Consider the following 120358-nt stretch of genomic DNA (forward strand, 5'->3'; position numbering starts at 1 on the left):
GAGTGGACTAATTTGCAGGTATTGGAGGTGGTTTCTAGGAAACACTGTGCCAGGGAGGAAGGGAAGTATGTGGGTGCAGGCAACAAGGCAAGGTCAGGACACTTAACTAGCTCTGTCTTCTCCTCTCTAGTGGTCGGAAACCTATTCAGAATCTGTGAAGTCTAACATGGCTCTTTTAAGTATTGCTGGTTTTTGGTTTTGATTTAATGTTGAATCAGGTGAGTTTTCTCCCCCCCCCTCCACCCCCCCAGGACTAATGCAGGTTTTTTCTTGATATCTAAATTTTAAATCTATATAGAGATTTACATTCTGCTTTCTGAGGCAGGGAATCTCTCTGTGTGTGTGCACATGTGTGAATATAGAGTGTCTAGCACAGTGGGCTCTAGGAACGACCACAATACAAATAATAATAATAGTTGTTATTGCAGTATTATCTTTATATTTTTTCTAGGAAAGGTGTCTTTCTATATTTTCTAACACAGGATTAGTTTGACCAGAGGGTGTATTTTCACACCCTTATGCTGGAGTAGGATCACAGCAACATTCAGTGTATTCTTTAGCAAGTGAAGGGCTGGTACAAACTTGTAACATAGAGATCATCCCTCAGACTGACAACTTTATTCTAGGGCTTCAATCTCAAGATAAAGATTCATAGTTTCTCAGGGTTTATTTAATGTATTTCAAATACATACTTGTAATAAATTAACTGTTTCAGTCATGTTTTTGGGAAAATGTGGAGGAAATTTTAATGCTTGGGAAAAATGTTAGACTGACAGAAAAGGTTCATTTCTACCATAAGCTTCCCCCCGCACTGTTCTTCCAAAGTGCCTCAACCCTACCAAGGGAGAATATCTTTAAGTTGGAGAAGAGAGATTATTCTCCATGCCCAGTCCATCCTTTACCTGCTGAGACTGCAAATAAACAAGCCTATTAGAACCATTTGTGATGCAGTTACCTGTCCTCTAGGAAATAGAGAACATAACTTGTTTCACATAAGCTGCCGGGCAACATAGATGGTGACATTTGGTCATATTACCAATTTGGGCATGAACGGAACCTTTTACCTGGATTCTATGTGTCACATTACCAATCTTCTTATCTGTCTAATCCACATCATTGTTGTTAAAATATTTTGTATCTTCTGTATCATTTTGGTAATTCCTCCTTAATGCTGTTGATTAATTTATGCACCATGAGTTATCATATTGACCATGTAGACTTCAAGGCAGGTCAGTTCTGCAAGTTAAATGCATGTTCGGCTTTAGGTTATGTCTACACTAGAGAGCTTATCGCTGCACAGCTGCGCACTGTAAGATCTCTTGTATAGCCGCTCCATGCCAGCAGGAGAGGGCTCTCCCATTGACATAATTAAACTACCTCCAGTGAGTGGCGGTAGCCACCAACATAGCCCTGTGCACACTATTACTTATGCCGGTGTAACTTATGTCGCTCGGGGTGTGTTTATTTTCACACCCCTGAGCAACATAAGTTTTGCTGTCATAGTGTAGACACGGCCAAGGCTTTTGGACTTCATACTATAGAAAAAAGTCTAAGCATTTTTTTTCAATGGGTGCATCTTGATGGATTAAACTGGCTCCTATGTAGATCCCAAATCTTTAGTGTTTCAGGTATTTCCCCTTGTTAAATGTTTCCTATAGGTTGAATCTTGTGTCATGCTCAAAAAGTGAGATTGTCTCATCACCCACACAGCTCTCATTTAGGAGACTTTTCTTTCCCTTGATGGATGATGATCCAATTGTTAAAGCTGTAATTGGTGATGGTAATAATAGATGATGACATTCTCTATCTGCCACTCTGCAGTTATTTTAATGGATAGTTGGGCGTACCTTACTCACCTTTTTGGCTTTGCACAGGTGGCACATAACTGCAATCTACTACATTTTGGTGGTAATGTCACTTTGCATGTTCATCTCTCTCACCACAGTATCATGGAGCTGAGCAAGGAGCCCAGGGGTTTTGCAGGGACTTGGGTTCACCAGCTTCATTCTGGCTTTGATTCAGACATGCTTCAGTATAAAGGATATCCAGAAATATCAGGTAAGCTGTGATAATATGCCTACCCTTAGAAATACGCCCCTTCTAGTTTTAGCTGCAATAAATGCTCCCTATCTTTTTTTAGTCTTGAATACGAGGAAACCCACCCCCGCATGATTTTAGTCCAGTTACAAAGGTAAGAATAAGCAGACTGCTCCATCTCATGTTTTCCCTCTCTCCAGCCTCTCATCCAGCACTAATGCTACTATCACAGAGGCAGTATGACAGTGGTGGCTACAAATTCAGTTCTCCTCTTGGTTCAGTAGGGACTTGATCCTGCTCCCATTGACTCCTATGGTGCAGGATCAAGGCCTAGAAGGGTGTCCATTGATGTAGCCGCTGTTATGGTTGCAGTGGATTATTGTTCTCATTTACAAACTCTGTTTTTTTCAGGGTTTTTAGATATGAACCCTATCTTTTCTCTTACTCCTCCCCCTGGCGATAAGAGGATCTTCTCTCCTCCCATCTTGTATTGTTATCGCCCTCAATTTCTGTATAAGTTGGGGTTACCTAAATGAATGAGCATTGATGTGGTAATGAACATGTACTGTTTTTCTGCATTATTGGAAACTAGAAATTGTTGACAACCACCAGCGTGGATACAGTGACCTTATAGAGCACTTACAGAGTGACCTAGAGAAATTAGATATCTGGAGAGAGGAAAAACCTGGGACATTGCAACCGAATACATCTGGGGAGAAATAATTTGTAACAGACACTCACATTCTGTGGGTGGGGGAAGAGGGGAGGGGCATGGAGTGAGGAGCATAGAGACTAGCAATACTAAAAGAAACCTAACGGTGGTGGTGGACAAATCAGACATGAGTTTACAATGTAATATGACAGAAAAAGGGTCAGTACCATTTTGGTCTGCATCCACAGAGGTGTCATGGGGCAATATAGAGCTAAGTGGCTCTGACAAAGGAGAGCCTGTATTAGTGAGTTGAATTTTTGATCCCTCATTTCCAAGAGATATTATTAAATTGGGGGTGGGGGAGGGAAGAGAATGGCTGGAGGGATTGAATTATGAGGAAGGATTGAGAGGTAATTGTGTATACTTGGTCTAAATGATTGCTATAACTAAGGAAGGTTACTGCACAAATATTTAGGGAGTGTTAATAATGGGAGGAATAGGAATTATTGTGCACGGTACAAGAGGCTGTAAATAAGAGTAATGAGATAAAATTGAGAAAGGGGAAATTGAGGCTTAATACTAGGAGAAACTTCCTGATTGTGGGATGTGTTAGGCTGTGGAATAGCCTGCCAAGGAAAGGGATAGAGTTTCCATTTTCCACAGTGTTTAAAACTAAACTGGAAAAAAATTAAAAATTAGTTTTGTGTTGGCAGGCATATGAACTGGTGACCTCATAAGCCTTTTCCATCTCTGGTTTCTGTGACTCTATTTTAAATGTAGTGTAAATGCATATTTATAGGCTAGACCATAACAGCCTTTTCTTGCTGTAATGGTCTATTAATGATACACTTTTTAAAAAAAATCTCAGTATATAATTATGCAGCAGACCATAGTGACTCTATAGAACCTCTTACAGAGTGCTGAGTCAATGCTTTTAATAATTATCTAAATATATATTTGCATGAGAGCTCAAAACCACCAGTGAATATATTTAAAATAATGACAGGTTTCAGAGTAACAGCCGTGTTTGTCTGTATTCGCAAAAAGAAAAGGAGTATTTGTGGCACCTTAGAGACTAACCAATTTATTTGAGCATAAGCTTTCGTGAGCTACAGCTCAGCTGTAGCTCAAATAAATTGGTTATTCTCTAAGGTGCCACAAGTACTCCTTTTCTATTTAAAATAATGTACATGTTTACTTAATGTTCCTGTCTTACCCTATCAGCTGCTTCTCTGGTCCATTGTGGCTACTTGCTGCTGCTCAACCACACTGCTACAGTGTGTTGATGCCATGGCCCCTTGCTCTCTCTTCTCTCCTTCACACGCTGCTCTTCACCATACTTCTGGTGCTATCACTATTTGTCACCACTGTAGGTCCCAGTTGAGATGAGGCTCCATTAGGCAAGGCACTCTACAGATTCATAGTGAGAGACAATCCCTCCGACAGAGACTTAACACTCTAAACAGAAAGGACAAACAAAGGGTGGGAAGGGAAACAGAGGCATGGAGAGGTGAAATGACTTGCCCAATATCACACAGGAGGCTGGTGGCAGAGCTGGGAAGAAATCCCTGATCTCGTGGATGCTACGCCAGTGTTCTAACCCCTGGAGCATGCTGCTTATCTACACTTGCTACTGGACTAATGAGCAATTTGTGGAGGACTGTAAGCCGAAGTAATACTCCACTGAAACCATCTGTTCCTTGACTCTTGCTTCTAACCTCCCAGCCATGGGATATAGCTGTCCTTTCTGTATATTTCCCTGCGGTTTGCATTACTGTTAGTTTACTGCATTGTGACACAATTTACCTTGGCCTGGGGCTTTGAGAGTTTTGTTAAAGATCTCCTGCCCCTCTAACTAAGAATATCACCAATAAATCAGGCTTTTCTACAATTTGATGGTGTAACTCAAAACTCCTGGGCAGTCCCCCGGAGGTAACTTGGTAATGAACTGAGCTCAAACTTCAAAAGATTCAGACTCATTTGGGGAACTTTGAACTCACAATGAATAAGTGTGGTGTGTGTCTGAAATTTCCCCAAAACACATAACCAACCCCTTACCCAATCACCCCTAACTGGAACAGTGATATGGGAGTTAGACAAGGTACTGACAAGCTGCTTTTGCTTTCCACAAGATTAAATCATAAAGCAAACAGTTTTGTGTTGCTTTTAGTTCTGAAAAAAAAGTCCCTTAAGTGAAAGAGAGAGGATGTGGATAACAGATTGTAATTGCCTCTTTCACAGACTGTACTCTGGTTAAAACACAGTGTTTCCTGCTGAATCGTATGAAAGAAAAAAGGGCTTTAAATATTGATGTCTACGTGAAGCTTCCTAAAGTGCCCAGCTATACTTGTCTCACAGTATTTCTTTATCAGCCTTTATTTTCTGCTTTTTTAGTTTGGTTACTGGTGGGCTCCAGCCAGAGATATTGTCCTGTACTGGCCAGAATGGATAATCATTGCTGTTCTGGAGACAATGTGGCTCTGCCTGACATTCCTGCTTCTGGTACCTGGGTACTCCAAGTAAGTTAGAGTGAATAAGAGAATAACATGACGGCAGCATGTGTACCATGCTCAAGGCTTTTTGATATAAAAACATGCCCCCATACTCCCTGCTGCCACATGCCGGGGCGGAGGGGAGGTCTGTGTACACCCCCACTCACCCATGCCAGGGGCTCTGTATGCACCACCATATACCCTCTTTTCCCCCTTCCCCACATTCTTATTTCTTTTCTCTCTGGGAGATAAGTCATTCAGGGTGTCAATATTTTAAAACTGTACTTGGAGGAAGGGTAGAGCTGAGATGTGAGGTTTTCTTGTGCTGGGAGATGTCAATGGCTGCCCTCAGCCAATTCTTTGGACTATAGACAACTACAGAGGTGGTTGAAGCTGCTGGGTTTGCTAAGCAGATGCCAAAGCCACTTTGTTTCTCTCCATTTCTCTCTTCTGGTTTTCTGATTTTCACTAAAATCAGTAGGATTCTGCACACTGGTGTCTGGGACGGTCCCTGAAAGTTTGGAATTGACCAAATGCAGTGATCAAAAGTTATTATGTTACAGACTGATAGAGAAATGCTGTTGAGTTGAGTATAATATCTCACTTCACTTGGCCAACCAATAAGCAGCCAGTAAAGCAGAGAGTGAACTGGAAGGTAGAGAGAATGGATAATTGTTATGATGATTTCCTCAGTTTTAGAGCAGCACAACCTAGTGATAATGTACATGGCAAGGAGAAACGTCTGGTGAAAGAAATTGTAGAATGATCATTAAAATGAAAAAAAATTCTGGGTAAATCTGAATCTAACGCAAGCAAGAGTTTATTTGAATTTTAGGAAGACATTTGTGTTAGGAAAGATTCTGATTTCAGTAAAAGAGGTGCAAGTCTGGAGTAGTTTCACTTAAGAAGAGCTCTGTGTGGCTCAACAGCTTGTTTCTCTCACCAACAGAAATCAGTCCAATAAAAGGTATTATTTCACCTACCTTCTCTCCCTCAAGTAGATAGAGTTACTTTAATATTACAGTACTGTGTACTGTATAGAAGTTGACTCTTCAAAAGAATAACGCTTAGCATGAGACTTTTTGTACTTCCTGGTTCTAGTTAGGTAGAGAGAGGGCAATTATTTGCAACATTGCGTACTTTACAGACCATTTTTCATGAAAGACAACATTCCTTCCTTGGATGGAGTCACATTTGCTCTTTACAGATTGTCTCAAGAAACTCTGAAAAGTCTCTTAAGTTTTCATGAAATCTTGGGGTAGAGAGGGTTGTGTATCATTTGATTTCCTGAAACATTTTTATTGCATGTTCTGATCAGATCCATATTGTGATTTTGTACAAAATGGAAAAAATATTGCCTTCCATTATGGAAGTTGTGGACCATAACAATGTGCCAAATCCTGCAATTATTACTCAAGTAAATGCCTATTGACTTCAATGGTAGCTTTGCCTGAGTGTGAGGACTGCAGGATTTAGCTTCACAGTAATACGATACTGTGGGTGGGTGGGTGAGTGGAGGGCTGGCTTTGTTTTTTTAACTCTGAAAAGTAACTAGAAACGTTGTTGTGGGGTTCGGTGTCTGTCGTGCCTGAGTGGCTCTGCACCTATATGCTTGATTTGCAACAACAACAACAAAAAGATGGTTCATCAACTATTAACAGTCCTGTCAATGCAACTGGTGAAAGTCAAGCTGAATACTTGCCTTCCTCTGGCTCATCTACAGTAAAAGAGACTGTATAGGCCAAAGTCTGTTCTCATTTACACCTGTGCTGTGGTCACGAGGGCCATATAAAATAAACACCCATGCAAAACTCTTGGTTAGACTCTGCTCTCATTAATGTTGATGTAAATTCATCGTAATTCCAGACTTAACACGTGTGCGACTGAGATCAGAGTCTGGCCTATTCTCTCGAGTGAAGTTGTTCAGGTGTGACAAATTATAGACTTTGGCCTTGCAGTTGTAAGTTAGTAAAGAACTGTTGGTGATTCATGAGCCGGAATAGAGTCTAGCTTGCTCACTCTTACCTTTGTCATCTTTGCAAGACGAATGGGAGTAAAAGTAGTAAAATGTTGTTCTTTGAAAAGAGAGGTGTTGCTATAACTCTGAGTACCCCGGAGGAACAGATCTGTTGAGTGAGAAAGCGCTGTTGTCAAAAGGGTTCTTCTCAGAGTTGAACAGCAATTTAAAAAGTAATGACCACTGCAAAGAGCATTGCCTGGGAATTAATGACCAACTAGTGAAGTTGACTCAGTTGGTCATTAATGGCTTGGAAAAGTCTCACCTGGAGGTGATTACTGCAATTATAAATCCTGGAAATATAAAGAAAAACACCAAGTAGTTACATTTTGTATGAGTTAAGGTGTCAGGTAGAACTGAACCTTTTCATTGACAATGTTCTGTTTTCCATAAACAGATCGTTCACTTCTCTTCCCAATGAAGTCAATGAATTTTTCACCATTGACTTCAATGAGAGCAGGATCAGCTCGTACAGATTCAAGAAATGTCTGACTCTTTTTCACTAGATGATTAAGAGGTCATGTTAGGAGGCATTCATCTTAACACACCCTTCTTGACTCTGAACAAAGTGCTCCTACAGGATTTCCTGCTTGGCAAGAAACATGAAGTGCCACATTCCCTACAAGTTAACTTGTATTCAGGTTTCCAGGCCAGTTTTGCAGACCAAAAAAAAAATGTAAATGAGCTTTGGATAAGTTTCTGAATTTTTGGATACAGTGCAAGCTGACCTGCCAAACCATTGTAGGTTAATCCATTACTTGTTTTTGTAACCTTGGGCTGTCTTCAAAGAGCAGTTCCCCTTCAGCCAGTCCCTGCTGCTGCTATGTCCAAACGTCTGAATACAAGGGCCCATGAATACCCATAGTGCCAAATTCATCAGCATTTCTCCCACAGGGCAGGGATGTAGAGTGATCCTCACTGAACTAGGCACAAGGATTGGGAGGACAGAAATTTTGTCTGGGCATGGTAATTCCTGTTGCAGTTCAACTCTTAAGTACCTCAGGATATACATCCTTCAGAAGGGTACTTATAAGGATCTGCTACAATATACTACATTTCCTGTGGCTTTATCATTTAAAATATTCTCCTTGCCTGCAGCAGATTGTGTCTAAGGTATACGGGAGGGTTTGTGATAGAGCTGTGTGAAATGGCTGTATCAGTTTTCATTTTGGGAATATTTGTGACTCTGGTATAAGGCAAATTGTTACTCTTTCTTTCAACAGGCATAGCTTATTTTTTCCTGGCAAGAGCTTCCCTTATGGATTGGCCTCAAGTGAAAAAGTATAACTTTTCACCCAGGAATTATGCTGTTTCTCACAGGGAGAGCACTTTTTCCTAGAAAAATGGGTATTCCTCCTGTGGGGTTTGAGATGAGAATAAGAAGACCTTGCTCTCAAAAAGGGATTTTTTTAATTTTTTTTTTTTTTTGGCCACTGGGGTAACCCTTTCTAACACACATTACTGTACATGGCGGCGCTTAAAATGTTCTGTCTATATTACAGTTAAACTGTCATAAGCACAGTATAAGACTATATATGCAAAGACACAACTGAGGCGGTGTCTGTAGCTCTCTCTGTTCCTCCTCACCATCAGTCAGCAACTCTCACTAACTATTTCAGTGGCATTACAGTTTTAATGCCTTACAAACATATTCTGCTTGTTTGGATATCTGTGGTGGTCCCATAATTACCTACTTATGGATTTGTTGGGAAATAGCAGTGGCAGGTATTTTTTTATGTCAGTCCTCAATGTAGAAGCTTTACAGATATGTACATCCAGGAGCCACATTGCACTCTTGTTGCATACCCCATGTAACATCCGTCACCTGCTCCCATAGGATAGTCTCAAACAAGCACAAGCCTTTATTAGTTTGCAATTGTCTTGCCCTCTAGTGGCTGATTTAAAAATGAGGTTCTGAGCCCTAGTATCTGTCAGAGTTCCTCCAGCTCTGCAGTCTTGTGAGTCCTAAGTAGCGTTCTAATATCTGCTCCTTGTCCTCTAAACAGACCCGTTTACCTGCTGGCCTGAGCACGTCCTTTTCACAACTGCTTTTCTTCTTCTGCTAAACTCCTGAAAAGCTTTTACCCTTTGTAGTCTGTAGCCACAAAATTTACATCTGAAGCTGAACTTCCCCAAAATTTTGGGATGTCATGACCCAGTGTTTTGGTTCAGGCCCATTTCTAATTAATTTACAACCCTCCAGTACCCAGCAATGAAAGCAGTGGTCTCTGCTTGTAGGGCACATTCCACAAACTCTCTTAAAAGAGGTTGGGCTTTAACTTTCTTGCAACAACCACAAAGTAGGTGAAGGGAATTTGTAACACACTAGATTATTACAGCCTCTGGTTTAAATTGATTACCAGGAAATGATATGTCACAGGAAAAAACAACAGATGAAAAGAAGTGTTCTAGGTAGGGAGAGAAGATGAATGCAGTATGTTTCTCAACCTAAGATTGTTCATGACAGAGTATGATTGTCTAATATTTCACCACAAGGAGGCTAATATAAGGCCATAAATCAAAGAGAACAGCTTTTCAAATAATAAAACACTGTCTTCTCACTAATAGATACCAAGTTAGGACACTGAGCTATTGAAAACAAGCTTTAGCACTCATCTCAGTCTTGGTGACGATGACTTATGCATTTTTAGGTCTAATAGATCGGGTTTTTTGGGGGACAGATGGTAGCTAAACATAAAATCTGCATATTGGTAGCTTGCACCCTAGACACCTAAACATACAGGTTAATTAAAATGAATATTAAATTATACAATATTATGTATAATTTAATTAATATCCGTCACTTAAATAAACCTATAGCTCAGTTTCTGTTTATATTAACAGTTGTATTGTTAGGTTTCCATACCTGCAAGCAGAGATTTTAAACTCGGAATTGCGATGGCCATTTTGTTGAGGATACGGGAGGTACATCATTTGAAGTTCCCAGCTATGTTGGCTTTGCCATGCCAATGCTAGAGAAAAATCTGGGTTTTTATCTTAAATTAGAAACAATTGCATGTGTGCTGCTAATCAAAAATAAATGATTATGAGGATAATTGTTCAATTTTATAAGCAATAATGCCACCTAAAACACAAGGTTCTGAAATGTTTTGGGTGATTAACAGAAACTTTTCTTATACAAGCTCTGACCTTAGTTTAGACCTAACTGTATCATGCACAGAAACTGGAATGACTTTGTCCAGGGAAAGCAGCAGTGGTCTGGTGGACAAGGCGAGAGGAGGACTGAGGTTCTGCTCTGAACCTTGCTGCTAATGACCTGTTATATGATAACATGTCTTTGTGCCTTGTTTTCCTCATTTGTAATTATACTTACTTTCCTTTGCGAAATGCTTTGAGATCTATGGTGAAAAGGGTTATATAAGAGTGTTGGGATTCTCTCTTTCCACTTGTTTTATCCAGAACACCTTGTCCAGTTCTGGGAGAACACTTCATGCAGTTCTCTGGGATCCCAAAAACTCAGTTTGACTCCAGTTAGTCACTCAGTTTACTTTATTAGGCAGGTAACAACTCTGCCCACACCAGCCAGGGCTAGACGCAGGGGATTTAGGTACAAGCTGATACCACAATTCCAAATGGTATCATACACTGCACAGTTTATATCCATCTTTCCGAGCTACTAACATCTATACTTGCATGTAAAGACCAATCGCTTTTCTGGTTGTGTAAAGCAAGCTGATCAGTTCAGGGTGTTTCTGCCTACTGCATTTACTGTAAACATAGTGATAATAGTTAGTTTAGTTAGTTTTCTGCCTCCCTTATTTACTATCAGCATACAATAGTTAGTTGTTTGTGCAATTACTTGTTCGGGCTTGTTCAGCAGTTACTTGTTCAGGCATGTCTTGTCTTAACTTGGGCCTGCTCATGTCAGCTAAGCCATCCTTACAAACAGCTAAGTATTTATTCTTACCAGAAATATAAAGAAGTTAAAATGCCAAAAATGAAACCACCTCTCCCAGCTTTATTCATTTTTTCAACATGTATTTTTAAATAAGGGCAGTGTTAAATACCTTGGATTTTTTAAAAACAAATTAACATTCAGTTTTGGCAGGGATGAAGAGGGGTGAAAAGCAGGGCCCTGAAGTCCTATCTCCTCTTGGCTAGGTCTAGAAGATGAAAGATGGGGAACCCTTACCACACTTCTGATTTGCCTCTCAACTAGGGTTGCCAAGCCTCCAGGATGGGCCTGGAGTCTCCTGGAATTGGCATCAATCTCCCGGTGACTACTGAAAGCAATCTGGGAGATTTTAATAGGATATTTTAAGAAAATGACATTATGTCATGTGGGGGAAAAAAATCTTCTGGAATAGCTTTAGTCAGAGTTGGCAACCCTACTCTCAACTTGCCTTCTGGCACAGCTTCATACATGGAGGAATTCACACATGACTTCAGTTTTTCCATTGTTATCCCAGTGCCTCACAGTGTGTCCTGCTAGCCTCTTGCACAATGGGGTCCTGGTCTATGATTGCAGCACCTAGGTGCTACTGCATTATAAATGATAAACATAGTCTGAGATGTTGTCATCTTCATATGGCTGATGTAAATGCAGAGCAACACATTTTACATTTAGATGGTTAAGCCCGATAATTGCTTCTGGAGTAGCAGAGTGTGTTGCTGTGATGCCCAGGGCTGGCTCCAGGCACCAGCTTTCCAAGCAGGTGCTTGGGGCGGCAATTAGAATGGGGCAGCAGTCCGTGTTCCGCGGCGGCAATTCGGCGGCGACTGCTTGGGGTGGTAAAATTGGTAGAGCTACCCCTGGTGATGCCTCCTTTGTATTTGTGAATTGAGTCATTATATGTTCCATGGTCTGTTCTGGGTGACTACAGTCTCACACTGGAGAGTCTTTAATTTTCTATTTGTGCAGCAAGTATCTGCATCTGCCATGGTTTTTGCAGATACAGTTTAGGGTTGCCCATGAGCTTCATGGGAGATTGAAGCCGGGGATCTTCTGCATTGAGTCTTCCACAAGGTGTTTATTTGTGACTTCTTGTGAACTCCGTTCAGCTTTCCAAGCTTCATCAGCATGGGCGGTGAGTGAACCCCCCTTTCAGGGAGGCTAGCCCACCCCCACCTTCTTCCCAACCATCCCCATAGACAGTTGCCTCTGTCAAGCCCCGAGCATCTTGGCAAAAAGATGAGCCTTGTACCATGTCTTGGAGGTCAGTCATCCCTGACTGTTTCAGAGCAAGGGCAGAACTTGTTCCACAGCTAACTCATACAAGCAGTAGATGTCTGTCAAGTTGGTGAAAAAAGGGTAAGTCCATTTGTCTGAGCTTAGAGTGACACTAAATCTGTCTCCGATGTCACTCTTCAACCATTACAGATACCTCACTGTTCAGATATTCATCTCTCACGCATTTCCTAAGCTGAAAGCCCATCTCTAGAAAGAGTTAGGAGAGCCCACTGAGTCCAAACAGACTTATGTTAAGTTCAGTTTGTTAGGATTGCCTTATGAAAACATTAAAATGAATAAAGAGTGCAATATCTTTTCAACATATATTTTATTGGAAAAAAATATGAACTGGTTTAACCAAAAGTAGCTTTATTGAATGCATTTGTAGAAAACATATTGCTGAGATATAAATGACTTTGTATTCTAATCATGGTCATGCTTTCTGTTGTTTGTCAGAAAAAAGTACATCAAATATCCAAATGACTTGAGATGCATTTTGCTGATATTGCAGCAGCAGATGGTACATTTCTATTAGAGAAACATATTTTCTGTTTGGCTTATTATAATACTGTTTTAAATTGAATTCAGTTCCAGTGGAAGATCACAGACAGACAAAACAAACAAAACTGTGTGGATTCCAGAATCTACAGGATTTTTCTGGTTCTTTAACCATCAGACTAAATATTGCACAATACACTAATATGCATACAATAAACCCTAACCATGAATTGAAAACAAGCCCACATATTTAATTTTAAAAAATGTCTCACTATAATAGCAGTTAGGTCTTGCAAAAACAAAAAATCAGTTCTGACAGCTGGAAACGGGGTGGTTGGAATTAATTTAATATTTGATATCCACAGAGGTTATTTGGATCTTGGAGGGACATGAGATGATGGAATATACCCCGTCTGTACATTTGGTGCAACAGGATACATTGATAAGTGGCTGATTGGAGAAGACCATATCTACCGCTACCCTGCGAATAAGGTAATCGACATTGAAGGATCTGTCTAGTTGAAATCCTTGCAATATGTGAATCATTTTGCCTATAGGTTTGAGATGATTGTATTGCTGGTCTCATAGTCTAATAAATCTTTCTCTTGTCTCACCAGGAATTAGCCAGGTACAGTAAATCAAAGAGACTATTTTGAATCATTATTGTAACATTAGCTTACTATGTCTGTTGGCTTAATGAGTACAAAAATAGTACCAATAACACTGTTAAGGCTGAGAAATGAGGAAATGCGGAGATATTTTCATAACCTTAACTCTGACTCTGTTTTCTTATGGCTTAACATACCAGTCTCTGTTAACTTCATTAAAAACTGTTAAATATAATGGGTAAAATGTTGGGCCCATCAAAGTTATTAGCAAATTTCCCATTGTATTCAGTGGAGCCAGGTTTGCCCCTCATATATAATATAACACAAGTAATTATCTTGGTACATATACAGGCCCCATTACTGAGTGCCTCCCAAATATTTAAAAATAGAAATGACAGTAACAATTTATTTGCTTTTTCTCAGCCTGAAGAAGAAATAACTTAATTAGTTCTTAAGGGTTTTGTCTGTCTGTCTGTTGGATTGCTTGTTTATGTTTGTGCAGGTCAATTGTGTTGCATATGAAGAAAGTCTTAAGGGAAAATTAAGTCAGATAAATTAGTTTTGGTCTTAATTTGTATACTGTCTCAATGTGCTTCACAGTTGGTTTGCTATGTCCCTGAGATTTACAAAACAAGTCAAGTTTGAAGAAAATTCATTTAGTAGTTTTAAGTTTATAAAAGTTTAAAAATTAGCAGTGTGACACTTTTTTTTTTTCTCATTTTTTCCTCTTGTCATCTATTCAAAACTGAAGCAGATTAGAATGCTAGGTTTCCTCAAAACTTATGGCTTCTTAATTCTGGGATCCTTTCAAAATGTAATCTGTGTCCTGAATGGACAGGCTCAATCTCTGGGCCTTTGAAGTGTAAAAGTTTATAATTTTGAAAGTCCTGTGTATGGTTTTTCTTTAAACTGAATTTGTTTGGTAAGCATCGTTGAGACTTAAAAATCAAACCACTCTTCTATGGTACCTAAAGTCAACCATCCAGTGTTTTTTCACATCTGTCCTTGTTTGCAGTCTCCATTGCACACACTCCTATGCCTTTTTATTGGAATATCCACACTGTGGTCCTTGCTGTGCATTGCAAGATAGCTGCACGATCGACATGCCCTATAATAGTATTTCATTGAAAGTGGGAAGATAAACCAGGATAGCAGCTGATGTGTGCAGTTGGGAAAGTCTAAGGGCCAAATAACTTATGGATTTAATTTTGTTCTGAGAATGAATTATGGCTAGATAGAGTTGGGTAGGCCCAGTACCATCAGAATTGAGAGAAAATCTTCTTGGGTTGCTCTGGCAGCTGTTCCCGAAGATCCAGGCCTCTGTCACAATAATCTGCTTGTGCTCTTTGAGGCCTTGATTTTGCAAGGACAGGTGTATGGACAACTCTGTGTCCATGTGATTCTCCTTTCCAGATTGGAGCCTGGGTCAGGGGAATAGTGGGGTCTGCTTGGGCATCTTGCTCACCCTGCCGATTGGCTCACCCTGTTATCTTGTCTTCATCCTCCTAGCAGCATATTTTGAAGAAATGAGGGATCTTGAGGAACTCTAAAAGAAATTGGATCAAATTTATCCTTGGTGAAACTCCATTGTCAATGGAGCTGAAGTCTGTGGAGTTTTCCCAAGGATGAATTTGGCCCAGTTTCACATAATCATAAAAAAATGAAAAGTTCTCTTAGTTACTTTCCACTCCTGCACTATGCATGTTTGTTGACCATTGTAAATATTTAATTTATAAGATTGCACTCAACATATCTGACTTCTCGCTGCTAAGGTTCTACTAGGTTGATTTAGAACATGCTGTCCTCTTTTGTAAGAGGATCTGGTTTTGTGACCATCTTTTCCTCAGTTTTCTCTTCTCCTTCTTTCTTGTGGTTTTAGCTGTGAGGAATATTGCATAGAATCATGAAAAACATCTTCTGATTTCAGACAAATATCAGGAATGTAGTTGGGTGAAAGTAGGCCGGTACGGGACAGTACCAGCCTGTACTAAGCTGATGTTAAAGTGTGCTGCGGCAGCGCTTTAACGTTGCTGCCCCTCTTGTGGCCCCCCCACATCAGTCGCCCTGCCAGGTCATTGCCTCTTTTGCCCCCCACCACCACCGGGCCACCGATGGGGGAGGCAAAAGGAACAGCTGCCCCGGGGCCGCGGTTTAAAAGGTCCTGGGAGTCGAGCCGCGGCAGCAGCGGCCAGAGCCCCGGGCCCTTTAAATTGCCGCTGGAGCCCTGGGCGGTGCGGGCCAAGCAGTGTGGATGGGCTGGCTGGGGGATGCTAACCCCCAGCCCTGCCCCTTCTGCCCAAGGCCCCGCTCCTTCTGGGGGCCGGAGCCAGCCCCTATACCGGTAAGTGCTAAATGTTACTTTCATCCCTGAATGTAGTATGGCTTCCCCAAGTGCCCCCTCAGCAGCCAGGAAAATGACAATTGGCCTCCCATTTACTCTGCATGGCTGATACACATGAGGAAGTTTCAGTCCAAAGGTTAAATATTTAGAACATGGATTACAGTTGTAATTTAATGATTTAAAGTAATTAATCTGGAAGACAGGTTAAAATGAGACTTTTGTGTTTATTATCTTAGCTCATCTATCTTAAACCCCTGTCAAAACACATTTCTCAGAAGCAAATCCACCCACTGTACTTAACATAGGGATAATTCCAGGAATAAACTAACAGGTGTTTGCCAATTAGGAGAAACTGACATCAGGGAAACAGCCTTTATTTTTTGTAAAAGGATTTGAATGACTGGCTAGTTGAGTGAGTGGATTTACTGTGGGATGTGGAGCCTTTAACTACTGGGTGAATTCAGCTCAGTAGAGAGTAGAAGTTGTTATCTGATGGCTCTCTGATAGCCTGTGTGAAATCAATTGGTAGCCTCCCTCCAGTTGATAATGCCCAGGATCCACACCATAAAATCTGCTATCCTAATTGTTAAAAGAAACTGTTGCGGGGACAAGATTTGCCTGGATCATACAGACGAAACTGTTCTCTCGACATTATCACTGATCTCTGTCTTGAGGCACATTAGTAGGTCGATGTGAGTGATATGTTTTGTGGGAAAAGAGAAGACTTTGCCTTTAAGGTTGTCCAGTCAAACTTAATTTCTTAACTCTTTAGTGGGTTTTTAGGGCTGGAAGTAGGCCATTACTTGGACAACAAGACCCACATCCTGGACCTTTATAATCAGTGGGAGCTTGGACACTGACTTCAGCCGGTGTAGGTGGTATCTCAGGAAAGAAAAGAAATAAATAACTTAAATGTAGGGCTATTTTCTCATATAGACGCACTTGAATGGTTGGGCATGCTTGAGTTCAGGAAGGAATCTTTATCCAAGGGTATATTGGGGTTTTTCACTTTCCTTTGGATCATTGAGCAGAATGGTTATAAACAGTCAATGGCCTTTGATGGCTGGGGATGGGCATGAGTGGACTTAATTTCCCATATACCACTTGCCTGTTTCTGTATTTCTTCTTTGAACCCTGCACTGGTTAAATTGCAGAATTAAAAATAAATAAACATCAGAAAATGCGGAAGCCAAGGTTTCATCAGCAGTGTTAATATGATCACATTAGGTGCAGATTTTATATACATAGTAATATATTAATCTAATTTATCAACAAAAAGGATTAGAAAATACTATATAACAATATGTACAACCTTGAAACCTTAATTTTCATATTCTGACTTTTATTTTTATTAATTAAACAAATGTAACATTGCATTAATGTGTTTTTTAAAATTTAATTTTACTTTTATTTTAGATTGAATGTTAGCATTAAAGTGATCCCAATTAGGTTAAATATATGAAATTAAGAGTATGGACACTCAGATTTGGGCCTCTACTTGTGGTGTCGCTACCCTTGTATATTGTTCTTGGGATACTATTGTGGTCCTGAAAGAAAAGGAGGACTTGTGGCATCTTAGAGACTCACAAATTTATTTGAGCATAAGCTTTCGTGAGCTACAGCTCACTTCATCGGATGCATTCAGATGAAGTGAGCTGTAGCTCATGAAAGCTTATGCTCAGATAAATTTGTTAGTCTCTAAGGTGCCACAAGTACTCCTTTTCTTTTTGCGAATACAGACTAACAGGACTGCTACTCTGGAACCTATTGTTGTCCTGCTCTCTGTTCTTTTCAGGCTTTCATACTGCCTTGCGTGGTGAATAATAGTAGTAAGTCAGTAATGTATATTCCACTCAGGGATTCAGAGCCTGTCATGTAAATTAACTAACTCCCATGACTTCCCCTCTCCAACAAGCCTGGGATGTAAGCCTGATTCAAAGGCAATTAAAGCCAATGGAAAGACTCCCATAGAGTTCAGTGGGCTTTGGATCAGGCCCAAATTAGTAGTGGCCACCCATGAACTGAAAAAATGTGGCCAGTTGTAGAGGTGGTTGAAAAATTTATGATGAAAGTTGCCTGTTGAAACCTAAATGCTTTTTCCAAATGTACTGGTTTTGATGAAAGTTTCAACAGGAAGGTTTCTGAGGTCCAGGATGGAATATCTGGTTTCTCTCCAACACAAAGAGAGAAATCCACTCACCTGATTTGGAGCAGCAACTTGAACCCTGGTCTTCCACATCCCTGGGGTGTGCCTTAACCACCAGGCTAGTGGCTGTTCTGCAATCTCTCGCTCTCTCTCCCATTTGTTTGTTTTTGTTTTCTGGACCAAAGACCAATTTTGAAACCTTAATGTTTTTTACAGTATGGAAATGGTTTCTGAACAGCCCTAGCCAGTAGCTTTTAGCAATGCACAGCAACACTTCATAACAGTTTAGGGTAGGAAGCAAAGAATACCCTGTATAGTTGATTTGCAACTTTCCACAGAAGCTGTGACTGAGCTCCCTAGATGATCCATGATAGCGGATACTCAGTCTATAGGTTGTTATCAAAAGAAAAAGGTTGAACAAAGTGAGATGCCGGATATACTAATCTAAAAGCACCAGATTCAGGATCAGACATGTATCTGGCACATTGGAATTTCAGAGGCAAGGGCCTGCTCTGTTCCTGGCTCTGACAAGCTTCACTCTTGGGGCATTTATCTGGAGCATTCTTTCTGACTTCATTCATCACAGAGGGGCACAAGCTGAAAGTGTAACCTTCAAAGTTAGTTTGAGATAGAGCACATTGCAGTTATCTAGCTTTGAGGTAATAAAGGCAGGGATTACCAGGGTATTCTAGAGGAATAAATTCAGTCTCTCTTTGTCAGCAGAAGCTAATGAAAGCCTCACTTTCTACTGCTCTCTGGAAATCCAGCATCAGAGAAGAATCTAGTAGGACTCTGAGATAAGTAGATAAATTTGGCCCCCTATTTTGGCCAACTTTAAAAATGCTTTCCTTTGCCAATCAGCATTGCCTCTGACTTACCTAGAGCCCTCTCTCTCTGCTGTACATAGCCAGAGCAGGAAATGGCTTTGTTCTGGTCTGCTGAGATGGAATTACAGAGCAGACTGTCATCAGCCTTTTTCCAAATCCCACTCACCTGCTCCTCATAATCAAACAGACCTCCCTTGCACAGTTTTAAATAAAGTATCATTTACGCTTAACTCTTCGTTTTGTGTAACTCCAAGTACATTGTAGTGATTATACAATATATAGCAAACCTTTGCAGGTCATCTGGAATTATACACCTACATTTCTGTGCATGAATTTATACAAATTTCTGTGGCCAGTTTTGAGATGAAAGCCCAACTTTTTCATTTAATGTCTAATAGTCACATTTAAGGTTTTTTTTTAATTATGAATCTGCACAGAATGGATGTAGCAGATGCCTACCCTTAGTTTAACAATTTAGCGAGTGTAAATGATAACCCTAACTCTTTATAACTGACACATTCAACTTCTTATTTCATGGTCTTAAAACTGTGTATAGAAATGTCACTGTTTTAAAAAAGTTTTCTCTTGGCGATTTGCAAGAAAAGAAAAGAATAAACTAGTCACACATACGAACATTCTCTCTCTCTCTTTCCCCCCTTCCTCTACTCTAAAAGCTCTTAGCTTAATACCAACAATGTGTTCTTTTCTCCTTTATTGCAGGAACTATACAAAACTATGTAGCGTTTTGATCCTGAGCGTGTTTTAGGTACAATCAGCTCAGTGGTGGCTTTCTTTGGACTTCAGGTAAATTCAAGCAACAGATTACTCATTTTAAATACTATTTAAAACCCCTTGTTTCACAATTATAAAAAATAAAGCCCATTTACACTTGAATAATGTCCAGTATATATTTTTACAGTGTGACATCCAATACGAAACTACATTTTAAAAGCTAGTTTGAAATACCTAGTGGGAAATAAATTGAAGTTCTGGAACAAAACCATAGAAATTCTCCTATTGGAGAATACCAATAGTTAAGTATCTTGCTTATATAGTGGGCTATAATACATGCTTAAAAGGAAGGCAAAGCCCCACAATGCACCTGGTGAATTGTGCAATAATTTATCTTAGGCAGAAGATTCCTGCCCAATCCCAGCTGGTCCAAACTTATTCCAAATTTGTGACTGTTGGTCTTCTGTGTAGCTGTTACTGAGCAACCTTGATAAATGCAAGCAACTTTTTTAAAGTACTCCATTTGTGTAGCTCCTCATTGGACATATGAGAAGAAATGAGACAAACAATGTAAAAACTGTGTGTCTCAATAGCTCATAACTCCCTAGAAACAACATTCACATTCATTATCGGTGAAAAATAGCACAGGAATTGAAAGCTTATCCAGCAACTTTCATGGAAATTTTGAGCGGTTTAGAATTTTCAGAAATAAACAAGGTAAAGACAGGTAAAAAGGTTTGATTGGCAGCTTCATAATCACCTCTGATCTCTCTTTAACTCATGCCTGCTTAACTTATTGAATAATTCCTTTGTCTTAAAATTTTTATCTATGAAAAACATGCACACTTTCCAGAAGATGATACATTTTCCAGTTTGGAAATATCAATATTCATGAAAGATTATAATGTAGGATGCTGCTCCAAACAGGATGCCCAGTGAAGGCTGCACAACCAAATAATTCTGCAACTTAGAGAAATGAATAAGGCAGACCCTTCCTTTGTCTGTGTCAGAATGGCTAATACTCATGCCAGTGCCCCATCTTCAGAGTGCGGAGATTATTAGGTGAATTGGGCCATTAAACAAAGTGTTGGACTATCACTTGTATTTTAATGTGTACCTGTAAATAATAAATGTATAAATATGTGAACTGTGTAAAAAAACCAAACAAACATGCACTCATAAAATGTACTCTGTGTCTGCACTGTAATTAGACACCCGCAACTGGCCTGTACCAGCTGACTTGGGCTCGCAGGACTCAGTCCAAAGGGCTGTTTAACTGCGGTGTAGATGATCAAGCTTGGACTCCAGCCGGAGCCTGAATGTCTACAGCCAGCTGCAGGTTTTAATTGCAGTGTAGACATACCCAAAGGAGCAAGAGCAGTCCTGAAAGAAATTTAATTGTCTTTGATGTGGAGTGGACCAGGGCCGGCTTCAGGCACCAGCTTTCTAAGCAGGTGCTTGGGGCGGCATTCAGAATGGGGTGGCAGTCTGTGTCCTGTGGCGGCAATTCGGCGGGAACTCCGCCGCTCTTCTGGGGGCGGCGGCAATTCGGTGGCTCCTCCGCCGCTGTTGCGGCGGTGGCAATTCAGCAACGACTGCTTAGGGCGGCAAAATTGGTAGAGCCGCCCCTGGAGTGGACTTTCCCAGGGCCCTGATCCTGCAAAGACTTAAGCACATTCTTAACTTGGGATGCTGTGAGTGGTTCTAGTGCAGTCGATGGGACAACACAGAATGCATAAAGTTATATATATGCATCTGTCTCTGCAAGATTGAGGCCCAAATCTTCGTCTTTAGAGAGGACTATACTGTACTATACATCAAGTACTAATACGTACAGTTTGGGGCAGTTCTTGTTTTTTTTCAGTTCTGGGCCCTTCGGTACCAGGAAGATGCAATCAAATTTCAGGGAATTTAGAGTACAACAAATGATTAAGAAGCGGGAGGAACTGATTTATGAGGAAAGAATAGGAGACCTAAGTTTGTACAGGTTGGCCAAATGTCAACAAAATAGGAACATAACTACCTACAAATATTTGAAGAGTGTAAAGAGCAAAAATGGAGAGTAACTTTTCTTTCTTACAAAAGAACAAAGGGATAGAACCAGGAGTAATGGGATGATATTGAGAAAAGAAAAAAATTAGCTTAAATAACAAGAAAAGATTCTTGACAGGGAATTTTATTAGACTGTGAAATTGACTCCCAAGGGAAGTGGTGGGAGCCCTTAAGGTTGAGACACTTAAAACTGGCTGAGAAAAATGTCAGAAAATGTACTCTAGGGAACAATCCTGAACTGCTTTGAGGATGGGGGATTGATCTAATATATCTTTTTCCATTTTTACCTTTCATAATGTTATGGTTCATTAAATGACACCCTCTTTTCTGTACCCTGGCTTACCTAAGAGATGTCTTTCAGGCAGCTTATGAAAGCTCGTTTATTTCACGGCTTGAACAGTTTTTGTTCTACAGCAGGATACCCGCAAGCATCAGCAAGATTATTTTATGTGGCCTCATGCCCACCTGGCCTGTTGCCCTTTACCTTGAACTCCCATTAAGATCATTTGCAAAGGTGTTTTTTGAGAATTGGGAAATCCAAGCATAATGTAGGTAATCTTAAAATGTATCGAGGGCTTTTTTTGAACAAAAAAAGTGTCTATTATTTCTGCTTTCTAGCATTTTTAAAGACTTAAGCTGTTTAACAGATGACCTGGGTCCTGAGAATGTGAAGCAAAAGAAGAAGAAAACTTTTTTTGTTTTGTTTAAAAGTTTTCTGAAATGGGACATTATTCTAGTTCTTGGAAAAGCCACCTTTTAAAAAAGATTTTATGACTCCCTTGCTTACAGACTAGTTACCAGTAGAATTTTTAAACATAAAGCCTGTTAAACTTTATGGGACTCTTGTTCACTAATTTTATAACCGCAGTTAATTCTCAGGCTTGTACAAGGTGTCAGGTCTGTCAGCTGTGAGAGGGAGGATTAGAAAGCAAATCAGAATGAATATTTTCCCCAATGTTTCTCATTTGTTGTCAGTGGCCTTTCAGCAGAGCACTCCTCCAGTACAGCTGCTGTGTGACATCATGGTGTAGACTAGAAATCCCCACAGACGTTTGCTATGTAATTTGCTGAGATGAATTTGAATCTTTCAGGGTATTAGCTCTTTGCTTTTAACCATTTTAGTGTTTTAACGACTCTTGCAAGATATTGTTTGGGCAAGGTTATATCATTTTAGGCTCTTTTAAAGATATTTCCTTTGGATAAGCATAGACAACATATAAATATCTGTTATATATAATATGCTATAATCTACTGTATCAGTGTGCTCATTTGTGTATTGCAAATATATAATGAGCTAGCATATGTACCACTGCCCTGGAGGAAATTTAGAACTGCTTAATTGTCATAAACCCTATAGGGCTAAAAGCAGGAGCAATTGGGAAGTGGGTGTGGTTTAATCTCACTACCATCAAGGTTCCTAATGACTGTTGGATTCAGACGTGACAGCTGACGGAGTATATCCCATGGCATAAAATGATCCTTTTTTCTCCTTTTGAGAAGCATTTTCAGTTCATAAATGGGCAGAAAGTTCTATTCCAAAGAGAACAGAATGAGGGTCAGTCACCACTAGTCTTGGTCTCTGATGTTTATTTAAATGGTTTGTTCATATAATACCGTAGAAGTTGATGGAAAATGAGTCTAAGTTTATACGTTGTGTTTACTTCCTTCTTGTACGTGTCTGTTTTATATTTATGAATAAGCAGCTTTTATTGTTGGCCTGCATCCTAGGTTGTTCCCCCACCTCTTCCCATGTAAAAATCAACTGTGTTAAAAATGGGGGAGGCACATTATAGAAGGTCACAGTTGGCAGATTTACAAGTGGCCCACTCCTCCATCCCCACCCATCTGACATCAAGGTAAAAGTTGCCTCCAAAGTTAGTTTGCTGCTGAAATCCATAACACAAGCACTCCTTGTACTTGAAATGTTCTCAGACCTAGTAATAAAAGCGACACTGATAGTGAATCAGCTTTGTCCATTATGACATTAAACTTCACTGCTGTGATTAAGGCCAGTTTCAAGTGAAATTAACTTTTAGAGGTGACAGAGCTGCTTGTGGTTGATTGTAATAGTAGACTGTCTCTTAGAAAGCTTGTGTTCTTGTAAACTCTGTCTTTGCTTGTTACAAAGGGTTTCTAAGATTATTTTTATCTGTGTAAAAATGGAACCTAACCCAAACCACAAAGATTCATGTTTTAAAAGAAAAATTGATCATCCTTATGTTTTTTCATTCCCTAAAAATTGTAGGTGATCTGCCTAATGAAATAGTTGTGTGTGTGCTGGGTCTGAGCACAGAGCAGGGAAGAATCATAAGTAGAGATTTAAGACTTGTTTAGCTGGATGTATATCCAAAGTCTCTACATCATAGGGTATCATCCTATGGGTTGTGAATGGATATAAAAAGGTTGCAACTATTCTGTCCTTTCCATATTGCTAAATGGGAGAGGGTCCCAGCTAGATGGGAGTCTCTGTGGGAAACACAGTGTGGAAAGGCTAAGAAACCACTGCTCTAGAGCTAGAGCAAATACTGAAAGAAAAGTGATAGACATTGTTTGTGTATCTGACTGTCCATAGCAGAAGGCGTTTCAGATGAAAGCTCTTTGTGCTGCACCCTTGGACTTTTCAACATGACCGATATTTAAGAGTTGCAAGTCCCCGGGCAGCCATTTTAAGAGATCTAGTTGAACGGAACAGTTTTATTGTGGGTGAAATCCTAGCCCCATTGAAATCAGTGATGATAGGATTTCTCTCTCTCTCTCGTGTGTGTGTACACAGCCTAGTTCAGTATGTAAAGCCCAGGTAAAGAGGATCAACAGGAATAGAAGTTACCTAACAAATCTTTATTTTCTCCTTCCTTAATTACTATTTTTAAAAAACTTCTTGACGGAGCTTAAGTTATTTTTATGGGGAGAAAAAAATTGCACCCCAATAGGGAACTTGTATTTAAAAGTTCAGCCCAGTCTGCATTAAAATAAATGAGTTATAAGCCCTTTAAAAGAGACATTATTACTGCAAATTCTGATGAGGTGTGTAAAACATTTCCTTTGTAACAGAAAAACTGAGTTATATTTTTTCAGAAAAGTTTATAAAATTGTTTTGTTGGGTCTCAGAATTATTTGTGAACGTGAATGGCAGATTTTGAATGCAAAAAATGCCCCCGCCCCACCCCTTATATTTTGCCAAGCAAAACTTAATGGAACCCCTTAGCAACAATGACAGTACTAGGCACCAGGTGTAAGGAGTGGGTTTAAAGCTCAAACAAAAGCAGAGGTCTCTGCTTGGTTGCCAACAATATTTTAACCACTTCTGTCTCCTGCAAATATGTGCCTATAGTTCCCCCGCATACACCCTGGCTTATTTTTCATCATTTCTAATTCATAATAGAAATAAGACAGTCCAGACCTTTGGCCTCATGCCTTATTATGCACTCAAAGCAATCATGAGTTGTCTAGAAACTCACTGCTTGTCATGCCTTGTTGCTTAAATATCCCATGTTTGTTTATGTCTTCATGCTTCCTTCAAGGACTCTGGACATACACCTTACCAGCAAAGGACAATGCCATGTATGAGGTTAATTGGACAAATTAACTATGGGCAGCCTTAAAGCTGAATTTTAGAGGACTTTGAGGTAGCAGTCCACAGTCTCTCTCTCTCTCTCTCTCTCTCTCTCTCTCTCTCTGTGTTCTTTTAATGTGATGTCTTCAGTTTATCTTGATTTCATTTATTGAAATAATTTACAACTTAATGCAGAGGAAACAGTGGCTGTGTTCACCCTTCTGTTTGGTTGAAAGCAATCTGCCAACATCATCCATCCTTTTTTGTTTGGCAGGAAAATAAAAAAAACATTTTCTAACTCAAGATAAAAAAAGCACAGTGGCTTGGAAAGTGGAGATGATAAACCATGTTACTTGTAGTAACTCTAATGCTGTTCATTCATCTCTTCAGTCAGAAATTTCATTAGCTACTCACTGCCCTTTGCACAAGGGTGGTACAAACAAGAAATCTAGCACATACCTTTACAACTAACTTTATCCCTTTTTAAAATAGCTTTGAAGCATTCTCGGTCTCAAAATTAGACTACTAATTCTGTTTAGAGGAAAACTGTTCTTATGGCCTAGAAGCTGAAATATGCATACATTTTATTGCATTGTCCTGCTTTGAGCAGGGGGTTGGACTAGATGACCTCCTGAGGTCCCTTCCAACCCTGATATTCTATTCTATGATTCTATGTTCTGAAAATTGGTTTTTATGAATCTTAGCCTGTAGAACATGCCTTTTTTGCTCAAGGGTAGCTTTGTGTAGTAACATTTTAGTATTTAATATTGACTTAATACAATTCAAATTCATAGCAGAGGAACACTGAAGTCAATGGTTGGAACTCAGTTTTTGTCAGATTTGTCTGATTTTTGTCAGAGTTTGGTTGAAAAGGGATCCAGAACAAAACCACTTGACATAGATGCAAAACAAAAGCCTGAGCAGTGTGTTTTTACAGAGCTAAACCACCTGTTGTCCGTTGACATCCATCTCTATTCAAGTCTAGGGACAGGTCAAAACACCTTGAACTCTGTGTGTTTGGATGCAATGGGACCCAAATTCAAAGCAACCCTGCAAAATCAAAGCCAGTGGCACATTTCCCTGTCTTGGTTCCACCGATGTTTAAAGTGTGGTACTGCTCTGAAACTTGACTTAAAAAAATGACAATGCAAGGGGATGTATGTTTGTTTTCTTTCCAATAATTTTTATATCAAATGTACTCATTTACAAGTGTCCCCACAGATTGGGGGAAGTGAGTGGAGGGTCAGGGAGGGGAGCTTCCTAACTGTAGAGGAAAGTGCATCCCCCTAAAAGGTGTGTCAGAGATTCTACTCCTTATGCATTAGGATAGGAACTGAGCCAAACTTCTGTAACAATGGAATAAAAGCAGAAAATAATAGAAAAATAAATTGAGACGCTTTATTCTACAGTTCAATTTTTGAACACTTTGGGCCAGATCCTCAGCTGGGGTAGACTGTTATAGCTGCATTGTGTAAGCAGATATATCCCAGCTGAGGATCTGGCCCTCTATGCTCAGTTTAGTGGCAGATCCATATGAACCACTCTGTTTCTGGCTTCTCTACATCTGGACTTATTAGCTACATTGCCATTGTTAAGACAGAAGAAATGCAATAAAAGCTATTTAGGTAACAGCCACAAGCCACACAAATTGGACTAACACACTCTGTACCTCAGGACATATGTATTTCAGGACACACCGGGAGCAAATCCTGTTGGCTATATAAAAAAAGAGTACTTTACAAGTTAGAGAGACAAATGCTGGAATTGCAAGCAAATGAAATGTTTTCCAGATGAGCTGGATAAATCCTGGTGGCCAAATCTTGAGCGGCGTTCAGTACCTGCCAAGCTCCCACTGAAATCAATGGTAGCTAGGACTACTCAACACTTCAGTGTTTAGCCCTAGATTATTACAGACACATTGCACTGTGTGTTGTTATATCATTTATGTTTGTGACTTTTAAACATTTTTTATTGTTACATGCTAAACACGCTTTTTTTTTTTTACTTGTTTGCCCCAGGTATCAAAAAACAAGGTTATTGTGTTCAGAGTTTTTCTCTTCAACCTACCAAATGTCACTATTCTAAGTTAACAGAGTTTCAAACAGAGAGAGAGAAACCAGTTTGGATAAAATAAGCCTACTCATCTCCACCCAGCCACTCACCAAATTTGGACCTGATACTGTTCTTTCAAACAGAATGGGATTTTTGAACTTGATCCAATAACTACTAAGTTTAATGGGAGTCTCTCCATTAAGTTTTGAATCATGCCCTGGGTCATCAGTTGTAAAGGGAACTATTTTTGGTATCCTAAACCCAAATTCAAATGAAGCCCTTTTTGAACTTGAGAACCACCCACGTTACCCCCCGCCTTTTTTTTTCTTCATCTTCCTGTGCTGCTGCTCTTCCTTATCCTCTCAGGGACAGGAAGTGATGAGATACCATGAGGGGAGGGAGTGTCATCTAGAAGAAGGAAGTACTGGAACTCTCTCAAAGTCTTCTTTCTTTGAATTTCTTGCTCAGTTTGCAGACCCAAGCATATTGGATAAACCACACTTGCGGCTAACTTTAAGCACATGCTTAAGTGCATTGCTGAATTGGACCCTTAATGCTTTCTTCAAAATGAACTGTTTTTTGGTTTTTTTTCAACAAAGTATCATAATGCTCCAGACACCTTTTTATTCCTCAGCACAGGAAACGTTTAAGGTCTCCAGATTTTACACATGTATGCAAGTCTTTACTCTCGTGAGCATATGTTAGTGTTTATGGAGCATTTTTTAAAATATATTAATGAATCTGTCATTTTGAACTGGATCTACAACAGCTGCTTATGATTTAACGGTTTAACGGATTGATGATTAATGTTTTAATCTCACAAAATGATAAACTTATCACGTGCTGATGAGATCAGTGTTTTAAAAACTCCCAGTGATTTCCCAGACAACTGCACATTGTATTACTTAGTTTGAGTATAAAAAATAAAATTTGACATCATTAATTAGGCGGACGATATTTAGATTTGTTTGAGAGTTAGAAAACTCATTGTCCATTTTTTAAAAACTATCCAGACAGAAATTTCCAATCTATGGTTGTGTGTTGGTAAATGGTGTGCTAAGCTAGGTATCAAAATATATTTAACCTTAGTTGTTGATTTCCGTTGGTTTTGTTTGGTTTTATTTATAATAGTGTGTTCAATAGTGCATTGTCTTTGCAGCATTTGTTACAAATTAATGAACCTTTTTGTTTTGACATAGGTTATTGACATTTGCCTAAGTGCAAAGTGTTAGTCAACTGCATGTTTTGGGTTTCTTTCTTCATTTTACCAGGATGTTTCTCTGTCTCATTTATGGTCGGACAATCATCAGTCTCCAATGACAGGCACTGGTTTTACGACTGACAAAATATTTCACCTCCGAAGCTTAGCTCTGTAGTAACAATACTCTACCTTTTTGTGTTTGTCTTTGACTCTCTTTCTTGGCTTGTCTTCATGTTGTCAAAAAGGTCTCTGTTTATCCACTGAAGATGCCACACAGACAGCTGCAATTTTCCCACTGCTTTCTTTTGGAGAATTTCAGGGTTTCACCAACCCTTCCTTACCCAAATCTCTAAAAGTTTAACTTTAAAATCTGCCTATGGTATGCATTTATGCACTTTCCTGCTGAATCCTACCTCCCTCTCTTTGTTCTTACCGTCTACCTGGGCAGCCTTTTGCAGGAAGTTTGCTTTAAAGGGTATTATTTATCATTCAACATTAGTATGAGGTGCCATAAATATGTATGTTGCCTTAGCAAGGGTGTGCCTGCACCCGAGTGGTTCAGTCCTTCATTTAGGGCAATGACGCCACTCTACCAGTAAGGCACAAACCTTCCCAGATTTCAAATGTACATGGAAAGTGGGAGGGTCCACTTCTGTATCCTGGTGTTTCTGGCCTGAATGCTGCCTCCATGACACTTGCCATTCTGTTCAGTTGTGGTTTGTGTCTGCCTTTTGTGTCCTGGTCCTGGAGCAGTGCATTATATATATTCCAGAAAGTAATATATCCTTTATTTGTTTTAAACTAATTGCCCTGTAGTTTCTTTAAATGAACTTGCATGACTATTCTTTAAATAATCATCTTTCAAATATTTGATAATGGTCTTTTCAGTCAAGCAGAGAAAAATATAGCATGATCCAGTAGCTGGAAGTTAAAGCTAGACAAATTCAGACTGGAAATAAGGCATACATTTTTAATGGTGAGGGTAATTAACCACTGGAATAATTTATCATGGGACCTGGTGGATTCTCCATCCCCAACAATTGTTAAATCAAGATTGGCTGTCTTTCTAAAAGATACTCCCTAGGAATTATTTCAGGAAGCTCTATGCCCTGTATTGTTAAGGAGATTATACTAGATGATCACAGTGGTTCTTCTGGCCTTGGAATCTATGAAATATATGTATATAGACACGTTCAAAAATGAGTCTGATTTTCATTCTCATTTACTCTGACTGTACACAAATGATTAATTGGATGGTTTTGTGTCTGCATTTGATGTGTTTGTAAATTTGATAACTGCATGTGGAAATTAGCAATGCAATTGTGTGATTATTTTCCACAGAAAGTTGTGTTTTGAAATTATATGAAGATTAGGCTACACACAAACTTACATAAGGCATATTATGTCCTCAGTTACATCCCTTTGAAGGCTAACTGGGGTGAACATGTGCACCAAGTGCAGTCTCTCTCTTGCTGGTGATGAATATATCAGCAAGAGCGAGCCCAGGTTGTCTTTCCGATTGCTATCAAAGTTTGTATAATTGGCAGTTAGACGGGGAGGGGAACCTTTTTAATTGTAAAGAGAGAACATTTGATACGGAAATAGTTGTGGAACAGCAGACCCGAAATTTCATAATGTCATTTTTGCAGAGTCACTTTTTAGAGCAGGCCCGCACATGAAGGCTTAAAAGCAGAAAGGAACTGTGAGTTCTGAGCTTTTGCTGTTTCTTTAAGGCAAAAGCAAGCTGTCACTGCAGGTGCACCCTTGCTTTGCTGCTGAATAATTTAATGTGGTGGTTTCTTGGAAAAAATGAAAAATATGCTGAAATCTGAGGATGATCCAAGTTACTTGGGGAGTGTGTATGTATGTGGGGGGGAGGGAGGATTGCTCTTTTGTTTTGTACAAACTCTGTCTGGCTCACTCTCTCAGCAGTAGTTTTCCATGACTACAAACTGCTTTTTTAATTCCCACGGGTGACAACCAGCCACGTCACTGTGAAGCTCCCTTGATGTCAATGATGTGACATCACCTACCAGATGTTGTCTTTAACTGGATTTTCTGTCCTGCCTCTGTCCCTTTCTCTGGGAGACAAGGGGAGGGGAAGGCTGAAATGTGTCATTCAGCACACTTGCATTAACAAGCCTGTTAACAGTGACTAAAGGCTGTTTTAGGTTCTTGTTGAAACTTTCCAAAGAGCCAGGAGGCTCCCACTGATAGACGATTTTGAGACTGGCTCTTACAAGAGTTGCACAGTGACAGGCTGGACTTCATGCTCCCTCCCATATTAGAGGGTAAGCTGCATGACGCAGGTTGTTGAGTGCTGTGCAGAGGTGAGTGACACAAGATTCTCACCTGGCTGAGTTTTATGTACAGTTTCCCAAAATTCAGAACCTTGTTCTTTATGCCAGTTGCTGATTTTACTTTATTTTTTAAACTTTCATGCTGTGTATTTAAAGAGTTACCATGGGATTGAAAAATCACTTTGCGTGATTTCAGGGCCATGAGCCCTCCTGTAAGCTAATATCACAAGCTTTCCATTAGAAAACTAATTCCCCCTCTTTCCATGTCCAAGATTATCCATACAGCAAAATGGGGCCAAAAGTGAGATTGATGACTCTTTTCTTTTTTTTTTGCTCAGCCCGTTAGTTCATCTGAGTAAAAACTCATCAAGTACTTCAAAAGTTGGTCCAGTATTATCAACCAAAACAAGATCACCATCTTATCTCTTCTGTGATGGATATGGAAAACCACCATATGTTAATGGCTAGGCATGTGACAAGTCGTGATCACTGCTGCTGATTGGCCAAGAATTGTTTACCTCCTGTTGTTTTAATCCAATCCCCACTCTATGCTGCTTGTGTATCTTATTCCCAGGTCTTTTATGTCTTGTCTTTCAAAATGTAAACTCTTTAGCCCGTTAACTGTCATTTACCATATGTTTGTGCAACCCGTAACACAATGGGACCCTGACCTGCTTATCCTGTAGATTTGACCATAATATAAATATTCGATTATCTTAATTGTTTTCCAATATGTATGTTATCACTGCATTATATCAAGAAATGGACTGTACACTGATATCATCCAGTCTTGTTTGCAATGTTGTTGTGACCATGCTGGTCCCAGGATAATGGAGAGACAAGGTGTGTGAGATAATATATTTTATTAGGCCAACTTCTACTGGGGACAGAGACAAGCTTTTGAGCTACACAGCGCTGCTCTTCATGTCTGATCATCTAGGTCTATCATCCAGTCTTGTGATTAAATATCATGATCCATTGATATTACTATTTCTGGCCTTTTCTTTTTCTGGGTACTTTTTTCCATGTTATTTCAATAATCCATGACACAGGACACAAATACAATACAAATTACAGTAATTTACATGTTATAGTGTCTTACATCCCAACATACTTATCTACACATACATGCTTTCTCTCTTTCATGCTCTCTAACATGGTACACAACTAGGTGTGGTACTCATACAATACATTGAAGAGAGAAATGATAAATTGGATTTATTATGCACTTTTGACTGTATCACCTGTACTCTGCCCAATAATCCCAATTCACCTCAGAACTTCTTGCAGCGGATATTTAAAAAAAAAAACAGAGAAACATTTCATTCTTTCCCCCTAAAATTACCCTGGTTTGAGATGCTGTATCCGCTATATTCAATCCTGGACCACTGACCATTTTAAGAAAGGTCCCATGTTTACTAAACAGTCAGTGGGACTCTGCATGGCAAGATGATCAATCACTTGGTGCAGGGTCAGGGCTTTAGAGAATATTGACAAAAATTGCTAGTAAGAAATAAGTTTCTTTTAAAAAATTGCTTCCCCTTCAACTAATTTATTCTGTTTGCACTAATGGCTCTACTTGGCAACATTTCAGTATCAATGGCAAAGTTTTATGCTTATCTTCCTGGATTGCTTCCTACCCAAAGAGTAGTGTGGAACAGAGCCATGAACTAGCATCCACTTTCTGCCAAAGGATGTGTTTATCGGTGAACATATTTTTCTATGCAAATGCGTCAGGTAGTTCTCACCTCTGTATTAGTCCATTGTCAGGTCTCAGCTCAGTCCACTAAGTGGCAAAAATCTCATTTAATGTCAGGTGATGACTGTGTGATTTGAAGAGTTTTAAATGTATGTGGAAGCAGCTTCAGCTTTGGAGATGCGATCTCTGAAAGAGCTCACTTTCGTAACCTGCTAAGGATCTGCCTTCTGTTGTGAAGTCCTGACCCCATTGATGTCAATGGGAGCCTGGTCATTGACATCAGTGGGGCCAGAATTTCACCCTAGGGTCTGTTATGTGCTCCGCCACTGATTGAGGCAAGTCCTTTAACTTCTTTGTGCCTCTGTTTCCAAAGGTCATATTTATAAAGGTATTTGGGTGACTAGGGAGATGCAGATAGATGCCTATGGGGATTTTCACAAGTGCCTGGGGCCTAACTCCCATTGATTTCAGTGGGATCTGGCCTGTGGACCTGCATTTTTGGGCCCCTAAGTACCTTTAAAAAGGTCAGGCCATGTGGCTGTAAAATGGGGATAATGCCACCAATCTCACAATCTCAAAATTCTTTAAAAACAATGGGCCAGATCCTCCGTTGGTCATGGAGGCAGCAGTGGGAGTGGAGGGGCAGAAGGAGAGGCCCTGAGATAGGACAGATTCTTCTGCTGGGCTAAGAGTATATAGTTGGATAGCTTAACAATATTGCTGGGTGGGTTAAGGGACACCATCTATTCAGGGGACACCATCATAGGGCCTAATCACATCAGCCACACTATCAGAGGCTCGTTCACCTTCACATCTACCAATGTGCTATATGCCATCATGTGCCAGCAGTGCCCCTCTGCCATGTACATTGGTCAAACTGGACAGTCTCTACGTAAAAGAATAAATGGACACAAATCAGACATCAAGAATTATAACATTCAAAAACCAGTCGGAGAACACTTCAATCTCTGTGCTCACTCGATTACGGACCTAAAAGTTGCAATTCTTCAAAAAAAAAACTTCAAAAACAGACTCCAAGGAGAGACTGCTGCATTGGAATTAATTTGCAAACTGGATACAATTAACTTAGGCTTGAATAGAGACTGGGAGTGGATGGGTCATTAAACAAAGTAAAACTATTTCCCCATGTTTATTCCCCACCCCCCACCCCCCATTGTTCCTCAGACATTCTTGTCAACTGCTGGAAATGGCCCACCTTGATTATCACTACAAAAGGTTCCCCCCCTCCCCTGCTCTCCTGCTGGTAATAGATCACCTTAAGTGATCACTCTCCTTACAGTATGTATGGTAACACCCATTGTTTCATGTTTTCTGTGTATATAAATCTCCCCACTGTATTTTCCACTGAATGCATCCGATGAAGTGAGCTGTAGCTCACGAAAGCTTATGCTCAAATAAATTTGTTAGCCTTTAAGGTGCCACAAGTACTCCTTTTCTTTTTGCGAATACGGACTAACACGGCTACTACTCTGAAACCTAAAAAAAGCCAGAAACTGATTACAAAGGTGTTCAGGTTGGTGTAATTGAAAACCACCAGGGCTTAAAACACAACAAAACGAGCCAGTGGCTGTTTGCAGTTGATAATGGATGAATGAGGTAGGCTGTAGACAAATTGCCAACACTCGAGACTCCATTACCATTAAAGAAAATCTTTTTTTTTAATTTTAGTGTGAAAATCAATAAGCAATTATGATATAATATTTTACCATTCCTCAGAAACAATGTAATAAAAATGTGGATCTTTATGGCCATTTAGTGGCATGTTTAATTCGCTCCCCTGGCATAGTGATGGCTGCTAGTTTATGCATGTTAACTATGTGAATAGCTCTTCTGTAGTGCCATTAACCAAATCTGTTTGAACCTATTAGTTAATCTACTTGTTTCACTGAAAAGAAAGTGGGCAGAGGAAACTTTTCATCGAGGCTTAACTGAGAAATGCATGAATTGTTTTTGACTAACCCTTGCCGTACCCTGTTTCCCTGTGGGGAACTTTTTGCACAAGTTTGAGAAGTCTATTTTCCCCCCTCTTCTTTTCCTTCCACTCTTGGGAGTTGCCCACTGGTTTAATAAGCTGAGTTTGTGGTGAAGTTACAGTGGGAAATATATAGATGGAAGTGATTCCAGTGATGTTTCTTAATGTGGTTATCGGTGTTTGAAAAAATCTCTCACTGCAGTGAGCTCGCAGAACCAGCTTCTCCCTGGCATTTTGGGGAGTTTTGTCTGTGAGAAGGATCAGGCACTTAGCTAAATCTATATCTACTAAGGACATGTCTTAGAAAAATTAATTCTCAAAACAGCTACTGCTTCGCTATCTTCACAACTAACAGAACTGAACCCTTCTGTCTGTAGGAGCTCCTATTTCTCAGCAGCTGGGCCATTCTGTTAATGTACAGTAGTTTGACAAAGAAGATGCAGTTTGTCATTGACGATGTTGGGTCAGGATTTCACATATTTAGTCTCATGCCTTGCCCATACATTTCACTGGTGAGCTGCATTTTTTGTCATCTTAACCTACAGCATCAGACCTTCAAAATGATGGCTTCCTGCCTGATTTCTAATGATTCATGTTTACTCTATTGAAATTGCTTATGAACTTGTTCTGTGATTTACTCTTCTGCTATAACAGTTGCAGTTTTCCTTTAAAGAGTTAATCATTTTGGACTCCCTAACTCAGTCCCGAGTCCATAAATGTGAACTGAGGAATCAGTACCTCTTTGGAATATATTGTATGATTTCTTTTGCTGAGTGGTTTCCCTGTGATTCTCATATAGCAACTCTCCAAGATTGGGCTGCAAAGTAATTTCATGTTTCCTTACAGCATTTCTCTGCGAGCACTATCTTTGACTCTCACAAATGCTGGCTAATGTAATTATCTGAGACCTTCCTCCCATCCTTTCCATTTCCTTTCTCGGTCCAGGATTGACACTCTCTAATCCCCAGCAATTAGAAGCTTTATGAGCAGGATATCAGAGTTGGGGGTGGGGTGGGGTGGGGAATAGTATGGATTAGAAAATGAGCCGGTGGAGAATGCTGTTTTAGAGAAGTGGAAATTATCTGTGTATAATTAAACCAATATACAAAGGGCCTATTCTGAAATGTTTATTCAGAAAAGCTCCCTGTGAAGTCACTGCGAGTTTTACCTACGTAAGGACTTCTGGACTAACTCCCCAATATTTTTGTAAATTCTGACTTTTGAGACATTGATAGCTGCCTGAATCTGTAAAGACACTTAATATCTGAGGTACTAAAGTGACTGCACAGTTTTGCACCTAAGTTCAAAGGCAACTTACTTTCCCTTGATTGCAAAATGGGGCAGAAAATAAATTGAATTGGGCCTTAATGAAGTTATTACACTGCAGTCCTTTTAATTAAATGTTCTCTTTTGAAGAGTTTCTTTCAGGTACTCAGAACCTTATCAGATAACAACCTGAAGCCCCATCTGTGCACACTGTATGAGGGAGAAGGAGTGGAGAACCATTGGTGGAGGCCCAGAGGAGCAGAAATTGTCACTCCCAAAACGAAAGAAGGGGGACTCTTATGAGAATATTTTTGTTGAGTCCTGTGTGTTACTGAACACCTCCTGCAGGGTGCCCTCAACTGCTATTAATTCCATCTAACAAGAGGTACTCAAATCTCACAGGAGTAGGTGCTACCTCTCAAAGGACTGACTCTTCATGCTGAATCGCATACCTTACTTTGTGAAAACAAAAGGAGTACTTGTGGCACCTTAGAGACTAACAAATTTATTTGAGCATAAGCTTTTGTTAGTCTCTAAGGTGCCACAAGTACTCCTTTTCTTTTTGCGAATACAGACTAACACGGCTGCTACTCTGAAACCTTACTTTGTGAGAAAGCAGTGGAGTAAGCATGGAGTAAGGTACTATTCAGTGTGAGTAAGGATGGCAGAATTGAGCCCTAAGTAAACTGCACACAAGTCTGTGGTAGGAGCTGTGACCAGCCACCCTTCTTTTCTTGATATGTCGTTTAGCTTCCCCTTGAGTTCGCATCACATGCTTCAACCTGATCGCAGTATGACTCAGTGAGAGGACAGCTTTTTCCACGTCCCTTCATCAAGACTGACAGGGGTATGTACGTTACAGAGACTCTTTATACCTCAGCACTTCTTGTGGGTTCTCTTTTCTCCTAGGACTACTGTGTGAAACTACCCATTCAGCTGTAATCTTAGAAAATGCAATATTTATTAAAAATACAGACACAAGCCAAGTGTTCATTTTGATTTAATTGGATAAACACATCTAGATTTGCCTTTTTCATAAACTAAGTTAGCCAAGTTTGTGCATGGTTCCTTTCTTTAGAAATTAGCTTGAACCCTTCTGCTGCATCCTCTCTCTCTGCTACACACAGAGATAGCTGAGATTTAAATTTTTCTTTACATTTCTCTTACTATAAAACATAAATTGACAGACCCTAGAACTTCACAGAATCTTATAAGAGAATCCTACAGGGATCCTAGAAACTGTGTCTAAAGTTCCTATAAAATACATTAAGAAACCAGGAGAAAAAGACAAGTCAAGTCACTCTGGCTAAGTGTCATCTGCTGACATAAACATCAGCTGCTTGCTGTTCTTTCTTTGGAGACCACTGTTGCTGTAGGAGTTGAAGAAAAGAAACAAACATTGGCAAAACTGAGATCCTGCCTTCCTTAAATTATACTATTAAGCATATGCTATGGTCTCTACTCTTTCATACAAAACGTATCTTTCAGTTTTCCTTAACCCCTTGCTTCTGTCACCTTCCTTGTAAGCAGGTTATAAATAATATGGTGCTAACAAGCCAGTCATGCCATCTTACTAAGTCATTAATGAGGCAAAGCTCCCATTGATTTCAGCTGGAGTTTTGTCGCAGCAAGGACATACAATTTGTTCCTGAAAAAGAATAGGTTTCAGAGTAGCAGCCATGTTAGTCTGTATTCACTAAAAGAAAAGGAGGACTTGTGGCACCTTAGAGACTAACTAATTTATTTGAGCATAAGCTTTCATGAGCTACAGCTCACGTCATCGGCTGCATTCAGTGGAAAATACAGTGCGGCGATTTATATACATAGAGAACTTGAAACAATGGGTGTTACCATACACACTGTAAGGAGCGTGATCACTTAAGGTGAGCTATTACCAGAAGGAGAGCTGGGGGGGTAGGGAGGGAGTCTTTTGTAGTGAAAATCAAGGTGGGCCAATTCCAGCAGTTGACAAGAACATCTGAGGAACAGTGGTGGTGGGGGGGAACGTCCACACATCTATTCAGGGGACACCATCATAGGGCCTAATCACATCAGCCACACTATCAGAGGCTCGTTCACCTGCACATCTACCAAAGTGCTATATGCCATCATGTGCCAGCAATGCCCCTCTGCCATGTACATTGGTCAAACTGGATAGTCTCTACCATAAAAAAACAAACAATAAAATCCTCATTTCTAGAGTATGCATTCTACAGCAGTTTCTGCAGAAGAAATGGGTTAGAACAAGAGCTAATTGTCAAATTGCTGATGGAACATTTATCTCCTGGAAAAAGCCATTTTGTTTAAACCAAAACGTGCCATGTTGATTTTGATGAATTTTTGTTTTGAAAACCATTGAAAAAAACGTTTGCATTATGTATACAAAAATAAATCAAAATAGAAATGAAACATTTTGATTGACCTGAAACAATTTTTTTTAAAATTTCAAAATGCTTCATTTTAATTCCAAATCAGAACAGAAACAAAATATTGAAATCACAGTTTCCCATAAAATGAAAATTCCAGTTCCTGCCCAGCTCTGGTTGGAACCCTGTTGATTTGGAATCATATAGAACATTGCAAGCAGCTCCAGTATCATTTGGTTATAAAAGTGGACAAATGCCATAGGCTTTAAGTGTTTGAGAAGTTTATAATGGTAACTGGGTATGCCTAGTGTCCAGTAACTTTATCAGTCATTCTTTACGTTCAGCAGAAAATAGACATTTTTGGGGAAATTACCCTTGTGAAAAATAAGACACATGTTCTGGCCCACCAAAGCAAGGACATTGCGAATGTATTCATTTCAGATTAGCATTTACAGAATATGAACATTACAGCCCCATTTTAACTGTGTATCTGATCAAGTTCAGAAAGTTTGTTAGAAAAACTGTGTACACTAACCCATGTTTGGTCCCTGTAACACACCCCAAATCCACATAAAGATGTTCCCAGTGATGTTAAGATATGCAACCGCTGTTTGAATTAGTAACGAACCTTCAAATAAGGCTAACCACCGTGTGGTTTTGCACTGTACTGCATCCATTATTGCAGTACCAGTGGATATAGTCCTCCCAATGCCATCTCACAGTGCGCTGGTCACTGCTGATATGGGCTGTCTGACTGGTCTCCTTTCCTAACTCCATTGCACAAGTTTCCCATAAGCTGCTTACATATAGCACCGTGAGGCTCAATTGTGAATGATTTTCTCAGTGATCAACTGCTTATACTCCAGCTTCTCACTGCCTCTAACATCTGCCTGTCTCAGAAGAGGACACTGTATGAGTGTTCTACAAATGTGTTGGGAGACCACATCATGTTTAGCATGCCTACTTTCCTTAGTGCAGAACAAGACCTTACAGAAATCTCTTCCTTGGTGCCAGAGGTTGTGCTTCAGACTTTTTTGTAGCTGTTTTCCATCTCTAACTTCTATAATGTATATTCAACCACAGTGAAGAAGCACAATAGCGGGGCATTTCTGCTGTAGTGAACAGAAGGAGAATAGCTAACAATGTTGACATATAAACTGGTGCCACCCATCACTAGAGTTATTTCCTATTGAATTGAATGGCGTCTGTTTGCAGGCCTCCAGGAGGCTTTTTTTTTTTAGTCTGGCTGCCTGCAGATTCAGGAAGACAGCACAACAGAGGGTCATACTTGAAATGTATCTTTGCAAACATAAGGCCAGAAACTTTATTTAAAAGAAAGCTTAAGTTTTTCAGAAACTGCTTATGGACTATAAGGTGGATAGAAAGTTGGCTAGATTGTCGGGCTCAACGGGTAGTGATCAATGGGTCCATGACTAGTTGGCAGCCGGTATCAAGTGGAGTGCCCCAAGGGTCGGTCCTTGGGCCAGTTTTGTTCAATATCTTCATTAATGATCTGGAGGATGGTGTGGATTGCACCCTCAGCAAGTTTGCAGATGACACTAAACTGGGAGGAGAGGTAGATACGCTGGAGGGTAGGGATAGGATACAGAGGGCCCTAGACAAATTAGAGGATTGGGCCAAAAGAAATCTGATGAGGTTCAACAAGGACAAGTGCAGAGTCCTGCACTTAGGACGGAAGAATCCCATGCACCGCTACAGATTAGGGACCAAATGGCTCTGCAGCAGTTCTGCAGAAAAGGACCTAGGGGTGACAGTGGACGAGAAGCTGGATATGAGTCAATAGTGTGCCCTTGTTGCCAAGAAGGCCAATGGCATTTTGGGATGTATAAGCAGGGGCATTGCCAGCAGATCGAGGGACGTGATCGTTCCCCTCTATTCGATATTGGTGAGGCCTCATCTGGAGTACTGTGTCCAGTTTTGGGCCCCACACTACAAGAAGGATGTGGAAAAATTGGAAAACGTCCAACGGAGGGCAACAAAAATGATTAGGGGACTGGAACACATGACTTATGAGGAGAGGCTGAGGGAACTGGGATTGTTTAGTCTGCGGAAGAGAAGAATGAGGGGGGATTTGATAGCTGCTTTCAACTACCTGAAAGGGGGTTCCAAAGAGGATGGATCTAGACTGTTCTCAGTGGTAGCTGATGACAGAACAAGGAGTAATGGTCTCTAGTTGCAGTGGGGGAAGTTTAGGTTGGATATTAGGAAAAACTTTTTCACTAGGAGGGTGGTGAAACAATGGAATGCGTTACCTAGGGAGGTGGTGGAATCTCCTTCCTTAGATATTTTTAAGGTCAGGCTTGACAAAGCCCTGGCTGGGATTAGTTGGGATTGGTCCTGCTTTGAGCAGGGGGTTGGACTAGATGACCTCCTGAGGTCCCTTCCAACCCTGATATTCTATGATTCTATGATAGGGAAGTGGGCACTATTGACCCCAACAGATTGCCTGCGGCCCACTAAGTCCACCACAGGTTTGTTGGTACTGTAAAGTTATTAAGTGAAGGGTGTTGTTATAGTTTGTGAAGTGGGAGACATATTGTATGATAGGCTTAATTTAGACTTAAGCTCACAATAACACATTGGACCATCCTGTGAGGTGCCGGGTGGTATACCTACAATGCAATTGGATGTGTGATTGCAGCATGTGTAGACATACCTGATCTAACTAGCATGGATACCAATAGCAATGAAGTAGTGGCAGCATGTGTAATAGAATGCTAAACTATATTATACTGTTCAGCCAGTAGATGGCACTGTGTGTAAAATACCTTAATGAACCTCAGCCATATTTGGCAGAGCATTAAATGATCTAATGATGATCATGTCTGTGTGTATAAGCAAGCCCCATGATCATGTTGTACAGAGGAACATGACATGGTGTCAGGAGTAAACTGAGAACTAGACAGAAGGAACAGCAACTAAGGTTTCAGGATGTCATCAACATGCCACTCTTTAATGCTCCAGAGAACTTCAGCCTTGACAAACCTTCACAATGGACAGACTGGAAACAGTATTTTTGCAAAATTTTGAATTGCTACCAAGCTGCACAAAGAAACTGCAGATATACAGGTATCGTCTTTAATTTATGCTATGGGGAAGCAAGCAGAACCTATCTTTAAATCCTTTGACTTTTCTGAAGACAATCACAAAGATGACTATGAAAGGGTTCTAGCTATGTTTGATGCACACTTTGTACTCCAAGAAATGTGGTTTATAAAACAGCATGTTTTCATCATAGAATTCAAGAACTAGGGGAAAATGTTTAATGTTTTATAAGAGCTGTGCATACATTGGCTGAAAATGGTGATTTTCAGGAATTCAAAACATGAAAATATCAGAGACAGGCTGGTTACTGTGTTAACAGATAAAAACCCTTCACAGCAACTGCAATTGAAGAGAGATTTTACCTTAGCCACAGCTATTCAAATAGCAAAACACTCTGAACTGGTGAAACTGCAAAACCTAGAGAAGCTTGACAAACTTGAAAACCATGGAACTAGCATAGAAGCTATAAACAGACACTTGAGTATTAAAAGTCATTACCATAAAACCCCTGAGGCAAGAAGAGAACTCCTCCCAGCCTAAGAGGGACAAATTCCAGCCTCCATGCACAAGGCATGGAAAAAGTCATATTCCCAAGAGATGATGCATGTCCACCCAGAGGCACGTGGTGTAATAAATGAATGAAATATGGACATTTTGCAGTTGTTTGCCACACCAAAAAGCAGTCAGAGAGTTGACTTATACTGCAGACAATCAAAAGTCATTGTTTCTGGGATCTATCATTTGTGATGACATAAAGCCTGTCTGGAGAGTGAAATTGAATATTCATGGCAAAACTGTTGACTTTAAAATTGACTCAGGAGCTGATGTCACAGTCATCTTGGGAGGGACTTAAAATCACCTTTAACCCCTGCCAGAGCTGAAGTCACCTGACACAGTGACTAGCCCTGGAGATATACTGAACTACATGGTCCAGTTAATCACAGACAACTTACACTCTGAATGCATACCTTTTGACTTTGTGTGTGATCACAGGACCGCAGATCAACATCCTTCTCAGCTGCAGCATGGCACAAGGATGGGCCTAGTGAGAAAGGTGGAAGAAATTGGTGGAATATTTGGTAAAACTGGACTTTAGAAAGGAGATCCAGTACAAATAACCTTGAGACAATGCTGAGCCATATAGTGTACATACACCTCCCAGGATTCCTGTCCTATTACTTCATAAAGTGGAAACTGAGTTAAAGAAAATGGAGCAAATTGGTATAATCGAGAAAAATCTCTGAGCCCATAGCATGGCGTGCCCCTGTTGTACGTTATAAAAAAATAAAAATGGAAAAATGTGAATGATTGTGGACCTTTAAAGACTTAATGAAGCAGTTATGAGAGAAAAATGTGTCCTCCCAATGCTGGATGACTTCCCCCCCAAAGGGAAAGGAGCTACAGTATTCTCCAAGGTGGATGCTCCAAGAGGATACTGGCAAATTCCTTTAGCCAAAGAAAGTGCTAAAGTAATTACATTTATCACCTCCTTTGGGAGATTTTGCTTTTGAAGCTTACTCTGATTTTCCAGTGCACCTGAAATTTTCCAAAGACAGTTGTCAGAACTGTTAACAAACATAAATGGAATTTTAGTTTTCATGGGGAATATTCTGATACATGAATCTTCAATGGAAGAACAGAACAAAACCCTCAACGAAGTCCTACACCTAATCAATCAGTCTGGACTGAAGCTTTTGGGCCAGACCATAAACAAAGATGGAACCAGTCCTAGCCCTGAGAAAGTAAAAGCCATTTGAGAATTGAATACACCAGCTAATATACAATAACTGAGACACATACTGGGGGTGGTAAATTATCTTGGTCAATACCTTAAAGACCTTCCTACAGTGATCAAACCATTGAATGAACTGTTTAAGTCCATCACATCTTGGCTATGGGGCCAAATCAAGAAATTACTTTCCAAGAGGTAAAAAGAAATGATCTCAACAGCTCCCGTTCTCATGTAGTACGATGTGAACAAACTCACAATGCTCCATGCAGATATAAGCAGCTATGGGCTAAGTGGTGTAATGTTGCAGCAACATGGTTCTGAGCAGAAGCCAGTTGCATTTTCGTCTCGCACACTCCCAGAAGCAGAAAAGCGATATGCCCAGGTTGAAAAACAGTGCCTGGCAAGCGTATGGGCATGTGAGAACTTATACAGATATCCAAGTAATTGATTCCAAACTACACAGATAACAGACCATAAACTGCTTGTAACCCTCATCAACAGAAAAGATCTGGATCAATCACCACCGAGATGCCATCATCTATTGCTAAGGTTAAAGTGACTTAACTCAAGTGCTAGATATGTTCCCGAGAAAAATTCTGGAAGTAGCAGACAGTTTTTCATGGAGCACAGCATCCCACTCACCTACCTGTGAGCTCTAAGATGATGATAAGGCGTATGTGGGTGCTGTGGATACATGCAGACCAGTGTCAGAAAAGAGACTACACTAGCTAGAAAAAGCAACTTCAACAGACATACAACTTCAGGAAGTTCTAAGTTACATTAGAGGTGGCTGGCCCAGGTATCTAAAGGACACTAACAGTGATAAGAGACTACTTTGTGGTATATGGACAATTAAGCAAAGTCATATGGACTAATGATTAAAGGCAATTGCATCATAATTCTAAATGAAATGAGAGGGGAAATCCTAAACCTTGACAATGAAGGACATTGAGGATTAACTAAATGCCATGAATAGCCAGCCAGTTAGTGTGGTGGTCATGCATTGGCAACAACATAAAGAATAAAGTTTCTGCATGTAAACATTGCAGAACTAACAGACAAACACAACATAAAGAACCTTTAATAACAGCACCTCTGCCAGAGAGACCTTGGAAGAAACTAGCTGCAAATTTATGTGAGTTCAGAGGACATCATTACCTCATCATTGAGGACTATTTTTCCAGATATTATATAGAAATAATGCATTAAAAGAAGTAACATGTCAGTGTTGTTGGGAAATTTAAGTGCACTTTTGCTCACTTGGGTATTCCAGAACAACTAGTGATGGACAATGGACCACAATTCACAGCAGCAGAATTTGTCATTCCAAATGAAATATGACTTTGATCATATTACTAGCAGCATATTACCCACAAGTGAATGGAGAGAATGAGAGAGCTGTACAGACAGCCAAGAAAATCCTACATCAGGGAGATCCATTTCTTGCTCTTCTGAGTTACAGATCAACACCAATAGCAGCTGCTGGATATAGTCCAGCACAACTCCTAATGAGAAGATATGTCAGATCTATTGTTCCAACTTTGGAAAAGAATCTATCGCGAAAGTGGCCAGACATGAAGAGAGTCGCCAAATCAGATAAAAGGGCTAGAAGAGCCTACAAACGCTTTTACAACAGATGCCACTCAGAGAACGGCTGGGTCTAGTACCTGGTGACTGTGTTCATGTCAAATTGGATGGAGAAAAAGCATGGACAACTACAGCTGTTGTAAAGAAAAAATTCAGCACACAGATTATATGTGATTGAGACTGACAGTGGACAGTTTTCAACAGAAACCGTAGACATATACAGTTAGTTCCTCAGAGAGAACAATCAGAGCAAACTTTTCAGATGGTGGATACAGAGCAAAAGGAAGACTCAAGAATTCTGGACCAACCACAGCCAATCATGGCAACTAATGGACAGCCAGATAATCAAGTTATTTTGTGTTTGGGTTGTGTAATTCGAAAACTAGTATTATTCAGAGACACTCAACAGACTGATATATACTGAACTTCAGACAGTGTGATAGTGTAAATACTGTAAATGGTAGGAATGTAGAATTTAAAGGGGGAGATGTAATGAAATGATAAACTGTATTATACTTTTCACCTATGAGTGGCATCATGTGTAAAATGCCTTATTTTAGCTAATCTCAGTCATACCTGCCAGAGCATTAAAGCATCTTATGATGAACACATCTTGTGTTTATAAGCAAGCTCTGTAGCCAGTCCATATCTGATACAGAAGAAAACGACAGCATGGACTTCAACATGGGCTGTACAAGCCTGCCTAGGACCCTGAGTATGTACTTGGGCAGCTAGCCCCCACAGCTGCAACTTCACTAGCACAGGTATGTCTGCATGTGATGTGTTGCAATCACCTCTCTGATTGTGGTGTAGACCTACCTTGAGTGTCATCAACTCCCATTTGAAGCTGATGGTAGCTGAGGGTGTTCAGCGCCATGTCTCTTTCAACTTCGTGACCTAAAAGAGTAGACAAGAATTCAAAGTATTCTAAATGCTCCTCTCTCTTTCTCCATGCTGGACCAAAGGCTTTTAGCAGAGAAAGGAGTGATAAAGAGTGTAACTTTTTCTTCATTGTTCCTTCTTTCCCTGGCCGGGGGAGGAGGGGGGAAGAACAGCTTTATGTTGGTTATCAACCAACCAACCTTTGCCTTCTTCTGAGACCCGTCTATTAATGTCTGCTTTTCATTTTGTTTTTCTGATTTTTAGGCTGGAAAGATTATCCTAATGTACCATAAACAACCGCTGAGCGTTGGAAAGAGATTTCTCATCTGGGCTGTTTTGCTGGTGAGTTGCTCGAAGCCTGATGCTATAAAGATAATACAATTAGTAGACCTAGCAGGCCTCATTATTTTTAATTACTCAGACTGCTGCTCATATACTACATGTAATTTGGTAAAGAAAAATAATCCCTATGTGTTTACAATAATCCAAAGCATACAAGTGTTTGTCAAATCCTGCAGAGGGTTATGTACTATCAGTGCTGATTTTTGTGTAATATTCTAATTGAACAAATGTCCTCACACCCAGCAAGGCCAGAATAAAACTAGGAAAGGAACTGTGGATAGTTCAAAATCTAATTACCTTCCTTTTGCAGCTCACATTTTGGTCCATTCATCAAAGTCAGATCGACTCATTATTATTAGCCTATTATCATTCTTCTAGTTAGCTGGTTTCATTTTAATCAATATTTCAGATTACTCTCCATCAAATGCAGTTTTAAAATGAAGCAACCCAGTGCAGTTTAGGTTAAATGGATGTATGCATTAGGTTCAATGCATTGTGCTTTATTACTAAAGATTTCTTTTGAAATAAGTAAAGCAATGTGTCTGAGGTAGGTATTGCAAATTAGAGCTGATGTTGGATTTGAGTTTTGTTCTGGTAGCAATCTAACCCTTATTTTCACCTGGGATATGTGCCTCTAATAACCAGCAAATTACTTGTTTATCTGTCTGTTCTGATAATCATGCACAGAGATGCTGTGTGGAGGAATAGGAAGAGTACTGAGTCCAGTCCTTTTGAATTCACCCTTTCTGTGCTTCTTACCACCTGCAAAATGAATTCTTCCTAGAGGAAGACATGTGGCACAAATGTCCCATCCTTTGGTGGCTGCTCTTCCCTCATCTGCATCTGCCATGAGGGCTGCTACTATTCTCCCCTTCTCTTCCATTCATCCCCATTTCCCCCACTTACAAAAGTTCTGCCAATGAAGTCAATGAGGCATCTGCATTTGCTACGATAAAAACAAGAGTAGAATTTAGCTCATAATTGGTAAGTCTCTCTCTTTCAAGGCCTGCACAGATCCAGGCAGGGGCCTCACCTTCTAGGAAATCATGAAAACTTCACCTACTTTAAACTGGGCTTTATTAAGGGCCCCTCGGCACTAGAGATACATGCATTGGCAAGATCCAGAGCTTCCTTAATGCTTGCAGCCCTGCACTTAACTCATATTAATACACGTACAGTAGCTCAGTAATAAATAAAAAAAGGTAAAGCCTTCTGTGATTAGGAGTGGTAGCACTGATATACAGCAGGGCTCCAGCCAGTAGTTAATTATGCAAGACAAGTTTCTAACTGGGGAGATAGATATCTATACCAGGGATGAACTTGTGCTTCAAAACTTGGACCCAGTTCCAAATTTTCCCATAATGCAGGAGTGTTCGGATCTGGACATATTCCTAATCTGTACTGCTCTATTACAGCAAGAGAATTTCAAGCTCAATTGATGTTCTTTCTATCTGTATAAATAGGGTGGCTTCTTTCTGAGGTCGATAAATGAAGGACATTATTGGAAAAAGCATAACTTTGCTGCATATGTATTAAGGTCAGTTTTGAAGCATGAGCCCAGCAAGGGTACAGACTGTTCTGTATCTTTCCAAACACTCCACTTTCTATTTTGTTTTAATCAAATTTGGCTCTGGATCAAAACTTTTCATTTAAAAATAATTCTAATGCCTCCCCTGTCTGATCATATATCATATCTGGGTATCAAAATGTTTTACTGATCACTGCAGATTTAAGCATTTGGCCAAACAGCTGCAAGTTTCACCTTCACATCCCCTGTCTTACACTCCTCCAGTAAGTTATGTGCACTGTTTTGCAAACTGCTCTAGCTTCAGGTAGATCGTTGCCAAAATGCAGGCAGTTTTCTGAGTGTATCACTGGGGAAAAACTGTAGCTGTGCAGGCCACATGTTTAACATTGTCAATTGCGGAACACAAAAGAATTCCGTCCTCCTTACAGCTGAGGCCTGCCACAAGCAGCAACATCCCTCCATCCAGTTGCTTTCAGTGAAGAATCATTTAGGACTCTCATGCAAAGCTCCCACTGATTTAATTGCTTGCAGGCTTCGGCCCAAGTATGGATGTTGTTTTATGGGACTCAGTTCAATATTTATGGTAGTCCTGTGACTCTGTGCTGCCTTGAGAGGCTCACCAGGAAACTGAAGGCCTCCCAGAGATATCCAGAATTCAAAGAGAACATGTCTGGTCTTGCCTCCACCTGCTCCTTTGGCCAGCACTGCACACCCCTCAGGGGACATGAGGCTGAGTCCCTGTGGTCCAGAGCACACAGTTGTACATAAACCTTCTGCGAACCACGCAAATGGGAAAAGCGCCTTGGGCCCATCCCTTCCACCATGCATCTGTGCAAAGAAGGGCCTATATAATTTGTTTCTTGATGAGGTGAAACCTGTGAGAACCAAAATGTAGGTGACTTCCATCTCTCACCTAAGCATTATTTCCATTAGCAAAGCACTGTATCTGGCTGTTCTAGTTTGGCTCTAACGTTAGCAGCTTAGCAGATGTTTTCTTTACTTTTCCCTCTCCCTCCCCTAATATTTACAGGTGTTTCTTGACTACAATTGTGCATACACTCTTAACTAATGTACTGTAAGTATGGTCTGTGTGTTTTCAAGTTGAAATACCACTTCGTCTGTTGTTTCACTTGACTCAGATAATGCCCTCTTGTATATACCATAAGGTCCGTTGCAATTACTTATAACACTGTCAGAGTGGTGCCCTCGTGAAAGGACGTAAGAGCATTTAAGAGCATGAAGCTAAATTGACCAGCACTGTAATGGGATTATAAGTAAGTGCAAGTAACCATATTAAAATATTATAAAGCTCTCTTTCATATTGTACATATGTCTGTATAGTTGGAAAGCAGGCTTGATAATAATTTAATGGGAATCCCGTTTTATATTGCCTAAAAAAATCTACATGAAAAGAATGTTAGGTAGCAAAGCTAAGCACTCAGATGTTTAAGAAATGCTAGAATTAAGTTTTTCCATGCTACCTTGATTCAGCCCCCTTGTGCACATGCATTATGATACAGTCTTTAATTATATGATTACGTACTAATTTGTCTCAATCTTCAAAGGAACCTGTGGGAGTCAGGTATCCAACTCATTTAATTTCAGTGGGATTTCCACACCTAACTCCTTTAGGCTCCTTTAAAAATCCGATCCTGAGTGATTTGCCCAAAGCCATGAAAACACTTTAGTGGAAGAAGTGGAAGTGGAAGAGCTGGAAATAGCACCCAAAAGTCCTGACTTGCAGTCATCTACTCTGACCCCTAGACCATACAGTCCTCTAAATATTTACGTTTTTCATCCCAAAACATCACTGGAACTTTGGGAACTTAGAAGTCAATGGGACCACTCATCATATGTAAAAGTCAAGCATGTGGGACCAGGGTTTATATTCCTGATTCTTCTTTTTTCCTGCTGAATGTATTTAGGGTTTTATAAAGTTGTTAGATCCAGTGCCTTCCTAGACAGTTCAAAAAATTCCTTACATAGCAACTCCTGCTGTCTAGTGTCTGAATTAACCCTTCACAGGCCAACATAAACTTTTAGGTCTCAACTTCAGTGTTGCTACTCATGTGCATCAGGCTCACGGGCTATGATAAAAGTTTAATTTAATTTCTTCTTTTTTTTTGAGTATTTAGGCTTTGGATTTTTTTTTCAAAGAATAACATTTTGCAGTCACACTTTCTGTTTAGAATATGAGTTGTAGAATTTCCTGAGGTGACAAAACTAATATACTTTGTGGCACAGAAAATAATTACTGGGGTATGAATTAATCTTCGTGCTCAATATTCCATTATGAAAATGAAGTATTGAATAAAGAAAAGTGCTAAACTAAACATATATCACCAATATGAGTTGATCATGATTTCTGTCTCAAAATCAGGTGAATGTTTCCAATTTTTCATTTTTCAAAAATGCAGTATACTGTATTGTACATTTCATACAGCTTTGCTAGGTTATGATACACAGTCCACGACTGAGGTAAAGGTATCAAAAAAGGTTGAGTGCAGAAGGCTGAATTTGGGCACATATTTACTGAGTGAAAAGTCACATTAAAAAAATTCTAGGCATGCGTATTATCACTATTGACTTAAATAAGAGCAGAGTTAGGCCAATGTTGAGCACTTGAGTAAATATAATTTTTCCCATTTCACAGATGGAGAAAGCTGAGACAAAGAGATGTCAAGTGAGTTGCAGTCAGTAGTCAGTAGCAGATCTGGCAATAGAGCCCATGTCCACTGACACCTTTGAAAAGTAGGCTTATCTAACACAATGGTAAAAATAGGTTCATTCTTGGAAGCCTTTCTTATAGGTTCCCACTGTCTTTAACGCCAAATCAACTGAACCAGTGTTAGAATTGGTTTTACTCCACTGTAAAGAAGACCAGGCACACAGTTTACTCTCTCATATTGTCCTCTCGCTCCTCTATCCCCACCTGCTCAGCAATAGCAGTCAGTGAGCACTGACACGTTATCAGTCCCAGTCAGATGAACACATGGGTCCACATCTATCATACATATGAAAACTCAGTGACATGATGCCGTGGTGACACAAATAGGCAATACCATCAAGTTTAATGCATTTATCCTTTACATTCTGCATGGAAAAACCACTGGAAACTGTTAATAGAATAGAAAGAAAACCCATGGAAATGAAAATGCAGTGGTTTAGAAGCTGTGAAAGTTTGCACATTCTATTGCTTGTGCTGTTTTTCAGTTTCTGAGATGCTTAGGGGACTTTGAGAGTATCCTGATGTTGGAAGAAAAATTTAAATAGACTTTCACACATTCATCTGAGTTTCAGGTTAATTAAAGGGTCAACATTCTTTGCAGGATTAAGGATGGTTTAGTTTCAATGGGATGAACTTCAGAAGAATGTCAGTGTTTTTATCCATTCATATGCATTTGTGTATATATAAGTACAGTAGTTAGGCATCTGTTATACAATAGAGCACTCCAAGGATTTGGATAATAGATCATTCTAATGTAGGGAAGGGTTAAATTCATAACTGCTAACAGTGGGAGAAGTTCTAGTTCCTATGGCAATTTGAAGAAAGCAAATTGCCTAGAAAATTTATAGTATCACTGTACAACAAAAATTATTGATTGGTAGATGAGGGACTCCATTTTTATAAACTTAATCAAGGCTAGCATTTGATATTCAGCACTAGTCTGTCAAGGAGAAAATGAAAGCTGCAGCCCCATAAAAAAAGAAGTTGGTAGTTATCAGGGGTTTTCAAAAACCTAATGTGATTTTTCCATGAGGACCAAAGGATAAACCTTTAACAGGACAGAGAAAAGGGGTTTAAAGGGACAGGTTTCCTGCAGAGAATCTTTGTTTTGGTATAGTTGCTTGATATAAAACAGTGACATTTTTACAAGCAGCTGCTATCTTTATCTTTCATCTTTAATAGTACTCTATACAAGTGTCTCGCACAGACCAACTCAGAACATTCAGTGGCTTAGCCAAGGAGAGAGATTCCCATAGAAATGTTGGTTTTGAACTATATAGGTCCCATTTGCACTTTGCAGTCATATGCAGGATGCATGAACATAGACACGAGTCTAGGGCTGGACTTAGGGAAAATGGCACCCTGGGTGAACCGTGGGCAAGGTGCCCCCTTATTGCCTCTGGCCCCCATAGACTCCCCAGGCTCCTCACCCTCCCTTTGCTCCAAAGGCCTGCTCCCTCTCCTGCACCCTTAATCCCTGCACCCCCATCACTCCTAACCCCTGCATCCCCCTTCTGCTCCCATGTGGGGAAACTGACCTGGATGCATGAAACAGCTGGCATTGCTGCTCGCTCCTCTGCCCTGCACACCCCTAGGGGGCTGTGAGGGGGGTGGGAGAGAGGAGCGACATCAGGGCTTCCTGCATCCAGGTCACTGTCCACGCCTGGGCTGCTTAAGGAGAGGGCCCGAGAGCAGCAGCTCCTGATGCCGCACAGCACAGCACAGATGGGGAAAGTGACCTGGATGCAGGGAGCCCAGGTGTGTGTGTTGGGGGGGGGTGGTGCATGGGGGTTCTGGTCTCCCATGTTTAAGAAGGATGAATTCAAACTGGAACAGGTACAGAGAAGGGCTACTAGGATGATCCGAGGAATGGAAAACTTGTCTTATGAAAGGAGACTCAAGGAGCTTGGCTTGTTTAGCCTAACTAACAGAAGGTGGAGGGGAGATATGATTGCTCTCTATAAATATACCAGAGGGATAAATACCAGAGAGGGAGAGGAATTATTTAAGCTCAGTACCAATGTGGACACAAGAACAAATGGATATAAACTGGCCACCAGGAAATTTAGACTAGAAATTAGACGAAGGTTTCTAACCATCAGAGGAGTGAAGTTTTGGAATAGCCTTCCAAGGGAAGCAGTGGGGGCAAAAGATCTATCTAGCTTTAAGATTAAACTCGATAAGTTTATGGAGGAGATGGTATGATGGGATAACATGGTTTTAGTAATTAAATATTCATGGTAAATAGGCCCAATGGTCTGTGATGGGATATTAGATGGGGTGGGATCTGAGTTACCCAGGAAAGAATTTTCTGTAGTATCTGGCTGATGAATCTTGCCCATATGCTCAGGGTTTAGCTGATCGCCATATTTGGGGTCGGGAAGGAATTTTCCTCCAGGGCAGATTGGAAGAGGCCCTGGAGGTTTTTCGCCTTCCTCTGTAGCATGGGGCACGGGTCACTTGCTGGAGGATTCTCTGCTCCTTGAAGTCTTTAAACCATGATTTGAGAACTTCAATAGCTCAGACATAGGTGAGAGGTTTTTCACAGGAGTGAGTGGGTGAGATTCTGTGGCCTGCGTTGTGCAGAAGGTCAGACTAGATGATCATAATGGTCCCTTCTGACCTAAATATCTATGAATCTATGACTGTTTGAGGGAGACTGTATGTGTGAGGGAGTATGTGAGTAAGAACAGCTAGCACAAGCCAAAGCTGGCCAAAACACCAGCCATGTGGTGCTCCCACTGAAAGGGAACCATCACACTATCTCATTGTTCACATTTCTCAAAGGAACTTCCAGGGCTTGAATTAAATTTTTCTAGTGACATTGGGGCAAATTTAAAAACTGTTTAAAAAGTTTTAAAAATATGAAAAACTTTAATACATTTTATTTACAGTGTCATTATTCATACTAGTCCTTGCCCCCATGCAGAGAGGCACAGAGACTAAGATCAGGACCAGCTCTGCTTTCAGGCCAACCCTCCAAATTGGACCCGACCCACATCCCTCCCCAGACCGAACCTCCTAAACTGGACCCGACCCACATCCCTCCCTAGACCAGAGGCGTTGGTGGGGCGAGCGGACAAAGGGACACCAGTTGTCTGCGGGGCCCACACCGACAGGGCTTACCTGGAGCAAGGAGCATCCACTGGTCGGAGTATCCGTCCACTGGGTACCGTTGCCGCCTCCTGCCCAGCATGGTGTGGGACCCCCACGGAGTTCCCCAGCCTCTGCATTCGAATAATGGCGGGGTCAGGGTGGGTGCATGGGGCAGATGCGGAGCACCGTGCACAGAACCTTCCCACCAGTGCTGGCCCAGGCCCAGCATGGCCCCGAGAGCCCACGGAGGAGGCAGGGGCCGCACCACGGGGGAGCCCAGCTGTCTGCAGCACGCGGCAGCCAGAAAGCCCCGAGCCTGCTGCTGAGCCTCCCCCTCTCTCCCTCTCCCTCCACCAACTGGTACAAGCCTCTTGGGGGAGGAGGTGGGGCCAAAGCGGCGCCACAGTGGCTGAGGGCTCCTCTCCACCCCTGTCACTGGCAGGAGCTCTCAGCTGGTGGCCAGCCAAGAGGAGGAATTGGGTGGGGAGCGGGAGAAGGCAGCCTGGGGCCCGCCAGCCGAGAAGAGTTGGTGGGAGGGGCTGGGCCAGTGGGAGGGGAACCACCACCGCGGCTGCTTGGCCGCAGCACACAAGTGGAGCACCAGGCTGGGCCAGTGCATGGCTGGCGCCCTCTTTAGCAGGCCGCCCTGAGCAACCGCCCTGGCTGCCCACCCCAAAGGCTGGCCCTGCACGAGTCCAACCACCAGACAGGAAACTCAGCTAAGTTCTAGATTTTTCTATCTTCACCGTTTGGTAGATAAAATAGTGACCCGTGCTGAAATAGAGTTTAAAAGTTTGCTAGCAAGAATGGGATTTTCCTCAGCTTCATAGAAAATGGCAAAAAGCCTTCAGTGTGTACTGTATCTGCTAAGGGAATTATCTAGGTTATCACATGCTCTGTTGAGTCACCTTCACATCTTTTAGAGCCTGCTTGCTATTCGTGTATATTGAATTAGTAGGCAGCACACCTTGTGCCACAGCTGCACCAGAGAAGAACAGCTTGAGAATATGGGCTCTTGAATCACATGAAGGCTATGCATCTTTGGAACCACGGAGTCTAGTTATTAATCACTATGTAGTCCATGCCTGTAATATATATCCAATCAATTATACATTTCCAGTTAAATATTTGGTCTTGGTGCTGTAGAGTCTGTGGGGGATAATTTTCTCATTTCCCAACTTAGAAACCTGCTGTTCCACCAGTGGAAAGGGGACTAACTCCTGAAAAGCTTTAACATATTGATCTATTTTAGAATTATTTAGAATCATCTACGATTGTGGATGGTGGGTCCCTAATAGGCTAGTGATGGGCAGGATCACCCCCATCATTTATTCAGATGAAACCCAAGCCATTGATTTATCAATTTAAAACATCATTTGAAAGTTTAATCACAAAAATAATCATCTGGCATAGTTCTAAATACAATCTTGTTTCCTTCAGGGTAAAAGGCAAGCGCCTGATTAATGGTGACAGCAATTGAGCGAACAGGAAAAAATGCAGCTTGGCCTATGTACCCAGTTAAAGTTGCAACAGAAATGTATAGTTAACATTTTTTGTTCTTATAAAGTTGTTTTTTCCTCCTCTGAATTTTCACTTTTTTATTCACCAGGGATTGGGGAATGGTAGCATGCAATGTTGATGTCTGGGGCCACAAACCCATGTTATGAAACCTGAGCTACAATTATAGAGGCCCATTTAGGTTCAGAGCCCCCTAGGGCCAAATACAGCATACAGGATGATTCCTGCCTTGAAGAGCTTATAGTCTAACAATGACGATATGCAACCAATGAGCATAACAAACAATTTGAAGAAAAAGAGGAGTGCGGCCGAAGCAAGTGCTGAAAAGAACATGTAGTGACGTAGGCCAGAGATGTGCACAGCTAGCTGTGGTGTAGTGGTGGTTGGTGACTCTCTTCTGAGGGGGATGGAGGACCGGGGGTTGGTGGCGGGTATGCTGCCTGCCAAGGGCCCCTCTCTGGGATATTACAGAGGGATTGTCGAGTATCATCTGGCCCTCTGACTACAACCCCATGCTACTCATTCATGTGGGCACTAATGATACAGCAAGGTATGACCCTCAGCAGATTGGAAGTGACTACAGGGCTCTGGGAGTAAGGGTGAAGGAGTTAGGAGCGCAGGTGGTCTCTTAGATCATCTTGGAGGTGAATGCCTGGCTGCAAAGATGGTGTTGCCAGGACGGTTTCGGCTTCCCTGATCACAGGATGCTGTTCCAAGAAGGAGGACTGCTAAGCAGAGATGGGGTCCACCTATCAAGGAAGGAGAAGAGCATATTTGGATAAAGACTGGCTAACCGAGTGAGAGGGGCTTTAAACTAAGTTCAAAGGGGGCAGGTGACCAAAGCCCACAGGTAAGTCAAGAACATGGAGACTTGGGGGAAGGTTTGGAATTTGGGAGGAGGATGAGCTGTTACAGCAGGGATAAAGGAGAAACAAGACAGAAAGGGGGAGGAGGGAATCAAATCAGTATCTTAGATGTCTGTGTACTAATGCGAGAAGTATGGGGAATAAGCAGGAAGAACTCAAAATGCTAGTAAATAAACACAACTATGACATAGTTGGCATCACAGAGACCTTGTGGGATAATACACATGACTGGAATATTGGTCTAGAAGGGTACAGCTTGCTCAGGAAGGACAGGCAGGGAAAAAAAGGAGGCGGTGTTGCCTTATATATTAAAAATGTATACGCTTGGACTGAGGTTGAAATGGGAAATAAGAGACAGATTTGTTGAAAGTCTCTGGGTAAGTATAAAGGGTAAAAAAACAAGGGTGATGTCATGGTAGGGGTCTACTACAGACGACCTAACCGGGAAGAAGAGGTGGCTGAGGCTTTTTTTTAAACAACTAACAAAATCAGCCAAAGGACAGGACTTGGTGGTGATGGGGGGACTTTAAACTACCCAGATATCTGTTGGAAAAATAACACAGCAGGGCACAGATTATCCAACAAGTTCTTGGAATGTATTGGAGACAATTTTTTATTTCAGAAGGTGGAGAAAGCTACTGGGGAAAGACCGTTCTGGATTTGATTTTGATAAATAGGGAGGAACTGGTTGAGAATTTGAAAGTGGAAGACAGCTTGGGTGAAAGTGATCATGAAATGGTAGAGTTCTCAGGGAGTTGGTAGATAAGATCCCATGGGAAGCAAGTCTGAAAAACTGTCAACTGTCTTTCCCCTTAGAGAGACATTATTAAGGGTGTAAGAGCAACTATCCCACTGCTTAGAAAAGTTAGGAAGTATGGCAAGATACCACACTGGCTTAACCAGGAGAACTTCAATGATGTAAAAATAAAAGAAGAGTCCTACAAAAAGTGGCAACTAAGTCAAATTACAAAGGATAAACATAAAAAAATAACACGAGTATGTAGGGACAAAATTAGAAAGGCCGAAGCACAAAATGAGATCAAACTAGCTAGAGACATAAAGGGTAACAAGAAAACATTCTACAAATACATTAGAAGCAAGAGGAAGACCAAGGACAGGGTAGGCCCATTACTCAATGGGGGGGGGGGGAATAATAACAGAAAATAGGGAAATGGCAGAGGTCCTTAATGACTTCTTTCTTTCAGTTTTCATGAAGAAGGGGTGGAGATTGGATGAATAACATAGTGAATACCAGTGAAAATGAGGTAGGATCAGAAGAGGCTAAAATAGGGAAAGAACAAGTTAAAAATTACTTAGACAAATTAGATGTCTTCAATTCACTAGGGCCTAATGAAATACATCCTAGAATATTCAAGGAGCTGACTGTGGAGATATCTAAGCCATTATCTCTGAAAACTCATGGAAGGCGGGAGAGATTCCAGAAAACTGGAAAAGGGCAAATATAGTGCCAATTTATAAAAAGGGAAAGAAGGACAACCCAGGGAATTACAGACCAGTCAGCTTTAGTTCTGTACCTAGAATTTTATTTAGAAGCCCATCAACACAAAACGGCATCTGACAGGGAAGGGGGCACTCTCCTAGGTGACAAGCTGGAAATTGGGTGCTTGCCCAACCATGGTATAACAAGCCTCAAAGGCACAATTGACTGCAGTGAGCAGGAAAATTTCCGAGCCATTGATCCAAGGCTTCACAAAACCCTGAATGAAGCCTGTCAGAGGAAGTTAACAATACATTTTAAACTGTCTCCAAAAGAAACTTAGTCCTTGCTTAACAGGAAACTTCCTTCCTGACCTTGAAACGATTTACAAATGCCTGTGACATTTGCTTTGGTTGATGGGTTTCGAAAGGCAAATTCTCTTTCATAATATGTGGCTATGTGTGTGTAGAGAGAGATTGATTGGTGGGGAAGCTTGCACAAAGAATGTTCATTTTATAATTCTGGAATGAAACCTTCCCCAATCTCACAGAATCATACATACATTACATTTCCAAGCACCAAGGCACTGTCCCTGCTCAGGGGAGCAGTTTGTGAGTGCACAGAAATGGTGGGCGGCATGGTCTTCTAATCTACCATGAGATTTATGGGAAATGCATAACACAAGTGATATTCATCTGGCAATCCAATCACCACTGCATGCTGCTTCCTGGGCCTTCTAGGTCACTCAGGAGTTATGCTGCCATTGGCTACCTATGTGTACACCACAATCACTCCTTATGGTGGTAGAAAGCATGGAGCTGCTTCAACAAGTAACACTGACCTGTGAGGGGAATTATGTCACATATAGCAGCTGTCACCATCTTCCTATAAGCAGCAGAACTCCAACTGTGCATTTTTTATACATAGGAGTCTTTTCCATCTTGGAGTTCCTCTAGTTTCAGTAACTACTTCTTGCCCATACCTGTCAGATAGTATTTGCACCTGCCAGTTTAATTGACCTGTTATTAGTCCTTATCCATAAGCCTCACAGAGGTCTGTGAAATTGGCTTAGCTCTTTTCTACCTCCTAAATTTTATTAAGATTGAGGGTTTATTAATTTTTGTGGTTATCCTGCAATTATAGATTGTTCATATGGATATAATATAATAAATAATAAAATGAACACAGCTCAGATTTTCCGACCTGTGCTAATTATAAGACAATCTTTATTAGTCTCTAAGCCATGATACAACAGTTCATACATCAATACCTCTTCATTTAACCGTAAATGAGTCTTTATCATGTTGCTGCAAAAGAGCAAAGCTTGCATTTCAGATCAGAAATGCAAAACTCATAGTATTACTTTGGTGAGATGTTGTACTTTGTATGGCACTTCGTGTCCAAGGCTGCTTAAGGTTGATAAAGGTTGGGAAGTACTGGCATACTTAGTTTTAAGATGGAAAAAGGGGGAGAAAGAAATTTTAAGAGATTTTCCAAGATCAGGCTTAGAAATAAGAGGTCTTAGTCTTTTCCCATTTACTCTGGTTTTACACTCATGTATCTCTGACTTCATTGGAGTTATGCCTGATTTGCACTGGTGTAAATGGGAAAACAGGCCCAAAGACGCCTAACTCCCATACATTCCTCTCCTATAATCACACTCTGGCTTTTGGACTGTGTTGGTAGTGGCCTCAAACTGAACTCTATCAGGTAAAACTGCACCTCTTAAAACTTTGTATGAGTCTGTCATGTTACCCCTGTGAAATAGACTCTTTCAAAAAATATATTGAGTCTCATTTGCCAGGATGGAATATGAGAGAAAATTAGGTAGATTCTGACATGTCTTTTCAAAATAGTTACCTTCCTTCTTAGTCCTTCCACTCCTAGTGAGGAATAGCAGTTTCTATTACCTTCTGCATGAAGTTTCTCTTGTACGAAATGTGAAGTGCCCATTATCTATCCAGAGACTATGTCATCACAGATTGAGCTGAGGTCAGGAGGAAGTGATGACTGTTCAAACAGAGATTGTAGTTTAATGTGTGCGTTTTTTTCACAGCTGTGTGAAATCCTTGTTGACTGTTTACTGGTGCTTGTCTTGAACCAAAGCCTTTTGTATACTAAGCTCAAAAATTTCTCTTTCTCATCATAAAACTGAAGTTACACAGCGGTGTATCAGATTCTGAGACCCACCTTGTTAAATGCTATAATAATAAATTACTGTTGAGAGATGTCTTCAAAAGAAAAGTATGCTGTTAAATGTACAAAGCATTGGTACTGACATCATTATTACTGTACCTACTATATGTTAAAGAGAAAAAAAACTTTGACAGACAGTGAAAAGTCCATTTAGATATATCAGACCATTACTGTACGGCAGTGAAATTAGTATACCGATACAAGAATGAAAGACTATTGCAAGATCCTGCACTTGTACCTCAGGTGGTAAGAAAAAAAAATTGTGTTCCCAGATTACTATGATAGTTCAGTGAATCATTTGATATTGGAAAGAAATTGCATCCTTTGACAAGTGTGTGTGTGTGTCTATAATATTTGAGAAATAGAATGATTCTAGAATTAAAGATTGTATCAGAAGGCATTTGCACATGGGGGCAGAGTGAAGGCTATCTTTTCAACCTTATTTTATGCATGTCTTTACTTTTGTCTGCTTACGGTTGTACTCCTATAAACCTGTATTCATACAAGTACTCCTTATTCACAGGAGCTCGCCTATTGCCTAGAAAAGACAAGAAAATTATTGGAATGTGTAGTCACCCATTCAGGGCTTGTTGACTTCAGTGGTGCAGAAATCAGCCCTTTAGGGCTTCAGATATCAGCGTTGCCATTGAAACAATACAAATTTCAAAATTAAAAAAAGGTCCATGAAAGGTATCAAGGAGTTTTCTCAGAAAAGGTTCTGAATTTTGCTACCATTCATTGAGCTGGTCAGCATTATTATTATTATTTATTATTATTTTTAAGTTTGAAATTTCAAATGTTCACAAAAAGGGAAAAGACATTGGAAAAATAGTCCATGAAATTTCTTCCCTTTTATTTTTATTTTTTTAATCAGCTCTACTGCCTCCAATAGGGATTTTTGTACTTCCATATCCCTCCACAAGACCTTTTGTATCATGATGGTAATAGAAAGCCAAAGAGATGGCCATCAAGGATTCCTATATTTATCTTAATTACTTATTTGTTTAGCTCGAATCATTAATTTTTTTTCTTAGATGTACCTGACCATCTAGCTGTATGCATCTCTGGCCAATGTCCTTGAATGTTCTTATTAGTGTTTGCTTTGTCCTCATACCTCTCTCTGTCGCTCTAGCTACCCCGATGCCAATTCCCAGTGTAAATCAGGGCCTACAGTGTGTGACTTACCCTGCTGATAAATCAAATTATTCTGGTAGCAGTACCCTCTTGTAGATAAGTTGCTTTGTCCTATTTTTTTTTCAAATGTGTCAAACCTGAGCATAAGTAAAAGAAACAAAGTGATCCTATTTCATTCTTATTATTTACATACTTCCCAAAATGATGCCAGGTTCTTTACAGACATGTAGGAAGATAGTCCCTGCTTCAAAGGCTTTATAATCCAAGTAACTTCACCTAAGGTAGGATATGTGTTCTCAAAATGCCGTAATTAGACTTCTAAAGAAAAACATTTAGAACTGTTGTGGTATTACATTTACTTATAAACACAAGTTCAGTTTGGGGGAGGAAGAGGACTGCTGAGAACCAACTCAGAGTTAGAGTTTAATGAGAGGAGGGTTATCGCCAAATTCCAATAAATCAGTATGCAAAAATCTGGGGAAGTATGGAGCTGGTGCCTACAGGTTTTGTGGCCTTTGTTAGCTTGTACCTTATTTTCTCTCCGGATAGCACTTACTATCATTCAGGTGGTCACTATAGCCCATCTAGCCTTTCTTTGTTAATTGGTGTGCTGCCTTTTATTACATTCACATCTGAAGAACAGGGCGGAATGAGTCTGACTCCAGTGACAATATACATTCTGCACAGTAAATTAACCCAGTTATGCATCCCATTCACATGCAGTAGTTGCTCTTCATATGTGAGAAGTCAGATGGAGAAGGCATCCTGTCCCTCACTGAGGCACTGCTTTTGTGCTGTTGCAGTTATGGACCGGCCATCATGCCCTCTTAAAATAGATGTCACTAATGAACACTGTGATGACATTGACACAAAATCAAACCTAATTTCATTTTGTAAGGGACAGCTGTGACTTTTGGTGTAAACATGATTCAATTGTTTTTATGCCATAATGATGGGTAGATTGCATGTGATAATAAGATAGTCTCCATCTCTGGCTGTTATAAGGGACAGAGGAGTCTAGCTGCATTGCATAAAGCTGAAAGTTAATGTTAAAATAGGCCGATGGAGATGCACAGAATTCAGTATCCTGTTAAGTCAGTCTCCAAATTGCATACACTATTCTTCAGGTGTTTAGCTTCGAGATGTTGGTTTATGTGTTTAAAAAACCCCTCAGCTTCATGGGCTGCGAACAAGCACACTTCAAGCTTTTTCTACATGGTAATGGAAGGACTTCTCTGAAATACAAAGAATATTTCAAAAAACTGTGTGCCAGATTCACCAGTATGCTTCAATTGTTTTCTCTGCTCTGGTGACACAAAGCTGCTGTGGTTGGTTGTGACTGTTTTGTGTCTGTTTTGTGACACTGCACAAAGCGGCCAAAGCATCTAGGAGAATTTGCCTCTTTGATTTTGTACTGAACAGTGCGTATCTTGCACAATTAGAATTTTTGTTTCCTGTGTAAATTGCTGTACTTTTGGAAATCATAAACAGATTGCAATCCAGTTTTGTCAGATATATCCAGCTAAGCAAAAATCACTTCATAGGTAAGAGAAATCAATGGGAGAATATCCAAGGAACTAATGTTGGTGGATTGAGTAGTTGGCACTATTTTTTCTATATCAGTATTAAAACAATGGTTGGTGTGAGGTGATGCCAGGCTTTTGAAGTGCCACCTTTCCTGAGAGAGGACTAATTTTTGCCAGTAAAAATTCCAGTGGCCCTGGTCCTTTAGCTCAGACAGAAAATGCTTATTGTTTTAGATGCAATGGTCACAGCTTCAATCCCTAGAGATGGACCCGAGCCCCAGTTACTTTAATTGACTGAGGGTTTGATCATGGAACCGTTAAGAACCCAAACCCCGGTTACCGATCATATTAAATGGCATTTTCAGATTTATAAATAAAAGAAAACCACCCCAGAGAGAAGGAATAGTTACAGGGTGGGATTGCAAAACTTAAGGGCAAGAGTCCCATTAAAAGTCTATGGGACATTAGCTACTAATCAGGTTATTTGGGTGCGGGAGGGGGTGCGGGCTCTGGGAGGGACTTTGGGTGTGGGGTCAGACTCTGGGCTGGGGCAGGGGGTTGGGGTGCTGGAGGGGGTCAGCATTTACCTCACGGGGGCTCCCAAAAGTGACTGGCACTCCTCTCTGGCAGGGCTCCTAGGCAGGGGGCCCAAGGCGGGGTCTCCACGCACAACTGCTTGCAGGCACCGCCCCTGCACCTCACATTGGCCGCAGTTCCCAGCCAATGGGATCTGCAGGGTTGGTGCTCAGGGTGGGGGTAGCGCGCAGAGACCCCTTTCGCCCCCCCTGCAGTTGCAGATATGTGCAGGCCACTTCCAGGAGCAGCGTGGAGCGAGGGCGGGCAGGAAGCCTTTCTTAGCCCTGCTGTGCTGCCAGTGGCGTCCGGGGCTGCTGCGCCCTTTTTTAAATCGCCCAGGCCCCTGGGCAATTGCCCCGTTTGCTCCTTCCCCTCCCATCGGCGTGCCTGTGTTCCACAGTTAAATCTGCTTGTTAGCTATTTCTTTCGTGACAACTCCAGAGAGAGGAACTCAGAATACAAGCTTGTTGTAACATTTAACTCCCCAATTCTCCAATAACTAAGTAAACTAGAGAGAGGCATGAACCAGAAACCTAAATCCCCAAACACCTGCACTTTGGGCAGACTTTGAAATTTAGTTTTGAACCCAGATTTGGCAGCTTGGACCCATCTCTAATATATAAACTCATCAATTTTGTGGATTTTTTCATATTTATAATTTATAATCTATTACCTTAACTGGGGATTTTTTTAAAATCAAAGCATTGAGACGTGATCGAGAGATACATAACTTTGAGCTTTAGCAAGCATGTATACGCAGCTTAGGCATTCACACAGCACTTCCTAAACACCTGGGAAAGAGTCTTTGGTCGGGTCAAGAATCTAAGAGCTATGTCCCCAGGACACTACAGTTGTTAGAGTCTGAATAAAAGTAGCATGGACCAAATTCTGCTCTGGTGTAAATCTGGAGTAATTCCATTTAAACTAATGGAGTCGCTTCAGACGTAAAATGCTGTAACTAAGAACAGAATATGGCCCTATATTTTAAATGCTTAGTTTATAATTACTATTTTACCTGCAAGCTAACAGCACATTATATTGAATACTATATATGGGTTATTTGAATCTGCTTTGCATTTCCCCGATAAGAGACATTTATAAGGGGCTTTCCCAACACCTTATTATAGTTTAACAGACACTAAAAATTATAAGGCTTTTTTTTAATTTCTGATTTTAAACCTGCTATAAAATTAGTCATCTTCTATAGCTCAGTGGTTTGAGCATTGGCCTGCTAAACCCAGGGTTGTGAGTTCAATCCTTGAGGGGGGCATTTAGGGATCTGGGGCAAAAATTGGGGATTGGTTCTGCTTTCAGCAGGGGGTTGGACTAGATGATCTCCTGAGGTCCCTTCCAACCCTGATATTCTATGATTCTATGTGCCTCTTCTAGTCTAAGCCACTGCTATCCTGCACTGCATACTTCACTTTCACATGGCTTTCTCTATTGCAGGTTATTGGCTGACATGGAGAAGTGTTGTCAGGAACAGTTGTTTCTGTTCAATCTCTAATTACAGGGCATCTGTCCTCTTTCCTCTCCCCTCCACCACCTGGTTTGATTTCAAACCTTTGCAACCTTTCATAGAACATGGAAGTTTAACATTTCATCGAGTCAGTGTCAGCAGTTTTAACTACAAACCTATGACATTTCCAGGCTGTTGATACAAATAAAAAAAAATGGGGTGGGAGGGGAGAGGCGGGGCAAAATATTTACAACATTTTCCATGTGTAAATTAAATGTTTGGAATTATCCTGGAGGTCTAGTCATTAAGCTATTCTATAGAGCCCATCTACTTATATCAGATGCATGGTTAAGAAGCTCCATTTTCTTTTTGCTTGTACTAATGTTTGAACTTGAGCATGATACATAAGCTGTTGCCTATCAGGATTAAACAGAAATACAGGAAAATAAATTTTCTTAATTTCAGAATGAAAAGGTTAGTGAGCCTGTTGTAATAACCTCGTCCAGTAAATTGTCCAAGGTCAGGAAAGCAATATAAAAGCAAACATAACGGACCTCTGCTTTGTGGTTCTGAGGATGCAGTATTACTCTCAATTAACATTTAGTTCGACTCTTTTAGTGTTTGCAGACGATTGTCTCATAAATCTAGACACGCAAAGAAAACTGCATAGCATATAAAGGAATAACGGGAAAAAGCAAAGTTCTAATGAGTGCTAGATGTAACATCAATTGACACACCTAAAACTTACTGAATCAAATTAAAGTGTATAGTAGGAAAAATGAAATATAAAGGCAGAGTAGTCTCACGATACTTTTTCACTGCTATCGTGGCTTCCTAAAGGGAACATGTTATAATGAACTGAGCACAGTATAGGACTGGGAGCCAATATCTCCTACCTTTCTTGGAACCCGTTCTGACACTGACTGTGATGTTGGAAAAGCCGCTTTATCTCTGTGCCTGGTTTTCCATCTGTAAACCAATGAGGATGTTATACAGCTTCTTTAATTAATTCTTGTACAGAGCTTTGGAAATGTGAACTTCTGTATGAATAGTAGGTATAATTATTGCCGCAGGTGAGACTGGGGGGGGGGGGGAGTGAATAGCTGTCCCTCTCCCAGACTATCCCCACAACTCTGCCCATGTGCAACATTAGAATCCGATGCCATTCTCAGTAGATTGTGGAGATCTTCGTTAATATATTTGTACCTCTTCTTTCTTGCCTGCTGTGGGTAGCAGTGAAATAGTTCACATTGCTGATGTTTAAATTGTCACCATTGAAACTCAGCATTAACACCCCTTAACATGCTAGTTTTAGGGGAAGGAGGGAGAAGATTTAGCACCACACTGAGATGAACAGGAGCAGTCTAAATTCTTCTCAAAACCGCTGTTTCAGGCTCTCAGCAGACTCAAGCATATCATGGTATTTTTTTCCCATTTGGTTCACATTTTGCATCTTATCTTTGCCACACATATGGGCTAGAGACATTTGTAATGAAAGTGTTTCAGTTCTGCAGCACAAAATGGTAGTTGTCAAGAAAAAGTACTGGGTTACCAAGGGTCTGATCCAGTCAGCTGAAGTCAACATAAAGAGTCAGACTGACTTCAGAAAAACCTTTGGGTCAGGACTCTAGTCACTGTAAATAAACCCAATTTGATCCCTCCTTTTATCCACAAGCCCACCTGGTAGGGTTGCCAGCTGTCTAATCGCGCAAACCCAAAGACCCTTGGCTTGCCCCCTACTCCATCCCTTCCCCTAGACCACGCCCCTGTCCTGCCCCTTCTCCAAGGCCCTGCCCCCTGCTCACTCAATCCCTCCTCCCTCTGTCACTCTCTTGCCCCCACCCTCACTCACTTTCACCAGGCTGGGGCAGGAAGGGGGTGAAGGATGTGGGCTCTGGGAGGGAGTTTGGGTGTGGGAGGGGGTGCGGGCTGTGGGAGGGACTTTGGGTGCGGGGTCAGACTCTGGGCTGGGGCAGGGGGTTGGGATGCAGGAGGGGGTCAGCACTTACCTCGGGGGGCTCCCAAAAGTGACTGGCACACCTCTCTGGCAGGGCTCCTAGGCGGGGGACCAAAGGGGGTCTCCGTGCGGCTGCTCGCAGGCACTGCCCCTGCACCTCACATTGGCCGCAGTTCCCAGCCAATGGGATCTGCAGGGTTACTGACTGGGTTACCAAGGGTCTAATCCAGTCAGCTGAAGTCAATATAAAGAGTCAGACTGACTTCAGAAAAACCTTTGCATCAGGACTCTAGTCACTGTAAATAAACCTAATTTGATCCCTCATTTTATTTGGCAATCTCAAGCTGTTCCACCAACATGACCTAAGGAATCCTCACCTTGTGACGGGTGAGTGATGGGTCATTTCACCCAAGGGCGGAGAACAGTAGAGATATCTCATATCCTAGAAGGCAGCTCATCATTGGATTCCAAGTAAAACGTGCAGCATTTGGTACATAGAATCATAGAATATCAGGGTTGGAAGGGACCTCAGGAGGTCATCTAGTCCTACCCCCTGCTCAAAGCAGGACCAATCCCTAATTTTTGCCCCAGATCCCAAATGGCCCCCTCAACGATTGAACTAACAACCCTGGGTTTAGTAGGCCAATGCTCAAACCACCGAGTGCAACAGGCTTGCCCTTAAGGGCTGGAGCACCTAGGAGGGCTATCCAACCCTGATTACATCAGGTAATTCTCTGTAAAGAGAAGCAGGTGGCTGCAGCAAAGGGGGAAGTTCAGGAAACTGCAGGAAGTAAGACAGGATCTTGCAAGAGGACCCTGGTACTTGGGGGTTTGGAAGCTGTAGGGTGTGGCCAGCAGGATAGGGAAGACAGTGACCAGGGAGCTGAGCTCCAGCCAGAAAGGGCTGGGACTGGCAGCTGTGGGTGCAGCAGCCTGGGATGGAGGAAGAGCTCTGTGTGTGGCAGAAGAACTGGGCTGAGTGTGAACTTTTGTGTTACAGTTGCGGATTTTATTTGTGGCACTCTGAGGGGTTGTTTGAACCATTTATAATTATGGACTCTAAGGACTTTTTGCATTTTAATGTTTCAGCGGAATTGGCTGACTGCTGCTTTTGTCCAGCTCACCTTAAGGGAGGTGCAGTAGAGGAGTTGGGGTGATGGTGGCTAATCTCTGTATGGCACTACTCGCCGTCCAGTGACAGAATGGCACTGACTGTAGTCCTGCTCCCTGGAACAGGTTTCTAAGTCAGTGGCTGCTGAGCGTGTCGTTCCCACAGCAGGTTCGAGGCCTCAGAACCATGGCATCAAGTAAACTCAGTCCCTGCCTCTCACCATACCCTTTCCCCTGTAGAACGGGGTGCAGCACTGGTGTTCATTTGCCATGCCTAGAACAGTGCACTTTTCATTGTACTGTGCAACTCAGCAGATTCGCATGTCCCCTCATCTCTGCACTGTGTAAGAAGTTTCTGCATTCAGTCATGAGTTGCTTAAATATTTTTCACTAATCTGTTTTCATTTGTGATGCAGCGGCCACTACAAATGCCTTCTCTTTGTATTCTCCCCCCCGGGGTGTTTGTGTTGTGTGTAGGCCAACTGATAACTTTCATTCCCAGCCAGAGTGCAGAAGGTCACTGTCATGTTCAAAATGCTGCCTGTGCTCCACCAAATGCATCCCCCTGTTTACACTAAGGCTTGAACTTTGTGTGTGGTAGGGAGGATGCAATTACCCTTGTTAAAAGTACTCTGTTTAGTGTAGAGTGCATGATGAGAGGACAAAAGGAGAGGATCATTCCACATGCCAATTGCGCCTAGAGCCAGATTTGTCCTGAGTTACACCAGTGTAACCCAAGGTAGGATTTGGTCTCTGCACATTCATGTTGCATACAGCTGCTCTGCTTTTGGGGAAAGCCCCCTGACTGTGGGAGCGCTCTGCGAGGCGCAGCTGCAGAATGAGGCCCGACGTGTGCCCTTGACTTAATCTGAAAGGAAACAGAATCGGACCAACAAAATGGTACTTGTAGCACAGGGGAAAATCCAGCGTCTTCCATCTGCTCCCTGCTCTGGCAGCTGCAGTGAATTATGGTATGCTGTCACATTCATAGGGTGATTTCATCAACTGATTTATTTAATTAATTTAGGTTTAACATTGTACAAAGGGTGCGTGATAAAGTGGTGAAATTGTTTCCTTCAGCCACCACACCAGCCAAGATTTATTTTAAGAATCCTCTGTGTCCTCCCTTATTCTTTCTTGAGCTGGTGCCAAAGAGACAGCGTGGTAATGGGATGATCGGACCGAAAGCTGCCGAGGTTTAGACGTAGCCATGCTGCTGTTGAGCGGAACTGGCTAGTTTAGCTTCTTCATTATAACGCTAGTAATAGACAATTGAGCAGCAGCTCACAGTATTACTTCTCACTGCCAAAAATGATCTGGTGGGGTGCATGGCAAGAAATACAAAGCTGGGACACAACAGCTTCAGCTGCTACTGAGTTATAAACACACCCAATGTGTGGAGATGGCCAAAACCAGAGCCTCACATATAAGCTCTGAATTCAGAAGTGGGAGTCTATTCAAATTTGAATCACCCAGATTATTTAGGCTCCAATCCTGCAATTTGTTGCATGCAGAAAGACGGCTGTACCTGTGCAGACCCTCATTGATTTAGACGGTAAACTAAGATTACTTTAGAGGTAACCTTAGGCAATGTCTGCAGACTACTGCTGGCACACCTATGTGAGTCATGGGGGAGAAGAGGTGTGATACCTGCTTCACATCCCTATGCCAGCAGAAGTCTGTTGTGTAGATGCAACTAGAGCAGCAGAGCTGTGCTTTTACTGGTGGTATTTGTTTTGCTGCTGGGGAGGGTGGTTTTAGAATAGTGCAGTTACTAAAGTGCCGCTTCACTGATTTAGCTGTGTCCACCCTTTAGAGCTAGTCCACACTGGCAATGCTAAAGCGCTGCCGTGGCTTGTGTGGTCGCGGCGCAGCAAAACCACCTCCACGAGGGGTGTGGCCCCCAGCGCTGGTGCACGGTCTACCCCGGGGCGTTACAGCGCTGAAACTTGCTGCGCTCGGGGGGGGTGGGGGGGTTTGTGTGTGTATTTTTTCACACCCCAAGGGTGAAAGTTGCAGCGCTGTAAATTGCCAGTGTAGACAAGCCCTTACTACCGAAGCACGCCTAGTGTAGACCGAGTGTTATATTCTAAACTGAGGCTGAGACTTTTCTTCTGTTCAGCCTCTGGCACAGTCAGTCTCAGTCTCAGTCAGTCTCAGCCTCAGTCTCTAGCTGCTATTGAAATATAAGTAATAGTAATGCAGACTCATCTTTTGGTTTGGTGCCAGGTTGGATCAAAAGCGGAAAGAGATTTTTCTGGTAACAGTTCAGATGTGGTTGCCATTTTATGGGAATTATCATTAGTGTTAGCACAATGTACGTGTACTGCACTATTTCTTAGTAGCCCCAGCTGAGACTGATGACCCATTCTTGTAGCAGCTGTAGATCCACATAGTAAGAGACAGTTGCTGTCCTGAACGGTTTTCTGACTAAATAGACTAGACAGCAAAGTGGGGGGGGGGGGGGAAGGAAGTAGCGTCTCCATAACATTCCAAATGTAAACTGTTTTGATTGGACAGATAGGTCACATGCTTGGATTCTGCTCCCTGAGCAGATAAATGTAACTCTTAGAATACAGTCTGAGGCAGTCACAATTAGTATCTGCTTTCCACCAATGTTCTGCAACATTTGCTCAAAATTCAGTTTCTTCAGCAAAAGAGAGCCCCAAAAGCTAGCAAACACAGCTTAAATGAATTAATTTAACATATCAAGCTAATAGTCATAGAATGTCTGTGCAGCACTAAGCAAGCTTCAGTTATGACACTTGCAGGCAGGTAATTTATACTGATGCAAAAGCAAAAACCACTTAAAGGGGAAAACTTATTGTTGTGATGCCCAGAGTGGGTCACAGCTGAGAATGCCAAACTTAGCACAGATTGTCAGAAAATAGGGCAGACACCCCAAAACTAGTGGTGTATGCTATCATTAGATTCACTAAGCCAGTAATAAAAGAGTATTCCTGAATCACTACACTAGTTTTACCATGGAATACAGACAATCCCCATGGAATTCCAGCCCGTTTATCACCCAGGCAAACTGGACTTTATGATGTAAGGTTATTAAAACCAAAACCACTGCACATTAGGTTCTTCCAGTCCCAAAGATCCAGTCACACACCCCAGGTCACTGGATGCTTCAAGATTTCACCAAAAACAAAGTTGTTAGCCAATCCTTAATAAACTAACTGAAAATGTTTTGATTAAGAGAAGAAATGAGAGTTGAGATTAAAGCCGATAATATACATTACAGGTGAATTACAGGTTGTAGTCCAAATGATAGCATAGATTTAAAAAGTGTGTTACTCTTTTCATAAGTTCTCAGGGCTTCCCAAAAATGAATTCCAGGGATCTCTATCCATATGCTTAGAACTCCCCCTGCCAGAATTCAAGCAGTCCAGATATGAATCAGAGATAGCAGGATCATTCCCATGGTCCAGCATTTGTAGTTGAACGCAGCTCGTTGAGGGTTACTGGCATAGCATGGGTTTTCCTCGGACAAAGAATAGGTAATACAGAGAGTTTGAGAGTCTCCATTGTTAAACCAAGGACCCTTACTTTGAAGTTAACTGCCTACCTCCCATGCATACAGAAATAGTTCAGTTACACTGATTTACATTAGGCAATTGTTCGCCATTCATTAAAACATGGACAGATAGGTGAGGGCAATACAGGAAATATTCATTAGTTCCATGCAGTGTATACATATCTTTGATCTTAAGGCTAGTTGAGTACAGGATATAGACAGATGTAAATATACAAACAACATTTTCCTTGATTTCTTATCAGCACAAGTGAAGGAGCTGGTGTCCGCAAGCCCATTTAACAACCCTTTGATACTCTCACAATTGAATTGGCCTGATTATATTGCAATTCCTCTTGACCTGCCTTTAAAGATTACTCGCAGGTGAACGGGCCTGTTAATTAGAAAATCTCCTCACTATTTTCCACTGAATGCATCCGATGAAGTGAGCTGTAGCTCACGAAAGCTTATGCTCAAATAAATTGCTTAATCTCTTAGGTGCCACAAGTACTCTTTTTCTTTTTGCGAATACAGACTAACACGGCTGCTGCTCTGAGGCCTGTTAATTCTAACCTGAATTGGTTTGCCAGCATCACACTTATTTCAGAATATCTCAAGAGAAAAAGTGGGTGGCTGGAGAGAGGGTCAAGTACGTGTTATAAGATAACAGAGGAATAGTTAGACACTCCCCAAGCAACTTTTAGTTTTGTTTTCAGTGCTCCTGAATGTTCTGTTGTGCTTTGCAAAGACAGAGATATGTGGAAATCCTTTCACTGTGTTTCATGTTCCTAAATAATGCTTTCTTTTCTAGTTTATATTTTATTGATTTTCCCCAAACATTGAACTTATTTAAAACATAATATTCATTTATAAAAAAAGAGACCTAAATTTCTGATAATTTAGTTTAACCATAAAATATGACCCCTCCTGACGTATAGAGATTAGAGCTCCTCTGATGAAAACCATACTACTGAAAATTGTTGTTACTTCTTATTGCATAAATCTAGATAAAAATCAAGATGCAGGAAACAATGGTAATGTAAAAAGAAAAGGAGTACTTGAGGTACTCCTTTTCTTTTTGCGAATACAGACTAACACGGCTGCTACTCTGAAAAATGGTAATGTACAAATTTACACTTCCACTGTGCGAGAATTGTGATTGTGAACCTAGAATCCAACTGCAGATTCATACAATCAAATTCACAAGAATACTGGTGACTTAATATAGGTCAGATAATCTACCTGTAAAACATATTATTACCTATCATTTGGAGGTCTGGAAAAATGGGTTATAATTTTCAAGAGGCCTAAAAGTATGTCTACTCTGCAGTGGGGAGTGTTAGTCGGGCCCAAGCTAGTGTGTACGTTGTGGCTCCAACAGAGACTCAGGCTAGCCACCCGAGCTCACACCCAGGGGACCAGGTGCACTTTAAAGCTGGAGCTGCTGCCTGAGCTGTATCATCCATACTCTGTTTTTAGCACATTAACTCAAACCTCGCTAGCTTCGTGAGTCTGTTTACCTGTGCTGGGAGGTTCACTCCCAGATAACTCAGAAGACTGTCCGATTTTCAAAAGTCATATAGGAGCCTAAGTGTCAGTTAAAGCCAATGGGACATTGTCTCCTAAGTCACTCTGGCCTTTTGAAAATGCTGTGCAGGTACCCTACAAAGGTCTGATCTGGGAAGTGTGAGTGCATCCCAGCCCTGATATTGAATAATGTGCTAAGATTAAATTGCATCAAAGATCTATCTTTGTGCATAACCTTGCCAGATCTCCACTACTCCCTGTACAAATCTATGCCATCACTCCATTAGCTTTGCCTTATGCATCACTGTGGTTCATTGACCCTGTGCTAATAAAATTTCTGGAAAAGTCATGTTTTAGTAAATCTGATAATGTAAAAGAACCACATTCTCAAATCAAAGTCGGCTCACAACTGCTATTGTAGAGAGAGGCTGCTCTTCTTGTTAGGCAATGCATCTTTAGATTATCCAATCAATGGAAACACTTAGAGCTTGGCATGGACAGCTGTCCCTTCCCCCACCCCACCCTTTTCTTTTTTTTTTTTTCCTTTCTGTGATTCCTGAGCTTGATATGTTATTGCCTGTTATTGACCTATTCTCTGATTTCTCTCCCTAAGGGGAGTATCTCGGCTATTTTAACCAAGTGTACATAAAATGAAGGATTCATTCCTGTCAATAAATACTAGTAAGTGCTTTCAAATCCAACTAGTAGAGTTTGCTTCTAAGGAGTCCTGTTAAAATGTGCACGTGACTTGCTTTTTTTAGGGAATACAATAAAAAATGTTTTGGTCAACTACAGAAGTTACACCAGTTGCTGTAATGTGGCTGTTCAATATTAAATACTTCGCAGTTTCAGTCTTCAGGGGTTTGTGCAAACTTTGGTTCTGTTTTGAATCACTAGGGCTCTCATCCCTAGCATTTTGTATTCAAATTAGTGGCAACTAGAGCCACCCAGTTGAGAACTTTTTCAAAATTTTGGGTCCACCTAGAAAATGAATGTGAAAATTAGCCAATCTACTCCTCTCTCACTGTTGTGCCTCTCCCCATCCTCCAACTCCCACGCTTCTGAGTCTCCTGCTCACATCTCCGCCCCTTCAGTCTTCTCACCATAAAAAGAAACATCCCATCTTTCAGAGCAAGAAGAATGTGCAAAATCAGAAATAAAGCTGGTGTTGATAATAAGCCCCCCCAAAAGATTTTTGGTTGATATGTGCTGGACAAATGCCAACACCAGAGAATTATCCAAAGCCATAAAGACTGGAGTACATCTGTCTAAATGTCCAAGTCTTTTTGATCAGAACTGAGATCAGCATTCAAAAAAAAAAAAAGTAATTCTCTGAGATTGCTGTCTGCTAAGAGTCCCATTGCCATTTTTAAGATCAACTTTCTAATAAAATCACAGCACTCTGGAAGCCAGAATAGCTTTTCCCTTACAGGAATTGGACACTTTGAAACAATTCAATAGGATCTGAAAAATGAACACAAGACCTCACAGAAATCATCTAAGATATCTGATAGGACTCGGGGAACCTGTGTGTAATGTATCTTAATTGTCATGCTAGAAAGGTCTTGCTACAAATTCTACTACCTATGTTTCACATAATTGAATGAAGGAGTTAGCCTGTTCCCTGTAAGACAGTTAAATGAAATTTATAGTGAAACTACTGTACTCTCATGAAAGCCCCCCTAAACATGAGATGATTTTGACTTGTATTTTGATAAAACATTGATTAGCACTTGATATTTTAGCTCACAAATGTCCTTTTGGATTTTTTTTTTCTAATTAACTCAGTGGGAATTCACCAAACGTGCTGCACTTGTTTCATGTCCTCCATGAAGCATAAGGAAGTGTAATGCCTATTAATGGAGAGTTTTGAACCTTTGCAGGGTTTCAAGCAAGTCTGCCCATTATCTACAGTTCTTTGCACTGTGTCCCTGTAAGTAATATTGGAAGAAGCACTTGACAGTTTTAAAAGAGAAGCGGAAATCAATCAGCAACTACTTAGAGCATTGCAGTGTGCAGATGATCAGCCTTGCTAAGGCCAAACGTGTGCTGTAACATCGCTACAACGTGTAGAACAATGGGCCTTAGCACAAGTACCGAAGGAAAAAAGAGAACTCCTCTTATAATAAGCAAAGAGGGAAGGGTGCTAATGTGTGCTGACAAGAAACCACTGGAGTCATTAGCAGTGTTCACATGCATTGGATGCAAGATCCTTAGCTCCAGTGAGTGATTTAATGAAATGTGCACAGGAACTGACATGACCCTAAATATACAATGTACTTACAGCCTCTCTGCCAAAACAAAACTACTGCTTAAGTGTTTTCATTTCTAAAGTGTACTTAAATGATAAGAGATCTTTTTGTTAACTATGAGATATGCATATGGAAAGCTGCTCTGTGAATGAGTATGTTATGTTTATTATAAGTATAACCGTGTAAGTGTTTATGTATTCTGTATAAGCAATATATTGTATGTGTGGGGTACAAAGATCCTTATTGGCAATCATTTGGGATAGCTGCATTAATGAAGCCGTTAATTAGGGCTGATCTACATTAGAAAATTAGAGTGACACAGCTACGTCACTCAGGTGTAAAAATCCACACCCCTGAGCAACGTAGTTGAGGTTACCTATGTCCCTGTGTAGACGATGAAAGTTCGACTGGAGAGTTCTTCTGTCGACCTAGCTTCCGCCTATCAGGGAGGTGGATTACCTGTACCATCAGGAGAAACCCTCCCATCAGCGTAGGTAGTGTCTACTCTGAAGCATTCCAGTAGCACAGCTGCAGTAGTATTTCAACTGTAAACAAGCCCGTGGGCTTGTTATCCTAACTATATGTAAAGAACAGTGTGGTAAGGTATACAAATTTTGGCCTAAATATTCCAAAATAATCTGTCATTTTGAGTGCATCAGTTTTTTTGAACCCAACTTGAGACAACTTAAAGGGGCCTGATATTCAAAAGTGCTGATCATTCTCTGATAATCAGGCCCTTTGAGGCATCTCAGAGTGGCCATCCAAAACTACTAGTCAGTTTGGAAAAGGTAAGCTTTTATGTATTTTGAATATGCTACATACTGTGCATGAAAGCTGTTTTAGAAACATCTTATAGGGTTCTGGCTTCATAGTACGAGTTAAACTTATCAATGGCCATTAGTCAAAGCCTTAGAAGGGAAAAAAGTAATCCTAAAAATAATTCTAAATATCACTATAATAGCTTTACTCATATCTTCATGCTCTTATTACACCCTTTCCCACCTGCAGAATGCCCACTATGCCTGTGGGGGGTGGGACCAGATGGTAAGTATGTCCAAGGCCTCTCCTAGTCAAAGTGATCCTGCAGGACCAGAGATTGAATCCCTCCACTTGTGTTATGGCCATCCCAAACTCATTTCAATTTTGTGGCACTACATGCCATTGCATTAATGTATCTCATTATCTCTGCAACCACGAACACACATACCCTATGCATGTGGTAGTAATATCTGTGTAATAAACTGCACCTTTAACGACCTCACCTGCACTCTGCCGGCTAATCCATCTCCACTAGGGCTACTTTTCACATTCCAAAGCTCTGAGCAAAATAGCTTTAATATTTTTTCCTCTAAAAATCAACTAGCCATACAGCTGCCTCTTTCCCCAGGTTTCCTTCTCCATTGCGCAGTTCAAAGATAATGGAGTAGGGATGAAAATATGGCCCACAAACTCTTCCAAGTTCTGATCAGGACCAGACATGTGTTTCCTTATACCACAATGAAGTCTGTTCCTATGGAAATTCTGGCCTAATGGGAAGAAGGGACTCATGGACATGTCTCAAGGAATCCTATCCAGCCTAATTGGTGGATTTGGAAAGTTTGGAAATGTAGGCAAACTTTTAGGTTTTTATTTGAAGTAGCCCTGGAAGTCTCTTCTTTAAGGTACTCCCATCGCTAGCATAGAGTGGAATCTATTCATAGGTTTATTTTACTTTTAAAAACCCGCCCAGTCAGTAGAAACAAAAAAGGTTTAGGATGCACATCCAGCAATCAGAAACCTCACTGTCTCTCCATAACCAGAATTTTCTCATACTCCTAATTCTCTTGCCATTGTACAGCATGTAAGTAAATAACAGTGTTCTATTCTACTGTCAAGATTAGACAAAGAATTGGCCATCACTAATAACATCACAAATTCAGTTACATCACAGGAAATCCTAGTGCTTTTAACACCTCATCATTCTAGTTCCCAACAGATTGTTGCAAAAGCCAAGAAAAAGAGAGAGTGAATTATGGACATAAAACAAAGCAAAAGGCATGAACATATGAGATGACATCCAACAATGGTTTGGAGAATATCCAGACTGCTGGCTCAAGATCCCTAAAGTATCACCGATCCCAAGAGAGAAAATATACTTTCCAGATTGTGAGCTAGATTCGTTATAAACAGAACAGGTAAATATTTCTATATTTATAAATATTTAATGACTGAATATTTTACTCTACTTCCTCATTTTAAAAATGGTTATAGTGACAATTAGTCATAGAAAAATTGAATTCAATTTCATTATTTAATGAAAACCATCATGGAAGAAATGGCACTTGATTATAGTGTGAACAATAGCAACCACGATAGTTAAGGTTTCACAACAGCTTGAATTCTAATATCCTATTTTCAATCAACTGTAATTTTCTAAAAATTTCACCTTTCAAGCTGAAATTTTCCAGGTTTGGTCTTTGCCCCAAAATGAATATCTTCAGAAAGTTTGAACAAAATTAGCATGCCCATTATTGATATTGGGGCAGTTGGTGGAAAATAAAACACACTCCCCTTTATAAAAAATAAAATAACATAAAAATGTTTCCCCCCTGCCCCCCCAGGAAAAACGCTATAGTTTGTGCCAGAAACTTGTATGTTCAGTATGCAAATAGGCCTCATTAGAGAGAAGTGATTGAGTCGTCTTGTGCAGATTCGTTTTTATTTGACCAAGGTATGACCCTTTGAATATCCCATGCTGAAGTCATGTGGAGTCAGATTTTCAAAAGCACCCAGAACTAGATCTTCAGCATCTTCTCAGCATGCACGTTTAAGACCAGATTTTCAAAACAGCTCAGCATCCAGCCATTCCCATTGTGACATTGAGAGCCAGACCTACAGAAGAACTCAGTTTCCAATTTGCTGAGTCGTCTGAATATCTAACCACTTATTTTGGTCAGGGCTGGCTGTAGGTTTTTTGCCACCCCAAGCTCCAAGAGCGCAATTGCCCAAGCAAAAAAAAAAACCAAAAAACCCTGGGGGGGGGGGGGCGGGGGGGAAGGCCGCCCCTGGAATTGTGCAGTCCCAAGCATGTGCTTACTTTGCTGGTGCGTAGAGCCGGTCCTGATTTTCGTGCTGAAATATATGATCTATTCTGATAATCTGTTCCATAGTACAAATTGCACAGGAGTTTCTATAAACTTCTGAAGTGTGTAGCTCAGGAAGGTTGCATTGAACATGTGGGCATGGCTAAACTGGTTCCAAAATGAAAATTAAAGGGAAGGTATGCAAGAGTAAAAGAGGGCTAGTTCCCATTTGTAAGGTGCACAACTTCAGAGCCAAGGGTCCACACAGACCCTTGCCTCAGTGCCTGCAGACCTTGTAAAATGTAAAAGGATTAAAGAAGGATAATGAATCAGTACTTTGTACAGTTCCTAGAAGGGAATCCTGTTCTGATGCATCTTGGGAGTTGCAGAGGAGATGAGCTGTTTCCTGTGAATTTCTACCCTTCAGTGCCTTAACAAGCCCTGACCCAAAATGTCTACCAGTGTGAATAATACCATACATGTTTTAAGAGAGACAGCTTTGTTCTATGACAAAGTACAAAAATTGCTAGTTACAATTTCCAAAGATGTCTTCTGAAAAATGATTTTGTCTGGCACAGCAATACTTATCCAATTAAGTGTACTATCTTTGGTATGGCATTGAAGGAAATTAAAATCAGGCTGTCAAAGCTGCCCTTCCGAGCACTGCTGTTTTTAAGAGTCTCTGACACTTTGGGGTTCAACCGAGACCAGTAAGAGGTTGTGTCACCACTTGCCTTATAACCTTGGGTGCCTTAAATCCTATGCAGCAGACCTGACACTAACAGCCAAGACAAGCATGGAGGTCACACCCTGGCTTTCACTGCCTAGTTAATTTTTTCAGTGTGACCCCAACACCCTAGTTCTGAATTTCCCCCATACTATCTGCCTCTGCAGTGTCCAGCCCTCTCACTGAATACTTAGGTAAGTTACGTTTGTTGCTCCTTTAGAGACAAGATAATACAGCTCATTAATTTAACTGAATTGGTTTATAGTAAAAGTAAAACAAGTTTATTTAACAGAAGGGTATAGGATTAATTGATACCAAGTATAAGAAATAAAGATAAACAGTATTACAAGAAAACAAAAGCAAAAATACATTTCTAAGACTAAAATTTTATTTCAGCAAGTTACAATCATTGTCTAAGCTGGTATCTCACATAAACTCAGAGACTTCAATCCTCTTGGCTGAAGGATTCAACATGCTGTGATCTGAAGAGCTCTATCCCGTTGGATCCTTAAAGTGGTGGACACCAAAGTGGCTTTCTGTTTCTTCTTCTCTCCCCTAAAATTCATTGACCTTGTTACAAGAGACAGGAAAGCTTCCTGCTGTTCTTTCCTTCCTGTGGACTTCCTATCCCACTGCTAATTTGTATGTAAATAGAACTTCCATTGTTTTAATTTCATAATGCTTAATTTACATTGGAGACAGGTAGATAGCTGCCTTCCCTCCAGTCCAGGAGAAAACCTGTTTCTTTTCGTGTTTGGTCACAGACTTTAAAGCATATCGTCAGTTAGTGTAATACCTCCTCTAGTGTTAATACAGACATTTCACAAATTATATTAATCACCAGTATGTTGCAGGCTTTGACAAAACACTTTATTCAATTTACTTTTATAGCACAGTAATATTATACACAATCAGTTGATTCAATTGCTTTTCATTTGAGGTTAGACCCCCTGTCTGTATAGCCCAGTATACCTTTGCAGTTTATTCTTTGAAAACTAGGCCCAGATCAAGCATCTCTCTCCCGCTGAGGTGTAGAAGCCATGCTGTCTACCCAAATTACTTTGGCCCAGTTTCCAGAGGCAAGAAGGCTTTTTGGGGGTGCCATCCCCCATCTAAATTAAGTATTCATCTTTTTCCACTTGCTGTGCTGATGGCTTTGTTTACCTTGCATGTAAATGTGCTTAGCTTTGTCTTTGGTCACAGCTTGCCTAATTTACATTGGAGATCCAGTCAAACAGGTGGAATCACATTCCTTAGTCATGGCTTAGGCACTACTTGCCAAATACATTTAAGAACATGATTCTAACACATGGTTATAACCGTTCATATACACCCTGTACATACATGCAAGAATATTAATGATCAGTGAGTTACTAGTTTTCCAGGGATATCTTACATTACACCTTTTGGGTATAGATCATGACAACAGTGTGTTCAGTGTTTGAGTATGTCAGGGCTGACGAGTTGCTAACACAGAACAGTGAGCCACCAATGGGCCTCTGTGTCACAGTCTCACAGGATTTTCATTTAGAAACCCTTTCTGTTTTCAGAGGGTTGTAAAATGCAGGGATGGCCAAACTCTGAAGGATTTGGTACAGTCTGAAAAGACACCGAAAAGGTGTCTAAACATTATTGCAACATTCTGAATGGGTAACGTTTGCTGAGAGGAAGAATTGTTCAGTGGCTAGAGTGTTGTCCTGGGCTCTGAGACATGGGTTCAATTCCTGCTCTGCCATAAACATCCTGTGTGACCTGAGGACTCAATCTCCTTGTGCCTCAGCTCCCCATCTGTAAAATGGGAATACTAGTACTTCCCTACCTCACAAAGGTATTGAGGATAAATACAGTGAAGATTGTGCAGTTGTACAGTGATAGGAGCCAGATAAGCAGCTAATATAGATGGCAAACACAACTCCCACTGTCTTCACCACTCACTTAGCACCTCCATTAGGTGCTTTCTGGCACTCAGGTTTGCCTCACACTGATAGCTGGGGTAGAACCAGACTAAGGTGTTCTATCAGGAAGGATTAAAAACTACCAATGGGCCTGATCTTATGTGGATTCACCAAAGGTGTGATATGTTCAGATCTGGGAGCAGAACCTCAGCAGATAAACATTAAATATAGCTGTATGGAATGGAATTGAATGGAAGTATGCTGAGTTATACCACTTGAAGTTCTGACACCTGTATTGATTATTGGTTAGCTATATTACTGTATTCGCTGTAATTACTTTTCACATGCCCTATGGACAAAAGATGTACAGCAATGTTAGCAAGGCTCTTAACATTTACAGTTAACTTTCTAGGTGATCAGTGTGACTGTTTTCTGTGTTTGCTAGATCTCTTTTTATTATTACTATGCTGAGCTGTTTCTCCTTCATCCTGCTAGGACTAATGTTCTGCGTTGTTGATGAGAAAAACTGATGTGGTGCCCAGCCCTTAATTTTCTAGGTAGGAAATTGGAAATAAGTTAGCGCTATCCTGTGGCAGGAGAAATACCAGCAAGAGGGACGTGGTGATGAGAAATTTGAGTTTGTGCACAGTCTCAGTTTGGGTTACCAACCAGTAACTGCATAGTGGATAAACCATCCATTGCTTGTCTAAAAATTGCGTAACATCCATTTCAACTGAATGGGAAGGATGTTCTGTGATGCATTTAAGTGCTTATTAAAATGAGCGACTGACACCACTTTGAAAATGGAGCGACCTTATCCAGTGGAAGTCAGGGATAAATCACTCAACATTTTGCTTAATCTTAAGTCTCCTTTGGAGCCATTTGGAAAAACTCTACTTAATTATGTGTTTGTTCAGGGATATTGGTTAATAATTTATGAAGCTGTAATGCCAAATGGGCTATGTCTATAATATGTCATAACTCAGGTCTCTGAGTCTATAGCCTTTTGCTATCACCACCCAGTCCTCAGAATAATATTGTGTCTCTGATGTCCCAGGTGATATTGGCAAGGAAAATGATACAACGCAGTGGTTCTTGTACTCCTTTAGTCGCCTCCTAATCCCCCGTTTTCCTTTTTGGGGCTTGTCTTTAGGGTGGGAAATGATTTTCCTGTCCCATAAAAAATTTTGAAATTTAAAATATTCGTATTCTACATCAGGATAAACTTGAAACCTTTTTTCTTTTCTTTTTTTGGTGGGGGACAAATGGGGAAGGGGGAAAAACCAGAATAGCCAATAGTGATGGCACTCACCTGGGAGGAAATATAGAAGCAGGTTCAAGTCCCGGCCTGCTTGATACTCTCTCTCTCTCTCTCTCTCTCTCTCTGTTTTTGAGCAGAAATTTCATCCTGGATCTTAGATGCCTTCCTAATGAAAGTTTTGTCAAAATTGAGCCTGTCCTGGTTAAAGTTTCAGTTTGGATAAACTGGCAGTTTCTGATGAAAAAAACATTTTTTGTCAAAAAAAGAAAAAAAAAAAATCACAGCCAGCACTCCTTGTCATGCTTCCAGAGTCTCACCGACCTTGGAAGAGTAGTCTCCACACACAAAGGTATATCAGTTTCCTCTTGGTATGACCACCCATCATCTCCAGCGGGTTTCTGTTTTCAGGATTGGATTCCACTTTTGATCTGCACAAGGTTTTTACATGTGTAGCATTTGTTATAGATAATGTTAATCCTTGGGGAGTTTGAAATGGTTTCTTTTCATGGCTTTATTCAGGGTTCAACTCTATCTTTGTCTACATCAGGCACTCGCTCCTGGGCAGCTACTTCCTTTTAGTTGCTGATCATCTCTTTCAGGACCTCCTGGGCACATCTCTTGATGTTTTCTTTGCTTACCCCATCTATAAAAAGAAATTCTTCATGAGCCATATAACTGTTTAAAACAGAACAATGATGTTTTTGCCTCTTAGGCTGTGCTGAGAATGATGTTTGATAAGATGCATATATATTTGGGAACAATGATTCATGTGATTTCATGAAACAGGGAGAGTTAACGACGAGTGAGATGAGACCAACCAAGTCTCTTAGTCCACAGTAACAAGAACTCTGAGACCTAATGGTCTGCAACAAATGCATGAAAGAAAAATTAACTCTGAACTTCAGAAAGCCGGAGAGCCATGCATTTCACATTATGTAGAAAAGACACAGGTTGAGGTTTTCAAAGGAGCGATTTATAAACATTCATTTTAATAATGAAAGATACGTGTCCAAAGCCCCTAGACTGCTTTGAAAATCTCAGTCTAAATAACTGGTAAGTATTGATAAGAGGAGCACAAAATTTACATATCCAAATAGAAATCCAAAGCTCAGGCTTGGTTCACCATTGTTGATTCATGAACTTTTTGGCAAATGTGAGCAAAATTTTGAGAGAATGTGGGTTGGTTTTTGGTTACATGGAAAAACAAATAGAACTCAATGCTTCTACATTCTTGGAATGTTGTGTGAATTTGTCCAAGCCACTTAATCTCTCTGCCTTGGTTTCTCCATTTCTAAAATGGGATAATAGAGCCCCCACTGCTGAGTATTGTGAGACATTTGGGGATAGGTGGAAGGAGGAAGGCCCTGTAGAATGGAAATGTAATTATTATAGAGTTCATGATTTCAAACTGGTTCTGTAATGACTTTCCACCTAATTCATCATTACATTTTTCCAAAATGATCTGCTCTGTGCAACTATTGGTATATGAATGACTCTGATGTTACTCAGTGCCTGCAGTTTTCCTGGCTGACAAATAGTTGATAAAGGGACATCACTGCTTTGAATCTTGTTCAGGTTAATCAATCAGAGGACAGAAAATGAAGGCAGTTATTAAAATTCAAACTGCATTTCCACTTCCTGCAAAGGTGTTTTTTATTATTATGGCTAACTGTGTCAGCAGTCAGACTAGACATGGACTTGCTGCCAATTAATATAAAAATTCCTTTCTTTGATTTAATGGGCTGGGGGAGGGGGAATCTTCTTTTCTTGATATTTCTTTTCCCAGCCCTCCCTGGACTGAGATTTGGATCTCTGGGACTGTGCAGCTGGAAGTTATTAAATTAATTATTACATGACAATCTGTTATTTAATGAAAGCTTAAAACAAATAATCAATCAATTGCATTTGGTGCAAATGATAACTATCAGATGGGATAAGGCATTTCAGCAACATGATGGTGCAGCAGGCCTGTAGCATTAGTAGTGCACCCGCTTCACCTTCTGGCTCTGTGCTTTATGGCTGCATTAGTGGGAGCAAGGACTGTTGCCTGAGAATTAGATTTTTTAGCCACTTGTGATGCTGCAGCATGAGACACAGTAACTGAACTGCTTTGTCACTTACACCATTGTCTTTTTCAAGATGCGTGGTTGCCATTCCATACAGACACTGGAGTGATAAGGGGAAACTTCCTTAGCCAATATGGGTACTTGACGATAATAAGCCTATTTTTTTTTAGAGTCCAAACCTGGGCTAGTCCTAGTAGCTTAGATTCCTAAAACTGCATTAGTGCATAACAAACCTACAGATGTTTTTTATGTTGTTTGCTGTACCCTGGAGCTACCGCTGAGAGCATGTTCAGAAGAACTTTTCCATTCCACTGAGTGTTTTACTGCAGCACCTTTTATACAACAGCCTAATAGGTGCATCAGACAAAAATGTAGGTGTAGCTTTTATTATTCACCACCTGGAGATCTGGTGCTGCACATCTTTCAGTCTCATTTGCTGATTGAGCTGCTAGAACACATTGCGGTTTCGTACTACGCTTCACAGAATTTAGAAATGGAAAAAGCCATATTAGACGATAATATCCATTTTCCTGAACCAACAAAGGATATAGTTCTTGGAGAAAGAATGGATCAAATATTAGATTGATTCAATCCTTGTTGTTTGCCAAAATGCTGAAGTTCTGTAGGATTTTGGATTTGTGATCACGAAAAGACTTTAAAGACAATACACCTACCATCCATAATGCCCTGAACTGCCCTGTCCCATTTTGGAAATAAACAACTACTGTTACTACAAGGTCTAGCCAACAGTCGCAAATACAACAGTATGGGTGCTGGTTATAATAGTAACAGAGTGGGCTTTTGTGTTTACCCAAACAGATCATTTCAGACACACCTGTGCATCAGATCACTTTTTGGACACCCCAATGTACAGCATACCATGAAGCCCTAACACATCTCCAACCTTCGTCCTGATGGTGTGTATATATATGAGAAGAACAGATTCTCACTGTACAGTGTTTGTATGATTGAAGTAAAATTAACTCCCCTATTTTTAACATGGCTAACAGTTTTGGCTGAAATTGCACGTATGCTGCTTCCTTGTGCACAATATCAAAGCGCTCCTTGGAAGACTGCATCTTGTCCCCTGCTTACACTAACGTTAACAATGAATTCTAAAAAGGTCATTGTATGGGCTATGAGTGTAAATATGGTGTAGATATTATTCAAAACTGAATCCAGGCAAGTGCCCTTTTGGCTAAGATCCAGTTTAGTGTCAGTTTAATATCTGATGCATCCTCGATCCTGCATTTGGAGGGGGACGTACTGAAAGAGCTAATACATCATTTCCATTTCTAACTTCTGTGGTACTATATATTGTTAAAATCTAAGCATTCCTGCACTCACCGATCCTTAAACAGTTGGGGGATAATAGAGGGTGCTAGCCCAATGACCCTTGAAGAAAACCCTGTTCCATTTGCCATAGTATTTTCCATACATATAAACTTCACACTTGGAACATTTTCCTGTTGTCAGTATATATCTTGGCCTCTGTAAACTGCTGTCTCCTTCTGAATTCTGTGGCTCAGTTAGCACTTCATTCAGACAGAGGATGAACTGAGGTGCTGGGTCACTGAGTAAATAGGAAAGATAGCAGACTATCTGGTAGTGTACATTGTGGTAATATGAACAAGTTTTAAATGTTACAGTTATGCACATGGGAACCACAGGAATGGCATGATACATTTTTTCTGTTTCATGTTTCTATCATGTAGAACCTTTGTCATGCTTCTTAGTTACGAAACAACATGCCTTTATCTATTACCCATATACGTATTATTGATCAGCCAACTCAGATCCTTCCTTAATACCCTAAAAAGGCTTGCACAGGATGCACATACAGGATCTAATCTCCAGCCTCTACTTTAGTGTATGTTTTCAAACATGCAAGTCCAAGCTTACCTTTCATGCGTGACTAAAATTGTGAGTATTTAACCCTGTGAATGTATAAATGGAGATGTAAAGATGGATACAGATGTGTAAAGTGTGTGTGTATTTTGTGTATTTGCAAATATGAGCTTTACTGGGGACTGATTGCATTTGCACCTCTGCAGTTACAGAAAATTGAAAACCTCAAGAAATATAAAAATGTAGGTTTTAGATGTTTTTCCCCACACAGTGATATGCACACCAAAAACTTTGAGAAACATAATACTCTGATTACAAAATAGTTCCTTAAATTTTGTAATGAGTATTAGTGGTGGTTCAATCCATACAAAATGTAGGAAAGGGTCATATAGAGAGTTTCGTCAGTCCAGTTTTGCTACTGTATTTGGCTGAGTAACTGTATAATTTTGTTGGCCCAGCTTCCCTATTTTAACTCCTTCCACCTTTTTTTCTGTACTTCTCTGGCCCTTCATTGTGTCATGGCTAAAATTAGTTTATTACACTTTGGTAGTAGTGTCATGTCTTCTATATTGTGATCACGTTGTTTTATCTGCATTGTAAGGTGCCTTTTAAACTTGGGAATATTGTAAAATAATGCCTCCATCTTGAACTAAGATTTCCTTGCTATTGCACTCACAGCTTTTACTGGAGCAGAAGTTGCTGCTTATCACTTTGATTGTCTGCTGCAGTTTCCACGATATGCATCTGATGAAGTGAGCTGTAGCTCACGAAAGCTTATGCTCTAATAAATTGGTTAGTCTCTAAGGTGCCACAAGTCCTCCTTTTCTTTTTGTGGATACAGACTAACACGGCTGTTACTCTGAAACCTGTCGCTTTGATTGTGTCATGCTTTCTGGTGGTTACACAGAGATGAAATTGAGGAATGAGAAGTGGCTAACAAATTTCATTTTACTTGTGATCTCAGGCAGAATTTCAACCAGGCCTTTGCTCTGGTGCAAAGTTGATACCTAGTCCCATTTCATTACTGACATAACCGTAATTGACTTTGATGCATTCATTGTCGTGGAATCCAGTACAGCAGCCCCCGCAATGCACGAGGTGCAATGAAACCATACATAGGACAATGAGGTGGTAAACCTGGGGAAACAGGCAATGGATGCAAGAGGGAGATTTTTAGAAAGTGGTAGGTTGTGGATATGTTGAAAACTGTAGGGAAATTGTAAGCTAAATTTACCATGTGTACAGGTTGGAAAACAGAGCTTTTGATCTTACTGTGTAAAGGGATGGTGGCTTTACATCACACTAGCACCGCAGCACCGCTTTTAACTTGTCCCTCCGGCAGAGCACTAGTAGTAGGGACATGATCAGGAGAGCTCCATAACCTTACTAGTTCTCGTATATCAGAGAGAACCATGCATGCTCAGAACATACCAGTGATACTAGTGCCAACTGAAGGCTCATAGGAACATTATCTGATTTTAGTCACATCCAGTTTTCTTGACTTTGTAGATTACACTGTGTACGGACAGGGCCAATCCTCTGAAGGCTTTGTTATATGATACGGAATACTGACCTTACCAATGTTCCCTTAACAGAAAGCAATATGTGGGCGTGCAGTGGGCTTGAAGCACGTAAGCTTTGTACAAACATGATGCTCTTTCTGCAGGTTAATCAGGTCTTTAATAAAAGACCATGGAAATGTCAGTGAGTCTGAATAAATAAACCAGATCTGTAACTGAACGTTGAAGCAAAGAAATATCAACCCAGTCTTTTTATTCCTGTCCCTCACACACAGAGAGAAAATGGACTGGGATTATAATTAGGAAAATATATATTAAATATGCTCTAAACATGTGCTTCCTACAGCCATGATCTCACTCTGAGGCTTCTGTCCAAATTTAGGCTTTTCTTATAATGTGTGTATAATCTGGGTCGCTGGACTAGGTAAATGCAAGAATCAGATCATTAACCTCACCATGAAGGCAAAGGAAAATAATTGTTTGTCTAATTCAGAAATATTGCAAATGTTGGAAAAGGTGTGTTTTGGTTTTTAAGCATAAGGTGGACAAGATAAATAACTCAATCTCTGTTGTTGGACAGCAATAGTAGAATGTTCTTGAGCAAAACTTTTCCTCCAGGTATTCAGGAAATATAACCACCCATGAAAATACTCCGTTTATTAGGTAGGCATTGGATATCAACAATGAAAGGCATCTAGTAATTAATACCTGCCATTAAAAATTCTCATTATGACCATTTTAATTCCAAATGACCCTTTGTCCCCATAGATAAATATTGTTCATCTGATAATACTGCAGTAGATACTCCTATCTGAAAAATATCTACTATTTAGTTCTTGTGTATCACTTAATTATTTTTTGCTCTTAAAATACTTTAGCTACAAATCTTGCTTTTATGCATCTGCAAAATATGATACAAGCTGTACTATTGGGATATACTGTCTAGATCATTGATTCAGATCAAGTTCAGTTTGATAGGGAATCAGAACACTCATCTGATGGCTTCATAGCCTTTGTGGAATGGACTGCTCCAAGTCCAGTTCCCAGTGTAGTTATTCACATCACAAAATCACAGTTGTCACTGCTTGACACCCTTGCTGGTTTTCTCAGCAGAAGAGCCAAAGTGTGAAATGGGCACAGAGATTGAACTATCCTCTTCCTCCTGCCTGGGCATGTAGGTAGGTACCGTATTTTGGCAGGGAAGCTAGCAGTACTGCTGATCATGCAACATCTATATGGATTAATAAGACAGTTCAGTCTCCATGCATGTCAACATTCAGTATCCTTTCAAAAGCAATAAATTCACTTGAAACCAACGGTGCATCAAAATCCATAGTGTCCTCTGCTCCCTAGGCACTATCCCTGAGTGAGGCTCCTTATGAGCAAGTCTGCTTGACTGCTACTGCATGAGGAAAGACACATTATTACTTTAATTACTTAAAACAAAGGATCATGGGATGGTGATGTTGTCATTTTAAGACCCAGCATGTCTAAGTGCACTGCCAGGAAGAGGAAAGTTGGAATGATGATTTGTGTGTCTTGGCCTAAAATCAGATAAAACCACTTCAAAAATATTAATTGTTTGAGGTCATTTTCTATTACACAGGATCCATTCACTGGAATTTCTTACAGGTTAATAGTGATAATCCAGGAGTGCTCAGAATACATTGGATCTACGGTGGTGAGGGGAGGGAAGTAAGGGTAAAAATATAGATTTGCATTTGTGACTAACATAGATGGTTCATAAACGTCTCAGACCCAGAGCAGAGATCTGTCAAAACTGCTGTGTTGGGGAAAATCCACTATTAATTGAATAAAAAGCAGTTCCAGAATAACTGTTCATCAGTTTATCCCCTGCCATTTTTCTGATGCTGTGGTGTAGGCAGACCATTTTGCCAGGACATGAGTGAAAGAACTTTGTGGTAGTGTTGTCTGCTATCAATCAATGGTTTTAATTACATACATGATTGACCAATAAAAATCCCCAGTGACTAATTGATTTTTTTGATGTGGCTAACGCCTGCTTTATTATGAGGCAATTTTTCATTTAAAATGAATATTTTATTACTGAAATGCAGGTTTATATGTTGAGAGAGAGAGTGCGACAGTAAGGGTGGAGGGGAGTACAGAACTCAACAAAACTGCTGTCAAGAAGAAAGTTATTAAAGGGTGTGATTCCAGCACATTTAAGAGACCCCCTCACCAACATAAACTTGATAATAAAATGTTAGAGGCTCTATGAAATAATGTGCAAGCACAAAGGAATTGATTTTGAAATACTATTGTCATCTGCCACTAATGGATACTTTTCTTTATGTGTGGTGGTCTTATGCATGCTTCTCCCATGTTTTTTGAGTTTAATAAACAAACTGTTTCTGTCCTCAGTAGCTCGTACACCCAAAACTAGCGCTTAAGCTTTTGTGTGTTTTGATTGTGGGTATATGTATTCAATAATAAATCCAAACCCTACAGTGATTAGGTGCACTTCTTCCAGATATGTGCCACAGAACTAGGCACAGAATAAGTGGCAAGAAAAGTGAGCTTTAGAGAGATTATCGAAATGGAAAGAGACATTTACCTGACAGTTTATTTGGTTATATGGCACCTTGATTAGCAGACACGGCTATACCTGTACATCCAGTCTCACCTCTTTTGAATAACTGCATTCCCGTATTTGTTTTTATGTGAAGTTACGTGGACTTGAATCAATTTCTTGTAAAGGTGAGTGGAAATAAGTCAGTGATGGCACTGACTAAACCCAGACAATCTTGATTCTCAACACAGCCATTTCATTTTATTGGAATCTTGTCTAGCAGCATGGATCTCTGAGAAGGTAACCCCAGAACTGGGCAAAATTTGACTCTTTTGAAACAAAAATATTGATTTTTTTTCACTTCAAAAGAACTTTCATTTCAAAATTTCTTTTAACTTTATTTCAAAAATAAAAAAAAATTAAAAATGTTCAAAGCGAAATGAAATTTTTTCTATTCTGTCAAACAAAATGTTTTGTTCTACCTAAAATTTTTTTTTTTTACTTTTCAGTCCACTTAAATATAAAAAATGATTGGTTTGGTTAAATCTGAATGGATTTTTTTTTTACTGGAATTGCCAACAAGCAGAAAAATCTGTTTTGTCCAGCTGTAATATACATCAACCCCGGCCAGGAAGGAAAGGGTTAACAGACTTCATGAGGGCAATGGAAGAGGAACAACTTCCCACCCACAGAGACTATCCACGTTGCCAATGCTGAAATGAGGGATCCTGCTATGCGATTAGGAAATAGGAATAAATAAATAAATAAAATATCTTTCAATTCATACTTTTGTTTATTGAAATCCAAAGTCTTAGAGAAGGAATAGCCTGAGGTACTGTATACATAGGACTTGAGGGACTCTTGGGCTGCTAGTTTCTGAACTCTAGGATTGGTAAGGGAGCTCACCAGGAATTAAATTAGAAAAAAGTCTAACTAAACCTAAGTCATCCTGGGACAAAGTTGGTTCTTCTATTTTCCCTCTCAAGCAAGGGATGGGGTTTTTATTTGTTTTTCTTAATATCAGTGGACTGCTCTCCTTTTGTACTGGGGATGGCCTTTGTTTTATTATGTTCCTATGACAATCAGTAACTACACTGCCTGTTTGAAATGACCCAGGTTGTTTGCTTCGGTGGCAGGCTCATTCCTGAGAGGCCCATTGGATTGGGCCAGGACAGCAATACTGTAGTGTCAATCTTTGGAGGCTCTTGATCACATATGGGCATAGGAGTGAGAGTTGCCCCTGAAAAAACAAGATGAATTAAAGGGAAACTTTAATTTCTGAGATCTGGCTGGAAGTATCATTTCATGGAGAGAGAACCCTTCTCCTCCCACTTCCAGGCAATCCTTGTGAATTGTGGTCCAGTGAACAGGGCAATAGAGGAGGAATCATGCAACCTGGGTTCTATTACCACTGACTCAAGTCCCTTCACTTCACTGTGCCTCTGTGTTTCCATCGGTAGTTTGGGTAACTGATCCTTGCCTACCTTGTAAAGCACTTTGTGACTTAGGGATGAAAAATATTATGGAAGTGATAAGTGTAAATTCAAAAATCTGAGTGCAAGGTGGAATGTGATAATGCTCATATAATGCACCAGAACCATTCAGGGCACATGTGGATTATTAATGAACAAAATCATAGCAACATTCTAGTAAGATGAATGATAAACTAGCATTCAAAGTAGTAGCAAAACCAAAACGTTATTTTGACATCTTGAGATTTTTGTGCTCATTTTTAGCCTCTTGGTAGGAAGAGGAACTGACCTTTTTGCCCCATACTCAGCATAACTACAAAGGATTCCATTATTGTTTGAGTGCCCGAGCTGCTCTTTTAAATATGGCCCTCGACCTTTAAACTCTTGTGTTCTAACAGGTACTATTAGTTGTAGGTATGGAAGTCATCTGCCTATCACTGACTGCTGATAAATGAACTGCTTTCAAATAATATAATAATATTTTAAACTTGCAGCACCTTCCATACCAGGGTCCTAAAGCACTCACCATACATTCGGTTAACCTTGCCCAACCACTGTGAGGTGGGTGTGTGAAAAGTGGGGGTAACTGTGAGAGGTTAAGTGATTTGTACAAGGTTGCAAACTGTCTGTGAAACAAATCTCCAGACTCCATGTCTGGTGCCTTCACCACAGGCCCATCATTCCTCCCCTGAATAGTCTGATCTACAAAACTTCACTCAATATCCAGCTCTAGGATTCCTACTGCTAGACAGGCAGCGTGGTCTAGTAGATAGGGCACTGGACTAGGGCTTGGAAGACCTGGATACTATTCCTAGCTCTGTAACTGGCTTGCTGTGTCACCTAGGGCAAGTCATTTCACCTCTCTGTACCTTGTGGAACTCTTTGTCTGTTTGTCTATTTGGATTGTCAGCTTTTCAGGACAGGATTCGTACAGCGTGTTAGCACAGTTCCTAGTGCAATGAGCTACAAGTCTCAATTGGGGCCTCTAGTTGCTACTGTACTAGAAATTAGTAATAACAGATGCACTGATTCTCACCAACAGTGGAATAATGATATAGAAGGGTACAGAAGGGTAAGAACCATACACACACATGACCAGTCTGCAGAAGGCTGGTGCTAAGTCCTCTTTAAAATTCTATTTACTTATTCTAACTTTGGTCAATTGAAATGTGATCTGGAATCAAGTCAATAGTATACATGAATCACCCAAGTGTGGCAAAGGGGATTGGATGGCCGTTAACTGAACAGGAAAATTACCTGGAGAAATGCAAGAAGGGACAGGCAATCAGACGAGAACATTTTAGAAAGTTCAGGGAGATGGATGCAAAGTCAAAAGGGAATAAAGTCAAGAGAGTGAATTTCAGTGCACATATTGACCATGAAATAGCCATTTATAATTCATCTTTGTGCAGGACTTTGCACCAGGATGTAATTGGCTTCCTAGGCTCTTAGTTATCATTATCAAGCAATGCTAAGTTTCTAATAATAATTAGAAGCTCCTTTACTTTATCCTTTTGTTTTCCATCTATTTCCTGAGGAGTGAATTAGCCTAGGAGCTAATGATAAGAGGAGACTCATTCAGGGAGAGCAGAATATTGAACTCTCAATCCACCAGGCAGAGCACAAAGCAGAATTTTGTTCAAAATTTAGTTGATGTTTTAAAATCGTGAATCACTACTCAGCAGGTGCTTTAGTTCATATTCTGGAGTCGACATCATGAATGACAAATCCCACATCACCCCGGCCACTGTTTAGCTGATGACAAACTCTTCAAATCTATGATAGCACCTATGTAATGAAGAAGCTCTCTTAGAATAGTTTTTTATTTTTTATAATGGCTAACCTCCCCCCAAAAGCCTGTTAACTTATTGCATCTTAAATATATAATCAATCAGCTAGATCCTCAGCTGGTGTAAATCAGCATAGCTCCACAGTACACTGATTTACACCAGCTGAGGAGCTGGCCCATTTGTTCACTAAGTACAATTTGTGCACTAAGCTTGCTTTTTATTTTGAGGCTTCCTTCTTAAAATGCTGGCAGGAATTTGGAAATGAATGAGGACCATTCTATTTACACCATTGTATTATGTGTTTGTTTTAGAGAGAATGAGGACTTTCTGGTGATACGAGAAAAGTTTGCATCTTCATATTGAATTAGAAACAGTTCCATGTCCCAGACAAAAAGGCTTTGTCTTGCTGCTGCAGGTGCATTTTGCCTACTTTGCTCTGCTCTTGGAATCAAGATTGTTTTTGGTTGAAGATCATCCAGTAGGAAAAGTAACTAGGAAATCTTTCCTGGTTTAGACCATATTAAAATGTATTACTGCACTGGGGCAACCTCAGCTGGAGTATTTGTGTCCAGTTCTGTTGCCATACTTTTAGGCAGGATGTAGACAAATTGGGGAGAATTCAGAGGGAGAGCAACAAAAATTGAAAAAGGTTTAGAAAACCTGATCTTTGAGGAATGGTTTTAAAAAAACTGAGCGTGATTAGTCTTAAGAAGTGAAGACTGAAGGGGGAACTGATAAGTTTTCAAATATGTTATAAAGAGGATGATGATCAATTGTTCTCCATATCCACTGAAGGCAGGACAAGAAGTAATTGGCTTAATCTGCAGCAAGGGAAATTTGTTAGGTATCAGAAAGTTTTTCCTAACTATATGGATAGTTAAGCACTGGAATAGGCTTCCAAGGAAGGTTGTGGAATCTCCATCACTGAAGGTTTTAAGAATGGGTTGAACAACCTGTCAGGGATGGTCTGAATATACTTGGTCCTGCCTCAGTGCACGGGGATGGACTAGATGATTTCTCAAAGTCCCTATCAGCTCTGTTTCTATGACTTGCTCCTGGTTGTTTATGAATGTTGTATTCAGCTCAGGGGAGATGGGGTCTGATGCTGTTAGTCATTACCATTGAAGTTTATGGGAGGTTCCCTTGATTAATCAGTATAGAATGAAGGCCATCATAGCCCTGAAAACCATGTACTCCCAAAAGAGCCTGACTCTACAAACCCTTATGCAAGCAGTTCTCTTGATATCAATAATGCTACTCATCTCTATATGAGTGTCATTAATTTCTCATTCATGTCCTTAAAACAAAGACATAATTTTCATAATTCAATATTCAGTTCAAAGGATTTATGCTTCAAAAGCCTTTTGAAACAAAGGCAGATATGATGGGGCATACGGTCCCAACACTAGGAAGGAAGCAGGATAACTGGGGCCCATGGTCCCAGTTGGGTTCTCCTGGAGCAGATGTCAGGTATGGAAAGGACTAGGCCCAGAGGCCCTGTGCTGGAGGCCTCAGGGTCCTGCCACACCCATTCCAGGAAAGGAGCAATAGAGCGGCCTAAAGGACTGTGCAGGAAGAAGCCAATCAGAAAGGCTGCAGGGAGCAGCCTATCAGGGCCCAGGAGGGCCATATAAAAAGGAGCTGCAGAGCCAGAGACAGTCAGTTCCTTGTGGGAGTCAGAGGAGTACAGGTTGTGCTCCTGGTTGGCCAAAGAGAACTGCAGCACCATGGACAGCTCAGTTCTGGGAACAGGGGAGTGAGGAAGAGCTTCTGGCTGGCTGCTGGGCTAAACTTAGAAGAGCCCTGAGCTAAGGGTGAGGCACTAGTGAAGGTTGGGTCTGGGCCTGGGGCTGCAGGGAAGTGGCCTGGAGAACTGAAGTTTTGCTGAAGGGACACAGTGCCACTGGGGAGGCGGCCTACAATTGAAGCGCAGTAAATCTCCAGAAGGACAACTGAACTGCTTTGAGTTCTTAACATTCCTTTGGATTTTAATATCCCACAAGGAGGTGGACTCAAGAGTGCACTAGCTGGAGAGCGCACTAGCTGGAGAGCTAAAGCCCAGACTCCCTATGGGGTATTAGCCGACTGCCCAAGATACCATGACAGGATGAGAAGTGCTCCATTTGGCCATAAGGGCACACTGCAGAGGTGTCCCTCCCTCAGCAGATTTAAAGCAGTCCTACTTCTAAGTGGTGCCACTTGGGAAGTGCAGCACACAGTAGGAGTGGACAACAAAAGTAGCTTTAGGTTACCGTTTGAGCCCCTGAATTCTAAGACTGGCCTCTAGCATAAAAGTGGCCCATAAAACTCCAAAACTATTGTGTTATAGTTATTAATTATTTGTATTATGTAGCACGTAGGGGCCCTAGTCAGGGTCCAAAACCCCTTCATGCTAGGAACTGTACAAACACACAAGGAAAACTATGATCCCAGCTTACAATTGAAGTATGAGACAAAAGACAATGGGTAGATGTGAAAAACAAACTGAAGAAAGCAGCATGTAAAAGGTGATTAGATCTGCTGGTCTTGCTGAGGAGAAATGCATCCTGGGTATTTTGGGGGGAATTGGATGTGAGGCTTAAAATGATATCAAGAGACAGTTTACATACATACACACCCACGAACGCTTTGATGCTCGAGCAGCCTCTGAACTAAATCACAGCCTGGGTGGTGCAAGACTGGCATGAAAGACAGCAGGACAGATCCCAGGAAGGGGTAAGAAGGATGGGCAGGTGAAACATGGAATTAGTTGGATGTATCAGTGGAGGAACTGGGAGCTCTGGGAAAGACAAGAGGATGGCATACATGGTGTGGGTGAGGGCATGGGGAGAGGGATGAATAGGGGTGGAGGGGGCTCAGGTGTGTATATGAGGATCAGGGTCAGGTGAGGCAAGAGGGTGTGTAAGCCTGGTGCCAGGGGAACATGAGAAGAGGTTGAGGATCCCAGGAGAGCTATGGGTAGAGGAGATGGTGTGACTGTACCTGCAGGGAGATAGTGGGAAACATGCAGTGGGTCAAGGAATGAAAGAAGGGGCAGGATACTTGGGGAGAAGAGGGATTGTGGAAAGACAGAAGTCAAGGCATATGGAGATGGCACTAGGAGAAAGGACAGTTTGGAAGGGGATGGAGGGGACCAAGTATATATAGTAGAGCCTGGGGAGAGGAAGGAGGGTACCGCACAAGATGGTGGAAGTGGAATTGAAAGGTGAGTGGGAAAGACAGTCACTCATCTATGTTAAAAGCTTCGAACACTTAAAATTATTTTCCAACTGGGTAGAACTGCCATGACCACGTATTCTTAAGATGAGCTTATGCCTGCAGGGGAGGTGCTCTGCTTTGATGGCCTTCATAAGATCTGCCACAGTAAGAGTTCTCTCCTGTGGACCTGAAACAGCTACCTGATGTGAACGTTTGGTACTTGCTCAAAAAAAAACAGGGGCATTCCAAAACAAACAAACAAAGATTTGGCTAAAAGAGTTGAGGTTAAAAGGTGTGTTCAGTGGAATGAAGCTAACCCCACCCCGTCCCCCCCCAAAAATAACAAGATTTCATTAGAAATTCTACCCCTTTTTTTAAAAAGTACTGAAAATTAAGAGATGCAGCTGTTCCCCATTGCTACATAATCCTTCATCGCACACCATCATCCTACCTGACTTAGATTGCCCACCTAATTTTAACAGTCAGTGCAGTGTTGTGCAGGCCGCCCCAGCAAGAACCCCCCACCCTGAGATGTGGGTGAGGCCAGACAGGCTGGTTGCCTCTCATGGCAATGACCACAGAAGATGTTAACATCCTATTATGGATAAGATCTCTTGCAATACTAAAGTTAAGATCTTTACAGTCCTTGTGCTCACTTTAAGAGGCCCTGGGCTTTTATTAACCATATACGTCTCTGGCTCATTGATGCCTTATGCAAGACATCACCTCACGAACCAGAATTAAAAATGAAGACAAAAGCTACCTTTCCCATGAGAGCACTTTGTAGGTAAATGTTGATAAAACTTGTCAAGAGTCTCTAAATTGATTTCTTGGGTTCACTGCACATTTTCCCTTTCAATCACAACCTTTTATTCCCTAACTTTGCTGTATATATTTTGTTACTCTGTCAACAGCTGATTTATGAGTGCAGAGACCAGCTGTGTCGAGTTTACATGGGAGGAATTATAGGAGGACTGAAAAGGCCTGGTTAACTTAGAAATATTAGTGCTGTGAAAGTGCTGATTGTATGTTGACCTAGTAGTGATTTACCGGCTCCTTGGTTACCTGGGACAGTCAAACCAGTTTCTTCAGGAGTCACATTCCAGTATAGTTAGCATAAGGCAGAAAAATTATTTCAGGTCATACCTCATTGTACATTGTGGTGAACACCCATTTATCAAATAAATCATACAGCACAATGTCTTATAAAAAAAACAACCAATAGTCAAATTCTCAGTCAGTGCTGAGAATGAGCAATATGCTTGAACCACCATTGTTCCCCTTCCTAAACCTGTTTTGGGGCACACAGGGGGTGGACATATTTGTTCATGTGTTTATTGAGGGGTTTTTTTTGGTTTAATTAAGCCTTACTGTTCATTCTACAGAAACTGAAGCAAAGAAGTGCCCTGAGTTATATGGTGATCAGTCACACAGTCACCACTGAGAGACAAGAAGGTTTTTTTGTCAGTATGAATGCTACATAAAAATCTAAGCACGGTAGGTTTGTCTAAGCTACAATATAGGTAACTCAGTGACTATAGTTAGTTCAACTGCATTAACTTTTATAAAATATTTCCATCAACCATTAGTGGTGGGAGGTGAAGACATGGCTATCTATGTACGTTAGAATCTATGAAGACGCAATATACAGCTGTAACCTACTTTTGTGTTATTTGCTGTAGGCGTTTAATGTTCCCCTTGTCTTTCTCTCTTGGGTCGTTGCTCTATTCTTCAAGTTCATGAAAGTCACAGCCCAAAGGAATGCAGGCAATGTACTCCAACATTTTTATATTTTGGGGTGGGGAGGGGAGGTGAATGAGTGGATCTCACTGCAGAAAAACATATCTATTTGAAAGCAGGAACAGTAAGTTTTAAACTAGGAAATGGCCTCCCACCATGTGATTCAGTTTTGTTACTCTAAAACAAAATGATGAATAATCTATATTACTTTGTTTTTAATGTATATATTATTGTAGGCAGAGCCTATTGAAGTTGCCTATTACTGTTTGTTTTTTACGGTAGCACCTAGGAGCTGCAGGCATGCATCAGAGTGCCATTTTGCTAGATACTGTACAAACATAGAGTCCTTGCCCCACAAAATATGCAACTGATACAATATGAATATTGCTTCATATTGAATTGTAAAGAGGTAGTTTTGCTACTGTTAATTTTTTTCCCTAACCATTTCTTTAAGGCACCACCATGGCTCTGGGGTTTGGAGCAGGGACTTGAAACTTAGCAGAGGAGTGGGGAGGTAGTGCTGGGGTCACAGAGGTAGATTTTGCTGTTTCCATGAAAATTCACCCACATTTGGGCAAGTTATAAACCTCTGAAACTAGCCATTTGCAAACTACCAGAGATTTTTGTTGGCTTGCTGCTAAAAATCCTTGAATGTTCTCTCTGCAGCGAATGTGCTCCCAGCTCTGCAGAGCTTGAGCTCCAACAACTTTGCTTTTGGCTCAGGGATAACTGAGTGCTTGTCTGGGAACTAGGATGAGGCCCTGACTTCTAGACCCATCTATTTATTAGTATTAATTAGAACATAAGAATGGTCATACTGGGTCAGACCAATGGTCCATCTCCTCCACTATCCTGTCTTCCAACAGTGGCCAGTGCTAGATGCTTCAAAGGGAATCAACAGAATAGGGCAACTGTGAGTTATCCAACCCCTGTCGATCAGTTCCGTCAGTCAGAGGTTATGGGATACCTGGAACATGAGGTTGCATCACTGACCATCTTAGCTAATAGCCATTGATCGACCTATCCACCATGAACTTACCTAATTCTTTTTAGATTTTTTTTGGGGGGGGGCCTTCACAACAACTCCTGATAAGTTCCAAAGGTTGCCTGTTTTGTGACAAAGTACTTCCGTATATTTGTTTTAAACCGGTTGCCTATTAATTTCTTTGGATGACTCCCAGTTTTTGTGTTTTGCAAAAAGGTAATTAACACTTACTTTCTCCACACCATTCATGGATTTTATGGACCTCTATCATATCCCCACCTTCCCTTTAGTTATGTTTCTTCCAAGCTGAACGGTCCCCATCTTTTTAATCTTTCCTCATATGGAAGCTCTTTCGTACCCTTAATAATTTTTTTTTGCCCTTCTCTGTACTTTTTCCAATTCTAATATATCTCTTGTGAGCTGGGATAAACAGGAGTGCATGCAGTATTCAAGGTGTGGGCGTGCCATGGAGTTATATAGTGGCATTATGATATTGTCTGTCTTCTTAACAGCTATCCTTTTCCTAATAGTTCCTAACATTCTATTAGCTTTTTTGACTGCTGCTGGACATCGAGCAGATGTTTTTAGAGAGCTATCCACAATGATTCCAAGATCTCTTTCTTGAGTAGCAACAGCTAATTTATAACCCATCATTTTGTATGTTTATTGGGATTACATTTTCCAGAGGGCATTTCTTATCAACATTGACTTTCATCTGCCATTTTGTTGCCCCCAGTCATGCAGCTTTGTGAGATCCCTTTGTAACTAATAATTTTGGGCATTTAACAGCTCTTATAATTGAGTAAAAAGAAAAGGAGTACTTGTGGCACCTTAGAGACTAACCAATTTATTTGAGCATGAGCTTTCATGAGCTCATGCTCAAATAAATTGGTTAGTCTCTAAGGTGCCACAAGTACTCCTTTTCTTTTTGCGAATACAGACTAACACGGCTGTTACTCTGAAACTTATAATTGAGTGTTTATTATCATATTGCTTCATTAGAAGGCAGATAAGTATCATCCACCACCCCCTTTTGGAAATAGAACACAGGTTTATAAAATAGCTGACTCATGTCTCATCCACAGCCACACTGCCTTTCAGAAAGAATGTGCCAAATCTGTGTGCTTGTCTGTAACCATTAGACTCCACTCCCCTTCAGAAGAAGGACTAGAACCCAAAAATTCTGACTTTCGCCATTCATTGCTGTCTTGCAAACATTTGTGTAAGTCATTGGCACAGTATGTCATGGCCCTCTGATGCTTCCTGGGGATACTGAGGATTGTGATGCACCTTGCTACCACCTTCCGTTAGCATGAGGGAGCCTTATCTGTGCTTGACTGTGGGTCAGCACCCCAGCTTCACCAGTCACAGGCAACACAAGCACTCCCTTCTCAGCTCACAAAGGCTCCATCGGTGCTCTCTCTCTCTGCAGGTTAGTGATAGACACACTCCAAAACCTGCAAGCATCTCCCTGGAGTGTCCAGCCCCTTGTCCACTGTGCGTTTCCAGTATTCATAGATTTGCTGCTCCCAAAGTAACAGTACACCGCAGCTTACCAGTTCCACCTCTGATCACCATTCTGCCTAGCACACAGAACTTAGATACGTTTTATAGTGAAAAGTACAGGTTTATTTAACAAAGTATAGAGATTCAAACGATGGCAGGTTGAAGCATTGAAAATAATGGTTACATATAAAATCATAACATGCATTCTAGAATCTAGACATATTTAACTAGATACTTTCTGTCTTATAGAGCAAAGCCCACCCCAAAATCCTTCCAGCATTTTTCAGCCAGGCCTGGCTGTGATCCTTTTTACATGAGTGACAGAGTGTCAGGCAAGAAAGGCTAAGTCAGCACTCTGTTCACAGCAGCTCCAATCAAGCAAGGCAGAATGGAGCTGACTAAGCAGAGCTGTGCCTAATTTGTGGGTGGGGTAGGGCAGTAAGGCTAATTAAGCCATTAGGCAGAGCCCACAAATAGGCACAGGAGGGAAGTGGAAAGAGGGGGAAGCAGGCAGTAATGGGAAAGCGATTGATTTCCCCTGCTTGTTACAGGAACTGTATATGTTCTGACAGTGGTGGGAGTCTATTTGTAAATAAACTGCACAAGATGTTGGACCAGCACAAGAGTCTTTGCATAGTTTGTAGACCGAGACAGAAGCAGGACCAAGGAGGCCCTATTATAATGAGACAAAACATACTGCTAGTTGGTCTCCTAGGTAAAGGATCCTGGATGTTTCTTGGCAGCCCCAGTTACATTAAAACAATCCTTTGATCTTTATTCATAAAGAGGACCCACTCCTGCTGTTTGTTCTCTCCTGTAGATATTGGGATCTCTTGTCGATTTTTGCAGTCTTGATTAGCTGGTGACTTACAATGCCAGTCAATTTGCATACTAAGACACACAATGGATGGACAGGGATGTGTCTATTATCCCCTGCCTGAAAGGAACCTATCTGAAGCATGTCACCTTAAGTTCAAGGTTTTAAGAACTGTGACAGGGTCAGGCCAGATGGCTACAGGAGAGTGATAGAAGGCAGATATATTAGCCCCAGGTTAAGTAGGTCCCTTTTCCCTAGGTAAGGTAAGAGGGAAGGTTCCAGAACAATTAAGACAGACAGGCTGATTAGAACACCTGCAGCCAATCAAGAAGCTGCTAGAATCAAAGTTTGAAGGTTTAGGAAGGTCCTATGGTGAGAATAAAGAAGGTGTTGGGAGGAAGCCATGGGGAAGTAGCCCAGGGAGTTGTAGCTGTCACACAGCTGTTCCAGGCAGCACTCTAGACAGCTGCATTCCACAGGGCCCTGGGCAGGAACGCGGAGTAGAGGGCGGGCCCGGGTTCCCCCCAAACCTCCCAACTCCTGGTCAGACACAAGAGGAGTTGACCTGGATTGTGGGTTCATGAAAACGGCCAAACTGAGGGCTGCCGTGAAGCTCTGAGGTGAGCAAATCCGCCAATGAGCACAAGACCCACCAAGGTAGAGGAGGAACTTTGTCTCAGAACATAATTTCCAGTATAGATTCATAATGTAAATATCCATACCTATGTTTCACCATGATAATGATGACTGGTAGGCTGCTGGCTTTCCCTAAAGATCTTACATGCCATTCTTTAGTAAATTATTGTGTGCAGTGATGAGCTGCCAAAATCTTAACTGGTTCCCTATAAAAAGTTCTGATTTAAGGGATGTGCCCCAGTATGTATTTTTTGTACCAACAGGGTTACCATACGCCCGTATTTTCCTGGGAGGAATTTTTAAAATTTAAAAAATCCTCCCGGATGGTGATTTAAGAACCAAAAAGCCTGACCTGTCCGGGAAAATACGGGTGTGTGTTAACCCTGCCTAAAGTTCTTTTTTAAAAAGATGGACCTGAACTAGAGATGAGCTCCGTTTCACATGTGTGGGTCCCCGCCACTCCCTGGGGGTGTGCTAGGATGACCAGATGTCCCGATTTTATCGGGACAGTTCCAATTTTGGGGTCTTTTTCTGATATAGGCTCCTATTACCGTCCAACAAATTTTTCACACTTGCTGTCTGGTCACCCTAGGATGTGCACATGTGTGGGTCCCAGCTGCTCCCTGCCCCCCTCATTGAAGCAGGTGTGCAGGGTTACTGCCCTGGGAACTGCAGGGCACCAGTGGACGTGGGGCCAGCTGCAGACAGGGGTGTGGGGCAGGGCTGGCTGTGGGCAGGGCAGGTGGTGCGGAGCTGGCTGGAGACAGGAGGGTGTGGGATTGGCTGGAGGCAAGGGGGTGTGGGGCTGGCTGGAGACAGGGCAGGAGCTGGCTGCAGGAAGGGCTGGCTGGAGACGGGCTGGCTATGGACAGGGCAGGGGAGAGGGCAGCGGCTGGGTGTGGGCAGGGGGTGCGTGCGGCAGGGGCTGGTTGCAGGCAGGGGTGGCTGGAGACGGGCTGGCTGTGGGCAGGGTGTGCAGGGGTGGCTGGAGACGGGGGCTGGCCGCAGGCAAGGCAGGGGGTGCGTGCGGCGGGGACTGGCCGCAGGCAAGGCAGGGGGTGCGTGCGGCGGGGGCTGGCTGCAGGCAAGGCAGGGGGTGTGTGCGGCGGGGGCTGGCTGCAGGCAAGGCAGGGGGTGTGTGCGGCGGGGGCTGGCTGCAGGCAGGGCAGGGGGTGTGTGCGGCGGGGGCTGGCTGCAGGCAAGGCAGGGGGTGTGTGCGGCGGGGGCTGGCTGCAGGCAGGGCAGGGGGTGGCTGGAGACGGGCTGGCTGCAGGCAGGGCAGGGGGTGTGTGCGGCGGGGGCTGGCTGCAGGCAGGGCAGGGGGTGTGTGCGGCGGGGGCTGGCTGCAGGCAGGGCAGGGGGTGTGTGCGGCGGGGGCTGGCTGCAGGCAAGGCAGGGGGTGTGTGCGGCGGGGGCTGGCTGCAGGCAGGGCAGGGGGTGGCTGGAGACGGGCTGGCTGCAGGCAGGGCAGGGGGTGCGGGGGTGGCTGGAGACAGGGGCTGGCTGCAGGCAGGGGGTGCAGGGGTGGCTGGAGGCAGGGCAGGGAGTGCGGGGGTGGCTGGAGGCAGGGCAGCGGGTGTGGCAGGGGCTGGGTGCAGGCAGGGGGTGCCGGGAGGGCTGGAGGCAGGGGCTGGCTGCAGACAGGGGTGCGGGGGTGGCTGGAGGCAGGGCAGGGGTGTGGCAGGGGCTGGCTGCAGGCAGGGGGTGCCGGGGGTGGCTGGAGGCAGGGGCTGGCTGCGGGCAGGGTGGTGGGTACTCACGGGGAGAGCAGCAGGACGCAGCCCAGGCCCAGCAGAGCAGCCGGGGACCCACCAGGCAGCATCAGGAGCCCCAGGGCCAGGGGAGCAGCAGCAGCAGCAACAGGACTCATGCCCAGGGCCAGGCGGCAGCCCACATGGCTCCCGCAGCACAGCCCCCCCCGGTGGCAGGAGGAGGAATTACATCACTTCCCGGCCAGAGCCCATCAAAGCCTCAACGCCTCCTGCAGGGAAGTGGGTTAACAACCGGTTCTAAAATTGCTTCAAAATTTAACAACCGGTTCACACGAACCAGTGCAAACTGGCTCCAGCTCACCACTGATTGTGTGTATATCTGAGACAGGGTTAAAATTCTGTACAGTCACTCTGCCAGTTGGCATCAAGAAGTCCCTGGGTCACAGTTGCCCTGCCTCAGTCCCCCTGGTCCATATAGAGAATAACAGCCTAGTATTGCTATCAGTTACCTCTCTAGCTCAAGTAGAGGTCTGTACTGTGGATCTACAGCTGATAACCCAGGGAGGGATCAATAGGGTTCCACATTATGGATTTTTGTTTAAAGGTTTCATTTTTAAAAAAAGAGGAAATTATGTGCACAAAGTCTACTTTGAAATAACATGAAGGTTGCAAAGTCAAGCATTCTAAAGTTTAAAAATGATAGAAATAAGTTCAACCTTAATTCAACCGCTTTTGTGTTTGCATCATGATATAATCCTTAATTACAGACCGCATACTACCTATTTTGTAGGACCTGCCTTCAGTGTATAGAATGGAGAGTAGAGATTTGTAAGAAGAGCAAGGATGTTCTCTTGTGGGTAAGCCACTGGACTGGAACCCAGGGAGAGTTGGGTTCTTGTAACAGGATATCTACAGGATGGTTGGTTGGAGTGCCTGGGAATAAGACCACACAGATTATGGGATGGGCCCTACCTGAGAGGAATCAGGTGATTCCTGTATAGAAGGAGACTGCAGCTGTGTCTGTAGAGACTGCAAGGAAAAATTCAGCCTAGGAAAAGAAGCTGCAGAGAAGAAAATTAGTAAGGAAGGCACCCTGATCCAATGGGGAAGAACGTGGGAGACCCAGAGAGGGAAGTAAATAGATGAGGTAGGAAGTGCTCCAGGGAAAATTACAATAGGAGTAAAGAAGCTGACCTAGCTGTGCAGTATAGGGCCCTGGGCCAGAACTCAAGGAGGGGACATACAATGGTGGTCAAGCCCAGAATAAGGGCAGCAGAGTGAACTGAGAAAAAGCCCCAGAGAAGGTAGAAGGGTTTTTGTTTCTGTTACACAGTTTTGGACTTCTAGTTTAGATAACTGTGACCGTGGAAGGGTGGACTCAAGATTGTGACCTGGCCGGAGGGCTGAGTCAAGGATGAGTTACTAGGCAAAGAACCCACCACAGCACCAGAGCAGTCATTGGCAGGGGGCCCTAGCCTTGTGAGAGAGCTGAGATGACACTCCTGGCCACAAGGGGGTGCCAAGTTGTGAGAGGACTGGATTACAGTTCTGTTACTGATACTTCCACAGGCCTCCAAAGTGATGGTGGGCAAAACTCTATCATAATGCACATGCAGAAGGTATCAGAATTGTAGCTGCATGGGCATCCTTTCTTCAGGCAATCCTAATTTTTGAGTGCTTGACTTTCTAAATGTAATGTTTTTCAAATTTAGGTATTTCATGTGGGTGTGGCCTAAACAGCTAGCCAAAAATTTGGGGAGCTCTCAGGTTGTGCCAGTTAGGAGGAGAAATTGTTCATTGTAGGTCCACTAGATGCAATCTTATTTATCTACAAAGAATTAACCAAGACCCATTTCCCTGATCACGGGAGGAATCAAACTAACATGAGACCATATCCTTGTTCACAGTCCCAAATCTTTGAGCTAGCACCTAGCCCAAAAGCGCTCTCTCTCTCTCTCTCTAGGCTTCTTTTAGGGTCACACAGTGTGCTTGTCCATGCTGTGTGTCTTTCTGTTCCTTCTCTCTCGGAGTCTTCTCCTGTGTGTCCCATTCCCCCAACCCTGTCAGGTGACTGGAATGTGGGTGGTCTAGCCTAGTGGTCGTAACAAACATCAGGTCTAATGGTTGGAGCAGGTATTAGGAAACAGGGCCTAGGGTCAGAGGTGGACACAGTAGTCAGGGCCAGATCCACAGGTCAAAATGGAGGTCAGGAAATTTGGTACCAGAGTCAAAGCTGGAGTGGTAACTAGGGTCAAGGGTCAGAGTTAGAATCACAAGACTGAAGCAGGGTAAAAGGCAAGGGTGGGTCTCAGGCAGGGACAGAGCTGAAGTAAGGCAGGGGCATCACACACAAGGCAACACAGGAGCAGTCATAGTGTTGGGCGTGGGCATTGAGTAGCCACTGAGCTGCTGCTGGTTTAAGAGCCTGTCTGCTGGCCCTTCCAGCTGATCTGGTGGCATAACCAATCAGGAAGCCTGCTGCAGGCCAGCTATGCTCTTTTGGTTGCCTGGAGACGAGCTCTGCTGCAGGCCGTAATGCCTGACACACCACATGTGTGTGCGCTCGCACGCTTACCAAAACAATACAGAGTGACACCTTCCACCTGCCTAGTTCTAATCCCTGTGCAGACCTGAATATGCCCTCTTTTCAGGTGGGGTTGCTATAAAGGAGCTTATCTGGCTTTTGTTTGTTTGTTTGTTTGTTTTTATAGCTATCCTAAGTGAAGGGTGGCAATTATATCCTTCAGCTTCAATGACATTTTGCCCAACCCACAGCTATACATACACACAGTCTTATACCAACAGAATCCAGAGTTTGGATGTTCACATATAAAATGCCAAAGGAGAAGTGTGACCTGACTGCGTAAGTATTTGCTTTTATGATCCGGACTCCATATATTTCAAGGTACATTTTTAGTCTGGGTGCAGATCTCTTAAATGAGGCCAGGATCATATTTCCATTCCATTCTATTGATTAGGATTTTGAAATGTATGGTGCTGAATGTAAATCAGGTTGCATAGATCACTTAACCCAATGTGGGTTAACTTATAGGTGAAGTCCCCTGTAAGTCCTGAATCTGATATTTTTATGCTAATTCCTATAGTGACCAAATTAATTTTTATTTTACTGAATGTGATCTTTCCTTTATTAACTTTAATATGTCTTCCTACCATATGTCCATGACTGAATAATGGTCATTAGTGTGTCAGTTCTTCTGTCTCAGATTTCACTCAATAATTAGGACATGGAAGATTGTCAGGCCATTTCTCCTCCTCTCCTCTTTCCCTCCCCTTCCCATCCCCCCCCCCCCAAGCTTCTGTGGCAAATCTATGGCTGGTGTAAATTGTCGTAGGTCCATTTTGGACCTATCACAATTTATACCAGCTAAGAATCTGCCCCTCTCATTGCACTAAAAACAACTAGCAGGTACTGCATTGTGTTTTATAAGCAGTACGAAGGACTTTCATGGAAATAGGAATACTACCATATGTGTACACATTAGACTAGTCAGGCCCCTTCCTAAAAGGAAGAACTTTGGAGGACTAGATGGGGTTGGTAATGGGCTAGGAAGGAGTTAAAACCTCTGTTAACAAGGGCTGTTTGTGCACAGCATGAAATGGTTTTCAGCCCAGTTTCTAGTGGACTGGTGTCCACTGTGACACTGCACCCCATATTCTTCGTAGAGATTATAGTATATATATGATATGATGATGGCATAATTCTGATGTATTTTATGCAAGGTAAGTCATGGGACATACCACTGAAAAGATTATGATTTACTGAATATGATTATCCTATTTATATGCATGTATCATTTTTGTATCTGAAGTTCGGAATATAGACTATGTATCTGTATTACAAATGTGTTTACACCTGGGGAATGCCCACTAGGCAAAAGATACTCAGTCTAGATGGCTGGCTGGGAAGGACCCATTCAGGCTGATGAGCCATTAGGAGAAAACAATAGGCCTTAGGATGCTGTAAACAGCCTCTGACTCATGGCTGCTATGACACTTCAGGGTCATGTGACCATGTCACCTGGTGCTGGACTCCATCTTGGAATACCAGTGTATTTCCCCTGTCTGGTGTGGGAACCAAACTTTGAAACAAAGGATTCCTGTCATGTGCAAGAGGTCTTTAAGGTGGGGGTTCTTCATTGTGGTTCTTCACTGACTCCCTGCCCCAAAGAGACTCTTGGAAACACCTGAGGAACAAGGACTGAACTGGGGGAAAGTGCTGGACCCAGGCTGAAGGGATTTTTAGTTTGTGAAAGAAACACCTGGGGTTTTTAAGCTGTAAACCAGTGCAGCTAGCCCATTAAGAATCTCTGTGGCCTGCTTGAATCATCATTTAGGGTGAGAATTTGCTACTCATATCCAATCTCTTTAGTATACTAAGCTTAGTTTGCATGTTTTGTTTATTTGTTAGGTAATCTGCTTTGATTTGTTTGCAATCCCTTATAATCACTTAAAATCTGTCTTTTATAGTTGTTAAATTTGTTTTTGCTTTATCTAAAACCAGTGTGTGTGTGGAAATAATAACTTGGGGCGGAAAGCTCCACAGTGAGGGAGGGGGCGAATTTCATGAGCTTACTCTATACAGATCTCTGTGCAGTGCAAGACAGTACAGTTTTGGGTTTACACTCCAGGGGGGGAGGTGTGCTTGAGCAGCTGGGCATTTCCTTAGCTGTAGCCTCCCCATGCAGAGCTGATCACACAGTTTGTATGTACTGCAGCTGGGTGTGTCCCTACCTATATGTGTGCTGGAGCTTGGCAGAGGGTTTGGCAGGCTGGTCACAGCAGTACAGTGTAAAGGGAGCCCAGGCTGGTGGGTCAGGCGGGACTCGGTGGTATCCCAGTTCCAGGTGGCATCCCTCAGGGGAGCCCGTCCCATTCACCATCATGGAACTGTCACTAGAGAGATCATGACAGGTGTCAAACATGAGGCTGATTGAGTCAGAAAGGGCCAAATTGTTCCCCCTTTGCCTCTACAGGTGGAGAGCATGAAAAATCTGGTAGACTGGGAGTTGTGGGGAGGGCATGGAAGGGACAGATTTCTCCAACTACAGCATCACCAGCCTTCATTCCCTGCTTCCATGGAAGCTGCTTCCTGGCATCAGTCTGCATAAGATGTTGGGCTTGGAGAAGGCCAACATTTATCTGCAGCATCATCCCCAGGGATAGCCCATCAGGAATTAATTCTGCCTCAGACTCTTGCTGAGTCCCAGGCATGGCTGCTAATAAGAGGATTCAGGGGATTCTGTGAAAGACATTCTGAATCATGCTGGAGCCGTACTGCCAGGGAGCAGCAATGTGGCTGGGCAACACCTCCAGGTGGCAGGCCCTGCCTCTGTCTGTAGGCTTTCAGACCCATGTAGAGTTTTATAGCTCCTTCTGCTCTTCTTACACAGCAGGGGCTGCTCCAGCCTCAAACAGAGCCCATGGTTACCCCTTCCCAGTAACTGCAGGGTGAGACCAAAGCTTATCAGATTTCAGGGTTTGTTGAGCTTAAACAGCAAGAATTTTACATTGACCATTTCAGCAAGATACATATCCAAGCGGCTTTTTTTTTTTTTTGCATTTATTATGGTAAGAGTTTCAGTATTGCCAGCCCGAAGCATTCAAAATTCATGAGTCAGCCCCTCATCCTTTCTTAAAATCATGATAATGGCTTAACAATCATCGTTTTAAAAAAATTGAGGGTTCTTTTTATTTGCTTTCTGAGGCTAGGTATGATCTGGTTATGCTTCCAGGTCTTTGCAACCATGAAAGCTACAAACTTGCCTTTTGTTTTTTGTTTTTTAAATGAAAGCTGAAATTCTCATGTATTTACATAACTCTAGGAGCGGGGAATTTAAGAAAAATACCAAAAATGCTGTTTTATACTTCCTTTGTCAGTTGGGCTCAGCCCTTGGGTCCTAGTGAGTTGCACAATGTTACAAAACGTGGGCCTGACTGGGCAGATTTGACTGTGCATTGAATTGAATTGTCCTCTGCTACCCCCTCCTCAACCCACCTAAGGTGGTTCCTCCATCTTAGTATTGAGCCACATTGGTTGGGGCAGTGTGGGAGTGTGGAGAGAGCTAGCCCTGGCATGGTCATGGCTCCTCTGTGACTGAATAGAGGATGTCAGACTCCATGGCTGTCAGACTGACACCTATCCCCTAAATTCTGAGGAAAAAGAGAAAATGTAACTTTTTCATTACTAGGATCTTACATTACTATGTTATCTCCTGGAAATGGACAAGGAAAAAAATCCCCTTAAGATGCTTTATATTTTGTCAGCTGGTTTTAATGTATCAGCTGCCTGCTTCAACATATTTCTCTAAGCAATTATACGGTCACTTCTGGAGAAAAACATTCCCCACCCCTCAGCTATTCAAACTCCAATTAGGAGATAAGAATAAAATATGTTCTTGGTGTTCCAGTGCAGTTATGTAATTGGTTAATTAGAAGATGGAGAAATCGAGGTGTCAAAGGTAGGAAGAACTTTAATATCTGGGATCTACTACAGATGTGGGGAGAAGTATCATTTTAATGTAGTTGACGTTGCCTATTAATGTCAGGGAAACTAATATCCCCTGACTAAATAACTGACTAAATGCTGAACTTCAAAGCCAAGGTGGCTCTGGGTTAGAGCTATTGGGACTATTTGCAATATGGTTCCAGGCAGAAAGGCCCACTGTGAAAATGTGAGCTTAGTGAAACATATGTGGTCTCTGTTCCTGCCATTGATTCCTCAGGTCTTACCCACACTGAGTTTCTAGCCACCAGGGTATCTGCACTGGGTCAACCCCCTACTATAGATGTCCTGCACACCATTGTAGACCATGGCAGCTTATACCTGTGCAACTTACACTGCTTTGAACCTCATATACACTAGGGCTTTGCAATGTTGCAGCTATATTGTTATAACTGCACCAGTGGCTAAAAACCTTAGTCTAGACAGGGTGTATGTTTTACTGATGCACAAATAGACCTAAGCCACAACATTTGGATCTAGGTTCCAGGCTTGATTTTGAAACAGACACCACCCAGTGCATTGCAATAGAATGTCAGCATGTCCTTAGGGGTACAGTCACACTACACTTGCCTTTTTTGTTTGTGCTCTATAACTGATTCATTGAAACAAGTATGCTGAATGTAAGACTAACTTTTTACTAGGATAATATAAGCATTGAACATATTTTACCATACCAATTTCCAGAGCTAAAATGACCTGTGATGGGGTTATGTTGCCCCTTACAGGTAGTAAGGCCTACTTCTCAGCTCACTCCATTCTGTAGTCATGGCCCTTTTTGACTTGGCCAGCCTCTTATGTAGGAAAGGATCTGGGAAGTAGGAGACACGGGTGAAGAGGAAGCAGTCCCAAGAGTAAGTAGTACTCGGAGTTGAGAAATCTGTTACTGTTCTTTGGAGGGCTTGGGACAAGGAACCTTGCAGAGTGGGTGGGGCAAGTCTCCTCTCTATCCCAGCCCATTGGCATGAATTTTGGGAAGGGAACTAGCATGTATGTTGCCTCCTCCCTCATAGGAGAGAGACACTTTTGGGGAAGGCTGGTCTGCGGAACCCTCCAAGCTGGAGGACTAACTGGGGAAAAGAGCCCAGCTGAAGGAGAAACTGTCTAAGGCCCTGTAGCTGGCCCGAACCACAACCCCAGCTCCAGAGGAGGGCTGTGGTGGACACTTGTCTTAAGGATTACTAACAGCCTGAAGAATAGCTTCAGGAGAGAGGGCTGGGAATGCCTGTCTGAATAGGGACCAGGTAACTCCATGTAGCACAACGCAGAGGTCAGAAAGACTGGGATTGATCAGAAGAAGTGACTCAGTAGCCAGCTGAGAAGAAGTCATGTGAGGTGATAAAACTACAGAGCTGGAGCCGCAGAATCTGCAGTCATGGAGACACAAGGATGAACAAGGAAAAGTAGGAGTAGCTCAGGGAGGTGGCAAGAGACTGGAAAGAGAAGTCCTTTACGGCCTAACACAGGGTCATTGAGCTGGAACCTGGAGGAGTGGGTGGGCCTGGATTCCCTCCACATCAGTGGTTTTCAAACTATGCTTACAATTTCCAAAGGGGTCCGCACCTCCATTTGAAATGTTTTAGAGGTCTGCAAATGAAAAAAGGGTTGAAAACCACTGCCGTACATCCCTAATAAAGAAGAGTGTATGAGCCTCAGAACAGAGAGACAAAGACTAACAAAATCTCCGAGGGGGACTGAGGCCTGGACATAAAGGCCTATAGACTATGGGAGTCGGCCTTGTTGGATTCTGTTAACTGGAAGGGGACTGGGTTTTAAAAGTGACCTGGAACTCAGAAGTCACAGACTTCAATAAAGCTAGAACACCGGACAAGGAGGGGACACATGAGTGGAACTAGCCTTGCAATACCACATCTTAGCACAAGGGATCGCTCTGATGATGAGCCCCATAACATGACCAAAGTGGTGTAATTGAACTGCAGCTGCTTTGTGAGACAGGAGTAGGAAAGGGCTCCCTGTTGTGAAGGGTTAGAACTTGTGCCCATGTGTTTATTTTGAAATTGCATGACCTTGCCATCTTTGCTGCTTATATAAACTTGCAGCAATGAAGTCAAAGTAGGTGCAATAGTGTCAGATAAAGCAATAAATTAGCTGCTATTTTATGAACGGTTCGTGATAGCATCGACATGAAGGCTTGTTTTGTCAAGGCTGACTGTTGGCCATTATTTTATGATTCAGTGAAACTGAGAAATCCTGTGATCAGAAGTCGGGATTTTATTGTTGCAGCTGAAAACACATTTTCAAAGTTGTGTATTATACTGGCAATGACATCCATGCCCTCTGTTGGATGTCAGGTATCAGACTGCCACACTAACAATGAATTTGTGGTGATCTTGCCATGAGTGGCAGGAAGACTGGGTCTAATGTATTCTCTATAATGTATGTTAATGGTTTAGTTAGAGATCATGGTGTCTGTATGTATTGGATCACCGGTGGTGAGGACCAAAATTTGACCAGCCTCTCTTTCCACTGGCATCTGTTGTCAAGTCTTTGGGGTAGATTCTTCTCCATTTCACTGATGGAACCCTCGATGTAATTGCATGTGAGACTGATGTAACTGATTTGTGAGACTGTACAAACTGACACACAGCAAAAGTTGGCCCTATATACATGTTTTTTGTATTTTTTAGACATAATTTTTCCTCCCAAAGCACATTACAAATGGCTGCAGCAGAGTCATGTGACCCTACAATGACAAAGCAGTATGTGTGATATAATTAAAATTAAAAATCTTCAGCTGATCAAGAATCAGATTTCAATCTCCACCTTCTAGAAGGAAACGTCTCCTAATGACGGATATATTTTGTAAATGTTCCCTTAAAACAACAGAGACAAGTAAAAGTCTCTGAATGCGTTGTCCTGCTGCTGACCTACCATAGCATAAGATCTCTGATAAACTAGGAGTTCTCTTATCACCAGCTTCAGCTTTACAGAGGGCATTATCATATCAAGACATCTCAGAGTGCCTTTACAAAAGAATGATACAATAATTTAATTCAGTCTGCAGTGCCAAACTAATGACTCAAAGCAAAGCAGAAATAAATGGGTAATAAGCTATAGTTGAATAATCATAGCAGCCTGCAGGAAAGTGTCAGTTTTATCCTAATTATTTTTGGTGGGAGAGTGATGGGAAACATTATGGAGCATGTGCTTGTGGAGAAAATAAAGGACAGCTGTTTTCCCTGCATTTAATAGCACTGACTTTCTTATCAGTTTTAAAAAGGTCTTCAGTGTTTTAGGGATATTAAAAACCGCATAAATTGTATTTTGCATTTCATGTGCATCATGGTAGAGATGATCTACTAGAAGGAAGTCAGGGGATTAGGGTTGTAATAAACACAATGGCAGTCCCCCACCCCCCACTTCAGTGAGATGCCACATAGATACAGAGTTAGGGCTCCTCTCCTCTTTCCCCTCCAGCACCACCAGGACTAATTTTTGGGGGGAAAAAATCAAAGCCTGAAATATTTTGATTCTGAAATGCTGCTGTGGTGCCTTATGGGAGTAGTTTGGGTGCCTCAGGCTCCCATTCTCCTTTGTAGGCTGGATTCCCTGCTTGGACAACATCTCCCATCTTGCACCATGATCATGACTCTTGATGAGGGGAGGCAGTGCATCATAGAAGATGAGGTCCATCTGGAGAGCCCAGCTCATAGAGATGAATGGGTGCATGAGGCGTCTAGCAGAAAATCCATTTTTCCATTGAAAGCCAGGCTGAAAATATTCAACTCTCCCTATTCAGGGGCCCATTTATATCGGAGTAGGGCCATCGTTTGTCTGGAGCACAGCTCTATGATCCCCGTGGACAGAATATACCAATGGAAGAAACGCCATATTTCTCAAGTTGCTTGTAGTGTGAGTATAGTGATGTCCCTGCATTACATTTCTGACAGATCTCACCAGGACAAAATATTTCTCTTCTACAAAACAACTGTCCAGTGTGTATTACATAGCACTCCTTAAGCCTGTGTAACCCATTGGGCTGCATGTCTTACATGTCTCCCTCTTTGCCTGATCCACAGATGTATATCATTTTTTAAAGTTTTATCAGTTTTATAGGTCTCCGTTACAGAGTCTGGCTTTGTAGCTCAGGCTGTGGAGGCTATTATTTTCAGTGTTGGAAGTCACTGGTTCAACCCTTGTGTCCTTCAAGTTGGCAACTACGCTACCTTTTTCCACGGAGGATATGACTCCTACATATGCAGTGTTGTTTAGTTATGTTGGTCCCAGGATATGAGAGAGAGAGAGAAAGGGTGGGTGGATGAGGTAATATTTTTTTATGAAACCAACTTCTGTCTGTGAGAGACACAAGCTTTCGAGTTTACACAGAGCTTTTCTTCAGGTCTGGGGAAGGTAACCAGAGCGTCCAAGTTAAATACGAGGTAGGCCAAATTAAGTATATGAGGTTAACATGTTGTAAAATGAAGTGGGCAGTTTTCACAAAGTGATCACTTCAGATTTGATCTCTCTGTCTTCATCCTCAAAGGAAATCTGCATAACACCTTCAAAAGACAAGCCTGGGAACTTAAATTCATAACTCTGCTGGACATTAAAAACCATTGACTTAATAGAGACGCTGGTTTTATGGCTCAATACATCAATTTGTAATACACACTACTGCCTGCTAATTCTTAACTGACCAGTTCATTTTAAGTGGTTTCCTACAGCATGTGTGAATCTCTTCTACTTCACAATCTGTGCTACCTTGTAGTTAGCTTGGACACTCTGGATATCTTCTGAAGAAGAGCTCTCTGAAGCTCGAAAGCTTGTCCCTTCCACCAACAGAAGTTGGTCCAATAAAAGATATTACCTCATCTACCTTTCAGGAAGAATGTGAGACAGGTGTTACTCACACCTTCTTGTCAACTGTTTGAAATGGGCCATCCAGATTATCACTACAAAAGGTTTTTTTTCTCCTGCTGATAACAGCTCACCTTAATTAATGGGTCTCATTACAGCTGGTATGGCAGCACCCATTGTTTCATGTTCTCTGTGTGTGTCTATATATCTTCCTACTGTATTTTCCACTGCACGCATCCGATGAAGTGGGTTTTAGCCCACGAAAGTTTATGCCGAAATAAATTTGTTAGTCTCTAAGGTGCCACAAGGACTCCTTGGTTTTTTTGGCTGATACAGACTAACACGGCTACCGCTCTGAAAGGAATCCAATTGCAACTAGTTATATTATGCCTCTCTTGGCATTTTATTTGCAATTGTTCTTTAAATGCACACCTGACACATGCTTCTGAGCAAAGAATGAAAATATCTGATATTTTCTTCATTCTGTAGTTAATCACAGAAGGGTTCCTAATCCGTGTTGGAGTGCAGAATAAGCCAAAGATTGTCAAACAGCAAAGCTGGTTATCATGTAGTACTGGCTTCTCCTTATTTCTTGCTACAAACCTACGTGAAAAAGCATCTTAAATACTTTCTCAAAGACTTTATTTCTTGGAAATAATTGTTCATTTGCTACAGGGACGTTTTGTGATCATGAGTAGGAATGTAGATATCCATGAAACTCTCTATTAAAATGTAGTCCACGGCAGGAGAAAATTTGAGAAACTCTAAAATACTGAATAAAAGAACTAAATTAGCAGGAGCCAGGGTTTTGGTTCAGATTGTCAGGAGCCAGATGCATAATCTGGATTATGATCCTCCCTCCCTCCTTTTCTCTTAAGGTTTCTTTCTAAAAAGATGCACTAATCATTACAGAAGTATACACTGGACTGTGGTTTTGTATATTTTCAGGTATAGATAGTTCTTTGAGTGAATGCAAATGTCCATTCCAATGTAGGTATGTGTGCACCCCGAGCACAGTCACCAGAAATTTTTCCCTCAGTAATATCTTTCAGGTTGGCTCTGGTATATAGGGCACAGCCAACCCCACGCCCCCTCAGTTCCTTCTTGCCACCCATGATGGTTGCTGAAACTGCTCTATCATTGCTTTTGCAAGTTTTCCTCAGTGGACTTTGTTCTATTTGTTTTTGTCAGTTTGGTTCATAGTCCGTTAAATTTTCTTTTTCTCGTTGTTAGTTTTCTTTGTTTTTAGCGGAGTTTCCTCCACTCGCAGTACTGAGGCATGCCTCGGTCACTGGGCTTCAAGCCTTGTGCCTCTTGTAGCAAGTGTGTGCCTCTGAGCGACCCGCACTCCAGCTGTCTTAAGTGCTTGGGGGAAGCTCACATTCAGGAGCACTGCAAGATTTGCAGGGATTTCAAGCCCTGTACCAAAAAAGAGAGGAATGCTAGGCTGCAGTCCACCTCCATGGAAGCAGGGCTCAAATCTCCCTTGGAGCTGAGTCATTCAGACTCAGGACTGAGCACCTTGATGTTGGTGAGGAGTGCTCCTGGTGCCATACGAGAACTTCGGCACTGTTGACCATATTTAGTGCCAAACTAAAAACAGAAGAAGTCAGCCGAGAAAGCATGTTCCCGGACCTGCTCCTCTACGGACCATCCTGGTGAAGTCAGTAGGGAGGGCATCCCTACAAGCAGCCCTGGATGCTGCGGATTCAGTGGTCAGGTCCATGGCCTCTGCAGTGGTTATGTGCAGAAGTTCCTGGATCCATTCCTCAGGCCTCCCACATGAAGTTCAGCAGACCCTCCAGGACTTTCCCTTTGAGGACACTTCACTCTTCATGGAGCAAACAGATGCCAAGCTCCATGGCCTCAAAGATTCCAGGGCTACTCTGAAATCCCTGGGCTTTTACATACCCCAGCGTCTTTGAGAAAGCACTATAGGCCCCAGCAGTTCTGTTGTGGGTATTTTGCATAGCCCACTCGGTTTGCCTTCAGGCTTCCTACTGCCAGGATCACAAACCAAGCTAGTAGATCATCTCGGCAGATCCTTCTCTGATCACCACGAGTGGTCCCTTCACCCAGATGTCACAAAGCTCATTTTCCAGTGCTGGGGGACTCCCCAGGTGGACCTGTTCATGACCCGGTACAACAGGAAGTGTCATCAGTTCTGTTTCCATACAGGTCACAGCCCCGGGTCCCTCATGGACGCTTTCCTCCTTCCATGGACTACATTCCTTCCTGTTCTGCTCATAAACAAGGTCCTGCTGAAGATCAAGCGGGATCAGGCATGGGTCATCTTTATAGCTCCGGCTCATGGTTCGTAGTCGTTGCAGATAGGATGAAAGATCTCCCCACCTCATCTCAGAGAATTTAATCATGGATCACATTGTGTATCCGCACATGTTACAAGCTGCTGCGTATTCCCACACAGTCTGTCCTAACTGCTCATTCCACAAGGGCACACGCATCTTCAGCTGCATTTCTAGCACAGGTGCCTATTCAGGACATTTGTAGAGTAGCAACTTGGTCATTGGCACACGTTTGCTTCTCATTACGCCATCACTCAGCAGGCTAGGGATGATGTCGGATTTCGCTGAGCTATGTTGCAGTCAGCATGTCAGTAAATCCAAGCCCTCCACCTGTACAACTGCTTGGGAGTCACCTACATTGGAATGGACTCGTGCAATCGTTGGAAGAAAAAACGGTTACTAACTTTTCTGGAACTGTTGTTCTTCAAGATGTGTTGTACATGTCCATTCTAACAGCCACCCTCCAACCTCTCTTATCAGAGTTGGCTGGAAAGAAGGAACTGAGGGGGTGTGAGGTGGGCGGTGCCCTATAAACTGACGCGCAACACCAGAAGGCACACAAGTCGATGCAACGGATACCACAGAGGGAAAAATTTCTGGCAACTGTGCTCTGAACGCACATGCATCTACATTAGAATGGGCATGTGCAACACATCTTGAAGAACAACAGTTCCAGAAAGGTTAGTAACTGTTTTTTACAACGGAGACACAGTGCTGGTTTCAATGAGTGCTGACACTGAAACGAACAAATAATGACCAAGATTCAGGAAGTGAAATAAACTGAGGCTTTCATGTGATGATGCTGAAGTGCTGTTTTATTTAGAATGCTAGAAGCTGCTTGTAACATGAAGTTTTGGAACATCAATTATAGTTTTAAGATAACACTAGTTTTGTCCCTAGCCTGATCAAATATTTGTGCTGCAACATTTTGCCCAAACAAAGTTAAAAATACACGTGTACCTCAAATGGTCCTTCATGGTTAATTTTGTGGTTCTTAAATGTAGAGCCCACAGTGGAGTTCAGTGGAAGGTACACATAGACCTATTTGCCTTGGCTTCACACATTTATCGGTAGGTATTTTGTGTTAATATCTTTGGCGCTTCTTAGACACGACTGTGACCCAAATAACAATTCAAGGGCATAACTTTATTATGACACCTTCAAAAATGTTTAAGTGATGCTTACTTAGAAAGCTTTTGCACTTCTAAGGTCACTTTCTAATATTACCACTGAGGAAGGCTGAGAGAGAGAATTCACAGAGCACCAAATATTAGGCAGATTGGAGGATAAAACACAGGTCTGAAGAAGAGCTCTGTGTAGCTTGAAAGGTTGTCTTTCTCACCCACAGAAGATATTACCTCACCCACCTTCTCTCTGCAACATCTGCTGGCAGACTTAGCCTCACTCTGATCATGCAACAACTTACGCATTGTGAATAGTCCCATTGACTTCATAGTGCATAAAGTAAAGCATATGCATACATCTTTGTACCATCAAGCCTTAGCTGCAGAGGCTTTTTTTGATATATCTGGAGGTTGAGGGTTCAACCTCTGAGAATGACAAAAATTATAGTGGTTACTTTGTTCATTGTAGCTTTTTTCACGACATAATTGAATGACTATCTGAGTGATGGCCTCTAGGGATTACTTTCATTTTCTTGGTCTTATTACCAGACTCCTCCTTTGTGTCAGGCTTTTGACTCCACTCCATCCATTCCTCCCACCAATCTCTGGTTTTGCTGTTACAAGAAAAGACAAACAGTCAAATGGAGCCAGAGGTGGTGCTGTTGTGCAGAAAACACCTTCTCTGTAAGTTCAGCCATTACCGGCCATCCCCTCTTAAAACAAACATTACTTTGAGACCGGTGTGAGTCCTGCTCTAAACTTGGTAAGTGTATTGGGGGGGAGGGGTATTCATAAGGAAATACTAGAATTAAACCAAATACAGGATACTCCCTTCCACCTTTGCCTCTTTTGATGTCTATGTGTATATGAGAAACAAAATACTTTCAGGTTTCAGAGTAGCAGCCACGTTCGTCTGTCTCCACAAAAAGAAAAGGAGGACTTGTGGCACCTTAGAGACTAACCAATTTATTTGAGCATAAGCTTTTGTGAGAGTGAGCTGTAGCTCATGAAAGCTTATGCTCAAATAAATTTGTTAGTCTCTGAGGTGCCACAAGTCCTCCTTTTCTTTCTGAAAATACTTTCAGACCTTTTGAAAACAGGGGGGTTGGGTTCTGAAAAGTAACTAACGTTGGTACCAAAGGGCTCAATATTCATCATATTTTACGATTCCATTTGCTCAAAAAAATGATGTTGTTCCAACTGCTAGCCCTGCAAATTCAACTTAGGGTGTGAACATTAAGTTGGATACTTTCCCCTACCCAAGTATTGTTTAGCATAAAATTAATAACTGCAAAGTAACGTTCTCTTTAGATGTAATTCAGTAGAGTTTCCTAATCAATATAGCAGCCTCCATCTCCCATAGTAGGGAAGATGTGTTTCTTATAAATAATCACCTCAACACAAAGTGTGAAATTTAACTCCATTGATCACATTTAGCAAAGCACTGTTTCAGCAAAGCACTTAAGCGTGTACTTAAGACCCTTTGTTTTGCTGAATAGGGAAGAACTTAAGCATGTGTTTAAGTGCTTTGCTGAATGTGAGCCTTTGGCCTAATTCTATGCCCTTTGAAATCCGTAGAAAGACTCCTGCTTACTTTAATGGGAATTGGATCAGTGCCTTAGGCCCTGTTTACACTGGGAAGTTTGGGCACAGTAAAGCAGCTTTGAGCGCTGTAACTCCCAAGCTGTACACACTGCCAAGCCGCTTAGTGTGCAGAAACTGCGCAGATGCAATGCTCTAAAAAAACCCACCTTGACGAGAGGTGTGGAGCTCTGGGGCTACAGTGCGGTGCCAGTGTAGACATCGTGGTGATGACAGTGCTGCGATTGGCCTCCGGGAGGTGTCCCACAATGCCTGTTCTCACCTCTCTGGCCATCGGTTTGAACTCTACTGCCCTGCCCTCAGGTGAGCAACCATCAGCCCCACCCCATACATTCCTTTGGAAATTTGAAAGTCCCCTTCCTGTTTGCTCGGTGATGCGTGCAGTGGTCTCAGCGCATCTTTCCAGGTGGCCAGGCCTGCTCCACGCACCAGGCGACCCCCCGTTCAGAGCAATGCCGAGCTGCTGGACCTCATCGGTATTTGGGGAGAGGAGGCAGTGCAGTCACAGCTGCACTTCCAGTCATCAGAATTTTGATACCTATGGACAGATTTTGAGATGCATGACAGAAAAGGGCCATGACCGGGACACATTGCAGTGCAGGGTCAAAGCGAAGGAGCTGCAGAACACCTACCACGAGGCGCAGGAGGCAAACTGCCGCTCCGGTGCTATGCCCACGAGCTGCCAGTTCTACAAAGAGATGGACGTGATGGACCCCACCATCACTGCGAAGTCCCCTGTGGATACTTTGTTGGCTTCATTGCCAGACAAGAGGGGGGCCGAGCCAGGAGGAGGCAATCTTGGATGAAGAGGGGGAGGTGAAACCAGAGGCAGAGGATGACTTGGAGGCCAGAGATTCATGCAGTCAGGAGCTCTTTTCTATTCTGGAGGAGCCTAGCCAGGCACAGCAGGCAGATATCGGTGAAGCGCAATCAGGAGAGGAGGCCCCTGGTAAGTGGATCTGATTTTGGAAATTGCTGAAGCAAATTGTTGAGGGTAGGAGAGTTGCAGAAATCAGGCTTGTCTCCTACCTCACGCCTAGTTTGAGTGGTGGAACAGGCTGTTGATACACTCCCTCACTTCATGGGAATCTCCCTCAGATCTCCAGGAAACTCTCGTGGAGATACTGGAAATCTGCTCCCACAGGTTCCTCAGCAGA

The 120358-nt window shown here is 41.7% G+C and overlaps 1 pseudogene across 1 annotated transcript; it reads left to right on the forward strand.

Annotated features, from left to right (window-relative positions):
* The first annotated feature begins 1192 nt into the window (after positions 1 to 1192).
* Positions 1193 to 72493, forward strand: LOC311523238 (heparan-alpha-glucosaminide N-acetyltransferase-like; annotated as a pseudogene). Its single transcript has 7 exons — positions 1193 to 1229; positions 1946 to 2058; positions 5084 to 5208; positions 13253 to 13379; positions 19530 to 19613; positions 45555 to 45632; positions 72425 to 72493. The product of its transcript is annotated as a heparan-alpha-glucosaminide N-acetyltransferase-like (transcript).
* The last annotated feature ends 47865 nt before the right edge of the window (positions 72494 to 120358 follow it).

Source organism: Lepidochelys olivacea (assembly GCF_965140295.1).
Source record: "Lepidochelys olivacea isolate rLepOli2 genome assembly, chromosome: 7".
Lineage (NCBI taxonomy): Eukaryota > Metazoa > Chordata > Testudines > Cheloniidae > Lepidochelys > Lepidochelys olivacea.